This window comes from Macaca mulatta, chromosome 12, assembly GCF_049350105.2.
Source record: "Macaca mulatta isolate MMU2019108-1 chromosome 12, T2T-MMU8v2.0, whole genome shotgun sequence".
Lineage (NCBI taxonomy): Eukaryota > Metazoa > Chordata > Mammalia > Primates > Cercopithecidae > Macaca > Macaca mulatta.
In genome coordinates, this window is record NC_133417.1 from 138,757,392 (window position 1) to 138,890,182 (window position 132,791).

A 132,791-nucleotide genomic window follows, 5' to 3' on the forward strand; every position below is an offset into this window, starting at 1 on the left:
TGGGATTACAGGCACATGCTACCATGCCCAGATTTTTTTTTTTTTTTTTTTTGGTAGGGACGGGGTTTCTCCATGTTGGTCAGCCTGGTCTCGACCTCCTGACCTCAGGTGATCCACCAACTTCGACCTCCCAGAGTGCTGGGATTACAGGTGCTGAGCCACCGAGCCCAGCCAAAAGTTCCTCTCTTAGGCAAGCTGGACATGAAGTAGCCGGCGACCAAAAGAAGCTAAGGGCTACAACTTTAAAAAATGGTTTATTTCTCCTTTAACAAAATCATACAGCTTTCTCAATCCCCAAATTAAAAAAACAGAAGACAGGAAGAAAGGGAAGAAGGCAAAGGCCACACGCATAGGCTGGCCTGGTCACACGCACCTGCTGGACTTAAAGGCACATCGACCCACAGGCGCCTTTGGACTTGCAGAGACATTCTGCGAGGCTGCTGGCCTCTCAAAGGCAAAGCTTTGCAGCGATTTCATTAGTTTCATTACGTTGAGATGAGATGAAGGGGGATGCTACGGAAATATGTCAGAGCCACAGAAACAACAGCTTCAGAAGGGCTGGGCGCCCAGCTCCAGTCACGACACTTGCAGCTCTGGTGTCATCAGAAGCCTCTATCTCCCTCTATAGACGCCGTCTACACGCAGTGTCAGTCTCCTGGGCGGGGTTAGAAGCCTCTATCTCCCTCTACAAAGACGCCGTCTACACCCAGGGTGAGTCTCCTGAGCGGGGTTAGAAGCCTCTATCTCCCTCTATAAAGACGCCGTCTACACGCAGTGTCAGTCTCCTGAGCGGGGTTAGAAGCCTCTATCTCCCTCTACAAAGACGCCGTCTACACCCAGGGTGAGTCTCCTGAGCGGGGTTAGAAGCCTCTATCTCCCTCTATAAAGACGCCGTCTACACGCAGTGTCAGTCTCCTGAGCGGGGTTAGAAGCCTCTATCTCCCTCTATAAAGACGCCGTCTACACCCAGGGTGAGTCTCCTGAGCGGGGTCAGTGTTTGGGAGTGGGAGGCAGCTTGCTCGTCAGAGTCCAGTCCTTACGGCACAGCGCTTCACAGAAACGCGCAGACATCTAGGGCAGACGCTCAGACACGTGTGTGAAGCGGCTCCTGTCTGGTAGTGGTTTGGACCGTTGGGAGGAGGATGCGGGGCAGAGCGGGCCGCTGGCTCAGCGTCAGCTTGTTGGAAAAGGGTCACAGGTAGGGGAACGCCTGACTCCAGCGGTGTCCTTCCTGCCCTCACACGTCAGTGCTGCTTCCCATCAGTGACGGGGCTGACAAGAAACCATGAGGCCCAGGCGACAAGCAGGCTCAGAACGTGTGACACCGTCTTCGGGATGCTGCTTTCCGCTAAGTTGCTGTCTGGGAAAGTCAACCATCTGTGTCCCAAACCAACTCAGTGACACAGGTGCTATTATTTCTCACAAATGCCAATTAAATCCTTTAAGATGAATAGAAACCTGGGTTGGATTAAGTGGAAAAACGCTTCCTTAGTTCACGTTTTTTCTCAGGTGTTTTCATTGCGTCTACTCAGGAACCCAGTCAGGCTGGCCAGGACACCTGGAACCTGGGCTATGCCAGGCCCGTCTGCCACAGCCCTGCCTGCCCCACTTCCACAAAGGAAGAGAGGATGAGGCGCTGTGGACGGCAGCGGCCGCAGTTCTCGGGATCCAAGGACATTCTCCTCACAGAGCACCCAGGGGAGGCTGGGCCTGTGGGCTGCTGCGCAGCGGCCGTCCTTGCTTAGCAGAGCGGCTCACGCTCGGAGGCCGCCCTGTCTGGTTCCTCCTCGTGGAAAGAGCTCACACTTCTCAGCATTGCAGTTTTAACTCAGACCAAAGGGCAGACATGGAGCATGTGGGGCCAGAACGAGTGGGGTAAATGAAGTCCCGAAAGCAGACCCCACTTCTGCTGAGCACCAGCGCGGTGGCGCAGTGGCCTGAGACACTGTGAGAACCCGGTCAGGGCGAGCGGGAGTCATCTGAACGTGGAGGAAAGCGGCCAGGCTGACCGCGCGCACCTCCCACCGCAGTGACAGCATGCCGCTGCCTCCGTGCCTGCGCTTCCTGCACACGTTGTGTACTTTCTGGTTAAAAGAAAAAAAAGCCAGCTGGGGCCAGGTGCTGTGAGAGCCCAGCACCTACTGGCAGCTGGATGGGTGGCGTCCAGGGCTGTGCCAACCCCCGAGGCTGCCATGTGTTGCAGAGCTAAGTGACTACGTGCACTGGCCAGGCCGCAGAGGAGCCGTCCCTGTGCTCAAAGGAAGCAGAGGATTTGGGATTGGAGGCGCCAGGCTGCCAGTCCCCATGCCCAGGAAGCCCACGTTTGTGGCATCAGCCGGAGAGTTCATCAGGAGCGGAGCCGTGCGCGGCGGGGTTATCTGAAACTCCCCACGTGGATGGAGAGAGAAGTTTCTGGGGCTCGGGTCCGGGCAGGCGTCTCTGCACTGGAGAGGATGCAGCTGCTCTGTTCATGGAGGGCTTCTCGGCTGTGGAGACACAGAGACTGTCACTGACTCATGGATGCGGTGGGTGCCAGGGTGAGGGGTTCACAGAGACTCCAAAATACACTCCAATTTTATAGGCCACAGGGATATGCATTTGCAATTGGACAGACAGATCTCAGCCACCTGCCAGAGGGCCTCGTTCTGCCCTGCCACCAGCCCTGTGCCAGGCCGGCAGCTGCCGTTCCCTGTTTGCCTTTGCGGCACGGCATGGTTCAGGCTCTGGGGCTTTCTGAATCTGCTCAGTGAAAATGCCTCACAGCTGAGAAACCTTCCTTTCCTTTTTAAATGGAAGAGTAACATGCGGAGTGCACACACACACGGCACACACACACGGGAAACATACTGCTGCATGACTCATCACAATCACACATACCTGTGTGACATGACGCAGAGGCTGCCTCTGCCCCTTCAGGCTTGTTCTGAGAGAAAGGCCACTCGGCATCCCACTCAAGAGACTGGCTTTTGCTGTGACCCCCTGGCCCATGGCACCGTGTGGCAGGTGCTCTGCGACCGGGTGCTTTGGCCCAGCCTGATGTGTGTGTCCTGCCCACGCTGCACAGTCCCTGGCAGGAAGCCTCCACAGCCTACCCGCCATCCCACTGCTCAGCAGCCATTCCTTCAACACGTCCAGAATCTGGCCTTGGTGAATGAAGCTGCCGTGTATTTTTGGGGACATCCTGGTGGGCACATGTCCATGTTTTTGAGTAAAAGGCTGGGTACCGGGAAATGCACAGGAGATGCAGCACGAGGTACTGTCCTGAGTTCCAAAGCATCTGTGCCAATTCCACACCCACACACAGGGGATGAGAGCCCCAGTGACTCTGAGTCCTTGAACACATGGGTCTTTCCCGCTTTAGCGTTGCCGATGGACGTGTGGCACTGTCTCGGGGTAGCTTGAATTTACATCTGTTTTATCATGAGTGAATGGCTGAGCATGTTTTTATATGTTGGCAAGCGAGCTGCAGTTCCTTTTCTATGAACTGTTCATATCCTCACCTCTATTTGTATTGGATTGGTTGTCTTTTTCTTATTTGCAGATAATGTTTACAGCCATACCCTCTGACCTAGCAATTCCACTTGCAGGAATCTGTCCTACAGATATATCCACATCTTACTGCAAAATGGGGAATATACAAGGTTATTCACTGTGATGGTGACAGATTGGCGACAACCTGGAAGTGTGTGAGGTGGGCATATGTCACCTAAACCGTGGTCTAGCCATGCGTCAGGACAGCACGCTCCCACCATGAGACGGGGCAGCTGGGTACACACTGGTACATGAAAACAGCAAGGCTACCAAGAAAGTTCCGGTCAAAAGAGAAGGGAAGCTCCTCTACCCCTATACACAGGTCTCTGAAAGGACATGCAGGTGACCGTCACGCTGGCCCGTCTGGGAGAGGCTGTGTACCTGGGGATGGGGGTGCAGAGATTTCTCAGTGAACCTCTTTGATGGCTTTTGAAAGCATGTGACTCTATTAACTCCAAAAAATAGATAAATGAAAAACAATATGGTAAGTGGTTCCATCACGGTGTTCAGAAGACACCAGTGGTCTACTGTTGTGCAAACAGCACGCATGAGGCTTAACATGAGGTTTTCAGTGACAGCAACACGAATCTTTAAAATGCGCTATCTCCAACGCCACAGATGAAAATGGAGATACCAGGGCCTGGGAAACTGTTGGATGTCTCCAAACAGCAGCCCTGGTGACAACTAAGGCTTTGACAGAGAGGATGCGTGGAGAAGTCTGACGAAGTCAGTGGCATCACATTTAAATGTGGAAAACAGGGCCAGGCGCGGTGGCTCAGGCCTGTAATCCCAGTACTTTGGGAGGCCAAGGCAGGTGGATCACAAGGTCAAGAGATTGAGACCATCCTGGTCAACATGGTGAAACCCCGTCTCTACTAAAAATACAAAAATTAGCTGGGCGTGGTGGTGCACGCCTGTAGTACCAGCTACTTGGGAGGCTGAGTCAGGAGGATCACTTGAACCTGGGAGGCGGAGGTTGAAGTGGGTCAAGATTGCGCCACTGCACTCTAGCCTGGTGACAAAGTGGGACTCTGTCTCAAAAAAAAAAAAAAAATGTGGAAAACAATATTTTAGTGTCTATGTATTAGACACCTATAGAATTTTATGTGTGTGTGCGTGTCTGGCCTTTAAATAGGAAAACCCGAGAAGCCAGCGCTGCAGACCCGCTCCCATATCCCCAGGTCTCTGAGGGCACCAGGACCTGAGGGCTGCAGAGCTGCTAATGGGGGTGAGGCTGGGCACAGGTCCTTTGCCATCCTGGGGCTCCCGGGGCCCTTAGGGAGTCAGGAAAGGCCACGGGACAGTGCTGCCCGGAAAGCAGCCAGACCCCGGAGAGCAGAGAGGAAGAGGAAGGCCCCCAGGTCCAGGGGCTATGCTGCTTGCGGAGCTCACGCAGTCCCTACCCGCCGTCATCTTCACTCAGGGAGTCTCCTCCCTCGGCTTCCTGATTCTACTTCTACCTCCTAGAATCCACTCACCACAAAGCAGCCAGCGATCATGTCAACACGTCCCCCTTCATACCCTCCAGCAGCCTCTAATCACGCTCGAACCCTCACCTCTGCCACGGTCACAAGGTCACGCCCGCCTGCCCTGCCACCTCCACCTGGGACCTCTCTTCCCCAGACACCCCCAGCGGCAGAGGGCATGCAGTCCCTGGCGTATGGGCAGCCAAGATACTGAGGGGTGGGAGGAGAGGGGGATTAGGGTGAGCGGGGCCAGATCAAGCTCCTGCAGTCATTTGGGCAGGAAAAGAAAAGATGAAATCCACCAGGGCAGAAACAGAACAGAATGAAAGGCAGATTTAGGAGAGACCCAGAGTCCCTGAGTCGGGGCGTGGGGGAAGATGAGGGTGCCTGGGGGCCTCTAGTGCAGCCTGCTTGGAGCTGATGCCATGGGCAGGTCCCAGGACTTGTGGTGGTGGTGAGCTGAGCAGCGGGAACTGAGCCTCACACCCCAGTTCCGGGTGTGCAGAGTGCAAGTTCCTGGGGGCTGTGTGTGGCCTGGAGGTCTGAAGAGAGCTGGCTGGGCACAGAACCTGTGGCTTGGCCTGACTGCAAGCAGCACCTGCTTCCTCCAGTGGCAGTGAGCGCAGAGCCAGGCAAGGGCAGGCAGCGCCAGAGCCGGGAGGAGGGAGAGAGGGAAGGAGTCCTGAGCAGAGGTAGAAGACGGCCTGTGGCAGTGGAGTCCTGGTGGCCAGGGGTGAGGCAGTGTCCTGGAGGAAGCGGGAGTAGCAGCGCTGAAGCCACGGCAGTGTACCCTGGAGAAGTGGCCGGGCCCTCGGGAACCTTGGAGAGAGCGGGAGGAGGACAGGGAGCCCGCAGCAGGGCCGAGGTGGCAGCAGGCCGAGGTGGCGGCAGGCCGGGGTGGTTCTGGAGACCGGAGGGCGTGGGAACCTGAAGGGAAAGCCAAGACCCAGGCAGAGGGCGAGGCTGCGTGTGGGGAGGAGGGAGGGTGACCGTGTGACCGCGGATCGCAGGCTCCTCATCGCGCCTCTGCAGTCCACGCGGACTTCACCTGTTCCACAGAAAGCTCCAGGAGGCGGCACTCCAGGAGAGGAAAGAACTCAAGGGGCGGAGAAGGACCTGCCACACTGGCGTGCTTTGTGTGCACCCTGAATGAACAAGAGTTTCCGGTCCCTATCAGTTTCCAAGCAGGAGTGAGTCAGAGAGGGCTCTGTCAGCTGCACGTCTGTGCAGACCCCAGCAATTACCTTTGCCTCCTCCCCAGGGCCCGTTGTTTCTGCTTTTCTTTTCCAATGTCATCTCTGATTGTACTGAAATCATCGTTGTCGTCAACCAGGAGATTCTACATTTCAAAAGAAGTAATGAGCAGTGTTTTCTGACATCTTTTTAGCCTATATTTAAAAGAGGCATGTTTAAAAAACTACCTATATTGACAAAAGGACAGATTCAAATTTACATAAACTAGGTGAATAACTGATTTTAAAAAAATCCTCTTGCTCGATGAAAACAAACTCGAGGGTGGCAAGAAGAGCTCCACAAGGGAAATTAATTTCCAGCCATCTGACCTTTCCCTTCAGCTCCAGAAGCTTCCACTGGGAGTGGCCACACAGGGGCACTTTAAAGGGCTACCAGGCAAGAACATGAAGCACAGAGATCATCTACATTGGCACACGGATCTCTCACTGCTGTGCCAGAAGCACTGCTGTTTGCTGTATAGACACTGTCAGTCTGTTCTCGCCTCTGTATTTCTATAGTCAGCCCCAGCTTCTGAGAGGCATGAACTTGGCTTTACTTCCTTGGCACCTCCTGCAAGCCTTCACCGCAGGGTTTCACAAACACAGGCTGCTCCATGGGTTCTCGTGACTGGGCAAGCCTCCTCCCTTTCCCAGGACTTGCAGGTCATTTTCCACACGCATGTTATTTCCATAAATGCTGCCCACAGGGAGGATGCCTCGGGGCGCACCCAGGAAGGGAAGTGCGTGCCAGGAAAGACACAGTGCAGGGCCTGCGGGATTTGTGCTTGGGGTTGCCCAGGTTGCTGGCTGCATTCTCAGGTGTGGAGGCGGGGAGCTGGCTCTGGCTACACATCACAGTTAAACTCTTCAATGACTGAGATATGAACCAAGCTCTGCAGGAGGGTCTGGCTACTTCTCAGTGCCCCACCTCTGCTAGGAACATGTTGTGTCAAATATTCTAATCTCTATTCTAGTACACTGATAAGCAAATATTATAATTTCTGTTCCAGCAAATTGCACATGACACAAGTTTTAAAAATTGTGGGGGGGCTGAGGCTGGGGAATGGGAGACTGAGGCAGGAGAATCGCTTGAACTTGGGAGGCGGAGGTTGCAGTGAGTCAAGATCACGCCACTGCACTCCAGCCTGGGCGACAGAGTGAGACTCTATCTCAAAAACAAACAAACAAACAGACAGACAGCAACAAAAAAACCCTGTCAATTTCTTTCCACTTCATTCTATTCCTGTAATGCTTCAGTGAACATATCCACGTGTCTCCACACACCTATGGGTGAGTTATTCTAGGGAATATAGCTAGGAGTGGGACTCCTTGGTTGTATCGATGGGCATCTGTATACGAAAATAACACCAAACTGCTCTCCAGAGTAGCTTGTGCTCCCATGGGAGTTTTTTTGTTTTTGACACAGGGTCTGACTCTGCCACCCTGGCTGGAGTGCAGTGGCGTGATCTCAGCTCACTACAACCTCCATCTCCTGGGGTCAAGTGATCCTCCTGCCTTAGCCACTCAAGAAGTTGGGTTTTGCCACGTTGCCCGGGCTGGTCTCAAACTCCTGAGTGCAAGTGATCTGCCTGCCTTGGCTTCCAAGAGTGCTGGGATTACAGGCGTGAGCCACTGCGCCCGGCCATGTGTGTGGGAGTGCCCATGGTCTCATTAGCAAGGGCAGCTCCCTGCTGGATTCTGCAGCTCCCTGCTCACTTGGCAAGCTGGTTCTCTTTTCATGTGTTTCCTGGCCATTCTGTTCTCTTCTGTGAACCGCCAGGTGATAACCTTGGCCCACTTCTCTAGTGGGTTATTTTTTGATAACAGATTTGCAGAAGATCTGCTGTCTATGCTGGAGAATAACCCTCTGCTGTCTTACTGCATATGTCTCTCCCCGATTTGTGACTTCCCTTTTCACTGTTTTTTATGGTTTCCTTTGATGAACAAAAGTTCTCACTTCTAATGTAATGAAATTTATTGATTCTCTTATGGTTTACACTTTTTGTTTAAGAAATCCTTCTTGCCAGGAGTGGTGGCTCACGCCTGTAATCCCAGCTCTTTGGGAGGCTGAGGCAGGTGAACTGCCTGAACTCAGGAGTTCAAGACCAGCTTGGGCAACACCGCATAACCCTGTCTCTACCAAAAATACAAAAAATTAGCTGGGCGTAATGGCACGTGCCTGTGGTCCCAGCTATTTGGGAGGCTGAGGTGGGAGGATCGCTTGAGCCCGTAAGGCAGACGTTACGGTGAGTGGAAATCACGCTACTGCACTCCAACCTGGGTGACAGAGTGACACCCCATCTCAAAACATAAAAAAATAGAAGACAAGATCGAAAATGAGTACTTTTCACATTTAAGTCCTCAACTGGATTGCCTGTTGACTATGGTGTGAGCAGAGGTAAGTACAGGTTTTATGGGGCCGGACGCTGATTCAAGTCAAGCATCCGTAATCCAGAAATCTGAAACTCAATGGTGCATTTCAGATTTCAGAGTTTGGGATTAGGGAGGCTCAACTGTTAAGTATAATGCAAATATTCCAAAACCTGAAAAAAACCTGAGATTGGAAACAGCTCTGGTCCCAAGCATCTTGAATCATAGATACTCAACTTGTATAAAATTTATTTTATGGTTATGAAAATTCATGAATATGATTTTCCTACATAGATAACTAATTTTCCCAGCACCATTCACTGAATAACCCATTTTAAAATGTTACCTCAAGTATCTGTCATGTTTCCTTACATCTGTGATTCTGTTTCTGGGCTTTCCACCCTGTCCATGAGCCTGCGTATCTACCCGTGCCTGCATGCTACACTGTCGTCACAGCTGTGACAGTCCACACTTGGTAAGGCAAGGACCCTGTCCTTTTCTTCTCGCAGTGAGCCGAGATCATGCCACTGCACTCCAGCCTGGGCAACAGAGTGAGATGCTGTCTCAAAAAAATAAAATCTTAGCTCTTTGGTCCTTTGCTCTCATGTATGAATTTATGCTATTAGTTTTATTTGATCTAATCTATGTGGATTTTCGTTGGAATTTCACTGAATTTACAGACTTGGGAAGAACTGATACCTTTACTATTGTGAGCTTTCCCTTCCAAGAACATGACGTGGCTTAACAGAAGCTTCCTTTAACACTGCTAAGTAAGGTTTTGTATAGGTTTTATACTCATCTTGGAACCTTTTGAACTCCTCTATCAGATCTAATCATTTATCTGTGTAGTCTCTTGAGTTTCCTTTTTTTTTTTTTTTCTTTTTTTTTTGGAGACAGGATCTCTGTTGCCTGGACTGCAGTGCAGTGGCACGATCTCGGCTCACTGCAACATCCACCTCCCTAGCTCAAGTGTTCCTCCTAGCTCAGCCTCCTGAGTAACTGGGACTACAGGTGTATGCTAACACGCCCTGCTAATTTTTGTATTTTTTTGTAGAGACCAGGTTTCACCATGTTGTCCAGGCTGGTCTTGAACTCCTGGGCTCAAGTGATCCACCTACCTCGGCCTCCCAAAGTGTTGGGATTACAGGCATGAGCCACCGCACCCGACCTTGAATCTCCTTTGTAAGAACAGTTTTATATTTTCCTTTTCACATTTCTTTTACTGCTCTTTCAATTTTTATTTACTTCTCTTTTGGTGGGGAGGGAGGTAACTCATTGCCTGTGTTGGTTAGTACAGTGTGAAACAGAAGGGGCGGCTAGGGGATCCTTACTTTGGGCCCCACTTTCATGAAAATGGAAGCTTCTGAAGCTGTCACAGTGCTGCTGCTAGAGGTTTTGGGTAGATATGTGCATCAGGTTAAGGTGTTTCTTTCTATTCCTAGTTTGCTCTAAGTTATTTTTTAAAGTCATGAATGAACATCGGGTTTTTAATAATAAATTTTATTTTATGCTTTTTCTGCATCTCTTGAGTCTGGCAGGATTATTTCTTACATAATCTATTCTTCATGCTGCCCTCCTCACATTCCTTGGATGACCTACTCTGACATCATGTCACACAGTAGCATTTATTTATTTATTTATTTATTTATTTATTTATTTATTTATTTATTTATTTTGAGATGCAGTCTCACTCTGTCGCCCAGGCTGGAGTGCAGTGGTGCCATCTCAGCTCATTGCAAGCTCCGCCTCCCGGGTTCACACAATTCTCCTGCCTCAGGCTCCCGAGTAGCTGGGACTACAGGCGCCCGCCACCACGCCCAGCTAATTTTTTGTATTTTTAGTACAGACGGGGTTTCACCGTGTTAGCCAGGATGGTCTCGATCTCCTGACCTTGTGATCTGCCTGCTTTGGCCTCCCAAAGTGCTGGGATTACAGGCATGAGCCACCGCGCCTGGCCACACACAGTAGTTTTTTTTTTTTTTTTTTTTTTGAGACGGAGTCTCGCTCTGTTGCCCAGGCTGGAGTGCAGTGGCCGGATCTCAGCTCACTGCAAGCTCCGCCTCCCGGGTTTACGCCATTCTCCTGCCTCAGCCTCCCGAGTAGCTGGGACTACAGGCGCCCGCCACCTCGCCCAGCTATTTTTTTGTATTTTTTAGTAGAGACGGGGTTTCACCATGTTAGCCAGGATGGTCTCGATCTCCTGACCTTGCGATCCGCCCATCTCGGCCTCCCAAAGTGCTGGGATTACAGGCTTGAGCCACCGTGCCCGGCCAGTTTTTTTAAAAACATACTTGCAGGGCTGAACTTGGTAGTATTTTACTTAGAATTTTACATTTATGGTCAGAAGTGAAACTGATCTGTATCGTATTTTACTGTCCTTGGCAGTTTGGATGCTGAGGCTCCAGTGGCCTTGGAAAGTCAGCTGTCCAGTTTTCCCTCTTTTTTATGCATTCTCTGAAACAACTTGTATAAAATGGGATTATCTGTGTCTTAAAGATTCAATAAAACATCTCTATAAAATCATGTGACCCTCGTGTCTTGTCAAAGTGGTAAATTTGCTGTTAAACAACTTACCTTAACACCAATAGTATCTCCGTCTTTCAAGTAATATGGTGCCCCTTGCAAATAATCTTGTTTTTTTTTCTTTTTCCTCTTGGTTATTTGTTGGTTCTATGGGAAAATCAAACATCTTAAATAAGCAAAAAACAACCTCAAGTTCTCACTAAATTCTCCATCACCGTGAAAAATTGCATAACCTCATTGCTAGGCCAGTAAGCCCCAATTTCTCTGAGTCAGCCCCACAACTTTACCCAGCTAGATATCGGAAGCCACTCGAACTTTTCGGGAAAGTATTTGGCAATTTCAATCTTCTCCACGGGAAGACAATAGAAATCAGCAACTCTCTGCCTCAGGGAGCCGGCAGTCCCGCCCTGGGCCGCATTCCACACCAGGTCCAGGGCAGGGGCGTAGGTCCTCTCACCAGGGATGCGCACCTGTGTCCTCAGCAGCACGTCCTGGGGGCTGCACCAGAAAACTGTCAAGTGCCAGATCCAAACAAACAAACAAACAAAACCACGTGGTAACTTGAGGCATAGTGGGCAAAGCTTCCCCTCCAGCTTTTCTGGTTTTTATAAGGAGAGATTTTTCCCTAAATGCTGGATGCTAGTGGCAAACTCTTATTTCACAGTTCAATTTCCTTCAGCCTTGATGAAGAGCGGAAGTGAAGATCCCACTCTTGGTCCACAGCAGAGCCCCCCAGACAGGGTAGGAAACCTTCCTCAGTGCAAGAGAAAAGGAAAGAGGTGGCAGCCTGAGCAGGGACGATGTGGCGGAGGGGGACAGGGTGAGAGGGGCCTGGCCTGATAGCCCAGCAGCCAGCAGGAGGAGAGCAGGCTCGAAGTAGGCAGTTATGCCCTTGACTTTGGGGGCTGTAAATATGAGGTGCTGAGGTAGCCAGAGAGAAGAACCTGAGGGTTGGAATTGGGAAGAGAGACATGGGGTGGGTGACAGACAAGACTGCAGCTGTGGGAGATGGGAAACCTTAGGAGGAGGAGCAGAAAGAACAACACTCAGCAAGGCAGGAGGAACAGAGGCGTGCAGAGGTCAGCACAGGCCATGGAGGAAAAGCTATAGATAAGAACTGGAAGGCAGCAAGGGGAAATGAAGACTGGTTCTTCGGATGCTGAGACAATGAATGGTTTCTCGATACTTCTGTTAAGTGTTTTTACCATCAAAAGAGGTGACAAAATGAGAGAAATGAAATGACTGTAAGAAAGAGAGCTCATGGGAAGATGTGGGCCCATGGAATCAGGGGAGCGCAGAGTGCAAGAGCAGAGGCTGCACAGCCCCATGTCCCCATGGGGGAGGGGGCTGCTGACCAGGGAGTGAGGCCCAGGCCCGGAGCCCAGCACAGTGCAGCCAGAGGACGGAAAGGGCATCGGCACAGATGCTGAAGTTGCCAAGGAGAGGACAGAGGCTGCTGGAGAGAAACAGGAGGGACTAGAGGCCTCCTTGAGAGCAGGAGTGCCCTGGAAGTTGGCCAAGGACAGAAGAGCCCATGGAAGGGGCCTGAGGAGGCACACAGCTGCTCTTCAAAAGGGCAAAGGCACTGTGTCTATCAAAACCCGACACTGCTTACAACCATTGTGACAAAGGGTCAAAATCATAAAGAGCTCACACAAATTCCAAGAGAGCTTTTCCTTTAGACTTCATTACAGGAGCAGGCAAAATACTCGAAATAACTCATTCATGCACTCACAAAATACAGTTTGCAAAAATGCCTGAACTTACTAGTTATCAAAGCACTGAAGCAAATGAGAACAAGATAATCATCTTTCATTTATCAATTTAGGAAACACCTACACGATGAAATAGTCAACAATGGTTTGTGGGTGAGGTAAAATAAATACTCATACTCTGGAACAACTTGCCTGAGAAAATATTTAACTATTTTAAGAGGTTTAAAATTCCCACATCATCTGATCCTAGAATTCCCTTCCAGGAAACTATTTCTGGTTGTACAACTTGTATTAAGAATGCAACAAAAAAAGAGAATTTTAGACCAATATCCCTGATGAACATCGATGCAAAAATCCTCAATAAAATACTGGCAAACTGAATCCAGCAGCACATCAAAAAGCTTATCCACCATGATCAAGTGGGCTTCATCCCTGGGATGCAAGGCTGGTTCAACATAGGCAAATCAATAAATGTAATCCATCATATCAACAGAACCAAAGACAAAAACCACATGATTATTTCAATAGATGCAGAAAAGGCCTTTGACAAAATTCAACAGCCCTTCATGCTAAAAACTCTCAGTAAATTCGGTATTGATGGAACGTATCTCAAAGTAATAAGAGCTATTTATGACAAACCCATAGCCAATATCATACTGAATGGGCAAAAACTGGAAGCATTCCCTTTGAAAACTGGCACAAGACAGGGATGCCCTCTCTCACCACTCCTATTCAACGTAGTGTTGGAAGTTCTGGCTACAGCAATCAGGCAAGAGAAAGAAATAAAAGGTATTCAGTTAGGAAAAGAAGAAGTCAAATTGTCCCTGTTTGCAGATGACATGATTGTATATTTAGAAAATCCCATTGTCTCAGCCCAAAATCTCAAGCTGATAAGCAACTTCAGCAAAGTCTCAGGATACAAAATCAATGTGCAAAAATCACAAGCATTCTTATACACCAGTAACAGACAAACAGAGAGCCAAATCATGAATGAACTCCCATTCACAATAGGTTCAAAGAGAATACAATACCTAGGAATCCAACTTACAAAGGATGTAAAGGACCTCTTCAAGGAGAACTACAAACCACTGCTCAGTGAAATAAAAGAGGACACAAACAAATGGAAGAACATACCATGCTCATGGATAGGAAGAATCAATATTGTGAAAATGGCCATATTGCCCAAGGTAATTTATAGATTCAATGCCATCCCCATTAAGCTACCAATGACTTTCTTCACAGAACTGGAAAAAACTGCTTTAAAGTTCATATGGAACCAAAAGAGACCCCGCATTGCCAAGACAATCCTAAGCCAAAAGAACAAAGCTGGAGGCATCATGCTACCTGACTTCAAACTATACTACAAAGCTACAGTAACCAAAACAGCATGGTACTGGTACCAAAACAGAGATATAGACCAATGGAACAGAACAGAGCCCTCAGAAATAATACCACACATCTACAGCCATCTGATCTTTGACAAACCTGACAGAAACAAGAAATGGAGAAAGGATTCCCTATTTAATAAATGGTGCTGGGAAAATTGGCTAGCCATGAGTAGAAAGCTAAAACTGGATCCTTTCCTTACTCCTTATATGAAAATTAATTCAAGATGGATTAGAGACTTAAATGTTAGACCTAAAACCATAAAAACCCTGGAAGAAACCCTAGGTAATACCATTCAGGACACAGGCATGGGCAAGGACTTCATGTCTAAAACGCCAAAAGCAATGGTAACGGAATCCAAAATTGACAAATGGAACCTAATTAAACTAAAGAGCTTCTGCACAGCAAAAGAAACTACCATCAGAGGGAACAGGCGACCTACAGAATGGGAGAACATTTTTGCAATCTACTCATCTGACAAAGGGCTAATATCTAGAACCTATACAGAACTCAGTCAAATTTACAAGAAAAAAACAAACAACCCCATCAAAAAGTGGGCAAAAGATACGAACAGACACTTCTCAAAAGAAGACATTCATACAGCCAACAGACACATGAAAAAATGCTCATCATCACTGGCCATCAGAGAAATGCAAATCAAAACCACAATGAGATACCATCTCACACCAGTTAGAATGGCAATCATTAAAAAATCAGGAAACAATAGGTGCTGGAGAAGATGTGGAGAAATAGGAACACTTTTACACTGTTGGTGGGACTGTAAACTAGTTCAACCATTGTGGAAAACAGTGTGGTGATTCCTCAAGGATGTAGAACTAGAAATACCATTTGACCCAGCCATCCCATTACTGGGGATATACCCAAAAGATTATAAATCATGCTGCTATAAAGACACACACAACGTATATTTATTGCGGCACTATTACAATAGCAAAGACTTGGAATCAACATAAATGTCCATCAGTGACAGACTGGATTAAGAAAATGTGGCACACATACACCATGGAATACCATGCAGCCATAAAAAAGGATGAGTTCGTGTCCTTTGTAGGGACATGGATGCAGCTGGAAACCATCATTGTCAGCAAACTATTCCAAGAACAGAAAACCAAACACTGCATGTTCTCACTCATAGGTGGGAACTGAACAATGAGATCACTTGGACACAGGTAGGGGATCATCACACACCAGGTCCTATTGTGGGGGGGTGGGGAGGGATAGCATTAGGAGATATACCTAATGTAAACGAGTTAATGGGTGCAGCACACCAACATGGCACATGTATACATATGTAACAAACCTGCACGTTGTACACATGTACCCTAGAACTTAAAGTATAATAACAAAAAAAAAGAATGCATTTTTATAAAAACACTAAAATTAAACACAGGTTAGACATGGTTGAAAGAGAACTTTCTCATATCACAAGCAGACCAAAAGAAGGATATTCACATCGTAACAGGTAGAGCAAATCTTAATAGTTCATGATATTTACAAAAGGACTTGCAAAATATTTTCCTACAGCGAAAAAAGAACAAGATGGTTTGATTGTAGACAATTTTGGGTGCATCTTTACTTAATAAATAATTATTGACTATAACATGGACACGATTACTATTCTAGGTATTGAGGATATAGCAATTAATAAATTAAGTTCTTATATTCTAGTAGTAGAAGACAGATACACATAAATTAGTAAGTAGAGATATGTCAGGTGATACTAGGATGAAGAAAGTGGAATAAGGGGGCAGAGTGACGGGACGATGATAAATCTGTTGGACGGTGGACTGTCTGACACACTGATGACAGCTGCGGGTGGGTCTCTTGCTGACACTTCAGGGTCATCATTGGGTCAATATGCACCTGGTGGTTACTGAAAAATTAATTCTCCCTTACTGTTTTTATGGGAGAATAAGTTCCAAGTTTTAGATGCCAGACATACATATTTCTAGAACACACTCTGTTTGAAGTTGCTAGGCTACTTAGAAGCAGTGAAAAAATACTACACTATTAAGTTGTTAAACCTTAAAAAGGCAAACTATGTTAAGATATGTGTGTATCACTTTAGATGCAAAGTAGACTTTCTTACCCCAAGTTTTCTCCTTTCTGAAGGGGCTCTAAGCAGATCTCAATTCTCCGTCCTAGTTTATATTCCCTGATAATAAGTGAAACAAGATAGTATTGAGTGACATAACATTTAATTTTCTTGAATTTTTTTTCCCCCAATTTTAAGCTTTTTTCTTAAGCAAAGGATTGTTTTCTGAGTACTTATAAGAACACCCAAACTTTTGGAAAAGGGAAAAAAATGAGAATCCTTGCTGTGGTGATTATTTAGATACTTGAGTCATTTCTTACTAAACATGTAGGTCTGGCTCTGGGAAGATGGCCAAACTGCCAAAGAAATTTCCCTCTGTTCAGCCGGGGTTAAGATTCTCATGCCAGTCACTTTGGGGTGGTAATCAGAGCTGATTAAAAGCAGCCTTGGCCAGGCACAGTGGCTCATGCCAGTAGCCCCAGCACTTTGGGAGGCCAAGGTGGAAGAATTGCTTGAGGTTAGGGGTTCGCGACCAGACTGGGCAACACAGGGAGACCTCGTCATAATAAAAAATTAGCCTGGTGTCATGGCACATGCCTGAGTTACATAGGAGGTTGAGGTGGAAGGATCACTTGAGCCCAGGAGGTTGAGGCTGTAGTTGAGCCATGATCACGCCACGGCATTCCAGCCCGGGCAACAGAGCCAGACCCTGTCTATTAAAAAAAGAAAGAAAAGGAAAGAAAATGGAGAGAGAGAGATACAGAGAGAGAGAGAGAAAGAGAAAGAGAGGGAGGGAAGGGAGGGGAGAGAGAGAGAGAGAGAAAGAGAGAAAGAGAAAGAGAGAAAGAGAGAAAGAAAGAGAGAAAGAATAGAAAGAACAGAAAGAATAGAAAGAAAGCCTCAGGGCTGCTTTTTGCAAAGGAAATGACCCAAACCTGCTCTTTAAGTTCAAAGGTTCGGAAGGAGGATCAGCTGAATCCAACAATTCTCAGTGAGAAACAGCTGCTCCTACTTTCCATCTCACTCCAAATGCTTTTAAGTTATATAATGTCACAGTCACTGGAGCATAGAAAAAATATACAACACTACATTTATGCTTAACATGGAAAACTGAAGTCTTGCTGGAGTTTATGATGAAAAGTGCCACCCAAGTCATAAGCATGGCATGACCAGGAATGGGCTTTGTTTTCACTCAGCTCAGAAGACGCATTCCTCCTCCATGTCCTGCACCAGCCAGTGCGGCAGCAGCAGAGAGGGACGGCGTTGCTGTTCCTTGTCCAGCAAGGAACCCACCTGAGCGGCTGCTGGTCAGTTCGTAAAAGCCTGCCTGGGCGCTTCCTCTCCACTGTCCAGGCTCTGAGGTGGGCTGGGGACGGGACACCGAACTCCAGGAATGGGGGCAAGGTCATGGCCTAGAAAAAGAAACAGACATTTCTCCAATGGTTTTAAAAAGCACTCTTCAAAACATACTGTTTTAGAAAAAAAACGAAGCACTACACAGTGACACCTCAGGGAAGGAGTATCTCAAGTAATGAGAACATCATTTAAAAACTCACAGGAATCTCTCTCTCTTAAATGACACTAACCCTGAGAGGTCTTCATATTCCTCTGCACTGAAATTACCTTGAGAAAGAAGTGAGTTCCCTATCTCTAAAGCTGAGTCAAAAGCGTCTTTTTAATCATCATGTTTAAACAATGAAACTTTGGAATTAACTTCCATGTGAGTAGAATTCACCAGGGCAGAGCTAATAGTATAGCGAGGGACTCATCAGCCTTCTTCCGTGCCAATGCAGTTCTCCACCAGTGTTTGCTGATGACTCAGCTTTTGATTTTGAAATACTTCACAATCTTTGGCTGCAATCAGTAGGCCCAAACTGCTTGTTCTAATTCTGAAGGGATCACTTTTAGCCCCTACTGATATACTTTGGTTGGAGCCTCTAAAATTACCAATATTCATCCATTTTTTGACCTAAAAACAGCAACTTTATATCTTTCAACTTAATATTAGGAAAAAAGTATCTTCCCACTTGTTCTCATGAGAATAAGGCTGTCTGCTTTTTCTTTTCTCCTTTCTTTTCTTTTCTTTTTTTTTTTTTGAGACGGAGTCTCACTCTGTCACTTAGCCTGAAGTGCAGTGGCGCCATCTCAGCTCACCGCAACCTCCCTCTCCCGGGTTCAAGTGATTCTCCTGCTTCAGCCTCCCAAGTAGCTCAGATTATAGGTGCCTGCCACCATGCCAGGCTAATTTTTTTTTTTTTTGTACTTTTAGTAGAGACGGGGTTTTACCATGTTGGCCAGGTTAGTCCCAAACTCCTGACCTCAAGTGATCCACCTGTCTCAGACTCCTAAAGTGCTGGGATTACAGGCATGAGCCACCACACCCAGCCAATGTATGCTTTTTCTCGAGGAAGGGTATTTCATGTACTGAGGGCGCACAAAAGCCAAACATCAACAACCACTAGTCATATACAGGGCCCTACATTTTCTCCTCTAAGAGAAGAAAGGAATGCTCATTTCAGTCCAATAGTAGGCTGATGCTTCTTCAACACTGTGTTGTACTTAATCCAGCCTTTCCATTTGAGTAAAACCCTCCTTCTCTGTGAATGTTAATGCATAAGAAACAACACAATATCTAGAATATCTAGTTTAGTATCCTAACATAAAGCTGGGGTTCTAACCTCCTGGAAAACTGGTAACACAGTGTTTCGTAACAACATTTAACACATGGGTCACAATGGTACACAAACAATGTAAATAAAGGGATAGAGTGAATGCTTTACAAATGTTCCAAGAAACCATGTTTCCCTAAAAAAATAAAAATGAACAAAAGCCGCAAGTTACTGAGGACAGATTGAAACGAAAGCACAGCATGCCTGTCAGAGGAGGGACCAGTGAGGCCACGAGGAGCCGTCTGCACCACGGGCATGTGTTGCCTGTGGGTACTTACCACTGAACATGGCATATGACAAATGCCATATCAGAACCGACTGTAATTGAGGGAAAAGGAGATAGAAGAACAGATTAATATCTCACTGGAAGAAGCCACATTACCACTCAGTTCTGGTGCAGGAAGAAGTCTGACCTGAGACTTCAGCTCCGCCAGCGCGGCATCTTCTGAGATCTCTACGTCTCCCAAGTAGAGGAGAGAAACTGGCGCAGGCTCATTCACAGAAGCACCTTCCAAAGGACAGAGCGGGATGTTTACAAGGAACTTGAAACTTATTTTGTGTTTCTGAAATACACCGCCATGTTTTGATGTCGTAAATAGGTTATTAAAATTCCACTCAAAAGCCTCTGCATCCAAGTCTTGTGAGGAGGCCCTGTCTGGCAGGTGAGCAAGCAGAACCCCATGAGGTATTTGACACTTATGCCCCTACCTCGAATGTACTTTTCCACATTCTCTCCTTCCTCAAAAAGGACTTTTTGGGTAGGATACGCTGCCTGCATTCTGTATGTTAGCTTCCTGTTTTACTCTCATAACACTCATCCCAACTTGTTCCTCGTGTGTCTGTGTGTGTGTGTGTGTGTCTGTCTGTCTGCCTATGTGCAGATGTTTAATCTGCCCCCTCAAAACAACAGAATTTTCAAGAGGAGGCAGGCCATCTATCTTCTCTCCCAGTTCCCGGTACAATGGATGTCACATAGTAAGTGTCCAATAAATGTTTACTTATAACGAAATCTTGACAATAAGAAGGCCTTTCCAAGTTTGTTAAAAAAAAAAAGGGAAAAACACAATGCTTTCTCATCAAAAATAATATAAAAGCTGACAACTAAATTTAGACTGTCTTCACTTATTTTTGCTTTAATTGTCTTTACTGCTGAGCATGCCACTAATGCATGGCAAGAAATTACAGAGAGATTAGAAGTCAACTAAGTGCATAAGAAGTTCTTCTTGTGTCTTAAGGAAATTACAGGCTGACACTACCGGAAAGACAATTTTAGGAAATTCTAAAGAATGAAATATATAATCACATGCTACACAATGATTTGGTCAAAGACCACACATATGATGTGATCCTATAAGATTATAATACCATATTTTCACTGTACCTTTTTCTGTTTAGATACATAAACACTTGCCACTGTGTTATGACTGCCTTCAGTATTCAGTACAATAAGCTGCTGTACAGGTCTGCAGCCTACGAGCAATAGGCTACACTACATAGCCTAGGTGTGTAGGAGGCTCTACCATCTAGGTTTGTGTAAATCACTCTACCACGTTCACACAATGAAGAAATCGTCCGACGATGCATTTCTCAAAACATATTCATGTTGTTAAGTGACACGAGTGTATTTCCCATGTGTTGTGTACAGATGTATTACCAAAAAAAAAACCTTTTATTTACTTTCATGTAGAAACATACTGATTAAACATGCTTTTACAATCTATATCCAATTCTATATGTAACTAGAATTCTATCACCAAAGCATTTTTAGCATTAATTAACATGAACTAGTGTAACCCAACTAAAAAGTAACTTTATGCCAATTTTATAGCTCATTCAACATTACTCTATATATATAATCCTAACTTCAAAGAATAAGGAGATAAGAATTTGACTCATTTATATTAATTTTATTACCGAGGCTGAAAAGATTAAAAAGAAATATAAGTAATATACTTCAAAGCACAGAAAAACTAAGTAAGCAGGATAAAAAGAAAAACATAGCTAAAGAGTTGGGCCTATTAAAAACATACTCGCTCCATTTCTTTATAATGAAGTGGAACTCCTCTTTGTACAAGGGTAACTGAACTCACTGATAGTGACTTCTGCCCATCGTGATGTGTGTGGCTGAATGCTGAGTAAGATAACATGCTTGCACTTGTCTGTGTTCCTTCTCAGAAGGCAGTGAGATGACGTCAAATGCCCTAGAAGCAGTTCCTGAGGGTTTTGAGGCAGAAAGATTGGAAGACATGTAGGATGTGGACTCCTGGTCTCTGCCCCTGTGAGCTAAAATGACATCACTAGAATTGGTTGAAGACTCAGTATTCTGGTACATGGTGATAAATGGGGCCCCTGTTGCCCTGAGGATCTTGAGAGATACATAAAAGTCTTTGGAAAGTGTAATATATTGATATAATAATAAACAAGATATGTAGTGCTTTACAGAGGTTACAGAACATGTACAGAAATAGCCCGGTGTTATTATGTGATGTCTGGAATGACTTATGAAATTAATAGGCCTTGATTTTCAAGATCTTACATTTTAAAAATAAATATTTCAATTGACTCTCAGAGCACAGGCAGTCAATTTACTTCTCTTTATGATGCACTGGCTGCTGAAATCCCATTCTGTTCTCACCTTGGCTGAAAGCGGCTCTCCAAACTCCACCCCGAGAGGAAGTACAGTTGGTCTGGTCCTGATGACTCTCGCAGTGTCCTGAGGGACCCTGAAGCTGGTACCACCAGATGGGCACCTTCAGGAAACCCTGAAGAATGGAGCATGTTTAACTGCTGTGATTACAAAGATTAAGTGAAACTCCACTTTCACTTCCATAGAAAGAAACATCTTGATGACCTAAGATGTTCTTGAACTTACCATTTTTCCTCTTAGATTTATTAACTGTCATAAATTATACTTGTTGTTTTTACAATCAAAAATTTAAAATCATAAAAATCAGACTTTGGGGTGACTGGACTAAATGTCCCTTGCTTAGAAGTATCTTAGTAGATAAAATAAATGAGAAGCATAAACAAGAGCAATGCATTTGCTTGAACACACTATACCAGTGTTTCCAGGCGCTGTCCAAGCACTGCTCACCCAGGATACCAGTCCCAGCAGCGCCATTTATCACACAGATGCAAGAGCCCATTGATCTAAGTTTGGTTTCTGATACAAACTAAAGGAAATAAACCCATTGTCTTACACATACCCTGTAATTTCAGTTTTACTTATTGAGCTAGTTCTTCCCACCTCATTTTTTGTTAGTGAAGAATTTTCACAGGTTTATTAAGAGATAAAAGGTGCTATTGTTGCAGCACTTAATTTCCAACAATAGAAGATGAGAATAAAAATTAACCACCTAAAACATTTAAAATAGATAGTTCAAGAAATGTGCATTAGAATATTTTTCTGTTTATCAGATTAGTGAAGATTAACAAATATTTGACCTTCATTCGATTAAATGTAAATCAGAATAACAAAATTCCATTTTTTTTCACCTAGCAGACTGTCAAAAACCAGACAATTATGTGGGTGAAAATATGGGTAAACTTGAACACTTGTAAATTGGTAGCAGGAATATAAACTGCGGAGAAGTTTCTGTAGAATAATTTGCCTATACCTGTCATATTTTAAAATGTGCAAGTCCTTTGACCCAGCCATTCCATGTTTAGGAATTTACATTCTGATACACTAGTGCATGCATAGAAAGCCATATATGCAAGAATACTCTTGCAAATTGTTTATGGGACCAAGAACCATGAACCAACTTCAAGGACCCTCTTTAAAACATTTTTTGCTGGGCTTGGTGGCTCACACCTGTAACCCCAGTACTTTGGGGAAGCTGAGGTGGGAGGACCGATTAAGCCCAGGAGTTCAAGACCAGTGTGGGCAACAAAGTGAGACAAAAATAAAAAAATGTTTAAAAACTAGCCAGGCACAGTGTGCCTGTAGTCCTAGCTACTTAGGGGCTATGGTGGGAAGATCACTTTGAGCCCAGCAGATCGAGCTTGCAGTGAGCTGTGATCATGCCACTGTACTTCAGCCTGGGTGACAGAGCCAGACCCTGTTTAAAAAAAAAAAAGACTGTGCAATTTCAGTTCTAGGAATTTATCCTGTAGATATACTCATATATACAAGCAAAATGGCGCATATATATAGTATATATATGTGTATTATATATATGTATTTTATATATATTATATATATATTTTTTACATTGTTACTTGCATCAACAAAAGACTGGAAACAGCCTAAATATTCTTCAAAAAGAGACTGGTTAAATAAATTATAGTCCTCCAAACAATGGAATATTATGAAGCTACTAAATTGAATGAGATAGCTTTACAGCATATACTTGGAGATAAAATATTAATGGAAAAAATCTAGGTACAGAATAGGCTGCCTAGCAAATAATCTTTTGTGCAAATAAAAAGGAATAAATATGTGTATGTGTGGATGTATATGCTATGTATACACACAGTGAACTATGTATTTAAAATATTTTACATGGTTAGTCTTCACATTCTCATTGTTTATTGTTTGAAATTAAGTGTTGTAACAATAACACGTTTTATCTCTCTGTTTTTTTTTTTTACTTTTAAAATTTTTATTGAAAAGAGACAGGGTTTCACCATGTTGCCCAGGCTGGTCTTGAACTCCTAAACTCAAGCGATTTGCCTGCCTTGGGCTCCCAAAGTACTGGAATTACAGGCATGAGGCACCGCACCTTGCCTACCTTTTATCTCTTAATAAACCTACTAAAATTATTCAGTAACAAAAAATGAGGTGGGAAAAACTAGCACACTTCAGTGTGTGCAAGTATGTGTGTATATTAAAAAGCACAGTCCTTTGGAAGGATGCAGAGAAAAGCAGCCACCTGTTGGGGAGAGGATGCTGGGTGGCTGGAGCCAGAGACAGTAGGGACACTTGCTTTTCCTGGCCCAGCTTTTCATAACACTTGGAATTTTGTATCATGAGTACTGCCTATTCAAAAATTAACTTTAAAGACCATTGAACAAAATATAATAGAATTCTACAAAGTTGTGAAAAATAAGGTAGGTGTGTATGTGCTGATGTGAGGAGCTTCGCAAGATACAGTAAGTGAATAAAAGCAAACAAAACAAGTGTAAAACAATGTAGAGAATACTTAAAAAGGATATGCACATATTTGCCTTCAGCAAACAAATACATGTAATGTTTTTCTCAGAAGAATACATGATGAAAAATCAGCTAACTGTGGCTCTCTCTGGAGAGAAAAGGTGTAGGAGTGATTTCTGCTTTTCATTTCATAGCCTTCTGTACTGTCTGAATTTTCTAATCATAAGCAAATAGTTATCTGAATCTTGGAATTTGGGGCCATTTGTTTCTCTTTTGGGTTCACCTTTGTGTGCATCCTCAGTTTAAAAGAAACAATATAGGTTTTAGAAAGTAGTGCTATGCAATGCTTACTAAAGGGCGTGAAATGAGCCCTCTCATATGCTACTGCATATAACATCAAGGCTTTAAAGAGGTCACACCTCTGGACTTAGGAATTCCACATTTAGAACTCTTTTCAGAAGGACTCATTTCAGTACTATTTATAAAAACAAAATAGTAAAAACAAGGTAAGTTTCCAACAATGAGGATATAGATGAATTAAATTAGTAAAACATTACCTTGGATATGATGATTATTTTTGGATTTTATGAGAAGGTTAAAATGTCAAATATAAAAAGCAGGAAACAAAAATGTTATACATAATTGATTTTAATTTTGTGTGAGAATATTTATAAGTTAGGAAACATATCTGATTGACAGCATTTGGGGAAAGTTCTCTATTCTCTTTATGACTGTCTGAATTTCTCCGTTTTCCCTAAATGAGGCTATATCATCTCTGTAATCAGGTAACAATAATTTTTACTTACGAGATGTCTATGCAGAAGTAAAATCTTACCGGAGGAGGAAGTTGTCCTTCAATTAAAAGCAAAGTATCTCCAGAACATATCAGAAGTTCTTTCAGTGTTGCATCCTGGGAAGACAGAAATGCTTTTTTGTCACTTATGACTTCTGAAAGGAACAGATCATTGGATCTTTTTAAAACCCCATGCCTCTATTATCTTTTCAAAAATTAAATGAATAATAAAGCAGATATTGAAGACATAGGAAATAAGCTAAGACTATAAAATCAGTACAGCACTATTTGTTAAACTGTGGGGCATAAGCTGTAAGTATGACAAAAGATCTGAGGCAAGGAAGCTAGATGAGAAATGAGAGACTGATTTACAGAAGATGACATTTTAATTCATCCTAAAAAGATGGCTTGGATTTGGAAAGCTAGAGAAAATAAGAAAAGGAATTTCTCATTAAAAAAAGGACAAGGGCCAAGTTAAGGTTGATAGTAAATATGGCTTGTTTTCGTAAAGCGCTGAGGCCACACTGATTCGAGTGGAAAGTACCAGGAGGTCACACCGGACTGGAAGGGCAGGCACTAACCACAGGACGTGAAATAGAAATAAAGGAGCCACACAAGATTTCTGAGGAGATTTTCCAGATCAATTTGGCAGAAATACGCATGACATTGAAGAGGGAATGCCTGGGCCCAGGAAAGCCATAATAATTTAGGTGAGAGGCATACGAAAGCTTGGACCTGGAGCCAAGCATGGGAATGGTCACGGAAGGGGTGCAAAAGATGACAGTTTGGAGGCCGAGAGGAAACATGAAGAATGAAAGATAAGGAGGGTAAACCATATTTCACTCTTAAAGATTAGGATGGGAAAGATACCTGGCAAGGCTGGAATGAGAAGCCAGTTCCAAGGGTAATGAGTTGGCTTCTGGCTGAATTCTTTGATGCCAATTTGGGAATTAATAGAGAAGAACATGCTGAAGCTATTTGGGTAAATATATTCTTCTGACATCCAAATTTTATGTCCTAAAGATGCTTTGAGGTCCACTTCTTACTCCAGGCAGTCAAACTCCTGGCCAGGCCCCAAGAGGGGCCTCTCGCTATTGACTTACTGACTGCTAAACAGCAAAGAGCATTCCAGTGCAAGGACCCAGCATAGCTGCCTAAATCAACCTTCTGCTGGCATTCAGTGGCCCTTCTTACAGAACAGGAAGCAGGCAGGTGAAGACTGGGGAAAGGGCGGCTGACCACAGCTCCCTAAGACTCCCCAGAGAGCTTTATTTTGGGTCTACTTCTAAGGCTACGCGTTTGAACTGGGAAATATAATGCTACGTGGACCAACAAGATGACTAACCAGATTCCAACTATCCTGTGATAAAATTATTCCTAAGCCTACCCTAAGAGTTTGGCTGGATCAAGAATTTGGACCAAAGCCTAACTTAGGAATGGTTGGTAAGACAAATTCTGCCACCATTACCTTACAGAGAAACTCTGAGATCAAAACATTAAGGGGCCAAAACTTCAGAGTGTATCTATAAAATTCCTTCATGAGCTCAAATGTCATTTGTTCTGTGAAGTTCTCTTCCTTCTCATGAACTACTCCTCCTACAGGCATACTCTCATGGCAAGGGAGTTTACCACAGATGTCAGAATGTTCCCACTGCACTGAGACTTCCCCTTTATAAAAAAACTATAGTAAGAAAAAAGTAAAATACACCCATTCATAGATAACTGTATCCTACATAAAGTAATTAAAGCTTTCTCATGAGTGGAATGGGTACCTTGTACGAAAATATGACATAAATATAATCATATGCAAGAGTACAATGTATAGAAATCATCTTACTTCTTCACATAAAGGCTCCCCAGCTTCATAGCACCAATCCATTTTTCGTAAATGCCAGGCATCTCCTATAAAGGAGTCAAAATCGGGATTAAAAAAAAATTCAGAATATGCTTTAAGAGTGTCAGGAATGGCCCTTCTGGAAAAGTGAATATCAAAAGGGGTTAATCTGCTGATAAGTGTTCATTAGTTTTTAAGTAAATTGTCTCTTCCAGAGCATGAAAGAAATTACATTTCCTCAATTTGATTTTCTCTCTCTCCCATGAAGAACTGTATACTCATGAATAAAAACAACACTTGCTACTATTATATCAGGTTGGTGCAAAAGTAATTGTAGTTTCTGCCTTTATTTTATTTTATTTTTTTTTTTTTGAGACAGATTCTCACTCTGTCACCCAGGCTGGAGTATGGTGGTGCGATCTCGGCTCACCGCAACCTCCGCCTCCCGGGTTCAGGCGATTCTTCTGCCTGCCTCAGCCTCCTGAGTAGCTGAGACCACAGGCGCACACCACCATGCCTGGCTAATTTTTCTGTATTTTTAGTGGAGACAGGGTTTCACCATGTTGGCCAGGCTGGTCTCAAACTCCTGACCTCAGGTGATCTACCTGCCTCAGCCTCCCAAAGTGCTAGGATTACAGGCATGAGCCACCACGCCTGGCCTGCCTTTACTTTTGATGGCAAAAACTGCAATTACTTTTGCACCAGCTTAATACAGTATTTACTTTATACCTTTATTTGTGTGTACCCACATACATACATCATGTATTAGTATACATATATGAACATACATACATAAGTATAGAATCCCTTCTCAAAGCATTATTGAGTTTTATTTCAGTGTCTTGGCTGAAAATAGATGCTAACATTGCCCAGCAACTGTCAATATGTACAAGAAAATTATTCCTATATACTTAGAAGTTAATCTAACAAAAACATAGTGCTAGTGCTTTCTGAATAGCATTTTAATACAGTTGGTATAAGTTAATATTTATACATGTTAAATTGACTTTAATCAAAGAGTTGTTTTTCAGAATACTTGCTGCACTAGTGAAATGAGAAGATAATTTTTTGCTTTTTTAATCCTAATAGGCAAGCAAAGAGACTTTTTGGAGTTGGGAAGAAAGTTAAATGCAGTAAAAGAAAGAAATCCTGGTTATTAAAAATAATAGCAATGTTTATGAACACAAAACTCCCCCTACTCACCAAAACCATGAAATAGCCAAAGAATAAAACAGATCTCATATTTATCGGCACAGGCCACAGTTTTTGAATCCCTATACTCTTGTTTGCAGACCTTCTTTATCGATAGTTCTAGTTTTTTCTTTTTTCTTCTTTTTTTTTCTGAGACAGGATTTTACTCCTGTCTGGAGTGCAATGATGCGATCTCAGCTCCCTGCAACCTCCGCCTTTCAGGCTCAAGTGATTCTCCTGTTTTAGCCTCCTGAGTAGCTGGGACTACAGGTGCACACCACTGTATCCTGCTAATTTTTGTATTTTTTGTAGAGGTGGGGTTTCGCCATGTTGCCCAAGCTGGTCTCGAACTCCTGGGCTCAAGTGATCCACCCTCCCCGGCCTCCCAAATTGTTGGGATTACAGGCATGAGCCACTGCGCCCAGCCAAGTTCTAGCTTTAAATACAGAAAAGCTTACATTAATTAAAAAACTCAATTTAAGTACCTTTAAGAAGCCACCAGTAAGTTAAAAGTGAACACTATTACTTCACGGTACAGCATGGTGAAAAGAACTTGGGTTGTGAAAGCAGAATGACCTAGATACTTGCTGTATAACTCTGGGGAAACCATTTCACCTTTCTTAGCCTTTGCTTCCTCATCTATAAAGTGGGCATGTGTGATAACCCCTGCATGGTAGGACTGCTGTCGAGGTTAAGTGAGACGTTGCGTGTAACTTCTAGAAGAATGTCCTGCATCCAGAGCATCTTAACTTCCTTTCCAGATAACAAAGCTACGGGCCTCCAAGTTAATGAAGTCTGAGAACAGCAAAGTGTTCTACTGAAATCAGAATGAGGTCTCATCAAACTCATTGACATGATCTCACCTGGAAAGCTGCTTCAGTTATCTTAGATTTATTTTTTTCATTCATTTTACATTCCCTCACCTATACCACAAAAATACTGATATGAAACAGAATGCACTGAAATTTAGAATCAATGAAATTGAAAGGAATCAGTGGAAGACCTGTGTAGCTCCAGGTGGTATACATCTTAGTGTTGTTTCTTTTTATTTTTTATTTTTATTTTAAGTTCTGGGGTACATGTGCAGGATGTGCAGGTCTGTTACATAGGTAAACGTATGCCACGGTGGTTTGCTGCACCTATCAACCCATCACCTAGGTATTAAGCCTGGAATGTATTAGCAATTTTTCCTGATGCTCTCCCTCCCCAACCCCCACACCCCCCCTACACCAGCAGGCCCTGATGTGTGTTATTCCCTTCCCTACGTCATTGTGTTCTCATTGTTTGGCTCCCACTTATAAGTGAGAACATGTGGTGTCTACTTTTCTGTTCCTGCATTAGTGTGCTGAGGATAATGACTTCCAGCTCCATCCATGACCCTGCAAAGGACATGATCTCATTCCTTTCTATAGCTGCATAGTATTCCACGGTGTATATACGTACTACATTGTCTTTATCCAGTCTATTATTGATGGGCATTTGGGTTGATTCCATGTCTTTGCTATTGTGAATAGTGCTGCAATGAACATACACGTGCATGTATCTTTATAATAGAATGATTTATATTCCTTCGGGTATATACCCAGTAATGGGATGGCTGGATCAATGGCATTTCTGGTTTTAGGTCTTTGAGGAGTTGCCACACTGTCTTCCACAATGGTTGGCCTAATTTACACTCCTACCAACACTGTAAAACATTCCTACTTTGTACCTTTGCTGGATCCTATCGAAGTTCTCTACTCAGAGCTATACCACTAGTTTTCTTTCAGCATGCCAACAAGAACCAGGAGAATTCATTATGTACATACGGAAGTGTAAACTACTTTTTATTTCTCCACACCCTGTAAATTTTTTTTCCTATAACCCTGGAGAAAAAAATTGTCAAAAAATTTTTATCAGGCTTTTAAGTAATATGTCATCATGGTAAGTAACTTACCTTGTAGGCCAGATTTCTCCAGCATTAACTTTAAACACTGTAAAGAAAAACAATGTCCAATGTTAGTTTTCTGTTTCTGAATTACAGTTCTAGGACAAATACCCTTTTCGGACCCTAGGTCTATTTAAGTCTGACTATATTTAATGATTCTTGAATAGGTAAAGATAGACATAGTTAAGAAGATAATACGCGAGTCAGCTTTCCTTTCTAAGGGCTAGATGGCGCCAATTCAGGACGAGGAAAAAACAATTTCCAGTGTTTGCAAGCAGGACTTAGTTCAAAGTTTCATCCACCAACTCCCAGATTTGAACCATGACTTTCTTCCTATAAGGATTAACTGTGTGTCTTTGGCCAGATATGATTAATCAAGCTAATTTCATAGACATTAAACTCTGAATCCTATAACAGTAGATTAGCCTTTATTTAGCATCCATGAAACACAACTGATCATAGCATCCATGACACACAACTGACCATATTAAAACTCACAAGAATTGTGCAAGCTGTGATGTCATGGCATAATGCAAAAATGAGACAATATTAACAAAAGTTTAACTGAAACAAAAATAGTAATTAAAACAATTTCTTGAGGGAAAAACATTGCTAATTAAATCTTGGACAAGCGAGCAAATACAATTTGATTTCTATTACACTAGAGCAAAAGAGAGCAAAAATAAGGATAGTCATTGCTGTACTGTTTGTAATAAGAGAAAAATGGCAAAAAAAAAAAAAACCACCAAAATACACATTAATGGGAGATTTTTTAAAAAATAGGAAATGTCTTAAAGCAGTTCAAAGAAAAAAACAGATTCATATATATTGATCTTAAAAGATCTTTAAAATATTTTAAGTGAAACAAATTTATAGTATAATACACGCAAAGTGATCCCATTTATAATTTAAAAGAAATCACAGAAGCAAAGCACACTCTGCAATTCTGTATGTACGTACATAGACACATGCTGGTATAGGCACAGCAAAGGTCTGGAGGGACACACACTCTACTGAGGTGAATAAGATGATGTTATCTGATTGCAACAGTGACTTCTAGACAAAGGACTAGAATAGAGTGGTAACCAAGGGGGACTTTTAATCCCCTAGAAGTTTAAAAAGTGAGAAGAAATCCATGATTACTTGTATGATAAAAAATAAAAGGCTTTAAAATGTAATTATAGAATGTTTAGAAAATGACAATAAAAACACAGTATACTAAAAGATGGTGGGTGAATGAAAGCAAGCTTATTATTCTAAGAAAACTGAAAGTCTTAAATATTGTATTTAAGAAAAACAATCAAATAATGGAGCAATCAACTTAATTGTGTTTTAGGAAGGGGAAACAGAGAGCATAAAGGCCTTATTTCAGAAACAGCAAGGAGGCCAGTGTGGCTGGAGCAGAGTAAGTAAGAGGTGGAAATGGTTGGAGGTTTGAAAATAAAACAAAAATGATACCAGAGAACCAGATGACATAGGCCCTTGTACAGACATTCTCTTTCTTTCAGGTATGTTTCAGGGAGAAGAGGAGTTTTCCTGTGAATATGTTCTAGGTTTGGATGATTGTTAGACAATCAAGTGGCAGTTGGATGTTCTGGGGCGAGATCCAGTCTAAGAACTGGGCAGCGGAACGCTCAAAGATAGAGAAGGAGACAGCAAACTGAGAAAGGTAGGCCAGTGGGATATAAGAAAAACCTGGAGTTGTGGTCTTCTGGAGCCCAGTGACAAAAGTGTTTCAAAGAAGAGAGTCATTAGCTACATCGAATGTTGCTGAGAGAGCAAGTAAGATGAAGAGTAAAAACTGCTCACTGGACATAGTAATGTGGAGGCCACTAATGACCCTGACATAAGCTATTTCAGTGACATAGCAAGGAACAAGTCTGCCTGCAAGGGGTTCAACAGAGTACAGAAAGGAAGATAGATAACTTTTGAAAAGTTTTGTGGCTTCTTTCCTTGAAATTAAAAAAATGTAAAGTTAAAAAGTCCAGTGAAAATCTGGGAAAATACCTGCAGAAAATAGTAAAATGATCCTCAAATACCCATCACCCAGTCCCAATTATAGGTTGAGTATCCCTTATTTGAAATACTTAGGACTAGAAGTGTTTCAAATTTTGGATTTTAAAAATTTTTTTGGAATCTCTGCATTATACTTACCAGCTAAGCAAACTTAATCCAAAAATCTAAATCTGAAATGCTCCAATGAGCATTTTCTTTGAGTGTCATGTCAAAGGGTCAAAAAGTGCTCAAAAAGTTTTGGATTTTGCAATCTGGTGGTGGCCCTGCCTCCCCAGAGAGAGTGCTGCACAGCTGCCTGGCCCACACATGCCTGCACCCAGCCCAGTAGCAAGTGTGGCAGTATCCCCTCCCCAGAGAGACCAACACACAGCTATGCTCAGGTTGTGCTTGGTCTCAGCACAAACTAGCACCCTTTCCTCCACCAAACCATGTCACCTCTGTCACAAACACCCATAACCTAGGCAATTGAGGCAATTGCACACATCATTCCTTTCCTCCACCAAACCATGTCACCTCTGTCACAAACACCCATAACCTAGGCACTTGAGGCAATTGCACACATCATTAATGAGGATTACAGCTGAAGAACCGCTGTAGGGATCATGCTACTGAACCCACCAAGAACCAAAGCCAACAACACATCATTTCCAACAGACACCCTAGAATCCATCTATAGGAAAAAGCTCCTCCCCACAAAAGATACTCTATAAAATTGGAAAAAATACGTGTTCAAGTAAATGTGAAGATATCAACATAAGACAACAAACATGAAGGGCCAAGGAAAGATGATATTCTGAAAGGAACACAATAAGTCTCCAGTAACAAACCCTGAAGAAAAGTATATATGAAATGCCTGAAGAGAAATTCAAAACAATGATCTTAAGGAGATTCATAAACAAGAGAATATAGACAAACAATCTAAAATTCAACAAAATCAGAAAAAATAATTAATAATCTGAATCAGAAATTCATCAGAGAAAGAATTTCTGAACTTGAAGACAGGTCTTTTAAAATGACCCAGTCAGAAGAATAAAAATAATTAACAATTTAAAAAGAATGAAGAAAACCTACAGGACCAACAAGACACCATTAAATAAACAAATTTTCTCATCATAGAAGTGCCAGGGAGAGAATGACAAAAGACACAGAAAATCTATTTAATTAAATAATAGGTGAAAAATTCCCAAGTCCGGGAGAGATATGGACATCCAGATCCAGAAAACTCATAGGTTCCCCAATTAGATTCAGCACAAAAGGATTCACTTTGGGAACTTTATAATAAGACTCTCAAAAGTTAAAGACAAAAAGAGAATTCTGAAAGCTACAAGAGAAAAGCATTAAGTCACATATAAGGGAATCCCCAGTAGACCATCAGTGGATTTCTTAGCAGAAACCTTGCAGGCCAGAAGAAAATAGGGGTAATATAGGAAAGAAAAAACACCATCAGCCAAGAATATTATATCCGGGAAAGCTATCCTTCAGAAATGAAGGTGAGATAAAAATCTCAGATAAGCAAAAGCTAAAGGAATTTATCACCACTAGACCAATCTTACAAGAAAATACTTAAGGGAGTGCTACAACTGGAAACAAAAGGATGACAATTACTATCATGAAAAAACAAGAAAATATAAAACTCACAAGTATAGGTAAATTCATAATCATACTCAGAATACCCCAGTGTTGCAATGGTGCTGTATAAATCTATCAGTCCTCTTCCATGAAGGTTTAAAGTCAAAACAGTCAAAAACAACATCAGTTACAATTAGTGGTTAAGGACACAATAAAGATGTAAACTAAGGCAATAAAAATATAAATTGTAGAGGGAAGGGAAAAAATTCTAGAGTATTTTTATATGACCAAAGTTGAGTTGGATACAGCTTAAAATAGTCTATTATAAGTACAAGACTGTTTATCTTAGCACCACAGTAACCACAAAGAAAGAAATGACAGCAAATACACAAATAAGAAAGAGAAAAGAAACAAAGCTTAGTACCATAGACAACCATCAAACCACAGAAGTAAACAACCAGAAAGGAAGAAAAAGATCTAGAAAACAACCAGAAAACCATTAACAAAATGGCAGGAGTAAGTTCTTACTTATCAATAATAACCTTGATTAAATTCTGCAATTAAAAGATATAGAGTAACGGAATGGGTTAAAGAAAAGAAGACCCAACTATATATGTTTCCTGAAAAAGACTCACACTGTTAAAGACAAACACAGACTGAAAGTGAAGGGATGGAAAAAGATAGTCCATGCAAATAGAAACCAAAAGTGAGCAAGAATAGCTACATTTATGTAAGATAAAATAAACTTTAACTCAAAAACTATGAAAGGTCATTATAATTGATAATGGTCACTATAGAAGATCATTATATAATAACTTACTATATAATCTATAATGAAAAAAGGGATTCAACAAGAGGATATAATAATTGTAAATATATATGCAAATACCACCAGAACACCCAAATACATAAAGCAAATATTATTAGACCTCTAGGGGGACAAGACTGTAATACAATAATAATAGGGACTTCAACACCCCACTTTCAATAATGGAAAGATCATCGAGACAGAAAACCAACACAGAAACATTAAACTTAAACTGTACCATAGACCAAATGGAGCTAACAGATATTTATAGAACATTCCATCAACAGCTGCAGGATACACATTCTTGTCAACTGCACAGAGAACATTATCCATGGTAGATCATACATTAGACCACAAAACAAGTCTTAATACATTTAAGAAGACAGAGATCATATCAAGTGTCTTCTCTAACCACAATGGTATAAAACTAGAAATCAAAAAGAATAACTTTAAAACCTTACAAATACATGGAAATTAAACAAGACCAATAATAATAATAACAACCAATGAGTCAATGAAGAAAGTAAAAGGGAAATTTTAAAATGCCTTGAGACTAAAATAGAAATGTATTATACCAAAACCTATGGGATACAGCAAAAACAGTTCTAAGAGGGAAGTTCACAGCAATAGATGCCTAGATCAAAAATGAAGAAAGATTTCTAATAAACAACCTAATCATGAACCTCAAGGAACTAGAAACATAAGAACAAGCTAAACCCAAAAGAAGTAGAAGAGAATAATAAAGCTCAGCGCAGAAATAAACAAAGTAGGAACTAATAAAACAATTCAAAAGAGCAACGAAATTAAAAACTGGTTCTTTTAATAGATAAGATTGGCAAACCTTTAGCTAGACTAAGAAAAAAAGAGTGAAGACTCAAAGTCAGAGATGCAAATCAGACATTACAATTGATACCATAGAAGTACAAAGGATCATAAGAGACTACTATGAACAACTACTTGCCAATAAATTTAAAAACATAGAAGAAATGGATAAATTCCTGGACATATACAATATACTAAGATTAAATGATGAAGAAATAGAAAATCTGTACAGGCCAACAAGTGAGAAAATGCTTTCAATAATAAAGTCTTTCACCAAAGAAAAGCCAAGGACCTAATGGCTTCACTGCTGAATTCTACCAAACATTTAAAGAATACCAATTCTCCTCAAACTACTCCAGAAAAATTGAAAAGTTGTGGATATTTAAAAACTCATTTTATGAGGCCAGCATTATCCTGATTCCAAAACCAGATGTAGATTCAACAACAACAACAAAAAGAAAACTATAGGCCAATATCCCTGATGAACACAGATGTAAAAACTGTCAACAAGATATTAGCAAACTGAATTTAACAAGCACATTAAAAAGACCATGCACAATTATCAAGTGGTATTCATCCCAAAGATGAAAAAATTCATATGGAACCATAAAAAAACCCAAATAGTCAAAGCAATTCTGAGCAAAAAGAACAGAGCTGGAGGAACCATACTACCTTACTTCAAAATATACTACAAAGCAACAGTAACCAAAACAGCATGGTACTGGCAAAAAGTCTGACACATAGGCCAATGCACCAGAATAAAGAGTCCAGAAATAAATTCACATACTTAACAGCCAACTGATTTTTGATGGATGCGCCAAGAACACACATTGGGAAAATGATAGTCTCTTCAACAAATGGTTCTGGGAAAACTGGATCTCCATATCTAGAAAAATGAGACTAGATTCCCTAACTCTCACTAAATACAAAAATCAGCTTAAATGATTTAAATACTTAAATGTAAAACCCAAAACAATGAAATCACTAAAGGAAAACATAGGAGGAACACTTTATGACGCTGGGTTAGGCAAGAATTTTTAAAATAAGCTTTTGTTGCCTCAAAAGCATAGGCAACAAAAGAACATAGACAAATGGGATTACATCAAACTAAAAAGCTTTTGTACAGCAAAAGAAACAACAAAGTAAAGAGACAACCTACAGATTGGGAGAATATGTTTGCAAAGTATAAATCTAACAAAGGGGGCTAGGCATGGTGGCTCACATCTGTTATCCTAGCACTTTGGGAGGCCGAGACAGGCAGATCACTTGAGTTCAAGAGTTCAAGAACAGCCTGGGCAACATGGTGAGACACTATCTCTACCGAAAATACAAAAAAAAAAAAAGAAAAAAAATAGCTGGGCATTGTGGCATATGCCCGTGATCCCAGCTACTTGGGAGGCTGAGATGGAAGGATCACTTGAGCCCTGGGGGTGGAGGTTGTAGTCAGCTGAGATCACACCACTGCATGTCAGTCTAGGTGACAGAGTGAGACTGTCTTAAAAAAAAAATCTAGCAAAGAGTTAATATCCAGAATATATTATATAAGGAACTTAAACAATTAAACAGCAAAAAAAAAAAAAAATTCTAATTTAAAAATTGGCAAAAGACTTTAGTAAACATTTCTCAAAAGACACACAAATGGCCAACAGGTACACATGCAAAAAATGCTCAACATCACTAATCATAAAGGAAATGTAAATCAAAACCACAATGAGGTACCATCTCACTCCAGTTAGAATGGCTACTATCAAAAAAAAAAAAAAAGAAAATATGTATTTACAAGAATGTGGTGAAAAGGGAACATTTATGCACTGTTGGTGAGACTGTAAATTAGTACGGCCATTATAGAAAACAGTACGGAGGTTCCTCACAAAATTAAACATAGAACTATCATGTGATTCACCAATCCCGCTACTGGGTATGTATCCAAAGGGTATGAAATCAGTATGTCAGAGATATCTGCACTGCCATGTTTACTGGAGCATTATTTACAATTGCCAAGATACTGAATCAACCTAAGCATCCAACAATGGATGAATAGGTAAGGAAAATGTGGTATATATACACAAACTAATATAGTACTATTCAGCCATAAAAAGGAATAAAATCCTGTTATTTGTGACAACATGGATGAACCTGGAATACATCACGTTAAGTGAAAGAAGCCAGGCACAGAAAGGCCTATCCGTAATATGACCTCACTCATATGTGGAATCCTAAAAAAAAAAAAAAAGAGTTGACATTATAGAAGCAGAAAGTAAAACAGTAGTTACTAGTGACTGAGGGGGAGATGTAAGGGGAGGATGCGAGAGGGTGGTCAACAGGTACAAAGTTACAATCTAATAGGGGGAATAAGCTCTACTGTTCTATTGCACGGTAGGGTGATGATGGTTAACAGTAAGGATTGTATATTAAAAAATAGTTAGAAAAGCTCTTGAATGTTCTCACCACCAAGAAATGCTAAATGCATGAGGTAATGAGTATGCTAAATACCCTGATTTAATCATTACACAACATACATATGTACCAGAATATTAAAATGTGCCTCGTAAATATGTGTCAATTTAATTTTTTAAAAAATAGTTTGATTGTGGAGCATTTTGAATTTTGGGATCAGGGATGCTCAGCTTGTATTGCCATGGCCAGTTTTATGTGTCAGTAACCCACTCACTTCCCCTGCCCTTGCCTCAGATTTTTTTGAAGCAAATGCCAGATATATAATTTCATTTGTAAATATTTATTATGCATCTCTAAAAGACAAAGATTTTTAAAAACCTACAATGATTATGACAGCTAAAAAATTAAGAATTCTTTAATATCAACAAATATCCAACTAATGTTCAAATTTCTCTACTTTCTGTTAAATTATTACTAAAGTTCCTTTGGCTTGAATTAGGGTCCCAATAAAGTCCATACATTGCAACTGGTTGCTATGTCTTTTAAGCCTCTTTTGACCTATAGGTTGTCCTCATCTCCTGCAATTTATCTGTTGTAGAAGAGTTTTCTGATCTACATTTGGCTAATTGCAGACCTGTGATGAATTTAACCTGTTCCTATGCCTCCTGTATTTCCTATAAACTGGTAGTTAGACCTAAAGGCTTATTCAGACTCAGGTCCAGTTGTTTGGTTTTTTTGCAATAAGGGCATGGGGTATTGTTCTGAATTTCTATGTTGCCTGAGTGTTGCTCTTTTTTGGGTTAGCAATCTTTGAGGATCATTGCCTAGGTTCATTAATTTAGTAGGAGTTGAAAAAATGTAAAATTCTAAAATGCCTTCTTCATTTATTAGTTGGAATATGTTTATAAATAAAACTTATTATCTGCTTAGCTGCCCTGGGATATAGTTTGCAAGGCAAAAACAGGAAAAAAAATGCTTTATTTTTTACCTTTATGGTTGCCTAGCATCCATTATAGGTAACAGTGCATATTTTTGTATAGGATCATTATGAACTCACAGATTTACAGATTTTATGTATTTGTTTCAATTAATTTTTGTTATTTTTCTCACTGACGTTCAAATTGTCTCATCTTTGACTAGTGAGCTCCTCAATCTCTTTGATAATTCCAATAGTCTTTGTTAGCGGCTTCACTGCTTTCTGTGATGGTAAGATGTTTCAGGCTCATCTTAGACATTTCCTGACCTAGATACATAACCAGCCATTATTCTAAGATGCCCTGATTCCTGTTCGTAGAAAATGGTATTTGGCAGCCATAATCTGGGCGCCAGGGTTACTCTGCTGCTACCAGGCTGGTTACTCTTTCTAACTTGTATCAATGGACAGAGCTGGAAAAAAATTTTTTAAGAAAAAATATATGAAGTTCATTCAGACTTTTCTATTTCAAATTCAGGAGAACAGGTTTTTTTTTTAAACCACATTGATTTTATTTGTCTCTCTGTTTTCCAACACTAAAGGTCTAAGTTCTCAATAACAGCAATATAATCATTCACTTTATCACATACACACATATATACAAACATTCATACCACTGTGTGTGTATATAAATACTAGAAAAAATATGCCAACATGTTAACATTGGTAGCATAAAGGATAATGAGAGGTTTTCATTTTTTTCTTTTAATCAATTCCTGCATATTCAACATTTCTGTTAATAAAAAAGTATTATTGATAAAAAGAAAAAAATTGTAATCATTTAAAATTTCCAGTAGAGGCCGAATGGAGTGGCTCACACCTGTAATCCCAGCACTTTGGGAGGCCGAGGCGGGTGGATCACTTGAGGTCAGGAGTTTTGAGACCAGCCTGGCCAACATGGAGAAACCCCATCTCTGCTAAAAATACAAAAATTAGTCAGGTGTGGTAGCAGGTAACTGTAATCCCAGCTACTCAGGAGGCTGAGGCAGCAGAATCGCTTGAACCCGGGAGGCAGAGGTTGCCGTGAGCTGAGATCATGCCACTGTACTCCAGCCTGGGTGACAGAGTTCAGACTCTGTCTAAAAAAAAAAAAAATCCAGTTGGTTCACCAATTTTCAAGCTCCCAAAATAAAATAATTCCTCTAGTGAGTACATATAATTCTCTGAAGTATATCATATTAGGCCTAGTTTAGGACCTCCAAATCTTAACACAGGATACCACTGTTCCTCACAGCAAACATACAAACACACACAGCCTCTGAAAACAAAAGGTAAAATTACTTACATCTCTCACAGATATTGTTTCTTCTACTATAATTTCCATTTCTGCCCCAGGTTGAACGTCACTCCCCATTGCAAAAAACAGGAACAACTAACATCAAGACAGACGCGTAAATGCAATTTAATCTGAACTTAAAAATCCAATAAACGTATTATTTACTTTCAAAAATGTAAAGCCAAGGGCCCATGAAACTTTAACAAAAAATCCCAATTTATATGAAAATATGACTATGATTAGTAACTTAATGTTACAATTTAAGCAACCCTACCCAGAAGTATAAACTTGCTTCACCATCAATGTTTTTTACTCCTAATAAATGTCTCTCACATACACTACTTATTTTTCTTTTTTTTTTTTTTGAGATGGAGTTTTGCTCTTGTGGCTCAGGCTGGAGTGCAGTGGAGTGATCTTGGCTCACTGCAACCTCTGCCTCCCAAGTTCAAGTGATTCTCCTGCCTCAGCCACCCACGTAGCTGGGATTCCAGGTGCGTGCCACTAGGCCTGGCTAATTTTTTGTATTTTTAGTAGAGGTAGGGTTTCACCATGTTGGCCAGGCTGGTCTTGAACTCCTGACTTCAGGTGATCTACCCGCCTCAGCCTCCTAAAGGGTTGGGGTTACAGATGTGAGCCACCATGCCCAGCCAACATACACTATGTCTTCTACTATGATCTCCATCTCTGTCTCGATCACTCCCAAAAGGAATTTGTAATTACTATACACAATTAGTATTAATAAGCTTTTTCTGAGTCACTTGGTTATGATTTTATTTTCTGCCAAGCGATTCAAATATTACAATTCTCAAGACTCTAAAGGAAAAATACAAATCTGATCTCTTATTCCGTTCCTTATAGCCCTGCTTTTCCTTTCTAACTCAGCCTCACTTGTCATGTTTTCCCTCCTATCAGCTTGTCATGCACTACTATTTGCTAGAGTTCAGGGGAAAGCAAATTAAGGGGGAAGTGGTTGGGAAAGTAATGAAGTGAATTTGGGAACCACAGACAACCTGACTTGAGTCCAGATTATCCTGCTACAGGATATTTACAATAAGAATATCCTTATGATTTCTCCACTGTAATAAGCTGATTAGCTTCTTACAAATGGCTTCTGGCAAAGGTCAAACCTGATGGTGTTTTATACTGAAAACGGACACTGATAAAGACAAGGGGAAAGGGAGGCTGCTCTCAGACTATTATATTAGTGCAGAGAGTAATTAAGTCCAAAATTAATAAACTGTATTTCATTAACCCTAAAATGCTACTGACTGTTATACTTACTATTTTCTGTACCAGTGCTAGCTATAACTGCAGAACGCCCCTGACTGTAAGATGCAACCTAATCTCACAGATGTTAAAACGTGGGAAAAAGAAGGTGTATCTTAGAACTTAGGAAATATAATGGTTGAAAGTGGTGGCCACTCAACATTAAAGATTCCTTTTAACCACAAAATCTTCATAGAAAAAGAAACATAAATATGCTTTGGGGTAATATTTTATATTTAAACATCTAGAACTATAAGGATGTAATCCTAAAATAAAATGTATCATTTAAGAAAAAAAACTTTTAGAGAAAAACACTATTACTGGAGTAGTTAAGGTACTAGTTATAATTCTGGTTATGGAAGGGTTGATTTTGTTTTGAAACAAGTGACCTTATTTTACCTGACAGGAACTTGGTGCTTTTCCAAGACACAGTCCCAATGAACTTCCCATCTTCAATTCTGCTTCCTTCAAAGTATAGCTGTCCGGCACTTAAAAAAATTTTGATAACATGATGAAGGTTATTAATTCCTAGCTCTCTAAGAAAAATAAAATATTCAAATCAGTATTTCTCTGAAAATCAAGAATATCAAGAAAGAAGAAAAACGAGTTGCACTTCAGGCAAAAGGATTACATGCACTATGATTAGGTTTGATTTTCAATTTCCATACTCTAGGATATTTTGTTCCTGTTTTCTACATAACAATGCTAAAAGGAAGCTATGAATGTCTAGTTTCCTACTTAATAAAAATGACTTGCTCAAAGAGCTGTTGTTTATATGGATTAAAAGCCAGATAATCCAAATCAATCCATAAATGAAGAACCAGCTTCTTCGAAGTTTAAAGTTGAGATTGTTATTACCATCAATAATTAGGCTCATCCATGACTAAATTAAATCTAAGGTAAGAGCTGATAGAGATGAGAACTGAAGATTTTATTTCATAATTGGTATCACAATAAAATTAGCAAAGCAAATGGAAAAACTTTGAAAATAAAGTTGGAAAAAATATAACTAGATCAAACCCACGACTAAAATGAGAATCAGATAGAACAGTGTTTCATTTAGAAAACAGAAGTGTTTGTTTCTAGTTAAGATTTTCTGTAATACAAGGGTAAGATACCTGGATGGAAATACATCCTATAAATCAGTTTCCAACAGGTAATTTTTAAATATTAGGTATTGGAGGCCACTACTTAAAGTATCAAGAAAGAAAGATGAGTATAAGCCACCTTTTGAAAGTTATCAAAAAGATTTACCTGGACAAAGAAGCTTCCCATTTCTATCAATAGGTCTCAAACAGCTGTTGTCAGCTATAAATAAAAGGAATATTATTTTTCTTAGTATATTATTTTTCTTAGAGAGCTAGGAATTAATAACCTTCATAATATTATCAAAATAAAAGGAAGTTGGTTACAGCATCAAATACAGAAAACAAAAGAGAGATGCTCTATTGTGTTAATTAGCAGAAAACTACAGAAAGCTAAAAACAAAAACACACCAAAAACCCCCCAACAACCAAAGAAAAACCCCCAAAATAAGTACAGTCAGCCTTTGTTTTACTGTTAGCAAGACTAACAGTACCAGGTGAAACTGTGCAAAACAATCTTAATAATCAATGGAAAAATTACAATCGTTCCATGACACTTAAAAATTTTTGTTGTAACATTTAAAACCCTCTTCGTTATTAATATTATACATGTATTAGGAAAGGAAAAACAGTAAAACCAATATTTATACTATAATTTAAAATACTAGAATCTTTGAGAATTAAAATGTTTTCTTTGTAAATTACATATGAAGAGTAGTTTAAACAGGGCTTGGTTTCTTCTCATTGTATAGCTTATAATATGGAGTGACATCTTTCCTGTCCTGTAGCAAACTGTCATACTCCTTTCTAAGTTTGGATCAGCTTCCAATATCCAGAGTTGCTTGAGTGACAGCAGGGTCAACATTCCCACAGGTTGCCGCTGCTTCTATAACTCCATATACTTTTGTTTCTTTGTGTACTTTCTTCTCTGTTGGCCAATTCCCTCTTTTGATTATGTATTCTTGTAAAATGTCATGGTGGGTTTAGCACTGGGATAAAGGGAGGCAACGCAACCACATGCTTTGCTGTCTGTGTAGGGAAGTGAAGTGTACACACAGCGACAAACCACTAGCAGACTTGAAAGAAGTGACCGGTTACTGCTTGTGGTGCACATGTGTTATTTATGTGATGAATTGTGCCCTGAAGAGCTGGCAGTCAAGTGTGTACTTTATTCAGTTACAGTTAATATACCATATACCATGGTTGCTGAAATTTTAACCATCTTGCTGGGGGACTGATGTTATATAACTAAATGATAGTAATGAAATTTCTGCATATCAGAACAGTACAAGCGGACTGCCTATATTTAAAATATGTTGGGTGATTTTATGCTTATCAAATGGGCCAGCATGCACTATGTTTAAGGACACAGATTCTTGCTTTAGAAGATCCCCTGGTGCTTGGAAGGGGAAAACCAAGTTTTCAGTTCAAACAAAATTCTTAAAAAGTAGGACGTAAATTGGAGGGGTGGGGGAAGGTTGAGTGTTCTGAAGAGACAACAATAGTATGAGCCTTAGAAGTTTTAACTTTATTAGACCACAGCAGAATCTCTTTCTGAGATTCCTGAGTTCAATATCTTGTATTACAGTAATATGAGGCTAGCATACAATTCTCACATAAACCTCCTGTCAACGGAAACAATTTACTCAGAGTTCCCCAACTTAAAAAGTGCTTTTAAAATACTGTCTCTTTAAAATCTGTTGGTTTTCACCGAACAGGTACTTACTGTGTATTGTCTATGTGCCAGGCACTGTACTAGAAACTGGAAATACAATGGTAAGCAAAGCAGTGTAAACTCAGCCCTCACACAACCTTGTCTAATGGGGGAGGTGGATGTTCATAACAGAAATAAAAGGGCAGCTACAGTAATAAATGCTATGAAGGTAAAGTACAGGGTGTTAGGAGAGTACATTAGCAAAATCAACTGGGATTGTGTGGTCAGGGATGGAAGGAGAAGGAACATTTCAGATGAGACCAAATAAACAGCTGAAGTTAAAAGCAAAGGGAACAGAGTTGAAAGAGAGACTGAGCACTAAGAAGTCTTGGGGGTCAAAGAGAGCTTGTGCACTGAGAAACGCAGAAAAGTCAGCATGGTGAGTTGTGAGTATGTATAAAAGCAGATCACAACAAAGTTACAGTTAAGCAGGGGTCAAATTGTGCAGGTTCTTGTAGGCTAGGTTAAGGAATTAACTTAAGTGCAATGGAAAGCACTAAAGGGCTTTGTGCGGAGGAGTGACAGGATCTAATTCACATGTATTGACCATGATCAAATGGTTTGGAGGGGGGCAAGAGTGGAAGAAGGGAGACAAGTTACAGGGGATGGCAGTGAACTATGCATTTTAATAAACCAATGACTTTTAATAATGGACTTTACTGAGTTATAATTTTCTTATAATAAAATACATGTTTTAAGCGTACAGTTAATAGTTTGAAAAGTACATAAACATCTGGTAACCATCAGCAAACTGAGGTATAATTTGCATCATCCCCCTTAAAACTCCCTGTGCCAATTTGCAGCCAATCCCCTTCCTCTCTCCCAATCCTGATCTGCCTTCTGTAATTACAGCTCAGATTTTATTTGTCTAAAGTGTCTTATGTATGGAATCACACAATACGTACTCTTTTGCATCTACTTTCTTTCTCTTGGCATAATGACTTTGAGATTCATCCATGCGTTGCATGTGGTGGAACTAGCAGTGCCTTGCTCTTCAGTGATGAACAGTATCCCATTGCTTAAATACACCATCATTTGTCCATCCCTTTACCTGCTCATGGGCATTAGGATTGCTTCCAGTTTGGGGCTAGGAACATTTATGTCTTTATGAGGATATACGTTTTAACTCTTATTCAGTAAATACCTAGATGTAGAATTGGTAAGTGGATGTTTAAATTTATAAGAAATAAGCTAACTTTTCCAAAGTGGCCATACCCATTTTAACATCCCACCAGCAACGTATGGGAGTTCCAGTTGCTCTACATCCTTGCTAACACGTGGTTGACTTAACATTTTAAGTTTTATTTATTCTGCAGGGTGCACAGTAGGGTGTCATTATGGTTTTAATTTGATGGCTAATGATTCCGAGCATTTTTTCCCTGTATTTACTGGTCATTCATAGATAGGTCTTCCTTTGTAAAGTGTCTGTTCAAGCTTCTAAACCTGGGTTAGGTTACAAGTTTTTTTTTTTTTTTAATATTCTGAATGTAAGCTGATCATCAAATATGTGTTTCACAAATATTTCCTCCCAGTTTATGGCTCGCCTTTTCAAATGCCTTTTGAAGAGTACAAGTTTTAAATTTTAATGTAAATTAATTAGGCTTTTCTTCCATGGTTTGTGCTTTTTGAGTCCTATCTTTAAGAATACAAAAACCTTTCCTTATGATAAAGTAACAAAGATTTCCTCATATGTTTTCTCCCAGAAATTTTATAGTTTTAGGTTTTAACTTTCAGTTGTATGATCCATTTAATTTTTGCATCAGGTGAAGTAAAGCTTGAGGTTCATTTCTGCATATACAAATATCCAAATGGCCCAGCACTATTTGTTGAAAAAATACTATCTCTCTGCTTGAAAAAATACTATCTCTTTGCATGAAAATACCTTGGTACCTTTGTTAAAAGTCAACTGACTATGCACCTATTTCTAGATTCTCTATTTAAGTTCCACTGTAAATATTTTAGGCTTCACGGGTCACATGTGATCTCTGTTGCACATTCTTCTTCTTTAAAAAGCCCTTTACTAGTGTGAAAACTATTCTTTGCCCACTGGCTGAACAAAAACAGGTTGTAGGCCATAGTTTGCTGACCTCCTCTCTACATGTCTACCTGTATGCCAATATACACTGTCTAGAGTGAGCCTTGAAATCAGATACTGTAATTCTTTCAACTTTGTTCTCTTGTTTTCAAACGTGTTACAGCTATTTTAAGTTCTTTGCATTTCCATAAAAATTGTAGAGTCAGCTTGTCAATTTCTTTAAAAAATGTTAAGATTCTGAGTAAGAATATATTAAATCTACAAATCAATTTGGGAAGAATTATCCTCTTAAGAATATTATATCATCTGGCCAGGTGCGGTGGCTCACACCTGTAATCCCAGCACTTTGGAAGGCCGAGGCAGGCGGATTATGAGATCAGGAGATAGAGACTATCCTGGCTAACACGGTGAAACCCTGTCTCCACTAACAATACAAAAAATTAGCCGGGTGTGGTGGCAGGCACCTGTAGTCCCAGGTACTCGGGAGGCTGAGAGAGGAGAATGGCGGGAACCTGGGAGGCGGAGGTTGCAGTGAGCTGAGATCGCACCACTGTACTCTAGCCTAGGCAACAGAGTGAGACTCCATCTCAAAAATAAATAAATAAATAATAAATAAGTTAGCTAGGCATGGTGGCAGGTGCCCATAACCCAGATATTCACGGGGCTGAGGCAGGAGAATCGTTTGAACCCAGGAGACAGAGATTGCAGTGAGCCAAGATTGCCCCCTTGTACTCCAGCCTTGGGGACAGAGCAAGACTCTGTCTCAAATTAAAAAAAAAAAAAAAAAAAAAAAAAGAATATCGTGTTGTCCGATTCGTGAATGTGGTATATTGTTTTATTTATTCAGGTCTTCTTAAATATCTCACAGCAATATTTCCTAGTTTTCAGTGTACAGGTCTTGTACATATTTGTTCATTTATGTCTAAGTATTCCATAATATTTTATGCTATTATAAATGTTTTCTTAATTTTGATGTCAATTTTGTTGTTGTTGTTGCTGGTAGGTAAAAGGGCAATGAATTTCTTTATATGACTTTGAGTTCTTACAAAATTTACATGCATTAAGATACTAATTCACATTCAGTAGAATGGCCATGTTGGTGTGGATATGGTAATTAGGGACACTTCTATACTCCTGGTGGGAATGTAAACTAGTACAGCCACTATGGAACACAGTGTGGAGATTCCTTAAGAACTAAAAGTAGAGTTACCATTTGATCCAGCAATCCCACTAGTTGGTATCTACCCAGAAGAAAAGAAGTCATTATACGAAAAAGATACTTGCACATGCATGTTTATAGCAGCACAGTTTGCAACTGCAAAATCGTGGAACCAACCCAAATGCCCATCAATCAATGAGTGGATAAAGAAACTGTGTGTGTGGTATATACACACATATACCTATATATGTTATATATATATATAGGTATATGTGTGTATATATAGGTGTATATATATGATGGAATACTCCTCAGTCATAAAAAGGAATAAATTAATGGCATTTGCCGCAACCTGGATGAGATTGGAGACTATTATTATACGTGAAGTAACTCAGGAATGGAAAACCAAACACTGTACGTTCTCACTGATACGTGGGAGCTAAGCTATGAAGACACAAAGGCATAAGAATGATACAGTGGACTTTAGGGACTTGCGGGGGAAGGGTAGGAGGAGGACGAGGGATAAAAGACTATGAATAGGGTGTAGTGTATACTGCTCGGGTGATTGGTGCACCAAAATCTCACAAAGCACCACTAAAGAATGTATTCATGTAACCAAATACCACCTGTATCCAATAACCTATGGAAAAAATAATAATAAAAGCTGTGCTCAAAACATGTTAAAAAAAAAAAAAAGTCAAAACCAAACCAGTAACAGCTGATTCTTAAAAAAAAAAAAAGATGGCTGGGCTCGGTGTCTCATGCCTGTAATCCCAGCACTTTGGGAGGTCAAGGCGAGCGGATTACCTGAGGTCAGGAATTTGAGACCAGCCTGGCCAACATGGTGAAACCCTGTCTCTACTAAAAATACAAAAATTAGCCGGGCGTGGTAGCACACACCTGTAATCCCAGCTACTTGGGAGGCTGAGACAGGAGAATTGCTTGAGCCTGGGAGACGGAGGTTACAGTGAGCTGAGATTGTGCCATTGCACTCCAGCCTGGCTGACAGAGTGAGACTCTGTCTCCAAAAAAAAAAAAAAAGATAATCACAATTAATCACAGATTGACAAGAACATGTAGAAACTGCAACCCTGACACATTGCTAGTGGGAATATAAATGGTTCAGTCACTTTGGAAAATAGTATGGTGGTTTCTTATAAAGTTAAACACAAATTTGCATATGACCCAGCAATTCCAGTCCTGTATATCTACCCAAGAGAAATGAAAACATATCTCCACATCAAGACTTATGTGTAAAAGTTTATAGTGGCATTATTCATAAAAGTACAAAAGTAGAAATAATCCAAATGTCTATCAACTCATGTTTGTCCAGGATAAACAAAATGTGATACTATCCATTTAATGGAATACTAGACTAGTCCACAATACAAAGGAACAAGCTATTGATACATGCGAAATCATGGATGAACCTCAAAAATGATATGCTACGTGAAAGAAGCCAGACACAAAAGACTGTATGTTTTATGATCCCAATTATATTAAATATTAAGAAAATAAAGTCTATAGAGACAGAAAGTAGATTAGTGGTTGCCAGGGGCTTAGACTACAAATGGGTACAGGGATCTTTTTGGAGTAATGGAAGTATTCTGAAACTGGATTGTGGTGATGGTTACAGAACTCTACACATTTACTGATGATTACTGAATTATACACTTAAACTGAGTGAATTTTATGGTATGTAGATTATATCTTCATAAAGTTGTCACAGAAAGCCTAATGGTAAGTGAACAGTGAGTTTGCAGAATGTACATTCAGAATAGTTCAACATGAATACATGGTCTAGATACATATCCACATCAGATATACTCATTGTATTTGGGGAAGGAGAGAAAGAATAGGTCTGAGGAGGAGAACATAGGGGACTTTAACTTCATTCATAATGTTTCAAACAAAAACAAACATATGACAAAAAGTTAACATTTGTCCATTTTGGGTGGTAGGTATATGAGTTTTCCCTAAATTATTTTTTGTATTCTCCTATATTTTCTTCAATTCAAGACCAAAATTAAAGAACCAAAAAGCAAATGTAAATGATTACCTAGTTCCTTCATTAATTTTAATTCCTTTATGGCTTTAATTCGAATATCAAACACCATCTAAAATAGATAAATAAAATAATGACTAAGTTGTAAAAAACGGGAGGAGATGAAAATGAGGATTGTCACTGTGTGCATAAACAAATTATTTGAGATATTAATTACCTGACATTTAGTAGTTTTTGCCTACTTAAAATTTTTCCATCCCTGAAATTCTTTTATAAGATCAAAAGCAAAAACTTAGATCTTCATAGTTAAGTTTTTACCAAATTGATGTTAATTGGAACAGAGAGGACACCTACAGAAAACTAAAGAAACAATTGTAGCTGAAAGGCAATAAGCTGACAAACCACTAACTTTTCTCATGAAAGCAAACAAAATAAACTCAGGGCAATCACATTTCTCTATGTCAGGAATGATGAGTGTGGGCCAGTAAGCATAAATAAAAATGTATACTATCAGCCCAAGAGCACTATTTAAAATTGCTGTTTAAATGACTTTATTTTAGATTCTTTCCCTTTTTTGGTTTAACCGAATTTTCTCTAGGATATAAAATCTTGGAAATTTAGGAGTTTTTTAAAACTGATGTCAGACAATCTATCCTCCCACAGTACCCCACACTGTGGAAAGAAGAAACAGAATGAGTCATAAAGGACTTCACCAAAGTCTCTCACTTAGGGTCAAGGTACTAGATCTTCCCAACTTTAGTGTATTCATCTTAGTGTATAAATATTAACACACTTTAAGAAATTATAATATTTATATAAAAGAAAACAACATTCTAGTAAGTTTCAACTTGTTATAGAAAAAAAACCCATAATGAATTGAGACTACATAAATATAAAAAGGTATTTCCTAAGATGATGTTTAAGGAAACTAGTCTTCAAATGGAGAACTAGAAGAGTTCCTTTTAAGAACACCTGGCTTTATAGAAAAACAGAGTACAATGTAAAACCATTTAAGATAAATTTAAAAAACAGAAGTCCACAACACAAAACCAAAACACATGTATACTTGGTTTAAAAAAAAATACAGAAAAGACCCTTGAAAATAGCATTTTCAAGGAAGCCAGAGAATTCCATGAACTAACTAAATAAGTAACTCCCACATTCTAATTCTAGGCTTTGGAGGAAACTTTAAAAGGCACGTACTTTCTTGAAATATGCTAAGAGCCAACTAACATAGGTAAACAAGCAATAATCAAATGTTAAATAAAAAGCTAACTTCCTAAGATCTGAAGTCTCTTGACACAACTGTTCTGAAAGATTAAGGTATTGTTTTCTAAATACAATTCTGTTAACTGAAAATCTATCAGCCAACCTTTAATTATATTCTACTCACTGTGTTAACAGTTGCTGATATTTTAACCTGCTTCTCTTCAGAGTCTACCTGGCATAAATTTTTAACATGGAGCCAGTCAATCTCATTTATACTAGTGACCCATTTCTCTTCCTTGGTCAACAAGCTGTAGGTAAAAAGAAAAGATCAGAAATTAATACCTTTCCTTAGGCATCACTTCCAAAGCTCTGCATGTGTCACTTAACGTGACTAATTAGAGGTGACCAGTTCTACTGAGTCGTTTCTATGATAAGTGGGCTATCTTTGCAGGGTAATGTTAGGCAGTAGTCTACAGAGTCTATATTCATGACTCCAAATATTCTTTGATTTTCCCACATAATTTGTTGCCACATTTTTCCACAGAGAACTTCCGTAAGTAAACAATCAGTTGCTCACTTCTGCCTGCACCCTGCAATCACTAGGGGAGCTTTAAAAGAGCGCCTAGGCCAGGAGCCTACCCTACCTGATCTAGATTTCATTTAACAACAGGGCAGCCATGTGTAGTCTGTAGACTGACACTGCACAAAAGGGCCACGTCTAAGGAGTGTCACACATGGCATATACATTGTATACTGAATTTTTGAGAGTTTTGTTTTATAAAAGCAGTCGGCAGTAGAGTATCTTGTTCTAACATTTTCCTGCAGATAGTAGTAAAGGGTCCTGAAGAGGTGCCTTCTTTCCAATTCACAAAGAAGCACTAATGGGCTTGCAGAAGTCCTCTTTGGGAATGTGCATCAGAGCTCTGAAACATAATTCTACTCTTTATTGCAGTTATTCCATTCTGAGCTCCCACCTTAAGCTAGCAATCCCAAATACAAAGTGTGAAGCACAAGATGTTCCGTGAAGACTACCTTAAAATAGTGAAAAACTGTATGATAATCATGACAATGACTGCATTAACTAAAACATTTAGCACTTACTGTGTGTACTTTGTAAGCACTTAACTCTCTCAATCTTCTCAACTCTATGAAGCTGGCACTAGTTTTATCCCCATTTTACAGACAAGAAGACTGAGCAGAGAAAGACGAAATACCTTGCCCAAGGTCCCATTACATCCTACTGACTTGCCTAGGAGCACAGCTAGGCAAACTACATAGATTACTATGTATCCATCCAAGGCAGTTTATAAAGAGTCTACAAATCTCAAGGTTGGGCAGAGGGGATGGAAAGCAAGATACATCTACAAAATAATCATTATTAGGTTTAAAAAGAAAGGCACCCAAATGCTAACAGTAATTAACAGTGCATGGTGAGAAGAGGGATTTCCCCAGTCCCAATAAATGTATATTGCCTTTTATAAAGGAAATACAGTTCTTATAAACAAGGTGGAGAATGTCTGAGAAACCCCTGTCCAAAAGAGTAACAGTGGTAAGTGTACTATGAAATAAATGGTCCATAAGTGCTCTGCTGCTCTGCGTCAAAGCCACTATAAATAATGATGCAGAAGTCCTGCAATCTAAGTAAATTTGTAGCACTGAGAAAACAGGGAACTTGAAATCTTCAATATATGGAAATATTGCAGCTACAGTGTATGACACATTGACTACAGCAAAGTACTATCACAGACACAGACGACAAAAAGACAGATGTAGCTTTAAATGGGACCGCAGGATTCATGGGGGCAATTCGCCAGGTAACTGCTCTATTTGGGCAACTGGGCTCTCAAGAGTCACAGAAGGGATTATAAGGAAACCATGAGTCAACTTATGGGTCTCCTGAAACAAAATATCCAGAAACAATTTAGCCATAATGTTTATACCTTCTTCAGGAAGATTTTCAGGAATTTTCTCTGAGAGAATGTTCCTTCGGTTTTATAACCAGCGCTAATCAGAATTCACCTGATAACTTGCATTATAGCCAACTAATTGATACTCTATATAGTCTAGAAAATCAGGGATACTTATATTATTTTCTCACCACATTTACCAAAAGTCCCTTACAAAACATCATTTTTTTCTCTAAGTTACATAACCTACAACATTCGTGTATACAATATTTAGAACATAATGTCTAGAAATAAAGAAACATTCAACCCTTGTCACTAAAATAAAGCTTTAGAGTTCTGCTGGGTGGTACTGTAATTAAAATGACTTTTAGAAATCCTTTTTCTCCTATTAGCGAGTTACCTGTTATCATCATGAGAATCCTGAATTAAAACTGAGCTTCCATTTCCGAGCCCTTGCTCCCTGAACGTCTTCCTCATGTCTTCCTTGGAGATGGCCATCCAACCCTCCCCACCTGGGCATCCAGCACTGTTGATGAAGATGACACCTGCTGGGATTGCTAAGGCTGTGAGGACAGTGCCCACTTCTGCATTAGATGGAAAGACATGTGGAGATTCTATCACCTGGCAACACTTTTCTCCTTCACTGCTTGTGTCCAGATGAAGAACATTTAAAAGCAGAGGTTCGCAGTCAATACCAGTTTGAATGTGGACTCCACCAACCTGCAATCATATCAAGGAAACCATTAGTACAGTTGATACTTGCCAACATTGTCAACATAACATGGTAAAAGATTACTCTTAGAGAACAACCCTCATTTTTTCCAAGTGAAATAAAATTTTCACAAATGTCTGTTAAGCATCAAAGGAACAACTTCAGATCTGTCTTTTGAAACTTTCTTATCTACCTTTTATTTTTTTAGAAGAAATCTACGATAGACTGGAGATAGAGATTTATGAGTTATCACGGGTGGTGATGAAGCCAGATTGGCCAAGGTCAGTTCACAGAGTGGCTGAAGTGCTCCTGGCCACCCTCTAGAGATAGAAAATTCACTGTCCACCTCCAAACCACCCCAACGACTCCCCAACTCAGTATAGATCCTCACTCTTCTAAATTCCCACACGCACTATGCACAGACCCCTACTCCAGCACATATGGTGCAGTTCTTCACACAATGAGGGCCTAAAAGGACACAGATCAACTGACTGGCCTTTGACCTAGCATCTGACACACAACCTGGTATAACGGAGGCGCTCAAGAAATGTCTCCTTGACGTACAACTAGCACTGATTGTCTAACATTTATCAAGCATTTCAGTAGTTTTCTAATATCTAATTGCCCTCACATAGGCTGAATAAAATTTCATTACAATGACTTTTTTTTTGAGATGGAGTCTTGCCCTGTCACCCAGGCTGGAGTCCAGTGGTATAATCTCAGCTCACTGCAACCTGCACTTTCCAGGTTCAAGCGATTCTCCTGCCTCAGCCTCCCAAGTCACTGGGACTACAGGCATACACCACCATGCCCGGCCAATTTTTGTATTTTTAGTAGAGATGGGGTTTCACCATGTTGGCCAGGCTGGTCTTGAATTCCTGACCTCAGGTGATCTGCCTGCCTCGCCCTCCCAAAGTACTGGGATTACAGGCATGAGCCACCATGCCCAGCCATTACGACTTTTAAAACATCCAAAATTATCACAAATATTTCTTCAGCAATTTTTTTTACCTCCACCCCATTCCACACAAAGATATCTTCTCCATCAGCAATTTCAGTTTCACACAGTGTCAGTTCATCCCCTAGAAAGAGATCACCAGTGAGACCATTCATCACGACCATCAGAAATGACTGAGCTAAAGAAAGAGCTGAGACAAATATTTGTTTGAAAAAGTATTTTCACTAAGGAAAATTTAAAAAGTAGTAATTATTTTTATTCTACTGACATCTCATTTCGTAATTTTTCTTTAAAATGTTGTTACAAAAGCTTTGTGAGCATGGTGGCAGGACAAAAGAGATAATCCAAAGGTCAAGTGTACTTGAGGCACATGACATTGGAAACAGGAGTTAGGCTTAGGCATGGAATGGTCCCAGCTCCACTGATACGTCCATAACACAAGCTGTATGTCTTTGTGTGCTTCAAGTCTCTCAGCTCAGTTTTTTCATTTATGAAATGGGGATAAAAGAATTTTATGAGAATCAAGTGAGATAATTAACATAAAACACCTATTACAGATTTTGGTCCAAATTAGATGTTACTGCCACTACTGTTAATTTTCATTGTTTTGCTGCTATTTAAAGGAAGTAAACGCTTTCAAACTCCCAAAGTATTTCTTGTTTTACTACAAAATCTGAAGCTGAGAGTTGGGCAGAAAATCAAGTCATATAAATATGATTCAGATGGTTTGAAACCATGTTGCTCAACAATATGTGTCAATATAAAAAATTCTAAAGCTTTTCAAGAAATTTTTAGTAGGGTAGCCTTAATTTGAGAAAAAATAAAATGTTTCCATGTTAGAAGAATTTCACACATTATATAAACTGTACACATTAAAACTCGGATATATTATTTCTTTTGGAAAACTTACAGTGTGAAGATAATCTACTTAGTTAAGCAAGTAGTAGGTGGGGAAGGACTGACAAGGAGCAGAAAATCACAGATGAGCCGGACAAAAATATAGATGTATAAGAGTGAGTTGCTATGTTTTCATATTTATCTTACCGCCAAGTGTCTGGTAAATGTGAAGTCCTGCTGGTACAAGCTTTGCAACACTAAGAACCATGTCTCCTTCCCAAAATTCTAACAGCTGAAGAAGATTAATGAAAGAAAAGAGAACATTGAAAAGTGACACATACATATCACCTTTCCAGGTTACTGTGCCAACTTACATAAGAAGATGACACAAAGAGCAAGCAAATGAATACTCTCACTCCCAGCCAACACCGCAAACTTCAAAAGAAGGCATCGCTTGTTAAATTACTCAAATCCCAAGACGGCTAATCTCCTCCATTCCTGAGTGAAGAATTCTGGCATACACGAAGGGTACAACAACCATCTAAACAATTCTGCTTAATATATATGAAGAGCACTTTTCTCAGAAAGCAAGTTGATGAGCATGCCAGCCTAGGAATTTTTACTCAAAAGAGCAAGACTAATTTGTGGAATTAGCAATGTTGAGGGAAATGCAGTCCTGACTCTAGCACATACTCATCTTCTAGTTGCTTGAAAGGAATGTCTCCCATTGCAAATTTATAAAGGTGCATTACCAGTTTACTTAATAGATTACCAGGGCTTCGTTTCTAGATCTGAGAGTCTCAGCACCGTGGCAAGATCACCAAAATAATATCACCATAAAAGTCATTCCTATCTAGTCATTCTCTACAATACCATAAGGTATTTTCTTAAAAAGAAATTTCTTATTTACAAGCAATTAGTTTGCTGTGAACTAAGTTTCCTAGCCTCTTGTCACTAACTTCCTTGTAAGAGAATAGTTAGTAGGGATATACATTTAAAACACCAAAAAGCACAGACTGGAGTGTACCTCACACTTACAAAGTGAATAAGATCCTTTCCATTTAAAATATCCCCCTAGACAGGTTCAGATTCCCACATCCACCTGTATCAACAATGCTAGAATTGGCTCAGAAATAAATTTCTAATGAAAAAGTTCAGAAAGATTAGACAATTTTAGAAATCCTGACACTGATCTAGTGTTTAAATAACTTCAAATCAACTAAGGTTAAAAGGGAAATTGCTTTGCTTTTCTTAGCAGAAGAAAATTGAAAGAAAGCTAATAGTTTTGGTGACTAATAGAATTTTTCAGAAAATTCATTAAACTAATTTCTGGGAAAAAACACAAAAAGCTAACATTTTCTATCTCCCTTTTCCTTGATCAGAAAGTAGTGTGGAGCAGGAGTGTGATTAAGAGGAAAAAACCCTAGATGAAGAGTAAGGAGACCAGGGACGGAGTCCCAGCTCCATCAACTAGGTTTAGGACCATAGGCAAGACATTGAGTCTCTTTAAATCACACTGCCTCGTCTTCAAATGGGGCTAATGTATCTTCATGAGATTAAAGAACCAAATCATATAATTTATATGAAAGCAGTGTAAGTAAAATAAAGAACACTGCTGTTACTATTATCATCATTAAAACATATCTTGAAAATGACTTGGAGACTACAGCACTGTTTTCACTCTAGACTAATAGATACTTTCCTTCACTTAAGAGTATTATTAATAAATACTGTTCTACACTACAGGATACAAAGTTAGTTGCTTTTACTTGTTCAGTAGTTCTCAGTTTTAAACAACATGCTCATCTTTATCTTTTCGCTCTCTTTGAAAGGCAATTTGCTTTCATTTATTTTCTAAAAAAGAGACAACTTCATACTCTTTCTTCCCCTCAAATAAAATGTACCAGCCTGATGGTCCACCTGGAAAGCTGCTGGTAGGAGCTGTGGAGAAAAGCCTCCTAAAAGACTTAGAAGATCTGGGTCATCCCTCTGTGAAGTGGCAGATGTCAGGTCTTTCTAAGCAGCTTTGAAAAATAAAGTTGTATCCTAAACAGAATGAAATGGACAGTCTAGCTGGAGATGGTCCTTGATGTCTAAATTAAGAGGAAGTAAGGCTGTATTACCTGAAATATTGACTGCCGGAGATCTCCTAAAGTTTTTCTTTTATCAAAGGTCAAATCCCACACACTTTCTGTTTGAGAGACTACCGGGTGCAGAGCCCCATTGAAGAAATGGTACTGAGGGCCCAGGTGAAGATGCAATTCAACAGTATTGTTTGCAGAATCACATTCTGCCCTTTAAAGAGGCACAAAAATACATAAATACTGTGTTTTTGTAACAGACACAGTGTTTTATCTCAAACCAAAGATATCTGGCTTACAATACAATTAAGTTCTCCATCCTACCTAAGTAACAATTTTTCTTCTATGAGCCACAATTAGTCACTTTAGTTTTTCAGTCAACAGCAAAAATTCAGTTCTGTCGCCATGAATTCCAAGAGAAAACTGTTTTAACGTGGGCTGCAATGTTAACTCCATTTCTCTGAACAAAGGCTGACACCTGAAATCTTCTAATTCTGAGATTATATTATAGTTATGAACAAAATGCTAGAGATCTGCTTACATAATTGTGTTAAGTAGCAGATTTACTTCTATGTCATCTATCATCCTTATTTCCACTAGATTTTGCACACTCTCACTCTCCCATGACTTTTTTTTTTTTTTTTTTTAAAGACAGAGTCTCACTGTGTCACCCAGGCTGGAGTGCAGTGGTGCCATCCTGGCTCACTGCAACCTCCACCTTCTAGGTTCAAGCAATTCTCCTGCCTCAGTCTCCTGAGTAGCTGGGATTACATGTGTGTGCCACCACGCCTGGCTAATTTTTCTATTTTTTGTAGAGACGGGGTTTCACCATGTTGACCAGGCTCCTCTTGAACTCCTGACCTCAGGTGATCCGCCTGCCTCGGTCTCCTAAAGTGCTGGAATTGCAGGTGTGAGGCACTGCGACTGGTCCCACGAAATATTTGAAGCCAGTAGCATGAACCTCCTGAGACCACGTTATCCAGGCTAAAAGTCCTTGGCAGCAGCCTGGTGTCGCCTGCTCTTCTCTGAATGCACTCAGCTGACTTGAAGCCAGCACAAAACACAGGTAGGGTCTGGCCAATGTGGAGCTGGAACGAAGCTTATCGCACAACTCAGGTACTTCAGGACACTTCAGTGAACATGGTCAGAGAGCACAACCACATGAAAGACCTTAGTGCGGGCTGACGACAACCCTTTTTTTTTTTTTTTTTTTAAATAACAACTGCTAGTCCAGACCACTTATGCAGGTTATTTTTTAGACTTAAGATATTTCACTCTGTTAAGTTTTAATCTTTTTGGTATCTTGGTTTTTGTTGTTTCTTTGCTCTTGTGTCATTCACTGTACTTTTTTCCCCCAGCTCCAAGCCAATGATAAAAATGTCAAATACACCCTGTCATATAATTAGGCATTTGAGTCCACAAGAAGATCATGGGAACATCCATTTTCCTAACCCAATACCTGATTTACTCTAACAGAGCACAAATAAAGAAGCAGTTCTTCAGAGTCAAAGGTGAGGCCCCAAAAGAGAATGCTGAGATTATAAAGTTCTCACAAACCATCTCTTAAAGTAAGAATCCATTATAGGCTTTCCCCCAAGATCAGCATTGGATTCAATAGGTTATAGAATCCATATTTCCCTCCTTTTGAAAATCTGCCCACCTCTGATCCTCTCTCACTACATGCCAGTTCGCTACAACTACTTACCCATGAGGGGTGATTTTCACGGCAGGCTCTCTTTGGACCCAAGGAAATAATCTGGCCAGGCTGGGATACAACTCATTTAGCCCAATTATGTGCTCACTGATTTCTCTACTCGTCTTAGGCTTCAATTCCTACTTAGCAATGGCCATTTTATATGTCACTGTTTAATTCACTCTCACACATAAGGGATAATTTCAAAGTTAAAGCTACCCTCACTATAAAAATTCAGCAGCCAAAGAGACACTTGCATTAACTAGTTGACTATTTCTTTTTCTTGTTAATTTTCATTATTGAATGCTTAAGGCCTAAATTAGATCTTTATTCTCCAGAAACACTAGTCAAACTCTAAAAGTAATTTAAAATTACCTTTTGGTTTGTAGTTCAATGTTAGCTGCATCCATTTCATTCAGTAAATGACATGGAACCCCATATCTTGGATTAGCTCGAGCTGTGAACAAAATTTTTCATTAACTTGTGTTGGCTAAATGAAATCTGGTTGCTGGAAGAGGTAGCATGAAGACTAGAAAGGACTGTCCTGGGAGCTAGGAAAGCTGCTACTAGTTTGCTGTGTGAATATGAATTTTCTCAGGATCTCAGTTTTCCCATCTGAAACATGAAAAAGTTAGAACAAATGAAAAGTAAATAGTTCTTTAAGATAAGCTAGAAGAATTCAATTTTTTTCAACTCTTTTAAGTATACTTTTTAAAAAGAACACCCAGATTTTCATCTTTTTCTTTTTTCTTCTTCTTTTCTTTACTTTTTTGAGACAGAGTCTCACTTTGTCACCCAGGCTGGAGTGCAGTGGCGTAATCTCAGCTCACTGCAACCTCTGCCTCCCAAGTTCAAGCAATTCTCGTGCCTCAGCCTCCGAGTGGCTGTGATTACAGGCTCGTGCCACCATGCCTGGCTAATTTTTGTATTTTTAGCAGAGACAGGGTTGCACCATGTTGCCCAGGCTGGTTTTGAACTCCTGGCCTCAAGTGATCCGCCTGCCTCAGCCTCCCAATGTGCTGAGATTACAGGCGTGACCCACCATGCCTGGCCTCAGATTTTCATCTTGATTACAAATACAATAACTGACTACTGTAAAAATTCTGGAATTTTTTTTAAGTGTAAAAGAAATAGATGCTGCTCATAATTTCACTCCCAAGACACACACACATACACACACACACACACAGGCACACACACAATTTTAAAAATTGGGATCATATTCAACAAATCTGTTTTCATTTCATACACTGTATTTTCCAAAGTCTTAAATAAATGATTGCATAGTAGTCCATTCTATAAGTAGCATAATTAACCTAACCAATCTTTTTCTGTTAGACATTAAGGTGATTTCCAATTAATCACTATTTTAAAATAGTAGGAACAATAAACATCTTTGAGCATCAATATTCATATACAGCTCTGATTACTTCAAGACAAACTTGTGAAAGTAGAATTACTGGTTTAAACGGTATGACATTTTCTAGGCTTTTAAATACACATACTCAAACTGATCATATTCCATACTTACCAACTCTGGAGGAAATGTCAACTACTGAGACCCAAGAGTCACAGAAATAGTATCTGACTTGGTGGGGCATCTCACTAATGTTCACCTCATTGCCATTCTTCTTCTTCTTTTTTGATTACAGGTTAAATTGAAAATTTTTTGAAACATAGGAATCTTTCTTTTATAAATTACTTATTTATATTCTTTCCCCAATTTACTACTGAGCACAATGAAATATATGTAAGCGCACTCTACAGATAGGGGAAATAAATTTGTCATATATTTTACTGTTTTCCATTAGCTTGTCATTTGCCTTTTAATTCTGTTTAAGGGTTATATAATATCACTTTTCCCTAGTTTTTTTCTTTCTTTGCTTTTATGCTCAGAAAGGTTTTCTTTACTTTAAAATAAAATATTTATATTTTACACATTTTACGATTCCTTAACATAAATATTAAAGGAACTATAATTTCATTTAAGTGATTTGTATAACAAAGAAAAATGGCTTAATTATTTCCCTAGCAAATAACCAACTTCCCAGTTGTATTTATCGAGTAATTCACACCCTTCCTTCCCCAAAATATCTGAAGAGCTACCTTACCATGGATTAAAACACAAATATGCTTAGACCAACTCCTGGGTTTACTGCTCTTTTTCAATGATCTGTCTACCTTTTTGCATTGCCACTACACTGTCTTCATTGCTATAACTTTATAAATACGTTTTTACTGATACAGCAAATTCTCCCTCAGTCATCTCTTCTTCAGTTTTTATTACTTTATTTCTCCAGGTGAATTTTAGAATCATTTCATAAAGTTCTATCCCTTCATTCCCAAAAAAGTACACCGAGATTTTGGTTGGATCTTTGTTCAATTCCTAAGCTAACAAGAGAACTGTCATTGAGTACATATTCCAATTATGTACACACTAAAATTAAATTCTATGAAAAAGACTAATACTCCATTTGAAGATATTCTTTTTCTGATAATATATATTTCTATAACTGTGAATTCTGATACACAATATTTTTACCAGAACCATTTCCATATCTTTTTTTCCTCCCAGAAAAATACAAAGCCTTTTTGATTAACAGCATAGTTATGTAACTGTTTTCAATCTGGAAAGTTAATTTCCTTTGATTCACATGCAAATTAGTAACTGCTTTATTTTTATTCTTTATAAAAATGATGGCTATTCTCATTCTCTAAGAACAATATTCTCATCTCTAATAATAGATATGTCTCAATCTATAAAGCTTTTCTCATTAGAGTTTTTAACTTTTGAGCAGACTTTGAGAAGTGATCAAAAAATCTTACTAGGCCTCATGCCTGTAATCCTAGTGAGGCAGGAGAATAGGGTCTGGAGACAGGTAACCTAAGGCTGTTTCGCAGACTTCCTAGAAATAAATTGAAAGGAAAACCCTAACTTTCCATGCCTAAGTAACAAAAGGACCAGAGGCTACTCCGTTTGACCTTTTCTGCGCACACATAGGAAATTGGGTGACCCCAACAAATCAGACTGTGGGTGCAGTCTTTGTTTGCAACTTTGCAACCACTTCAGCCTCTGAATGTTTGCGGTTGGCAACAAATAAGACAGAAACAAATCGGACTGATTGCTCGTAAGGTCTTTGTTTGCAACTTTGCAACTTCACTCCAGCCTTTGAATGGGTGTTGCCCCCAACCAATCAGACTGACAGCCGACTATGTCTTCCTTTGCATGGAAGTATAACTTTGTAACTTCACCCTAGCCTCTGATTGGTTCCAGAAAGCAACCAATCAGATGTTTGCACATGAGAGTGACTTTTGTAACTGCACTTCAGCCTTTGGTTAGCTGCTTTCTGCAATCAATCAGACTGACTGTGGGCTACCAATTCATTTACATGAGGTGAGCATGAAGTGGCTAATGGGAAACTTCTAGGAGGTATTTGGACCGGAGAAGATTCTGTATCTGGGTCCTTGAGCCGCTGCTCAGGCTGCTCCCACACTGTGGAGTGTAGTTTCGTTTTCAATACATTCCTGCTTTTGTTCTTTTGTTGCTTCATTCTTTGCATTGCTGTGTGTTTTGTCCAATTCTTTGTTCGAAATGCCAAGAACCTGGACAACTTGCAGTCATGACCCTCTACCAATGACACCAGCACTTTGGGAGGCTGAGGTGTGAGCATCATTTGAGGCCAGGAGTTCGAGACCAACCTGGGCAACACAGCAAGACCCTGTCTCTAAAAAAATGAAAATTAGCCAGGTGTGGCAGCATGTGCTTATAGGCCTAGCTACTTGTAGGCCTAGCTTGTAGGCCTAGCTACTAAGGGAAGAGAATCACTTGAGCCCAGGAATTAGAGGCTGCAGTGAACAATCATGCCACTGCACTCCAGCCTGGATGACAGAGTGAGGTTGCATCTCTAAAAATAAATAAATGAATAAACACACAAAAGGTCTTATTGAGAAACAGGAAAATAAAGGAGAAGATATGAAAATATATAAATAAAGGATAAATAATAGAAATAAAAGATATAAATAAACATAAAGCAGAAGATATAAAAGAATCAGGAAAATAAAGAAGATATAAAAATAAGACCAAGGCCACTTAAAATTCAAAGGCAACATATGGCTGAATGACAGAGCCACGTCTGAGCACATGGCAATCGCACTCAAGTTTGCCAACACAAGAAGGTTTTATGCTATCCAAGGAAAACCAGTTTTGAAAATGTAATGATGATCTTACATTATTACAGGGTAGAAAATTAAAGAGAAGTATATAATCTTTATAAAATGACAAATTGTTAGATTTCATTTGGCATAATATAGTTCTTGTTAGCTTTAAAATATTTTAAGTTGTTCCAAGAGTAAACCTTTTTTTAAAAGAATAAAAACTCAAATAGCATTCCATGTTTATCTTCTAAAGCCATTAACTGAAACAAATAGGAACATTTTTCTTTCCATACCTTCAGGGGGTCTCTGCAACTGGGATTTCCGATAAAACAACATGTAGGCACTTTCTTTACCCTGAAATTGCTGTTCAATATCCTTTTCCCTGATTGGCTGGACTTTAGAATCATTTATATCAAACCAGTGGGGACAGGAGATGCTACTGTTTAAACCTGGGGATTCTGGAGGAAGCGTCTCGAAAATTTGCTGGTCATTCCTTTGGAAATCAGACTCAGCCTGGAGAGAACCATTCTTCAAGAGACGAACTATACTTTCATCTGAACTGAGTAGAAATATCTGAGAATGGAGCTGTAAGAACTACACAGAAACAGACAAAAAAAATGTGAAGTTAATTATTCAAACAAAAATTAGAAGTGATTAAAAAATGTTTTCTTCCTTTCTGTGATTAGATCGTTTAACTTCATTTTTATTTTTGACCTGGCCAGCTAGGGAGGAAAATCCATCTAGGTATAATAAAACATTTAATAAAACCACAGTGCTCTGTTAAATAGTCTGATAGTTACACGAAGGGAGGAAGTCGCTATGCTACAATCTAAAAAGCATTTTAATTATACCTCACTAGTGCTGTTTAAAAAAGTATTTAAGTGGAACAGATTAGGTAGAACAAACACTTTTGAAATATTTAAAAGCAATCTAAACAAGGCACAAAACAAAAGCAGTCACACAGTGTACCACCATAAAAGATAATTTGAAAACCCAGACAGACTCTGTTGGGATAAGGTAGTAATTATCAACCTAAATTATCTTTTAACCCGAACTAAAGTGAATGTTGTCTGTTCTAAAAGCTGGCAGACAAGCTCAGAAAATCAAAGCAAAGTAAGGGTTAAGTTACAATCCCAAAGTTCTTGCTAAAGGATTAGGAAGAAAAAAATATCTTTCTCCATTGCCTGTCTCTACCTCCCCATCCCCTATGCCTCTATCCTCTCACTTTCTAACCTCTGTCTGGCCTTGCGTCTCTTCCTTTTCTCTCAGCCTAATTTACTTATATAGAAAATTACTTGGGAGTTAAATTTAACACGTGGGTACTTCATCAATCACCCTGGAAAGGTGATTTGTGCATTTTTCTCTTGGAAAGAAAGTAATCTGTGGTAATGTCAACTCTCTAATCAAAAGTATTATTTTATCAACAAACAGAAGAGTGTAGGGCATAACCCAAAGACAACACTGTTAACACTGTGTATGAGAACAGAGAGTAAAATATCATTGTAGCTAATTTGTTTTAAGGTACAAAAAAGTATCAACAACTTGAAAGCTTTGAGTAATGAACTTTCTTTTCATTTTTTTTGGTTCTTTGGGTTTTTAAGTAATGAACTTTCTATATAGTCAAGCTTTTCTTTGATAGTTGAGAATTAACTCTTTTAAGCCTCAAACATCAATGCAGTCTGTCCCAGTAATGACAAAGAAATTTTCTTAGACTAATATTCCTAATAAAAATGATAAACTCTACGCAAAACAAGGAAAACGACTGTTGGGAAAGGAACCCAAAGTAGGCATAAAGTGAAGACATAATTCTTTAAAGAAGGGAAGCAAACCAGGTGAGTTCTGCACTCACCTACTACTACCCAGTTTGTAGCACTGCACGGTGGAACAGATTTCAAGAAAAGGCAAGAGTCTTACTGGGCTGAGGGGACAGAATCTGAGAATAGCAGAGATGCGAGATCCCACGAAACAGCCCCAGTTCTGTATCAAATCCTCCTAAAACCTTGGCTAACTCCTAAATGGTAGAATGGACAGCGCAGAGCCCAGCAGAGAGTATCAGTCAGGAGGTTCGACAGCTGAGCAGGGTTGCCTGCTGCCAAGAAGAAAGAACAAGGAGTTCAAGTCCTGCCAAATTAGAAAGAGATAGCAAACTTTTTCTTAAAGAGCCAGATGGTAAATATTTCAGAAGCAAAACTGAGAACATTACTTAGTACTCACCTCACCTTTTAAAAAGTAACCATTTAAAAATGTAAGGCATGTTCTTAGCTCAAGAATGTAAGAACAGGCAGCAGGCCACATTTTGCCCACAGGCCATTGTAACGGACCCACCCTAAAGCCCAAAATTTAACTTCCACAGACTCTAAAAGATTCAAAGGTAATTTGAGGGCTTGTTAGAATGCAATGCAAAGATCTTTAGAGAAAAATAACATAATCCAGAGTCTCCACAACACATCATCTACAATATGAGATTATATGGAGCAGGAGGGCAAGACATGGGGAGATGATGGTCAAAGGATACAAAGCCTCAATTCAAAGGTAGGAATAAGTTGTTTTTCTTAAAAAATATATTGCACAGTGTGGCAAATACAGAAAATAATAACATACTGTAGATTTCAAAATTGCTGAGAGTAAATTTCACCACAAAAAATAAATATTTGAGATGATGGATATGTTCATTGTTTGATTTAATTATTCTGTATTGTATCTGCAAATTAAAACATCAATCTGTACCTCTACAAATATATACAACTAAAATTTATCAATTTGTAATTAAAAAATAAAAATTTATATTGAAAAGATTATATGACATGCAAAGAAACAGGACAATGTTATTCATAATCAAGAGATGGAATGGTCAATTCAAAAGAGAATAAAAGAGTCAACAGAATCAAATTCAGAATTAATCTAGCTATAATAGCAAATAGCTATTATAAATATGTTAAAAAATTTAAAGGAAAAGATGAATAGAATGGGTAAAGAGAAGGCGAACTTCAGCAGAGAAATGTACACTTTAAATAAGAACTAAGTGGAAAGACTACAACTAAAAAGTATAATATCTGAAATGCATAGCTCATTTGGTGGTCCTAACAGAAGAGTGGCTCAGTAGAAGAAAAAATTAGCAAAGCTGAGGACAGGACAGATCAATGGAAATTGTCCAAATTGAAGCAGGAGAAGAAAAAAATGAAAGAACAAAACACCAGTCTGGCCAACATGGCAAAACCCTCATCTCTACAAAAAAATACAAAAAATTAGCTGGGTATGGTGACACATGCCAGTAATCTCAGCTACTCGGGAGGCTGAGGTTGGAGGATTGCTTGAGCTTGGGAGACAGAGGTTGCAGTGAGCCGAGACTGTGCCACTTCACTTCAGCCTGGGCAAGAGACTGAGACCCTGTCTCAAACAAAACAAAACAAAAGTCCCCAGAACATCTAAGACCTGAGAGGAATTATCAAATGGTCGAATATATACAGTTGGTCCTCAGTATCTGCAGTTTCCAAATCCACAGATTCCACCAACCATGAATCAAAAACATTAAAATAAATAACAGTATAATAGTGAAAAATAATAAAAATTTAAAATACAGTACAACTATTTACATAACATTTATATTGTATTAGGTTTGTTTCCTTTTTTTTCTTTTGGAGACAGGGTATCATTCTGTTGCCCAGTCTGCAGTGCGGTGCATGATCATAGCTCACTGCAGCCTCAGACTCTTAGGCTTAAGCAATCCCCTCACCCTAGCTTCCCGAATAGCTGGGACTACATGTGCGTACCACTGCATCCAGCTAATTTTTAAATTTTTTGTACAGATGGGGTCTTGCTACGTTGCCAGGACTGGTCTTAAAATCCTGGGCTCAAGCGATCCTCTTGCCTAGACCTCCCTTTTGCTGGGATTACAGGTGTAAGCCACCACGCCCAGCCTATGTTAGGTATTACACATAATCTAGTGATAGCTCAAAGTATACAGGAGGATGTGACTAGGCCATATGCAAATACTATGCCATTTCATGAAAGAGACTTGAGCATCTGCAGATTTTAGTGTCATCTGGGGGTTCTAGAACCAATTCCCCATAGATATGGAAGGATGACTATATATAGTTAGACTCCCAGAAAAAGAAAGAGAGATGAGGCAGAAAAAGAAACTGAAGAAATAATGGCCAAAAGTTTTTCCAAAATTTTAAAAAAGACTTTGGACCACAGATGTTAAAAATACTTAGCAATAAAATGTAAATAAACACAAGGAACACAATACCTAAATACATTATTGTCAAACTGCTGAAAACCAAAGATAAAAAGAAAATCTTAAAAGCAGACCAAGAAAAAGAAACATTACATTCAAGAGAATGAAATAAAAAATGACAGTTGGCTTCTCATCCAACATACTGGAAGCCAGAACACAATGGGCCTCTCTAAAACACTGAGAAAAACACAAAGTGATTAACCTAGAATTCTGTATCTATCAAAAATATCACTAAAAAATGAAGGTAAAATAAACATTTTCAGACAAAATCTGGAAGCACTTTTCACCTGCAATTCTGAACTTCAAGAAATGCTAAAGGAAACTCTCTAGGTTGAAGGGAAATGATATTAAATGCAAACCTGGATAAACAATGAGCAATAAACTCCAGAAAAGATAAATATAAAACACTATTCTTTCCTTAATTTATTTAAAAGTCACTAAAGTGTTTAAGCAGAGGTAGTAAAGTACAGTGGAATTTACATTATATGTAATAGTAAAATAGAAGAAGGCAATAGTAGGAAAAATGGGAAAGGGAAAATGAAATTATACTATTGTAAGCATCTTACAGTATACATAAAGTGGTATAATATTAATTTGTAATTTACCATATTAATTTATACATAGTGTAATCACTAGATGAAATTAAATACATAGATTAAAAAGCCAACAAAAGAGATAAAAATGGGACACTAAAAATTTATTAATTAATCCAAAAGAAGGCAGGAAAGGAACAAGAAAATAACAAAGAATAGAGGAGAAATAGAAAATAAATAGTAAGATGAGAGATTCAAACCCAGCCATACAAATTATATTAATGTAAATAACTAAACATTCTAATAAAAAGGAAAAGATTGTCAAACTCTCTGTCATCTGATAGAAAATGGAATAGCAGAGAAAATCAACACAGGCAAAGTTGTTTTCTTGAAAAGTTTAATAAACTTGATAAACCCCAGCAATGAAAAAGAAAGCTAAAAAAGACAAATTATCAATATCAGAAATGAAAAAGGAAACATAAGTTCCTATGCTACAGACACTGAAACGATAATATGGTGATATTTTAAACAACTTTATGCCAACAAATTTGACACCTCAGATAAATGAACCAATTCCTTAAAAACCGTAATTTTCCAAAATAAACAAGAACCAACTTCATACTGAGACACACATGTATAAGAAAGCTTATATGGCTACATTAATACCAGACAAGGTAGATTTCAAGGCAAGGAATATTAGCAGAGATAAAGACAAGCATTTCTGGTGTGGTGGCTCATGCCTGTAATCCCAGCACTTTGGGAGGCCAAGGTGGGAGGATCTCTTGAGCCCAGAAGTTTGAGACCAGCCTGGGCAACATACGGAGACACCATCTCTACAAAATAAAAAATATAAAAAAGAATTCATAGCCCGGTGAGGCCAGGTGTGCCTGTAGTCTCAACTACTCAGGAGGTTGAGCTAGGAGGATCTCGTGGGCCCAGGAGATCGAGACTGTAGTGAGCTGTGATTGTGCTCCTACACTTCAGTCTGAGTGACAGAGCAAAACTCTGTCTCAAAAAAAAGGCAAGTGTTTCACATCAGGAGGCAATAACAATACTAAGTGTGTATGCACCTAATAATATAGCTTCAGGAAGATACATGAAGCAAAAACTGTCAAAACTTTCTTTTAAAAAAATGAGACAAATCCACAATTATTGTTGGGAGATTTAAAATTCCTCAGTAATTAATAGAAAAGGCAAAACCATATATAATAAGAATAGAGAAGAAACAAAGAACACAATCAATTTGATCTAGTTGTCACTTGTGAAATGTTACTTCCAAAAACTGCAGAAAACAACTTCTTTAGTGAACACAGAACATTAAGCAGGATAGACAACACTATGAACCGTAAAACAAGTCCTAATAAATTAAAAAGAACTGAACTCATATAGAGTATGTTCTCAAAGTACAACGGCATTAATTAGAAATCAATTTACTGACATAACGAAAAGATAACTAGAAACCCCCTAAATATTAGGAAATTAACCAACACACCTCCAAAGAACCCAAGGGCCAAAGAAAAAATAAGAGAAATTAGAAAATATTTCAAACTGAATGAAAATGAAAGCTTATTGAATATAACTGTCTGACTATATTCAGCAATATAACTATATTCAACAATATAACTTGTTGAATATAACTAGTGCTTGGAAGAAAATTTAGAGCTTTAAAAGTGTGTATTAGAAGGTTTTAAAAAAACTGAGTTACCAACCCAAGCAGCTAGAAAAAGATGATCAAATTAAGTCCCAAGAAGTAGAAGAAAGAAAATACTTTAAAATAAGAACAGATATCCATGAAATAGAACATAGAAAAGCAATAGAGAAAATCAATAGCATTACATCAAATTACATCTAAGGCAAAAGTTGGTTTCTTGAAAAGGTTTTTAAAAAATTAACTTGATGGCCAGGCGGATCACTTGAGTCCAGGAGTTTGAGACCAGCCTGGGTGACATGGCAAAACCCCATTTCTACAAAAATTAGCTAGGTGTGGTGGCACATGCCTGTAGTACCAGCTAGCTACTCAGGAGGCTGAGGCAGGAGAATCACTGGTGCCTCAGAGGCAGAGGTTGGAGTGAGCTAAGATCGTGCCACTGCACTCCAGCCTGGGCAACAGAGTATACCTCAACTCAAAAAAACAAACAAAAAAACCTTGATAATCCCCAAGCAAGACTGTTGAAAAAACGTGAGAAAATAAAAATTATTAATATCAGAAATGAAAAATGGAACATAGCTTCACGTTCTACAGACACTAAAAGGATAATGAGATATTTTGAACAAGTTTATGCCAATAAATTTGATACCCTAGATAAAAAGGCAAATTCCTTTACTAGAATTTTGTGTAAAAAAAATCAAGTGAAATCTGGGTGAATACCTGAAGACATTTCTACAAGTAAAATGATAAGCTTTAGGGTATGAACTCTGACATTTTTTAGGAGTTGCTCCTCACTATTTTTGCTTACTTCTTGTTTCTATGGTAAGTAACTCAGTAAGTAATACTTAATAAGTAACTTAGTTGGATTCTAGCCATTATACAAATATGGTGACTTTATTTTCACCTATTTTAAATATCTTTCTGCAAGGAATTCATGTTGTTGGGATCATAATGAAATTTCTTGGAACTAGAACTTCCCAAAACGATGCCATGTATTACCTTCCGCAGTGGTCCATGCTGTTTTCTGTACTTCTTGTTCCAAGATATTCCTATCTTTTTCAAGAGTTTCTGGCCCAGCTGATCAACAGGAATTAGATTATTCTCCTCCTTACGAAAGAAACACAGTCACTTAAGAAAATCTGATGAGAAATAATTGCATACTTACAAATTCAAAGAGACCAACAGGATTATGCCTAATTAAACATGCCTAGAACAGCAAACACGTAAGTTGATTCAATCACAGCTATTATAAAAAGCTTTTTAAAAACTGGTTAAGCCTCAGTTGAGAAAACTTGGATTTTTGCTATTTTCCGTGTGCCACAGTTTAACCATTTGAAGAGCAATATCAAAAGTAGCCCAAGGTTTGGTAAATTCCCAACATTAAAAAGGAATTTTTCATTTAAATATGTAAATTACTGATATTAAACAAGAATTTTGGAAGAAATACATAAGTGCAAAAACAAAGATGATTAATGTCTTATCTAAATGTTTTGAAGTATAAACAAGTTCTAAAAGGGGGTGAGATGTAGCTGTGACAGGCTGAACTGTATCTCCCCAAAATTCATATGTTGCATTTTTAACCTACAATATTTCAGAATGTGACTACATTTGGAGATTAGACCTTTAAAGAGGTGATTAAGGTAAAATGAGGCTGTTTTCCATTTTAGAGTAGGCCCTAAGTAAACCTGACTGGCATTATCAGAAGAAGACGAAGTTTGGACAAAGTAACACCGGGAAGCACACACACAGAAGAAACACCATGTGAGGACACAGGAAGAAGACAGCCATCTGCAAGCCAAGGAGAGAGGTCTCAGAAGAAACCTAAACTGCCAACACCTTGATCTTGGACTTCAGCCTTCAAAACTATCAGAAGATACATTTCTATCATCTAAGCCATGCAGTCTGTGGCATTTTGTCATGGCAGCCCTAGCAAATTCATACAGTCATCATAGATCAATATAATTAAAGTATTCAGCCCAGGTCCCTAGCAGGAAGTATAGCAAATCATTTATTAAGGATGAATGAATAAATGAAAGAAGACCTCACATATTTAAAACAGCATATTAAACAAACTTTAAAAGTCATATACTTGAGATACTATCAGTGACTACTAGGAATGAAAAAGGGGACATAATTTCAGGTCACACAGACATTAAAAGGATAATATGGAAATGTAATAAATTGCAAACAGCATTTAGTAAAGCTCAATTTGGTTTAAAATGACAATAATAGCCAAAAAAACATAACCCAATTCCAATATATGTAAATAAACATAAAGAAAACAGAATGCAAAGAATATATATCAAAGTGCTTACAATAACTGTATCTGGCCTATTTATATTTTCATCTTTTTTATATATTTTCTGTCTTTTTTTCTTGAATTTTCTACCATGAATATGTATTTCATTCATAACTAGAAAATCCCCACAAAAATCATTAAAATACAGATTCAGAGAACGTCCTTAAGGAAAAAGACTATGAATGGTAATAATATCACATCTAGCAACTAAACCACATATATTCTTACATATATACACACATGCACACATACACACAATATATACATACACACAATTACTTACACACACATACTCTACCTCTAATAAGATTGCTTTTAGAATCATCAGTGGATGATCAATCTCTTCTTCACTCTGGAGATCTTTCAGATTCACATCTGGCTTACTTTTTTCCTCCTAGGAAGGAAAACAACATGAGTTTCTATCACTAACCACTTAAAAAGTAACAAAATAGGAATGTTGGCCAGGCATAGTAGATCACACCTATAATCCCAGCAATTTGGGAGGCCGAGGCAGAGGGACTGCTTGAGCCCAGGAGTTCAAGACCAGCCTGGGCAACACAGACCAGGACACTCTACAAAAAATAAAAAAAAAAAATTAGCCAGGAGGTTAAGGTGGGAGGATTGCTTAAGCCCAGGAGGTCAAGGCTGCAGTGAGCCGTGATCACATCACTGCACTCCAGCATGGGTGACAGAGCAAGAAGTTAACAAAAAAAAAAAAAAAAAAGAAAAAGGTTTCAAGATGATGAAACGGCAGTAAAAAACATCACAATAATCTGCATATGCTTGGAATCAGGCAGACCTTGCTTTGAATTCCAGCTCCTCGTTGAGTATTTTCCAGCTTAGCACTACTTTAGCTACATTTTACATAATTTGATATGTGGAGTTTTCATTAAAATTCAGTTCAAAGTATTTTCTGGTCTTCGTCCCATACGGTCTCATTCACTTGTGCTGACCTAAGGAAATTCTACTCATCTTTGCAGTCCAGGCTCAGCTTAAATACTCCTTTCTATTTCCTGATCATCCAAGTTTTCACCCCATTTTATGAAGGTATTGGGGAACATGTCAAAATTCCCCTGGTAAGTTATTTTCATTGTCTTTTTTTTCCATACATGCCATCTTCCAAAGTATTTTAAATTGACTTAAAACCAGAAATATAGATAGTCGTAAACAATGCAAGCCAAAAATAAATAATCAATAAGTGATGGAAAAATATGGCAGGCCAGATACAATCATCCTGCTACAAAATTACTAAAAATGGTAGATAAAGTAAAACCAAAACAAATAAAAACATCTTAAACACACTATGGCTTGCAAGAACATCAGGGAAAACTCTTCCGAGGTCAAAAAGTGAAATGGGAATATGGGGAAGAAATCCAGAGATGAGGCCTCTGGCTCTGCAACTGCTATAGCCAGAGTAGGTAGGTTGCCCCCAAATTCATACGTTGAAACCTAATCACCAGTGCAACAGTATTATGAGGTGGGGTCTTCAGGAGATAATTAGGTCACAAAAGATGAGCCCTCGTGAATGGGATTAGTGCCTTTATAAAAAAGGCCTGAAGGAGTGTTGTTTGACCTTCCTGCCATGTGAGGACACAGCAAGAAAGTGTCATCTATGAAGCACAGCAAGTCCTCACAGACGCAAAACCTGCTGCTGCCTTAATCTTGACTTCCCAGCCTCCGGAACTGTGAGCAATAAATTTCTGTTGTTTATAAATTACCCAGTCTAAGTGTTGTGATAGAGCAGCCTGAACCTGAATGGACTAAGACACTGATCTTGCTGACACTGAACTTCCATTTTGATGCCCATACAGGACAGAGTTGGGGAAAGAAAGCCTAGGCCTACCCAAAGGGGGGAGTCGAGGGACTCATCTTTCAAACAACCATCAATTCTCCAATTCTCTGACATCAACTAGGTGTCACACAATTGTATTCAATTCTGACACTATCTGGTGATAGCACAGACTCCGTAAGTTGAGGACTCAGTCCCATAAGACTGTCCCCTACTTCAAACACAAACCACATACGGGATCCCTAGGGTACTCACATTTCTGCCTAGCCGAACACAAATTCTAGGGTTCCCTTCACCCCAACTCAAGTTCATAATTTTCTGGAATAACAGTAAGAACTCAGGAACTTACACTACACTTTATTATAAAGGATATAAATGAATAGCCAGATGGAGACAGACATAGAGCAAGGTCCGGAAGGGCCCAGAGTTCAGGAAACTCTGTTTCTGTGGAGTCGTGCTGGCCACCCTCCCAGCATGAAAATGTGTTCACCAACCCAGAAATGCCCCAAACCTCATTTTTCAAGAGGTTTCACTGAAGTTTCATTACAGAGGCATGACCGATTAAACAAATCACTGGTCATTGGTGACTGAACTCAATTTCCTGTCTCTCTCCCCTCCCCAAGGTCAGGGAAGCAGGGTTGTAAGTTTCAACCCTCTAATAATGGGACTGGCTTCTCTGGCAACCAGCCTCCATCCTGAGGCATCTAAGAGTGACTTCATTAACATCAACTCATATATAGTGGAAAGGGCCCATTATGAATAACAAAAGACACTCCAATCACTCAGGAAATTCCAAGGAGCTCTGTGCTAGGAACAGGAACTGGAAAGGATGACCAAATATATACTTTTTAATATATCACAATGATAAAATGCAGCAAAAAGCTGGAATCCCTAAATGGCTATACCTTCAATATAAGCACAACCTAGAGAAAAATCCACCTTACAATAAAGGACAATGAGGAACTGGCTTGCCTTGACCTTGATACTGGATGAAGGGGGAGAAATGTCCTTAAATCACAAGTAGGTCCTCATGTGGGTTTGTGTCCCAAATTCCTACTGGTTGTTTTGCTCTAAAACCATCAAGTTGATTTTAATGTTGTTAAGGGCTGGTAGTGATCCCAGGCTTGTGTTAGAGACAAACACAAATCTTTCTTGGAAGAAGGCACTTTTAACTCAGTCCTCAAATTACTCCCATCAATCAAGTTCTTAAAAAGCAAACAAACAAACAAAGCAAGAAGCCTACAGTCCACCATACCAAAATCACAAGGAAAGAGAATCAGCAACATCAGAAGATAACCAAGTCAGACCTGCAAAGTCTTCAGATGCTGTAATTATCAGAGAGAAAATAAGAAAATAAGTATGTTTAACGTGCTTGAAGAAATTTATGACAATGGAATAAGATATTTAAAAATGACAGGAGAGAAGAGGCAAATCGGCATTGTAGGGATGACGCTTGAGCCTATGAGCCCAACATATGACAAGTTGATCCAGGTGACATATAGGCTGGGCCCAGTCCTCCTCCACTCTGCCAGTGTCTGACGCTGGCCATGTTGGGACAGATTGGTCCAGTCATAGAGCTGCCAACTGGGTGCTGTCATGGAGCCTTCTTTGCCCCACTTCCTCAAATGTGCAAGATGATGTTCCAAATGATGCCAACCATCTGTGAAGCCGAAGTCCCCCCAGGAAGTTGGAGGCATGGATCAGGCTCCTCTTTATAGCCACATCTACATTTATGTTTTGCAGTTAGTGGCCTCCATGCTAGAAGAAAGGGATCATCTTCTAGGCACACTAAGAGAGACTAAAATGTTGGCTTTAACCCAGGGAAAATTACATGAGGTTGGTCCTGAAAACTACTCCTTACAGGCAGTACCTACTAAAAGAACTCCATGTATGCAGAGCACAGTTCTTTGAAAGGGAAGAAGTAATTGCTGAACTGTAAGTAGAAAGAACACTACCTGGCTACAATTAGAATATTTGGGACCCTTCGTGGGCACAGGGGATCTGTCAGAATAATGGTAGTAAAAGAGACACACACAGTGTCCACCAGATATATCTACTGCAGGTGAAATTCTTAAAACACAAAATCATTATCTGAACAGCATGAAGCTCTGGATGAAAAGCTAGTGATTCTTAAAGAACAGAACAATAAGAAAAAAAATTACATGGGATGCTTGACAGCCATTAACAAGAAAACGTACCAAGCACAATATTCTATTGTTCTCTAAGCCCCAAGGAAGACCTTGCTAAGGTGTTAGAGCTTCAAAAAATGGACAGGCAGTGCAGAGATTGAAGCCAAATGAAGGAATGCCTGCTTGCCCTTCGAGTCATGTCACAGAACTGCGAAGAGATCCTGATGCTGCTAGAAAGAAGCTGATCAATTCTGAAGAAATGAGCACAAAACTGCATAAGAGATGTCCAGGAAACCACAAGCCAAAAGAAAGTCAAGGAAGAGAGAATCACTACTTTGAAAACATGCTGTCTTACCAGAGTGTGAAGCTGCCTTTGTGCATGACCTCAAAGATAAACGTGAAGATGAAATTGCAAACAGATATTTTATGCATCAAAAAACTGAGGATAAATATTGCCAGCTAGAAAAATACTTCAAATCTTCAAACTGGCTGAGCAAAAACTGTAGCAGCCATTGAGGTGGCTGGGCTGACAGAGAGGCTGGGAGCACTTCCTAAGACTGAAGAGAGACACAGCAATATTGAAAAAAGTCACAACAGTTGGAGGCACAACCAGAAGAAAAGAGCCACGAACTGCAATGGGAATGGGCAAGGCAAAAAAAATGAACACCATAATAAACATTTACCAGACCTGGTGACAAGCTTCGATCAGAATCTAATGAAAGGCTTCATCTTAGAGAGCAAAATAAAGCCTATCTGATAATTAAGGGGAGTTTAAGGCAGAGTGAGAAGGCCACTTTCTTAAGGATTCTCTACTATGGTAAACTAAAAATACAAGAAGGTAGTTCAAGGGAAAGTAGAGTAACACAATACGGATCAGCTCAAATTAAACATGGTAACGCTGAGGGCTGAAACAGTTGATGAGGATAACAAGTGTCTCACTTCATCTAATTGGGAAGGTGCCCGACAAGATGGTGTCTTGGCAAATGTGGCACAAGCACTTGAGAGCAATGCTTGTATAGCTTTCCCAAGCCAGAAGGGGAGTTCCATTCACTGCAGTAAGTAAAAGAAATGAAGGCAAAGGATTTCAACAGGTAAAACAAAACCGTCTTTTTCCATAGATGATTTCAACATAAGAGTATTTAGCAATATTATTGGTTGTTAGTATATACACTGTTTAATATTTTATATATTTTAGTATATAAAATCAACATACTAAAGAAAGCTGCATTTCAATACACCAGCCACAAACACTCCAGAAAACACAAAATTTAGGCATAGACCATCTCCCTGGTAAACATGTTCCTGGTAGAACACAGTTTGACTTTTTTCATATCCAAACTTTACAGAACATATATCTCTCAATATGTTCCAAATACAACTGATAGAACGTCAGAAATACAGATGAACGTTTTGAAAAGCTGGCTGAGTGTCGTCAAAGGGACTGTGCATCTTGGATACTGCTGGCCTCATGATATGCCATATTACAACTAAATGTGGAGCAAGTATTTGTCAACAACAGCATTCACTTTCTGATAATAGGAAGCTACGCTTCAAGCATTTTACATCCTAACATGATGGTTTGTGACTTACCTATAGACGTTTTACTGTGTTTGGGGTTGATGTGTAATAGATTATAATTTCCTAGGAACTAGACACCAGTTAGCACTTTCCCTCGGAACATCTGTAAATTTTTTTTTTGAGAAATATTATAAAACATTTTAGTAAGACATTAAAGGGACTTGAGAAAATGAAAAGGTATATCTTGTGCACATATGAAGACTGGAAATCCCATTGAGTGTGTGTGTATATGTGTATGTGCACACACATGTGCATCTGTGAGACTGACAAGGTGATTCTAGAAATGTACACAGAAGCATAAAAAATGAAGACAGGTCCCACACTCCTGAAAAATAACAGCATGTAGGGAGACTTGTCCTACCAGAGATCAAGATTATTATAAAGCTATGGAAATTGACAATGTATTTGTCCAGGAATAGAAAAAAATGAACAATGGAATAGAATAGAGAGCTGAAAAACAGACTCACACAAAAATGAACAGTAGACATAATAGAACTGGCATAGTAGATTGGTAGAGAAAAACTGATTACTCAATAAATAGAAATGGGTAATTTTTTCAAGTGGAAAAAAATCCTTCTTATACCTCTCACAGGAAACCATTCTAGGAAGATCAAAGTTTTAAATGTCATTCAATCAGTGGTTATTGAGCACTGTTTCAAAGAGCAACCATGAAGGACATGACTACGCAGTCATATTATAATAAACAGGACAAAATTCACCCTGGTCTTAAATCCTATTGTGCAAGCTATAGACATGGGATTTATTGTTTTTATCACATGTTCACCTACCATCTGCAGGATACAAAATTAATATTGTGTGTTATCTAAATCAATGCTCATTTTATTTTTCAGAAAAAATTCAATAATGGTCAGCTATAGGAATTGTGCTATCTCTTTATGATAATGGAGTAACTGTATAGGTAAGGAATGGTTCCAGATTAGAGGAGATATCAGAGATAACTAAATACCATGCTTGACACTGGATTTGACACTAGAGTGGGGGAAAAATTGCCATGAAGGATGTGAACTGGAAACTGATGGAATCTGAACATAACTAAGTATTAGACAACAGTATTATATCTATGTTAGAAGATCCTGATTTTAATCAATGTTCATGTAAGATAATATCCTTGGTATTAGAAGATAAACACTGAAGTATTTAGTAGTAAAGGGACCTGGTGTCTTCAACTTAATTTCAAACGGTTCGCACGAATAATGATAATGTTAATAATGTGTGTCTGTGTATACACATGCACAAATGTGGCAACATGTTCATCAGAGAATCTAGGTAAAGGGTATACAGGAGGTGTTTTTACTATTCTGGTAATTTTTCTGTATGTGTGAAATTATTTAGAAATAAAAATTTAAAACTTGTATCTGTATTAACTTTCAGTGCCTATCAAAGTTTTCTACAGAGTGGATATAAAATAAATGGTAAACAAAATATCCTCAACAAAATAATAGGAATAGAAAAGAAATTGCAAAGATATTTCTAAATAAATTTCTATACGTACTTGAAATTGCCAGTTTCCCAAATGATCAACATCTTTAATATATACATGGTAATGGCCTCCGTAGCAGCCACCTTTGTGTATAATAACTGAGAAGAGGTCATACATATATTCTAAGTCATCCAATTCATTCTAAAAGAAAAAAGAACATAAATGTTGATACAGTTTTCATAAAATGCTAAGATAATAATCAAAAGAAAAAATAATTTCAACTACTGAAACTAATAAGAAACTTCACTGTTGTTAAGAGTAAAGATGAATTCAAGTAATTGGCTTTAAATTTAAAATTAATTAATTTTAAATTGATCTAATGGCCAGTCACACTACACCAATCAAATTCTGCCTCTTAGCCGACCATGAACACATGTACCTGAAAAATACGTTACTTTTATGTACTTTGGCTAAGACCATGTAAGCCAATAAAACAATGAAACATGTTACCCTATCAGTGATTCTGTTGCAGAAATTTTTAGCAAGAGAAACCCATCTTCGTACAATACCTGTTTATGCTATTTTATAGATGCACTCTTCTTTTAAAATGCATCACCTTTTTTTAAACTGATACATATCTAGTTTAAATTGTCCTCTATTTCAACTAGGTTGTCATGTGCCTCAAAGTCAAAGCCAGATCAACTATCACCCCTCCTGACACTAGAGTCCTCTGTATAGAATAAGAACTTAGTAATTATGACTATCATTTGGTTTTGTTCAGAGGCAGTTTAGTGGAAGAGGTTCTTTCTTGTTTTATTAATTCTATGATCAACATTTTCTACAATCAATATGCTCCATAATCATGAGTGATCTAACAGATGTACTCCTACACTAGCAATTAAAAACAAAATAAAACAAAAAGCTACTCTAGATGAAGAGGTACTTTAAAGATGTTTGTTTAAATTTCTGATGCAGAAGAAAAAAGAAGCCTTTTTTACATCTGAGGGATCTAAAACTACATGATATAAGCTCTCTTCTGGCTTTGACATCTAAACTCAGTCAGCGCTCATCTGTGATGTTCAGATGTACATATGGTGGCCCCTTGATGGGTGTCGGTTATTTTAAGAATTTATTTGCTTAAAATATTAAACTTTTTAAGTGGGCCGCAGTTTAAAATGTCTAGTACAGGCAAAAGACAAGGTGTATACAAAGATGCACAGTGACTTTTTTCCATTAATACAGAAATCCAAAAGTAAAATTAATGTGAACTTCCTAGATAAGTGCTCAATTTATTCACTTATTTCAGTTTTGTTACATCAAAGTATGTTAAAATCATATGACAAACTATCTTTTATAAAACAAGAAACAATTATATTAACTAACTCTGGGAAAATTATTTATTTGGGTATGTCAATAATAGCCTCGGGGCAACAGAATATTAGAACCTTTGAGTGGTAATTCAAACAACAACAACAACAAAATCTAAAAAGCTCAATAATTTGGCTTGAAGTAAAGGAAGGCCCATGTGTGAAGATCCTGAATTTAAGAAATGTTTATAAAAAGATTACTTTTTTTACACAGAAACTCAATAGCTAGCTAATAAATGTTCTATTCTGAATAAACATGTAAGAATGATTTGTGATAAGAAATAATTACTCATTTCACCCAGACCTTGGCATGTACAGCAATGTTATAAAAAACATTTTTAAATGGCTCATAAAGTAGGTTGGTTTTGTAATTAATTTGTTTTCAAAACCTCTTCTTTCCCTATATCTTAAGGATTACAAATTCTAGACTAGTGAATTTCCATTTGCCTCTTGACTTTCTAGATGCATAAATTCATTATTACATGTAAAATAAACTAAATCCAAATCAGTGGTACCAATTAATCATAAGTTTTCTAAATGCAGGGTAACTTCTAATTTTGTTCTTAAATTTTCATTTCAAATATTTTAAAGAAGGGTTTAATAAAAAGAAGGGAACAAATCTATACTTTGGAAATTCAAAATGACTGTAAATAAATCAGTGGTACTTGAACAGGGTCAATCTTGCCCATGCTGTCTTCCCAGGAGACATATTTGGCTTTGTCTGAAGACAGTTTTGGTTGTCACAACTGAGGGAGGGGGAGTGAGGATGCTACTGTCATCCAATAGGTAGAGGGCAGGGATGCTGCTAAACACCCTAATGCATGAGACAGTCTCCCACAACAAAGAATAATTTAACTCAAAATGTCAATAGTGCCAAGGTTTAGAGATTCTCACAATAAACCAACTGAAAATCAGGTCAATAATAGATTCAGTCTTGAGAGGGGAAAAGAAAGAATTTAAAAATAAAATAGTTCAAACCTGTTCACAAAAGGGCTTGAGATTGATCCGGAGAGGGAATGTATAACAGCTAGTTTCCTTGTAGCGTTCGCATTTCACAAAATCAAAATTAAATCTTAGTAATGAAACAGTAAGAAAAGGAGGCAGCTTACGTAATTTGGCCGACTGTTAAAAGAAAAATTTACAAAGCTTTTTAAAAACAGGGTTATATAAAAGGATATATAATGTTTCTTAAAGTCTGAAAAAACAACCTATGACACAGGTCTAAGAGAAATATTACATCAACTCATTACCATGGATTCAACATAACTCGATATCAACTCATCTATTTTATGGGTCTAAAGGTAGAGCCACTCATTTGTGCTTACAATTAATAATTTATAAGCTAGTTTTATCTTTAGTGTTGATATCCTGAAATAGTATTTGATGACTGGTGCCTATTTCCTGCCCAATTTCTGGCCTTTCACTTTCATCCTTGGTGTCTCCACTTTAGCTGGCAGGTCTACAGTTCTTTTTAATCAGTGAAGAACTGGAGCTCTCAACCTGAGACCTATGAACCTGTTTTAAAGGATCTGAAATGATAAAAAATTGTATGTGCATATGTATTTTTTCTGAGGAGAAGAATCATAGCTTTCATGAGACTTGCAGAAGGCCTCTAACTTCCCCAAGGGCTAAGATCTATTGATTGGGATTAAGCTGCTTTTTAAGAGTATCAGCTGTGCCCAGCCTCTGGGATTACTGGTCTGTGAGGAGAAAAAAGTCCTCCCTGATATATAAAATTACCCATAATCATATATCTCTAATAGTGCTAAAAATACATTTTAAAAAACAGTTCCACAAATCTAGTGGGTAAAAAACAAGTTGAATGAAAAAAACAAACAAACAAACAAAAAACAAAAAAAAAAAACCCCAGCAATATAACAACATGGTAGATTTTCAAACAAGCTCTAAAAATGCATCTAAAAAAACTGAGTAACTCAACTATAATGTGGCTGAGAAAAGACTGCTTAGGACAAGAAAATCTGCATTTATTTAGCAGTATAGTCAAACATAAACTTAGAATGCAACAAATCCAATGCATAGAATATAAATTTAGAAGTATCAAGATCAAAAAACTTCTACTGAAAGAGAATTAAAGAAATGCGATAAAAGGTATATTTAAAAACTACATTTGTTTAGCAAAAGGTTCTTATTTGTTAACGTGAACATGAAGTCTAACCAAAAGCTGAATGTGTAGGTCTCTTTCTAACACTATTCCAAACTCTGAAGTTCATACACCAAAGGTGAAATACAAAATAAGCAAATGATGAACCTCTCTCTTTGGGTTTGATAAAGGGGCAAAAACTGGATGGAAATACAGGTGAAACAGTATAAAGCTCAATCTTCCTGTGAAAGCTATAGGCATAGGGTGTAAGGTTTTATTATTGTTTCATCTATAATCTCCATGCTCATTTTATTTGTTGGAAAAATTCAATAATTGTCAGCTATAGGAAAAATGCTATCTCTGTCATAATGAAGTGACTGCATAACATAAATATGTCTCTTATGGTAGCTGTTTAAGACAATGTTCAGTAACCACTGAGTGAACTGAGCTCAAGTTGATGATGTTTATGAACAGCTCATCACATCACCCACGGCAGTGGGAACGTCACCACTGCAGATAATAACGACAGTAGCAGGGTTGATGCCATATTGGCCATAGGTACAAGAAGCTGAGAAGGAAGGCCAGAGAAGGTTAGAGACAGCACATCCAGACCAGAGGAAATGGTATTAATATACATACGTAGATATAGATACATTTATCTATAATAATCATTTTTATATTAACGTTAATGAATTACTAGTATTTAGCAATTAACTAGCATTGGTAATGCTTTTGGTGGAAATTAAGAGTGTAAAAAATACATTAAAGAACAATTCCATAGTGAGAAATCACAGGGAATTGTGAAAAGGAAATATAAATGAATGGCTGCTAGAAGATAAAGTGGGAAAAAAAACCTACAAAACATTTTTTAAAAATCTGTCCTCCAAAAAGAGTTATTCAGATGTCAGTCTCCCTTAGAACAAATAGATATCCTGGACCCAAAAGGGTTGGCCAGTAAAGCACAGAGAGAGACCTCACATCAGTACTGGGATAAAACACCAATACGTGGCACACGGATTTTCAGACAGGCCAAAGTGCTGATATAATAAATCCCTGCCATATCAGAAAAGAGCTGGAATGCGCAAAACTTAGGATGCATGAAAATAACACCAGGGAGGTGTTCCACTAAGCTAAACAGTAGTTGTCTCTTATTTCTCCTCTTATCAAAGTGTCTCTTCTTTCCTGGAAAGGAAAATAACTATGAATTATACTACAGGAATGGCTACTGATATATGAATGTGATGAATAAATTTGAGAAATGTCAGAATTCTATGTTTATTGGTTTGTTTTACTTTTCTCTCTCAGCTCTCACATGGCAAAAGATATCAGTTGCTTTAGTCCTGACCTTCTTTCGTCTTATATTTTGCTTGACTGTACAGAAAGAAAACCAGAAGCATTCTGTTAAATTCCTTAATTAGCAAGTTAAATACTCCCACCTGGCGGAGGAGGTAAGTCTATATTGGATTTGCCAGAGTGAGGAAGAACATATGTCAAGATTATAAAATAACTGTATATTAAGAAAATGAAGAAAGCCATCTATTTTCGTAGTAGTAAACAAAGAAAGTAGTAAACAAAGAAAGTAGTAAACAAAAGGAAAGCTCAACAAGCTTCTCAGTGGCAGAAATAAAAATATATACATCTCTTTTCACAACAGTAATTGCAAAAAGGAGGGATACTTACGAAACACTGAGGTACAAATAAACTTTTCCCCAGAGAGAAGGAAGTTGGCTGTACTGTTGGGCTGAAAGCCTTAAAAATTCTTTATTGTAAAAAATTAAAATACAGATAATGATGTAAATATCTTTTCAATCCTTAGTGTCAACAGCTTCAAGTATATCCTCAAGACTTTTTCATACAAGTTGACTTATATTAAGTACAAAGTGGGGACCCTGGGAAAAAGCAGGTATCTGTCTTTACCTTTGCTGCTTTAACCAGCCTGTCACAAGTTCCACAGTGGTACAAGTTGTCACAATCAAAAACTTCCTCTTCTACATACATGTTCCAGAGAGCATCTTCCAAGCCAGATACATTTTTGACTGCTACTGTTAGATCTAAGAAGTCTTCCTGAAATAGACATGAATATAATATTGAAAAACAATTTCAGAGGTTTACAAACACATAAACACATCACCAACTCACACATATATTGGGAATAATCAGATATATGTTTTCTAAAACACTACAAATAAAGATGTAGATCTCCTGATTAGATGTTGTGAAGTTCATAACGCTAAATATCCTTCTTTTGAAATAGAACTATAATTTAGCTTAAAATGTATCAGAAAAAAATTGATAAGGAAAGTTTATGAATTTACTGCAGATGCAATAAAATGTTTTATGAGGAAATATAAACCACAATAAAACACATATCTGAATTCAGAAGTGCATATATACAAGGTACACAGTACTGTTTTAGACTCTAGACTAGACTGTAAGAGCAAGGGCAGGGTTGAATTTTCTAATGTAAACTCCATTTCTTTATCTTCTTTTGCTAGGGTTGCCTTAAGATATACTGAAGAAGTTATAAGGAAAGAAATTATATGACCAGCCTGGTCAATATGGTGAAACCCCATATCTAAAAATACAAAAAAATTAGCTGGGTGTGGTGGTGCATGCCTGTAGTCCCAGCTACTTGGGAGGCTGAGGCAGGAGAATTGCTTGAACCTGGGAGGCGGAGGTCGCAGTGAGTCGAGATTGCGCCACTGCACTCCAGCCTGGGCAACAGAGAGGGACTCCATCTCAAAAAAAAGAATTACATTAAGCTAGGATAAGAAGGTCTTCCTATGAAAATTCAAGAGAATATTTTGTAAAAAGAGGGTTTATGAAATCTGCTATAACTACATTTGAATCACAATATTTCTAGTAATAAGCACTTACAATTTGGCAAATGTAATTCATATTTATAGTTCTGTATGTGTGTGCAACAGCTTTATTTTAAGAGATTTTGGGGAATGAAAATGATTAACTCATGGTGAAAATTTTAAGTACTAAAAGTAACATTTATACAGTATATGGTTTATAATATATATGTGAAAAGTTAATGTCTTTAATTTATAATGGTCTTACATATATTGTTTTGAAAATACTGATTTACTACATCATAGCTAAGTCAAGCATGCAGTAATTCAAAAACACACACAACATCTTAATTATTTCCAAACTTAAAAAATCACTTTTTTTTTTTTTTGAGACGGAGTCTTGCTCTGTCGCCAGGCTGGAGTGCAGTGGCGCAATCTTGGGTCACTGCAACCTCCGCCTCCAGGGTTCAAGCAATTCTCCTGCCTCAGCCTCCTGAAAATCACATATTTTTATATACATATCTATTTTCAAAAAAGCAGTTAACACTTTGAAAATGGTAATTTTGTCCTCAAACAAATACACAAACTTTCTTGGCATAAATAATCAAAGCAGCCTTTTATTAAAGGATCAGTGATGAATTCAGTGATAAAAATCATTGACGATATAAGATTTGTAGGGCAAACAGGATTGTATTTACATGAGGAAATTTCCAATTAGATTAAAAGGGCAATATGTGTCATTACGAAGAACTGAAGGTTATACTAATTAACACAGGATTACAATAGCTTTATATATAATATATAAACGGAAGCACACATATATAAATGAACGTTCTGAAGAATATTAATAAACTAAATCCAATATTTAATTATAGATGTTTGTCAAATTAAATACTCCTCGGTCCTCAGTATTATCTATTTTTATTACCTCCCTAATTAACTTTCTTTACAATATTCCAACCATGATGACATTGGCTTCTCACATGAGGCCACAGTCTTCTATTTGTAAATATCCCCAAATCTATTTTCCAAATATTAGAGTACTGAATAAAAGATTAAGTTTCAAGATATTTGCTTCTTTCAATCTAGATGGAGAAATCTGGATTATAGGCTCATGATTTAGGTGTAGTTAGAAGAAAAAAAACTCAGTAAATTACTTTTAGTAATAAACACTTTAATCCTTGTGTGGTATTATAGATCACACATTTAATGACATGAATTATAATTTACAACATAACTTATTACTAAAATACTCTGGCGTATTTACCTGCCTCTCACTGATGTTCTTACACTCTTTACAGACAATCTGGTTAACAATGGTTCCATGATACAGACGATTGATGAGGTCATGACCGGAGGTCCCAACTAAAGAAGTTTCCAAAGCGCTGAAGAGGATTCGATTCAGTTCCTGCACATCATGTTGCCTCATTTCCTACACAACAGGTAACTTTTAGATGTAATTCTGGGCTTCAGATTTTTTAAAACATTAAAAAAAAAACCACTAGTCAATAAAAACTCAAGATTTATCAAGCAATCCAAAGATCAAATATAAGAATGACTCAGCAAAACAAGCTGTGAGCTGGTTAAGACATTACCACCTATCTTTATTTATACTAAACAATGAAAATATGAACAGGCAGTGTTCACTGTGTACATATAACTCAATTCCTTTGACACCCAGAATGTCCATTTATTCTTGTGGGAAACCATACACATGGCCATGCCTCAGTAAGGAGAGAGGGACACACTAGGCACAGACCAGTGTCTAAGAGCTGGCAGTGTCTGCACAGGAACACCTCACTGAAATCAGAGCACATGCTGAATAGTCTGAATTATCAACAATAGAAAAGAACTAGAATGTACTGCTTTGAAGTAAAAACAACTAAAACAAGACTCAGTGCTACTGAGAAAAAAATCCTGATGGAACTTGCTTTAATCCATTATCAGTCATGCAGCTGTGTGTGAACTTCTCCTTAAGAAAAATTTATAACCAAACCAAGGGGCGCACCAAGACTTAGAAGTGGAGGAGAGGAGGAAGAGCAGTTGCGGGGAGAGCCAGGAGAGTGAGACCCCAGGAAGCAGGAAGAACTGGGGCTTTAAGGAGGGTGGTGAGTGCTACCGAGAGCTCCTTCTGCTGAGAACAGTGTCTTCTGGACTTGGCACAGGGATGTCACTGTTGACTTCAACAAAAAAAGTAGAAAGGAAGGAGAGGAACAAATGGAGAATTCAGAAGCAGAGGCAATAAATGAAGACAACTCAAAAATAAGTTTCAACCAAGAGCAATAGCTCATGCCTAAAATCTTAGCTACCTGGGAGGCCGAGGCAGCAGGATGCCTTGAACCCAGGGCTGCAGTGAGCTATGATCATGCCATTGCACCCCAGGCTGGTGACAGAGTGAGACCTCAACTCAAAAAAAAAAAAAATAGTTTCGTGTGAAGAGCAGCAGATAAAGTGGATGAAAGCTGGAGGATTCCTATCTTGCCTTTTAAAATAGAAGACCCTCAAGGATGTAAATTTATCTAATACCACTAGCTATGATGGGATAGAAAACTTGTGGAAGTTTTCAAGCTCTGTTCCTAAACAATCCTACACTTGGCAAAGGTACCACAGAGACCTTCTCCTACCACTGCAGGTCCAGTCCTAGAGGGTTTTCTGTAAGACCTTATTTAGAAAACAAACAACCAAACAAAAATTCACAGCATTAAGAAGTATGAAACCAGCAACTTAGTAAAGCTCATTATCAAAAACAAAGAAAAATCTATCAACTAATGACTAGATTTAAAAAAAGAAACAAAAACCATGCGGCATATCTATCCAATAGACTCTCATTTGGCAATAAAAGGGAATGAAGTATCGACATATACCACAACATGAATGAACCCTGAGAACAGTACCTTAAGTGAAAGAAGACAGTTACGAGACCACCTATTGCATCACTCCATTTCTATGAAATGTCCAGAATAGGCAAATCCATAGAGACAGAAAGGAGGTCAGGGGTTGCCAGTGGCTGAGTTGAGGGAGATGGAAAGTTACTGCTAATGGGTATGGAGTTTCTTTTTGGGGTGGTAAAAATTTTCTAAAATTGATTTTAGTGATGGTTGAACAACTCTGTGAATATGCTAAAAAAAAAAAAAAACCCTTTAAATAGAGTGAATTTTGTGGCATGTAAATTATATCTCAATATAGCGTTTTTTTTTAAAGGGATTAACCCCAAGTACCAGCCCTACACCAGAAATTTAACATACTTGTTTAGGGAATGTATTATTGCCCCATTTTGCTTCAAAGTCCATGCCTTACCTCCTTAATCACACAGTATCACCTAGTTAAGGAGTGTTCCTGGTTAGAAGACACCCCTGCAGAGTTTACTGTTAAAGTCAATATAACACTATTCCAATTGTTTGCTCTTTAAATTCTATGATAGTTGCCTGTACCTGTCATTACAGGAATACATCCATCTATTCCATATAAAAATGGTAGATTGGGATTTGTTTGGATTTGTATAGCTAACAGCTCATCAATATTTGCAACAAGCACCTTTACTCATTGCTGACAAGTGTGTAGTGTTTGTATACAGTAGAATTCCTTTTAGAACCCAAACAGGAAAGTGAGAGAAAGCCCACATATACAACAAGATTCATAAAGAAAATGGAGAAGGTCAGGAGAAAGTCAGGACAGGAAGAATAAAAAGACCCGCCAAGAACCATTTCACTTTTTTGACTGAAGCAAACATTCAAATCAGAACATGTGGATTCAAACAAAGCACACAACAAACACAGAATTTTTAAAAATGTACTTACAATGTAATTGATCCATTACATCCAGTTGGTCAAAGACTAAAAACCTCATCAACAGTTTTCTATATAAATGGTAGGTAATCTCCATGTAATAGGTGTTGTATCTCAACCAGACTACATAAAGACTCTTAGGGTAGAAACTGTAAAAATCAGCTCTTGTACTTCTCCCTGTTTTTCTAATCTTCTCCCCAGCCCCAAATCATAGCTATTCATAAAATACTGTATACAGCAAGTGTCTAAAAATATATATTTCTGGCCTATAATTTTTTAATGTGAGAAGGAAACATTCAAATAGTATGTTGAGACCCTATGACAAAATTAAAGGAAGTTGGATAACATTAAACCAGCCTTATTCTTTCCTCTACTGCTGGTAACTCTTCCTTAGAGAGCTGACCCTCATACCTCATTGCTGGTCCACCCAAAGCTGTCAGTGAGGTCTGTTGTGGATGCAGCTTCCTGGTCTAAGAGCAGAAGCTGGGCAAACAAGCGCTGTAACTGTAAAGGGATGATTCGAACCTGAATGAGAAACAAACACATTTCTAAATGAATTCTTTAAGTGTTGATTGAGGCTTTTGAAAACAACTGCATACTAGCTTTTTTATATCTCCCAGTTCATTCAGAAGAAAGTTTACAAATATCCTATTATAAGGAAAAACTATGATTCAGTTCTTCTGTGAAAATTCTAATTCAATCCAAAATATAATAGTTATTTGGAGTTTTCTACCTTGATATGGTTCAGATAAACATTAAAACTCAAATAGATCCTAATAAACCACTCAATTGATTACAGATTGACAGTAGTTTGAATCTCTTCTAATAGTCCAATATTTCTTTAAAATATCTCTGATACACATAATATCCCCCTCTGTAGAAATTTTCCAGGCACAATACTGTATCTCACTCTGGAGTTCTCAGCACACCCTGCCTCACTTTCTCCTGGCTCCAAGTGAATTCCTGCCTTACTTGATGTGGTGAGGGCTGGCGCAGACTGAGCAACGTTGCTTGGACTCTGGTCTGTAGGCCAGACTTTATTGAAAGGAGAATAAGTATTTAGAAATTGTAATGGCAATTTGACATTCCCATGGCATTTTTATCATATACTACAAAAGTGCTAATCTGCAATAGATTGGGAATAAAAAGAAATACACAAAAACAGGTCCTCTGCCATACAGGTAGCCTGAGAAGCACTGGGCTAGATCATGAAAGACTCCTAAGAAGTACAAATTTGGGCCTGAACATGGTAAGAAACTTTTGAATTATGTTTAAGCAGGGAGGAACATGATTAGATCTGCACTTTAATATCAACACAGTAACAAACAAAATAATAAATTAACTCATTACTCAATTTATTTCCAGAGTACCAAATGAAAAGAATACCAGTCTCTATTTTTTTTTGGGGGGTGGGGTGGGTATTGTTGCAAAAAAAGTGCTTTAAATAGATTTCTGGTGGAAGCTAATGTGGATGTTCTGCAAATATTTCCTTCACCAGAAGAAAGAATAAGCATAGTAAAGAGTGCTACATGTTTCTAAAGCAGTAGCAGTATTGTACTTGGAAAAGTGATTACTTCTCAGAGGTAAAATTCCACTACCCACAGGGTATAGGCCAAATTACTTTCGGAAAAGATCATATTTGATAATTAATAAAATTATTGTTTTGTGAATAAGTCACTTAATTCCTTCTTTTAAAAAAATGTCCTGAATACTCTAAAACACCCCCAGTAAATCATAGAGGTAATACCTTTGCATCAGGTTTATCCTTATCTTCAAATGAACCAAGCTCCTCCGGGCCAAGAGAAAAGAGAGCTTCTATACAAAAAGGTAGAATCAGAGATGCAAATGACATTATTTCATTTTAAAAAATTGTTTTAGAAAGCCAAGACCACCTTTAAGTAAAATCAAGTAGATTCAGAAATATGACTGTGGCAATATTTATACCTTTACTCTATGCACTTTACTTTCTTGTAACATTTTTAACCAGTGACTCTAAGAAAATAAAGTGGCATGCTAAGGCTTCAGCATTTCCTAATTCTAGGAAAGGAAAATAATCTTTATGCATAAAACTAAAAACAGTAACATCAGAAATCTTTCATGGCTTCCCACTGTCTATGGCATCAGGTACCAAAAGCCAAAAGGAATCTTAGGAAATACAGTAGTGTTGTGGTTTTCCTGCCACACGTAAGGCTAACAACCATCCTTATGTGGGAAGGATCCCCTTTTACTCTGAGATGCCCTTTTTTTTTTTTTGGTGTGAAAATGTCTTTTCCGTATTGAAGGTAATAACAGATGACAGTGGTCTTAGCTGGAAAAAGAAGAAGTTGGCAACCCCATGTGCTTAAATTTCAGAAATTCTTTATCACCCAGCATCTAGGTGATGTGCCACCCAACGGGGCATATTTGAATCTTTTGAGAAGTCTGTATCCAAGCCCAGGTAGGAACTCTTACTATGGAACTCTGATATACTCCAGGGATACAAGGAATGGAATAAATGTGTCTCCTATTGAAAAACTACTGCTGCCCTAGTGCTTACTGTTAATGAATGTTATATTCTTTCTAAGTGCTGGGACTGGGCAAAAATGAACTACAAATCTACAAGTTAAAGCATAAAACCATACAAGAACTTTTATGATAATCTCCCAGTACTCTCAGCTACATTGTAATGGAGTACGATGGAACCCAATCTAGCCCTATTATTTAAAATACTATTCCAAAATTTTTCTTCCCCAGTTCTCTGACAGTCCTTATCCTTTCCAAATTATACCTCCCTGTCAATCAGCATCAGGATTCTGGCTAAGCTATAAAAGCAGTGCACATTGTGCACTAAGATGTCAAATCATGTGCTTAATCCCCTTCGCTAGAGAGGAAGCTGGCCTGTGACTCTCAGTACTATTCTTGCCTAATGGTACTCTCCGTGACCCGCCCTACACTTGACCATTTTCCTCAGTCCCTTTGAGGCTACATTTCTACTTCAAGTTGTCCTTTAACTTCAACTATATTAAAACCTGGAAAAGTGTTATCCCTATTAGGAATCTACTTATTAGTGCTGGAAATTTCTAGTGGTGGAATTACTGATTGCATCAGGGAGATATTTTTATGGATGGGATTGAGTCAAGGCTAAGAGGTACCACTTAAATCCCACATGCAATCCAATCCATTAAATTGCTCCTGGGAAGGTAACAGCGGTAAATATTTACTAAATATCTGGAGGCAGGAAGTCTTTCTAAGCTTAGAAGCAACAGAAGAACCACAAAGATTTGATAAATGTGGTGGTAGTACGGAAGAGGAACATGGCAAACCAGATACAGGATGAGTCAGGCTGTCTGTCCTCCTAATATGGAGACACTGTGGAAAGCTGAGCTACAAAGCCATGTAGTGCTGGGGACCCCAATCAGGGCCAGGTGAAGGCAAAGTAATGTTCACCCTGAGCCCATGGGAACACAGCTCCTAGGACCCTTGTGGAGGAAGCTGGTTTGCAGAGATGGGATATGGGAGAAATAAAGAGAGAGAAACAGGGGCAAGAAATCAAGGGCCCAATAAGGTCAGGCTAGCTTCTTGCAGTTGATTTCTGAGATCCCCTATATTCTTATAATAATCCCCCTTTCAAATTTAGCTAATTTGAGTTGTGGGTCTGTTTCTTGGATACAATCCCTTACCTAAAATCTCTGGGTCTTTGGAATTCAGAATTTCCAGAGTTTATAAAGATAATATGAAAAAAGTGTTTTTTATATATATACATATATATGTATATATACATATATAAAATGTTACATTCCCAGCAGGGTCTGGGACAGTTTCCATTAATCAAACAGATTAATATTCCTGTAATGAATGTATGAATATTCACCCACATGAGATAACTAAAAACTGTAAATAGCCTCACACCAGGTCTGGTTCTGAAGAACCAAACAACTTCAGGTGAGATCAGATAAGGGTGTAAGCTTTCCAGATTTCAGAAATGTGTATGTATGAACGACTGTGGACCCATATAAATAGTATGATACCCTTCCCCACTCCAAAAGGTAGATATAATTGTTTGGATAACTCTGGCTTAACTGTTTGCTATTCTGGAGAAATTTTAAAACTCAAACAGTGTGACAATAATGAAGACTGATACTTATGACAATTGTCTTTATGTTGTACTTCAAATTATAGGAATTAAAAAGAAATGTATTGCTTTTTTATTTTTTTACTAAACATTATTGTAATCACCCAGGATATATTTAAGTTTCACATTTCTCTGCAGAGGGAATTACCAATTTATATCTTACATTTGCAACAATAAACACATACTGTAGAATATACCTTTAAGATAACTGGTCCATTTGTGATTTTGCACAATTAATTACATGTAAAGAAGATGGTACATATTGCTAGTCAAACGTACGTAACATAGCATACCTCTGAATTCAGGTGTGAAATGAAGAGTCTGAAGAAGGGAATTGAGGTAACAGGTTCCACCCTGATTTCTGATTCCGCTTAAATTGGTGAATTCTCTAGGAGCAGGAGGCTCCAAAGCTTTAGTCTTTAATTTCTTCCCTTTTCCATACTGATTATTAGACACAGTGGAATACTCCTCTTCAAATAGGTCCCCAAACATTGTGAAACTAAATACTACCCTTAAAAAAAAGTGACATATAAATGCTTTTATTTTTAAAATAAATTTTCCCCAAATCCCCCCACCTTACACTTGGGAGTTGATTCTGTTGTTTCTTAGAACACAGGACTACTGTTTCTATGTACAGTAGTTGGGTTTTGGAGGCAGCAAGATCTAGGCTTTTTTCATCCCTGTCAGGATCCTAAGTACCTGTGTGACCCTGGATATGTTAATCTGTTTTCTTATGTGTAAAATGGGATACCATCTGTCTCCTCAGGTCATTTAAACTGTCAAATGACATAACGAAAGAAGGGCACTTAGTGTACAGGGTTTGGCCCAAAATAAGTAATAGCTGTTTTTAAAAAGGCACGTTCACATCACTAATTTTTTTAAAAAAGAAAACCCGTCACCACAACTAATCCACTGCTGGGATGGCAAAGTCAACCCTAGATTCTTAGACTCACTCACTAAAATCTCTGCTTGTCACACTCTTCAGTACTATATACCAGATTATGACATTTAAATTAAACGGATCAAGGTAACTTTGTTTTAGAGCAGTTTAGTACATAGTCCTGAAGCTGTTGGGCCGGAAGAAGTTCACTGGCGGGGGAGGGGGAAAGGAGGGCGGAGGGCGGGGAAGACTGCAATTAAAATTATCGAGCCTAAAGGCCTTCCAATATGTACCCACTAATCCCATCGTTAGGCCTGGGGGCCTAGGTGACTTCCCCAAGGTTTCACATCGGGTGTGGCGGAGGGTCACTTGGAGATGAGAAACGTCAAGCGCCTAGCATAGTTGCCAAGAGACAGGAAGCGCTGAAATGCAATTATTTTTCTTTTCCTCAGAAGAAAACTATAAAAAACACAACTCGAGAGTCTGGCCTCGAGCTCGCTGTCTGCATTCCTGAATTCCCAACTCCTACGGCCGGCCGAGGCCGGGGCCTTCCAAGCCACCACAGGCCCAGGGGCGCGAAAAGGCAGAGGTCCCCGTGGCCCGACACCACTGTCCCGACTCCAGGAGAGCGCCGCGTCCTCAGGCAGGCCTGGGCCGCCTCTCGCCTCGCCCTCCTCAGGCTGTACCACCAACACTGTGCCTACGCTTCCCACGTCCCTCCCTGGATCCCCGGCCGCCAGCCGCACTTACTGCCTAAAGCCCAGACCCCCGCCCCGGCCAAAACGCGAAGCGAACGAACCCGCCCCAACTGGGCGCCGCCATGTTGGCGAGGGCGGGTCTCCTGAAAGTGATTTATGGATCGTGGACTATGCTTCCCAGGATGCCCCGCTGGAGCGCCGGCCCCTCGCGCGGGGCCTTATGGGAAATGTAACTCCTCTGCTCCTAGAGTTTGGGAACTGGAACGGGAGCGGGAAAGGTGAGCTCGCTTACAAGTCGGCTGGTGAGTTTGCGGGTCCACTCGAGCAGGGGAGCACTCATTCGTTCACATTTTTAAGATTATTAAAAATTAACCCTTTAGATCAAGGGATCATAAGGAACTTTAAGGCTCATTACATACGGTTTTCTAGGGAAAGGGGTGTTAACACTATGGAAGAGAATCTCAACAGGTAGAATATCGTGAAAGCCCGGAAGGATTACACCATTGAAGAGGCCCATGTTGTTACAGAAAAACTGTGAAAGCCATCAAGCCCCAAACAATACAGTAGTGCTGAAGAAAACTGTGTCTCGATGTTGTGTGTGAGTTCACAGGATTTACAACAGAGCCTATCAAGGAAGTCATGGAAGAGATTGTGGATATGGCACACACACACACAAAAAAAGGCATAAAGTGTTTGAAGATCTAGATCTTGGAGAAATTCGAGAGTTAATAGAGACCACATCTGAGGAATTAACAGAAGATGATTTGACGGAGATGAGTGCTTTTGAATCAGTACCAGACAATGAGGAAGAAGATACAGAAGAAGCACTGTCAGAAAATGAATTGACATTAGACAGTCTTGCAGAAGGATTCTGATAATTTACTTGGACCCTTCTATGATATGGGCATTGAAAGTAAAGCAAATAGTAGAAGAAGGATTAGTACTGTATGCAAGCATTTTTATTTATTTATTTATTTTTATTTTTTTGAGACGGAGTCTTGCACTGTCGCCTGGGCTGGAGCACAGTGGCACGATCTCGGCTTACTGCAACCTCTGCCTCCCAGGTTCAAGCGATTCTCCTGCCTCAGCCTCCTAAGTAGCTGGGATTACAGGCACCCGCCACCAGGCCCGGCTAACTTTTTGTAGTTTTAGTAGAGATGGGGTTTCGCTATGTTGACCAGGCTGGTCTCAAACACCTGACCTCATGATCCACCCGCCTCAACTTCCCAAAGTGCTGGGATTACAGGCGTGAGCCACTGCGCCCAGCTCAAGCATTTTTGAAGAATTGAAAAAGCAAAACTATCAGACAATAATTATGATGTGTTTCCATAAAGTTAAACGGAGTGTGCCTGTCTCTCCTGCTTCCCCTTCCACTTCCTCCACCAATTCCCCCTCTGCCACTCCTGAAATAGCAAGACTAACCACCCCCATCCCACCCCTCCTCAACAGCCCAGTCAATGGGAGGCAGTGAGCATGGTGACCTTTATGGTGATGCACTTTCACTTAATGAATAGTAAAGATCTTTTCTCTTCCTTATGACTTTTAACATTTTCTTTTCTCTAGCAGACTTTATTGTAAGAAAAATACAGCATATAATACATATATTGCACAATAAATTGACTGTTTATGTTATTGGCAAGGCTTCCAGCAAACAGTAGGCTACTAGTAGTTATGTTTTAGGGGAGTCAAAAGTTCTGTGCTCATTTTTGACTGCATGAAGTTGGTGCCCCTAATTCTCGCTTTATTCAAGGGTCAGCTGCAGTAGCAATGAACAATTGAAAATTGGAAATACCACTTAAAATAGCATAAAAAATATGAAATACTTAGAGCTAAATCTGACAAAAGATGTGAAAGACTGTACACTAAAAACTACAAAACTTCAATGAGTGACCTAAGTAAACAGACATGTTCATGAATTGGAAAACTCAAAATTTTTAAGATGTCAGTTCTCCCAGTTCATCTATAAATTCAATATAATCCCAACCAAATCCCAGCAGGCTTTTTTTTTGTGCAAATTGGCAAACTGATTCTAAAATTCTTACAGAAATGTAAAGGATCTACAATAGCAAAAACAACAATGGAAAACAAGAAAAAATAGTGGACACTGACTCATTTCAAGACCTCCTACAAAGGGTAGTAATCAAATATTTCATAAATATGTCAATGGAACAGAATGAAAAGTCCAGAAATAGATACACAGTTGTATGAATAAGTTTTTACAAAGGTGCAAAGGCAATTCAGTGGAGAGAACAGTCTTTTCAGCAATTGGATATCCATACCCAAGAAAGCAAGAAAAAATATTACATCTGTGGTCTTCTTTCCAAAAACCTATAACCCCAGTCTATGATGAAAACATCAGACAAACTCAAACTGAGGAACGTTCTACAGAAAAACTGACCAGAACTTTTCAAAACTGTCAAAGTCATCAAAAACAAGGGAAGTCTAAGAAACTGTCACAGGCTAGAGGAGGTGAAGGAGACATATGATTAAATGATTAAAATTCATGTGGTATCCTGGATGGGATCCCAGAAATGGAAAAGGACATTAGGTAAAAATTAATGACATCTGAAGAAAACATAGACTTTAGTTCATCGTAATGTATCAAATGTTGGTTAATGAGTTGTGATAAATATGCTACAGTAACATTTAACAATAGGAGAAACTGGTACAGGATATATGGGGATTTTCTGTGCTATTTGTTGCAAACTTGCTGTAAATCTAAATTTATTCCAAAATAAAAAGTTGGATGGAAAAAAAGAGAGTCCACAGACTCGGAAGAAATATTTGCAGCGCATGTATGTGATAAAGGAGAAATATCCAAAATGTATAAAGAATGTTTAAAATTCAATGAAGAGAAAATGAAAATAAACCAATTTTTTTTTTTTATGTGCAAAGATTTGAACAGACATTTACCAAATAAGGTATACAGATGGGAAACAGGCACATGTAAAGACACTCAACATCATTAGTGATTAGAGAAATCAAATTAAAACCACAGTTTAATTTACACACCCATTAGAATGGCTGAGAGGAAAAAGACTGACAATACCAAATGATACAGTTTAGGTATTTGTCCCTTCCAAATCTCATGATGAAATTTAATCCCCGGTGTTGGAGGTCAGACTTAGTGGGAGGTGTTTGGGTCATGGGGGTGAATCCTGCTTTAATGTCTTGGTGCGTTCCTCTTGATAATGCATGAGTTCTCCCTCTATTACTTTCGGTAAGAGCTGATTGTTTAAAAGAGCCTGGCACCTCCCTCCTTTTTCTCTTGCTTCTCTCTCACCGTGTGATCGGCACCTTCTGCCTTCACCTTCTGCCATGAGTGGAAGTAGCCCAAGTCTCTCACCAGATGCAGATGCTAGTGCCATGTGTCTTGTACAACCTCTAGGACCATGAGTCAAGGAACATGCTTTCTTTGTAGATTACCTAGCCTCAGATATTCCTTTATAGCAACACAAACAAAGACACCAGGTACTGGTGAGTGTGAAGAGATCCTGGCAGAAGGCAAGGAGGAACAAGTAACATGTTATGTGGATGACAGCAGGAAAAGAAGGAGAGCATGTTCAGGGAAACTCCTGTTTTAAAACCATCAGAACTTGTGAGACTTACTGTCAAGACAACAGCATGAGAAAGACCTGCCCCCATGATTCAATTACCTCCCACCAGGATCCTCCCATAACTTGTGGGAATTGTGGGAGTTATAATTCAAGATGAGATTTGGGCAGGGACGCAGCCAAACCATCTGATTCCACCCTGACCCCTCCCAAATCTCATGTCCTCACATTTCAAAACCAAGCATGCCGTCACAACAGTCCTGCAAAGTCTCAGCATTACCTCAAAAGTCCACAGTTCAAAGTCTCATCTGAGACAAGGCAAGTTTCTTCCACCTATGGGCCTGTAAAGTCAAAAGCAAGTTAATGACTTCCTAGGTACAATGAGGGTATGAATATTGGGTAAATACAGCCATTTCAACTTGGAGAAATTGGCCAAAATAATGGGACTACATACTCCATGCAAGTCCGAAATCCAGTGGGGCAGTCGAATCTTAAAACTCCAAACTGATCTCCTTTGAATCCATGTCTCACATCCAGGTTATGCTGTTGCAATGGGTTCCCATGGTCTTGGGCAGCTCTGCCCCTGTGGCTTTGTAGGGTACAGCCTCCCTCCAGGCTGCTTTTACAGACTGGCATTGAGTGTCTGTGGCTTTTCCAGGTGCATGGTGCAAACTACTAGTGGACTTAACATTCTGGGTGGAGGGATGGTAGCCCTTTTCTCACAGTTTCAATAGGCAATCCTCCAGTCGTTACTCTTTGTGGGGGCTTCAAACCCACATTTCCCTTCTGTACTGTCCTAGCAGAGGTTCTTTGTGAGGGTCCTGCCCCTGCAGGAAACTTCATCCTGGACATCCAGGCATATCCATACAGCCTCTAAAATCTAGGCGGAGGTTACCAAACCTCAATTCTTGACATCTGTGCACCCACAGGCTCAACCCCCCATGGAAGTTGCCAAGGCTTGGCACTCACACCTTCTGAAGCCATGGCATGAACTGTACTTTGGCTCCTTTTAGACACAGCTGAAACAGTTGGGATGCAAGGCACTGAGTCCCTAGGCTGCACCCAGCAGGGGGCCCTGAGCCTGGCACATGAAACCATTGTTTCCTCCTGGCCTCCAGGCCTATGGTGGGAGGAACTGCCATGAAGACCTCTGACATGCCCTGGAGACATTTTCCCCATGGTTTTGGAGATTAACATTCAGCTCCTCATTACTTATGGAAATTTCTGCAGCCAGCTTGAATATCTCCTTAGAAAATAGGATTTTCTTTTCTATCACATAGTCAGACTGCAAATTTTCCAAACTTTTATGCTCTGTTTCCCTTTTAAAACTGAATGCCTTTAGCAGCACCTATGTCACCTCTTCAGTTCTTTGCTGCTTAGAAATTTCTCACACCAGATACCCTAAATCATCTCTCTAAGGTTCAAGTTACACGAATCCCTAGGTCAGGGGCAAAATGCTGCCAGTCTTTTTGCTAAAACATAACAAGAGTCACCTTTCCTCTGGTTCCCAACAAGTTCCTCATCTCCATCTGAAACCACCTCTGACTGGACTTTATTGTCCATATTGCTATCAGCATTTTGGGCAAAGCTATTCAACAAATCTCTAGGGAGTTGCAAACTTTCCCACATTTTTCTATCTTCTTCTGAGCCCTCCAAACTGTTCCCATCTCTGTCTGTTACCCAGTTCCAAAGTCACTTCCACATTTTCAGTTATCTTTTCAGTAGCAACCCACTCTACTGGTACCAATTGACTGTATTAGTCTGTTTTCATGCTGCTGATAAAGACATGCCTGAGACTGGGGAATTTACAAAAGAAAGAGGTTTAATTGACTTAGAGTTCCACATGGCTGGGGAGACCTCATAATCATGGCAGAAGGCAAGGAGGAGCAAGTCACATCTTACATGGATGGCAGCAGGCAAAGAAAGAGAGCTGGTGCAGAAAAACTTTTATTTTTAAAACCACTAGATCTCGTGAGACTTACTCACCATCATGAGAACAGCATGGGAAAGATCCACCCCCATGATTCAATTACCTCCCTCCAGGTTCCTCCCATGACATGTGGGAATTGTGGGAGTTCCAATTCAAGATGAGATTTGGGTGGGGACACAGCCAAACCATATCATTATTGAATTTGATTTGCTAAAATATTGTTTTAAATTTTTGTATCTAAGGTCATGAGGGTCTGTAGTTTTTCTGTCTTGTCACATCTTTATCTGGTTTTGGTATTGTGGTAATGTTGGTCTCACAGAATGAATTAGGACATTTCACATGCTTCTGTTTTCTGGACTAGATTGTGAGAAATTGGTATTATTTCTTCCTTCAGTGTTTGGCAGAATTTGTCAGTGAAGTCATCTGAACTGTACCTTTTTGTTTGTGGGAACATTTGAATTCAAAATTCAATTTGAATTTAAAAGGTACAGATTATGTCATTTGTGTTATTAATTTATTTTTGTGTAAAGTCTGACAGCTTGTGTCTTCTAAGAAATTTGTCCATTTCATCTAAATTGTAGATTTTATTGGCATGAATTTGTTCATATTCTCTTATCATTTTAATACCTGTAGAATCTATGGTGATACTACCTCTCCCATTCCGGGTATTGGTAATTTATATCTTCTGTCTTTTTTTTTCTAATCAGCCTGGCTAGAAATTTGTCAGGTTAATTGATCTGCCCAAAAAGTCATCTTTGGTGTCATTGGTTTTCTCCATTGTTTTTCTATTTTCTATTTCATTAATTTCTACACTGAAGTAAACCTCCAGGGAAGGTAGATCACTCACTGTCATGTTTGTTTTTCAAGGACAGTCATCTGCCAGTGCCCCAGTCACCAAGGGACAGGTGACTAAGCAATGTCTAGTACCCATTGACGCATCCTGGAAGGAGCCATCTTGTGCTCCTACAAGGATTATGCCCTGAGGTTGGCTGCTGATTCCCTCACTAAATGTTCCTCAGGGTGTTGCCTGACACGCTGGGCTAATTCATGGAAATCTGCATGATGTAATTCAGCCCAATGCAACAAGAATTCCGTCAACTTCCTCTGTGCCAGGTATAGCATGGGTGCTGTGGAAGGAGGATGAAAATAGGAAGAAGACATAACCTCTGTCTTCAGGGGGTTTTCAGGATACTGTGGGTGACCAATACATATTCCTGAAAGAAGGCACCAGACCGATGGGATAAGCCCACAGCAGAGGCCTACAGCTCTGTTCAGAACGAGGAAGCAGAGCGGGCTGAGAGAGGCAGCTCAGCAGAGTGCTTAGGAAAGGATAGGGCCACGACTCCCCACTGCAGGTAACATATCTGAGGAAAGCCATTTACAATAGGTGACGGTCACATTCCATCAAATCTCTGGAAGGGTTCATGGAGGTGGGGTTGTCAATCTTATTTCAGCCTTTCAAAGGCCTCTCAGGGTTTGGAAATGGAAGCAACAATGCCTGTGCATTGCAGAGGCGCAGGTGAGCCCCCATTTCCTGCCAGTTAGGAAGTTAGTGCTGAGGGCCTTACTGTCTTTCCTTGGCACATGAGATACCAGTTCCTTTCTGGGCATAGAGCTTTTTGTTGTCTGAGGATAACATCCAAATTTTGCTTTGAAACACATTTCAAAAATATGAGCTTTATTCAAATTTACTTTCCTTTTTATCTTTCTGAATTGTTAAGGTCCAAAAGCATTGCTGAATAATTCTGTGTCTAAACACCCATTGCAACACAGGGCATGATCTATCCCCAAGGCAAAGAACATAAGGTACGCTTGTCTGGAAAACGTACACGTAGGTATCTCAGCAAATGCTACTCATGTGTTATTATGAGTAATTCATTGGCAGTGATTGTGACTTTTTTTTTTTTTTTTTTTTTTTTTAATGAACAAATAACTACATGCCCTCTACTGGGGTCAGGTTTTGTGCCTTTACTTCTCCCACCTACTGTATCATAGCAGCTTAGAATCCCAGCTGCTCACTCTGAGCTGAAGTTCTCTGATGGCTTTTGCAGGGTGGAATAGCCTCCTTCCCCTATCTGTGTGTCTACTGCTGACCTGTGGCTTTGCCAAGGCAGGCAAGCTGCGGGTAGTGCCCATGGATGGGAGCCACTGGTTCACCATGCCGTCAGTGGTGGAGAAACTCATTCTCAGGGGGCATGAGGTGGTTGTAGTCATGCCAGAGGTGAGTTGGCAACTGGGAAGATCACTGAATTGCACAGTGAAGACTTATTCAACCTCATACACTCTGGAGGATCTGGACCGGGAGTTCATGGCTTTTGCCAATGCTCAGTGGGAAGCAGAAGTACGAAGCTTATTTTCTCTATTAGAGTTCATCTAAATGTTTGGAATTTAGTTTTTCACATTGCAGGAGTTTGTTTAATGACCAAAAATTGGTAGAATACTTAAAGGAGAGTTCTTTTGATGCAGTGTTTCTGGATCCTTTCGATCTGTGTGGCTTAATTGTTGCCAAATATTTCTCCCTCCCCTCTGTGGTCTTCACCAGAGGAATATTTTGTCATTATGTTGAAGAAGGTACACAGTGCCCTGCTTCTCTTTCCTACAGCCCTAGATATGTCTCAGGGTTTTCATATGCCATGACTTTTAAGGAGAGAGTATGGAACCACATCTTCTACTTAGGGGAACATTTATTTTGCCCGCATTTTTTCAAAAATGCCTTAAAAATAGCCTCTGAAATTCTCCAAACACCTGTCACAGCATATGATCTCTGCAGCCACACATCAATTTGGTTGTTGCGAACGGACTTTGTTTTGGACCCTCCCAAACCCGTGATGCCCAACATGGTCTTCATTGGTGGTATCAACTGCCATCAGGGAAAGCCAGTGCCTAAGGTAAGTCATTGCTCCTTTAGCACATTAAAAGTATTCTGGCTTCGAATATTTAAAAAGATTCCTTACTGAACTGGGATTTGACATCTGTGTTTGTTGCATCTAAAATTTCTTTTCTGTGTAAAAAGTTATTTTGTGCCATCCACATGCTTGTTGGTTAGCAACTTTTATGTAATGGCTTTGTTAATATGTATCTGTGTACAACTGGTTAATTGTTCATAATTTCCACTACATTTTTAAAATTTTTATTTTATTTTTAGAAACATGGTTTTGCTATGGTGCCCTGGCTAAACTCAAACTCCTGGGCTCAAGTGATCCCCCTATGTAAGCCTTCCAAGCAATTATGACTTTTTTAGTATTTTTGGAAAAATACTTAAAAACCCAATAAGAAATGAAACTTTCATTTTAGCTAATCCTGTAGTCCCTGCTGCAGTAAAATGCTCTTTGCGATTGTGTATGCATGTCTTTCCATTTATTGAAATTACTTTATATATAAACATGTATGTAAATGTTTACACTTATTTTATTAAAATCAAATCTACTATCAGGCTGGACATGTTGTTCTTTACCATGAATTTTTACTTGCCAGTAAATCGCAACTTTACAGATTTGACATGTTCTTTTAATAATTGCATAAAAGTCTTTACTTTGGATGCAACATAGTTGCAAGCTTTCCCAGGTGTTTTTCTGCTAAAGATTTGGCTAACTTCTTCAAAACAACAATAATAAGCTGATGATATCTTTCTTTGACCCTGAAGAAAGTATAAAGCAGAATGCGTTTAGCCACCCAAAACAGTGTTACCATAACGTTTGGTCTCGTCCTATCTGCTTTTTATTTGACTGGATCACTTTCATCTCCGGTAGCCATTTCTTTGATTGTGCTGTCTTCAGGGTCTTACTGGTAAAGCTGTGTTTCATCTCCGCTTATAATTCTTTGAAGAGATGCTTCAAGGTCTTGATCCCACTTGTTTATAATTTCCTGTGAAGGGTCTGTTCTTGTCTGTAGCTGATCTGGCTGCAACGGTTTTGGCACCCATCAAGTGGAAAATTTGTTCAACTGAAATTTTTGTCAGAATTGTGTAAACTGTCCTGATTGAAATTTCTATTGTGTTGGCTATTGTTTCTGCTGTTAATTGTCAGTCCTCTTCAGTTAGAGCATGAGCAAGATTAATTATTTCCTTGCAAATTAATGTGTGGATGGTCTGCTGGTGTGGGCTTCATCTTCACCATCATCTTGTCCCTTCTCAAAAGGAATTACTCACTTGTAAACTGCTAATTTTTTGGAGCATTTTCCCCATTAACTTTCTGTAAAGCATCCGTGATTTCACCATTTTTCCCTCATGCCTCAGCATAAATTTTAGGCTATTGCTTCAACTGTAGCAGAATTGATGTTGTTCTGATGGGGACTTCTTTCCAACTGATGTCTTATCCTTCTTAGTGCCTCAAACTAGATCCTACTCAGACAGGTTTTAACAACTTAGTGTAAGTTTGTTTTGGTGCAAAGAAATTTGAAATCCATGCATAAGTTTTCATAATATGCATTTTCATTAATTGTGTGATGATCCCTCATCTATTACTTTTATAGGGATGGACCACGCATTTTTGTTTATTGTTCTGGCTTCTTACAGGGTTCAGTATACTTTGTAACACAATTGTGTCTCTCACAGATTGGCAGATATTTGGTAAAGGATTGACTTTGCAGCCAACTCATGGGAAAGTGAAATAATGTAAAAAAACAGGAAGACTACAGTTTTAGGCCTTTCAAGTGAGGCATGGCTTTCAGCTCTTGGCAAGAACAGGTGAGGAGATGCAAGTTGTAGGACTCTAAGAGGCTAGGCTTTTCAAAGTGCTCCTCTCCCCTTCACCCTCCTTCAGTTACAGCACCAAGGACCACCCAGGTGTTGCCTGCAGCCTCACCCTCTACCGTCTGCCACTTCCGGAACCCACACTGAGTTCCTTGTGACTCATAGGGTCATCCAGAGGGCTGTAAAGATACAGAAAGATATATGTAATTTTATATCACCTATCATATAAAGATATATTTATAAAATAGGAAACATATTAACCATTTATCATTTTATATATTTATGGTTTTATGTGTCTAAAATATATTGTTTTATGTATGTATTTAAGGGTAAGTATGTATAAGAGGTTTTAGGGATATAGAAAATTACATATTTATATATATCTTTACAAATTTAAGAATAAAGGAAGGAAAATTCTCAAAGAGGAATTCAGATATCCAAGAGTGCCCTTTGACAAAGAGCCTTGGATACAACATACCTACAAAAGTGAATTGTCATTGAAAGACCTGTGGACACTGGATTTCTCTTTCCTTATTTTAGAAGGGCAGGCTGTGTCTTGGAAAAGCATACAGTTTGTTGTATCTTGCTGGACAACAGGAGTGGTAGTCTGAAGTGTCTGATGAGAAGGAAGCATCACTTGATGGTGGAGTGTGCATCTGTGCCCATGTATGTGCATGTGTGTTTGTGTGTGTGCATGCACATGTGTCTGCATGCAGTGTCTCAGATCCTACATAGGGGTTTTTCCTGAAGGCCTCCAGTAGTGAAAACTCATTGAGTCTATCCAGGGGAATTACATCCAATGCTGTAATTAAATACTTTAATGAAGATGGTAGATCATCATTCAAGAGAGTATCAAGATAGTTTTAATTAAAAAAAAAAAAAGGAATCACTCCCAGGGTTTTTTAGTTTTTGGTGAGTTCCAGCAGAATTGATGATGAGGTCCAGTAGGAAGGAATTCAGGATTGAGTGTAGCTCTGAAGAACTGGGGGTAGGAAGTGACTTCATAGCAAGCAAAGATCTGGGCTTCCCCCATTGCTCTAAGATCTAGTTCCATTCTGAGATTCAAATTCAGAGTAAGCTGTTCGTGGGCAAGACCAAGGCCTCCCACCAAGATTATTCAATTCAACTTCTTTTTTTTTTTTAATCAAAATTTTCAAACATATGGCAAGGAGAGACTATAGTGTAATGAACACCTATATATCCATCTTTGTGTTATGTAACTTTCAATATTTTATTATACTGATTCATGTATCTGCTCTTTTGTTTCTTTTTTAAAAAAAAACCTTCTGGCTATAATGTTTTAATGGAACGCTGTGCATATCATTCTATCCCCAAATACTTCACTAAATATGAAAAGTACAGAAAGTTTGTTACATAGCCACAATATCATCATTCCTCACAGAATCAATAACTCTTTAATATTGTCTCACTCATAATCCATAATGAAATTTCCCCTAATTGTCTCAAAAATGTCTTTTACATGTAGATCAGTAGAATGGAGTTGAGAATCCAGAAACAAACCCATACATCCTTGGCCAATTAGTTTTTACTGTGGTGCCAAGACTGTTGAAATGGGAAAGAATAATCTCTTCAACAGAGGTCGCTGCGACAGCTGCATATCCACATGCAAGATAATGAAGTTGCATCCTTATATGCAAAAACTAACTTGAAATGGATCAAATAACTAAATATAAAAGCTAGAAGTGTAATAGTTTAGAAGGTAACATTTGGGCAAGTATTTATGACCTGGGTTTCTGAGATGTGGCACCAAAAGTATCAGAAACACCAACAAAAACAACACAGACATATTTGACATCAAAATAAAAACTTTTGTGCATCAAGGGACACTATCACGAGAGTGAAAAGACAACCCACATGACTTCCCTCACTAAGATGTACAAACAAACATGTACATGCTTGATGTGGAGGCTCCTGGGAGGCGATCACAATCCTCAACGACCTGAAATCCCAAAATCTGGAATGTTAACATCCTGAAAGATCAAGGTCCCACGAATATAATTCCAGAAAAAATAACTTTAAAAATTATTTAAAAGATATCTGTTTACATTTTAAATGGGAATTTATTTGAAAAACATATGAAAACAGGAAAGAACACTTCATAGGCCACTTTACACCCTAAAATATGTAATAATAATAATACATATTTTTGCAAGCGTAAACCCTCAGGTGTACTAATGACTGTCACATAGCATAGGTATATCAGTTGTGATCAGATGATTCATAGAGTAATAGGTCAAGAAAATGATAAGCGTATATCATTGTGATTGGTAATTTTGTGCACTCAGCTTTACAGCTTTGATCATCTGACATACCTTGAAAAATGAATAGAGACTTTTCATGAGGTCGGTCAAAAATCTCTATGGGTCACCACCACATATACAGTTACTCAAAGTGCCCAAGTCTTGAGAAATTTTTTTTGTTTGTTTGTTTTTTGAGATGGAGTCTCAATTGGAAATGCAACAAACGAAATGTCAAATTACAGTTCAGTAAGCAATCTTTTTCTAATTTCCAAAGCCAGATTATTCTTAATGTGCTAAAGGAGAGATAACTTACGATAGGCAATGGCTTTCCCTGCGGGCCCCCACCAGCTATCACAGTCCCCATCATCTTGCCTTCCCTGGCTCACAGGCTTTATTTTATGCCACTCTTCATCCCTCCTCTGTGCAGCTCCCCTGTTCCTTTTCCCTCCTTCTTCCTTTTCTCTATTTCCTTCCCCACCAATTTCTTTCCCTCTGTCGCTTCCTCAGCGTGATCCCTGTTCCAGAGGTATAGGATGATATGGTTTGGCTGTTTCCCACCCAAATCTTATCTCGACTTCTAGCTCCCATAATTCCCATGTGTTGTAGGAGGGACCCAGTGGGAGATAACTGAATCATGGGGGCAGTTTTCCCCATACTGTTCTCATGGTAATGAATTCATCTCATGAGATCTGATGATTTTATGAGGGGTTTCCCCTTTTGCTTGGCTCTCATTCTCTCTCCTGCCTGCTGCCACGTAGACATGCCTTTCGCCTTCCGCCTTGATTTTTAGGCCTCCCCAGCCATGTGGAACTGTGAGTCCATTAAACCTCTTTAAAAAAAAATAATTTATCCAGGTTGTAACTCTTTATCAGCAGTGTGAAAACAGACTAATACAGTAAATTGATACCAGTAGAGTAGGGTGCTGCTGTAAAGATACCTGAAAATGTGGAAGCAACTTTGGTACTGGATAACAGGCAGAGATTGGAAGAGTTTGGAGGGCTCAGAAGAAAACAGGAAAATGTGGGAAAGTTGGGAACTTTCTAGATACTTGTTGAATGACTTTGACCAAAATGCTGATAATGATATGGACAATGGGATGAGGAACTTATTGTGACCTGGAGCAAAGGTGACTCTTGTTATGTTTTAGCAAAAAGATTGGCAGCATTTTGCCCCTGCCCCAGAGATCAGTGGAACTTTGAACTTGAGGGAGATGACTTAAGGTATCTGGTAGAAGAAATTTCCATTTTTTTTTTTTTAAGACGGAGTCTTGCTCTGTCCCCCAGGCTGGAGTGCAGTGGCATGATCTCAGCTCACTGCAAGCTCCGCCTCCCGGGTTCACGCCATTCTCCTGCCTCAGCCTCCTGAGTAGCTGGGACTACAGGTGCCTGACACCACACCCAGCTAATTTTTTTTTTTTTTTTTGTATTTTTAGTAGAGACGGGGTTTCACTGTGTTAGCCAGGGTGCTCTTGATCTCCTGACCTTGTGATCCGCCCGCCTCGGCCTCCCAAAGTGCTGGGATTACAGGCTTGAGCCACCGCGCCTGGCCTTTTTTTTTTTTTAAGATGGAATGTCGCTCTGTCGCCCAGGTTGGAGTACAGTGGTGCAATCTTGGCTCACTGCAACCTCTGCCTCCCAGGTTCAAGTGATTCTCCTGCCTCAGCCTCCTGAATAGCTAGGATTACAGGCATGTGCCACTGTGCCCAACTAACTTTTGTATTTTTAGTAGAGACGGGGTTTCACCATGTTGGTCAAGCTGGTCTCAAACTCCTGATCTCATGATCTGCCTGCCTTGGCCTCCCAAAGTGCTGGGATTACAGGCATGAGTCACTGCACCCGGCCAGCAGAAGAAATTTCTAAGCAGCAAAGTATTCAAGAGGTGACTTGGGTGCTGTTAAACGCATTCAGTTTTAAAAGGGAAACAGACGTAAAGGTTCAGAAAGTTTGCATTCAAGCACGCTGCAGAAATTTGCATAATGAGGAGCCAAATGTTAATCCCTAAAACAATGGGGAAAATGTCTCCAGGGCATTTGTCCCATTGTCCCTGGGCTGGGCCCAGGACACCCCTGGTGTGTGCAGCCTAGAGGCTTGGTGCCCTGCGTCCCAGCCACTGGTACATCTCAGTCCCTGGCTTCAGAGGGTGCAAGTCCCTGGCAGCTTCCGTGTGGTGTTGAGCCTGCGGGTGCACAGAGGTTTGGGAAACTCTGCCTAGGTTTCAGAGGATGTATGGAAACACCTGAATGTCCAGGCAGAAGTTTGCTGCAGGGGCAGCTCCCTCATGGAGAACCTCTGCTAGGGCAGTGCAGAAGGGAAATGTGGGGTTGAAGCCCCCACACAGAGTCCCCATTGGGGCAGTGCTTAGTGGAGCTGTGAGAAGAGGGCCGCCATCTTGCAGACCCCAAAATTGGAGATCCAATGACTACTTGCACCTGAAAAAGCCATAGACACTTAACACCAGCCTGTGAAAGCAGCCGGGAGGGAGGCTGTACCCTGCAAAGCCACAGGGGCAGAGCTGCCCAAGACCATGGGAACCCACCTCTTGCATCAACATGACCTGGATGTGAGACATGGAGTCAAAGGAGATCATTTTGGAGCTTTAAGGTTTAATGACTGCCCTATTGGATTTCTGTCTTGCATGGGGCCTGTGGCCACTTTGTTTTGGCCAATTTCTCCCATTTAGAATGGGAGCATTTACCCAATGCCTGTGCCAATCTTGTATCCAGGAAATAACTGACTTGCTTTTGACTTTACAGGCTCATAGGCAAAAGGGACTTGCCTTGTCTCGAATGAGACTTTGAACTGTGGCCTTTTGAGTTAATGCTGAAATGAGTTAAGACTTTAGGGGACTGTTGGGAAGGCATGATTTGTTTTGAAATACGAGGACATGAGATTTGGGAGGGCCAGAGGTGGAATGATGTGATTTGGCTGTGTCCTCACCCAAATCTCATCTTTAATTTGAGCTCCCCAATTCCCATGTGTTGTGGGAGGGACCAGTGGGAGGTAACTGAATCATGGGGGTGGTTTTCCCCATACTGTTCTCCTGGTAGTGAATAAGTCTCGCAGGATCTGATGATTTTATAAGGGGTTTCCCCTTTCACTTGGCTCTCATTCTCTCTCACCTGCCACCACGTAAGATACGCCTTTTGCCTTCTGCCAGGATTGTGAGGTCTCCCCAGCCACGTGGAGCTGTGAGTCCATTAAATCTCTTTTAAAAAAATAATTTACCCAGCCTCTAGTATGTCTTTATTAGCAGTGTGAAGATGAACTAATACAGGGGTCATCAAGAAAGGTCATCTTCTTCATCAAGGTTGGAGGCAGTGAGAACGACCCGAGTTCCAGTCCCTTCTGTGGGACCTCGCTTCTCCTCGCTGTCCCCACTTTACATCCATCTGCCCTGCCTGAAGACCCACCCTGGGGTCCTTAAGCTCTAGCATCAGACACCAAGTCCGTTTGCAGAGATCGTCCAGTCAGCTACCATCACGCGTCTGGCCAATCCCTCACCATGGGTATGCATAGCAGCTCTGCTTCTCTCACTGAACCCTGACTGCTATAGGTTGGAAGTAAGGGCTGTGGCACAGTGGCACCTTGTACACTTTTTGACTTGAAATGCAAGAGGCAGGAGGGACAGCAGCAAGAGGAGAGCCTAGATCATGGCCTATTACAGTTTTTATAGGAAAGACAGGCAGGGCAGGAGGAACAGTTTAGGACTGGCTGGTTTGGATAATTTCAGTGGGCTCTGAGCTATAAGGCTGGGCCCTTTGCTCTCTCTAATAATTGGCTGGCTTGGGGAGGGACTCCATTCTCAGCCAGAAAGGGATTTTAAGATGTGGAAACATCATAATATGCAGAAAATTAAGAAATACATACAATATAGGTAGTATGCTCTTTTTTTTCCCTCATGGATAAATACCTAGCAATAGAATAGCTGTACTCTCTGATAGGTATATGTTTACCTTTTTAAGAAACTGCCAAACAATATTCTCAAGTAGCTGACCCAATGTGCCACCCCACCTCCAGGATATGAAAGGACTAGCTCTTCCTGCTCACAAGCACCTGGTGTTTTAGTCTGTTTGTGTTACTATGAATAAATACCTGAGGCTGGGTAATGTATAAAGAAGAGATGTTTAGCCCTCAGTTCTGCAGGCAGTACAAGAAGCATGGAACCAACATCTGCATAAGACAATAGAGTTAGCCTATCCCTTCCTGGCTTAAACCCTGGTGCCCACTTTCTTCCTTACTAATAAATGTCCTTTGTGGCCTTCTTTTTCTAGATAGGGCACTTTTGCATGAATTAAAAACCAGTTTGGGCAGATATTCTTTCCCCTCGAAGCTTTTCTTCATGAATTCTGGGAACTCATCTGCTGCCTATTGCTTGGCAGAAGTTGCTTCTGTTATCTTCACATTTTTAAAGCCAAACCTCTTTCTAAAACTAGCAAACTATTCTTTGCTGCCATTAAATTCTCCAGCTTTATATCCTTCATCTTTATTTAGCTTTGTGTTATCATATAATGACTCTGTTTTTCTCAGGTAGTAGTAGAGAATATAGGTTTGCCTTTCTTGTAACAATCCTGTGCCCACATAAAAGCTACATTTTTAATAATAAAATTGTGTTTAGATAAGCATGATATAGAATTACTCTTTGACAACTTATCTATGGATATAATGACTCTAGTTTCAGACTTTTTCTTCTGAAATATGTGAGCTTTGGCCAACAGTCTGGTCTCTTTTCCTACCTTAATTTTCTACTTTTGCTCTTGGATTTGTTGATAGGGCACAGAGGACTTCCCATGGGGCTGTAAAGAACTTACTCCTCCGCGTGGACTGTGCACACCATGGTGCTGTCATTACTGTTACCACCAGGAGACTCCTTAAACGCGTAGGATATATGATAGTTTTCACTTGGTTAAAAAAATCTGCCAGTTTCTCAGAAAGACCTTTTTCACTATTAATCTTTAACCCATGGATGGAATCCTAGATCTTTTTATCCATTAACTCTTTGAATATCCTTGTTTCTACCTTGGCAGTGGAGTCCACTGATATTGAAAAGCTGCATTTTTAATATGAGATATAAAGGTATTTTGGAAAAAGTGCGAGGTTTGAAGCCTGCTGGCATCACTGCAATGATGGCTTAGTGAATTTTCTTTTCTTTTTTTAATGATGGTCCTTATCTGGTTTCTTTTTTTTTTTTTTTTTTTTCAAATGATGGCCAACCACAGCTGCAGTCCTCAACCTATGGTATATATCTAGCAATTCAACTTTCATTATAATATCATGAATTTCTCTGCTTCATGGGAGCACTTGAGGCATCACTAGTGACACTTTGTATGGGCCCCATGGTATTATTTAGAGTTTCTGATATGCAGCAAACATGACAAACAATGCACGAGAACTGTGAGATCAGTGTTTACTGTGATACCCAATTTACTGGAGGGATGAACTGCACACACGGAGATGATCAGCCTCACCTGGTGTACTGAGTGGATACTTGCAACATTTGAGCTCCCTGCAATAGCAACAGGAGGTGGCTATGAAATTATCACAGTAGTACAGTAGGCACAGTTAACTCTATGCAGTTATGACTTAATGCTGCAACCTTACCGTTGTTACTTTTCTCTTGACTGCAAATGGTGTCATGTATAGTCTGTGTTTGTGTGTATAAGTTTTGATAAATTTTAACTATTTAAAATATATTTGTGTCCATATTATGGTAGTAAATGATAAAATAAACTAATTGCTATATATATTTTATGCATTCCTGACATACTCAACTGTTTCTTAATTTTTTCACTATTGTAGGCTGTGTGGTTTATCTGCAAGTTTTTCAATTTGTTGCAAATCTCCATAACATTTTCTAATATATTTATTGCAACAAATCTGCCTATAAATGGACCAACACTGTTGAAACTCTTGATGTTCATGAATAACCATTTATAGAGATGAAATTAACACTTACTTGTTGTATCCTGCAACCACACTAAACTTACTTATTTGTTCTTGGAGGTTGTTGCAGAGTTTGTTGGAATTTCCCCGTAGATGATCACATTGTTTGTGAATGAGCTCTTTTTACTTTTTCTTTCAAATCTGGATATTTTAAATTTCTTTTTTTGTTTGACTGCATTGAATAAAACAATGTTGAGTAGAAGTATTAGTTAGCCCCCATCCTTGGCATGTGTCTGATCTGAGGAGTGGAGCATTCAGTCTTTCACCATTAAGGATGATGTTAGCTGTGGATTTTTACAAGATGCCCCTCAATACTTCGGAAACTTTCCCTCTTTTTCCTTCTTTTGCTGACAAATTTTTTTGCCAGATATGGATTTTGGACTTTGTCAAACACTTTTTCTGCACCTATTGAGATCATTATATGGTTATACATTTTTAGTTTATTTATATGGTATGCTGCTTTGATTTATTTTTAAAGATTATTTATCATTAATTGTGGTGAAATACACATAGCATAACACTTATCGTGTTCACCACTTTAGGTGCACAGTTCAATATTGAGTATATTCACATTGCTGTGCAACCAACACCACCATTCATCTGCAGAACTCTCTTCATCTTCCCAAACTGAAGATTGGGACCCATTAAACAATAATTGCCCATTCCTCTCTCCTCCAAGCCCTTGGTGTAACCGCCCAAGGGTTCTCCTTGCCTGCTGCCTAGACAGAGCTGATTTATCAAGACAGGGGAATTGCAATAGAGAAAGAGCAATTCACACAGAACTGGCTGTGCGGTAGACTGGAGTTTTATTATTACTCAAATCGGTCTCCCTGAGCAATTCAGGGAGCAGAGTTTTTAAGGACTACTTGGTGGGTTGGGAGAAGCCAGGAGTGCTGATCAGTCAGAAATGAAATCATAGGGAGTCGAAGCCATCTTCTTGCACTGAGTCAGTTCCTGGATGGTGGCCACAAGATCAGATGAGCCAGTTTATCTATATGGGTGCTGCCAGCTGATCCATCAAGTGCTAGGTCTGCAAAATATCTCAAGCATTGATCTTAGGAGCAGTTTAGGGAGGGTCAGAATCTTGTAACCTCCATCTGCATGAATCCTAAACCATAATATCTTTTTTTTTTTGAGACGGAGTCTTGCTCTGTCGCCCAGCCTGGAGTGCAGTGGCATGATCTCAGCTCACTGCAAGCTCCTCCTCCCGGGTTCATACCATTCTCCTGCCTCAGCCTCCTGAGTAGCTGGGACTACAGGCGCCCACCACCACGCCCAGCTAATTTTTTGTATTTTTAGTAAAGATGGGGTTTCACCATGTCTACTAGCCAGGATGGCCTCGATCTCCTGACCTCGTGATCCGCCCACCTCGGCCTCCCAAAGTGCTGGGATTACAGGTGTGAGCCACCGTGCCCAGCCCTAAACCATAATTTCTAATCTTGTGGTTGATGTTAGTCCTACAAATTCGATCTAGTCCCCAGGCAAGAAGGAGGTCTGCTTTGGCAAAGGGCTGTTACTGTCTTTGCTTTAGGAAACTATAAACTAAGTTTCTCCCAAAGGTAGTTCAGCCTATGCCTAGGAATAACAAGCACAACTTGGAGGTTAGAAGTGAGATGGAGTCACTTAAGTTAGATCTCTTTCACTGTCTCAGTCATAATTTTGCAAATGTGGTTTCACTGGCAACCACCATTCCTCTTTTTGAGTCTATCAATTTTTCTATTTTGGATACCTCATAGAAGTAGAATGATATGGCAGTTGTCATTTTGTGACTGGCTTACTTTACTTAGCACAAAGTTCTCAAGGTTTATTCATGGTGTAGCACGTGTCAGAATTTCCTCCCTCTTTAAGGCTGAATTTTACTCCTTTGTTACTACATTTTGTTTATGCACTCATCTGCAGATGGGCAGTTGGGTTGAGTTCGCCTCTTGGCTGTTGTGAATTATGCAGCTATGAACATGGTGGTACAACCTTGATTAATTTTCTAAAGTGAAAACCAGCCTTACATCCTAGGGATAAACCCTATATACTTGTAGTCTATGATCTTTTTATTTATCTTATTACATACTTAAAATATTATTGAATTTGATTTGCTAAAATATTGTTTAAATTTTTTTTTTTCTAAGTTCATGAGGTTCTGTAGTTTTTCTATCTTATCATGTCTTTATCTAGTTTTGATATTTTGGTAATCCTAGTCTTTTAAAATGAATTAGGAAATTCCATAGGCTTTTGGTTTCTGGACTAGACTGTGAATATTTGGTATTATTTCTTCCTTTATTGTTTGGTAGAATACATTAGGGAAGTCATCTGAACTTCACTTTTTTGGTGGGAAAGTTTAAATTTCAAATTCAAATTCAATTTAAAAGATATTGGTTACTTCTATTTGGGTTATTTATTTCTTCTAGTGAGAAGATTGGGAGCTTGTGCCTTTAAAGAAATATGTTTATTTCATCTAAGTTGTAGACTTTATTGGCATAAATTTGTTCATGATATTCTGTTATCATTTTAATATTTGTAGAATATATGGTGATACTACCGCTCTCATTACTGATATTGGTAATTTATTTCTTCTGTCTTTTTCTCTGATCAGTGTGCTAGATAGAGCTTTATCAAGACAATTGATCTTCTCAGAAAGCCAGCTTTGGTTTCTTTAATTTTGTCTATTGATTTTCTATTTTCTGTTTCATTGCTTTCTGCTCTGAAGTAAGCCTTCAGGGAAGATAAATTACTCACTGTCATTTTTATTTTTCAAGGGCAGTCATCTGCAAGTGCCTCAGTTGCCAAGTTAAAAGGTGACTGAGCAAATGTCTAGTACCAATTAGGGTGTCCTGGAAGGAGACATTTTGTTCTCTGACAAGAACTATGCCCTGAGGTTTGCTGCAGAATCCCTCACTAAATGTTCCTCAGAGGGTAACCTGACAAGCACCGCTGAGCTCACCTGTGAAGGTGTTGAGAAAACCTGCAAGATGTTATTCGGCCCAATGCAACAAGTTTTCCCATGGACTTCCTCTGTGCGAGGCATAGTATGGGTGCTGTGGAAGGAGGATGAAAACACAAGACATAACCTCAACATCAAGTACTACTTAGGAGACTGGGGCAGACCAATACATATATTCCTGAGGGAGGCACCAGGCCAGTGGAATAAGCCCACAGCAGCCTACAACTCTGTTCAGAACATGAAAGCAGAACAGGTGGAGAGAGGCAACTCAGCAGAGTACTCGGGCAAGCATAGGGCCGGTGACTCCCCACTGCAGGCAACGTTATCTGAGGAAAGCGATTTACAATAGGTGACAATCACATTCCATAAAAATCCCTGGAAGGGTCCATGGAGGTAGGGTTGTCAATCTCATTTTAGCATTTCAGAAGCCAGGAATGGAGGATTAAAAGCAGCCATGTCTACGCATTGCAGAGATGCAGATGAGTCACAATTTCTTGTCAGGTAGGAGGCCAATGCTAAGGACCTTGCTGTCTTTCCTTGGGCCATGAAATGACAATTCCTTTCTAGGCAGAGGGCATTTGGTTGTCTCAAGCTAAAATCCACATTTTGCTTTGCATCTGGGCAATTTACAAAAGAAAGAGGATTATTGGATTTACAGTTCCACATGGCTGGGGAGGCCTCACAATCATGGAAGAAGGGAAGAAGGAGCAAGTCACATCTTACATGGATGGTAACACCCAAAGAGAGCTGTGTAGGGAAACTCCCCTTATAATACCATCAGACCTCATGAGATTTATTTGCTATCAGGAGAACAGCATGGGAAAGACCTGACCCCATGATTCAATTACCTCCACCAGGTCCCTTTCACAACATGCGGGAATTCAAGATGAGATTTGGGTGGAGACACAGCCAAACCATATCAGGGGCAAATTCCAAAAACATTAGCTTTATTCAAATTTACTTTCCTTTTTACCTTTCTGAGTCATCAAAGTCTAAAAGCACTGCTTAATAATTTTGTTTCTAAACTCACATTGCAGCACAGGGCATGATCTGCCCTCAAGACAAAGACCATCAACTACTCTTTCCTGGAAAACGTACAAGTTGGTATCTCAGCAAATGCTACTCATGTGTTCTCATCCTTATGAGTAAATCATTGGCAGTAAGTGTGATTTTTTTTTTTTTTTTTTTTTTTGGGTCAACAGGAAAATACACACCTTCCCTTGGGGGCAGGTTTTGCCTGTACTTCTCCTGCCTACAGTATTATAGGAGCTTAGAATTCCAGCTGCTGGCTCACTCTCGGCTGAAGATCTCTGATGGTTCCTGCTGGATGGAATGGCCCCCTTCCCCTATGTGTGTGTCTGCTGCTGACCCGTGGCTTTGCCGAGGTAGGGAAGCTGCTGGTAGTGCCCATGGATGGGAGCCACTGGTTCACCACCATGAGGTCGGTGGTAGAGAAACTCATCCTCAGGGGACATGAGGTGGTCGTAGTCAGGACAGAGGTGAGTTGGCAACTGAGAAGATCACTGAATTGCACGTGAAGACTTACTCAACCTCATACACTCTGGAGGATCTGGACCAGAAGTTCGTGGTTTTCACTGATTCTCACTGGAAAGCACAAGCACAAAGTCTATATCCTCTAGTGACGCGTTCATCCAGTGGTATCTTGGACTCATTTTATTCAAATTGTAGAAGTTTAAGGACAAAAAATTAGTAGAATACTTAAAGGAGAGTTCTTTTGATGTGATATTTCTGGATCCTTTTGATGCCTATGGCTTAATTCTTGCCAAATATTTCTCCCTCCCCTCTGTGGTCTTCACCAGGGAAATATTTTGCCAGTATCTTGAAGAAGGTGCACAGTGCCCTGCTCCTCTTTCCTATGTCCCCAGAGGTCTCTTAGGGTTCTCAGATGCCATGACTTTCAAGGAGAGAGTACGGAACCACATCATGCACTTTAAGGAACATTTATTTTGCCACCATTTTTTCAAAAGTGCCCTAGAAATAGCCTCTGAAATTCTCCAAACGCCCGTCACGGTATATAATCTTTACAGCCACACATCAATTTGGTTGTTGCGAACTGACTTTGTTTTGGACTATCTGACTTTGGACTCGTGATGCCCAACATGATCTTCATTGGTTGTATCAACTGCCATCAGGGAAAGCCATTGCCTAAGGTAAGTCATCTAGTCATCTCTCCTTTAGCATAGTAAGAATAATCTGGCTTTAGATAATAAAAAAAAAGATTTTGTATTGTGTTAGGCCATTCTTGAATTGCTATAGAAAATACCTGAGACTGGATAATTTATAAAGAAAGGGGGTTCAATTGGCTTATGATTCTGCAGGCTGTACAAGCATGGTGCCAGCATGTGCTTGTACAGCCTGCAGAACCATGAGTCAAGTAAACCTTCTGTGGGAGGGCTCAGAGAGCTTTTACTTGTGGTAGAAGGCAAAGTAGAAGCAGACATGTCACATAGCAAAAGCAAGAGCAAGAGAGAATGAGAAGATGTGCCACATACTTAAACAACCAAATCTTGTGAGTACTCACTATTACAAGGACAGCATCAACTCATGAGAGATCTGCCCTCATGACCCAAACACCTCTCACCAGGCCCCACCTCCAACACTGGGGATTACATTTCAACATGAGATTTGGACGGAACGAATATCCAAACTGTATCATTTCTCCCCTGCCTATTCCCCCAAATCTTACGTTCTTCTCGTATTGTAAAATACAATAATGCCTTTCCAAAAGTCCCCCAAAATCTAACTCATTACATCATTTGCTCAAAATTCCAAAGTCCAAAGTCTCATCAGAGACAAGGCAAGTCTCTTCCACCTATCAGCCTGTAACAAGAAACAGTTATTTACTTCCAAGTTACAATGGGGGTACAGGCATTGGGTGCTCCCATTCCAAAAGGGAAAAATCAGCCAAAAGAAAGGGGCTACAGGCCCCATGCAAGTTTGAAACCCAGCAGGGGAGTCGTTAAATCTTAAAACTCCAAAATAATTCTCCTTTGACTCCATGTCTCACATCCAGGGCACACTGGTGCAAGGGGGAGGGCTCCCATAGTCTTGGGTGACTATGACCCTGTGACTTTGCAGGATTCAGGCCTCATAGCTGCTCTCACAGGTTGTTGAGTGCCTGCAGCTTTTCCAGGAGCAAGGTGCAAGCTGCCAGAAGGTATACCATTCTGGAGTCTGGAGGATGGTGGTCCTCTTTCTCATAGCTCCATTAAGCAGTACCTTGTTGTGGACTCTGTATCGGGGCTCCAACCCTACATTTCCACTCTGCCCTAGTAGAGATTTGTTGTGAGGGCTCCACTCCTGTACAGGCTTTTGCCTGAGCACCCAGGCTTTCCCTTGCATCCTCTGAAATCTAGGTGGAGGGTGCCAAGCCTCCTTCACTCTTGCATTCTGTTCACCCACAGGCTTAACACTACGTGGAAGCCATCAAGGCTTATGACTTGCACCATCTGAAGCAGAAGCCCAAGCTGTATCTGGGGGCCTATGAGCTGAGGCTAGAGCTGGAGTGACTGGGATGTGGGGAGCGGTGTCCTGAGGTTGCACAGGGTAGCAGGGCCCTGGGCCTGGCCCACAGAATCATTCAGTCCTCATAGACCTCAAGGCTTGTGATGGGAGGGGCTGTCTTGGAGATCTCTGAAATGCATTTGAGGCCTTAGCATTTGGCTCCTTTTTAGTTATGCACATCTCTCTAACAAGTGGTGGCTCTGTGGCCTGCCTGAATTGCTCTCCTGAAAAAGCTTTTTCTCTTTCTCTGCCACATGATTAAGCTGCACATTTTCCAAACTTTTATGCACTGCTTCCCCTTTAAATATAATTTCCAACTTGAAGTCATTTCTTTCTTCCTGCATCTAAGTGTAGGTTGTTACAAGAAGCCAGGCTACATCTTGAATGCTTTGCTGCTTAGAAATTTCTTCTGCCGGATACCCTAGGTCATCACTCTCAAGTTCAAAGTTCCATAGGTCCCTAGGGCATGGACGCAGTACAGCCAAGTTCTTTGTTAAGGCATAACAAGGGTGACCTTTACTCCAGTTTCCAGTAACTTTTTCATTTTCACATGAGACCTCATCAACCTCGTGCTCATAGCCCATATTTTTATCAGCATTTTGGTCACAATCATTTAACCAGTCTCTAAGAAGGTCCAAACTTTCCCTTCATCTTCCTATCTTCTTCAGAGTCCTCCAAACTCTTCAAACCTCTGCCTGTTACCAAGTTCCAAAGTCACTTCCACATTTTCAGTATCTTTATAGTAATGTCCCACTCTCAGTACCAATTTTCTATTGGTACTATTTTCTGTTGGTACCGATTTTCTATTCTTCATTGTGTTGCCATGAAGAAATGCTTGAGACAGGTAACTGATAAATAAGAGGTTTAATTGATGCAAGGTTTTGCAGGCTGTACAAGCATGGTGCTGGCATCTGTTCATATTCTGGGGAAGCCTCAGGGAGCATTTACTCATGGCAGAAGGTGAAGCAGGAGCATGTCACATGACAAAAGCAGGAGCAAGAGAGAGTCGATGGGGGTGGTCCGCACACTTAAATAACCATATCTTGTGAATACTCACTGACTACTGCAAGGACAGCACCAAGCCATGAGGGATCCACCCCTATGATCCAAACACCTCCCACCAGGCCCCACCTCCAACATTGGGTATTATATTTCAACATGAGATTTGGGTGGGGACAAATATCCAAACTATAACACTTACTGAACTGTGATTTAACATTTTCATTTGTCACATTTGGAATTTTTTTCCAGTTATGTGAATCAGTTTGTGCCACTTGATGTACCTCTCAGTAGTTAGCAATTTTTTTTTTTTTTTGGAGACGGAGTCTCGCTCTGTCGCCCAGGCTGGAGTGCAGTGGCCGGATCTCAGCTCACTGCAAGCTCCGCCTCCCAGGTTCACGCCATTCCCCTGCCTCAGCCTCCCGAGTATCTGGGACTACAGGCGCCCGCCACCTCGCCCGGCTAGTTTTTTTGTATTTTTTAGTAGAGACGGGGTTTCACTGTGTTAGCCAGGATGGTCTCGATCTCCTGACCTCGTGATCCGCCCGTCTCGGCCACCCAAAGTGCTGGGATTACAGGCTTGAGCCACCGCGCCTGGCCCAGTTAGCAATTTTTTATTTGTAGGTCATATCCAGGTTACATTTAAACATATTCTTTTTGGGAAAATACCAAAAACCACAGTGAGAAATGAAACTTCCCTTTATTGCTAATTCTATAGGAAAATGCTCTTAACAGTTTTGTGTGCATCATTTTCATTTTTTGAAATTATTTTATGTATATGCATATATCTAATGTGTATTCTCACACCTATTTTGTTAAAATAAAATCTAGTAAAGGCTGAACATATTGTTCTTTACTTTGCATTTTTAATTTGCCAATAAATTACAGACATCTTTAGAGGCCAATACCAACTGATTTGACAAGTTCTTTTAGTAATTGCATAGAAGTCTTTACTTTGGATTCAATGTAGTTTTTTCAACCAATTAACATTGATAGAGATTTAGGCGTTTTCCAAATTTGTCTTTGTGCACATTAGGGTGCAAACATGCTTTAATACTTTCTTTACATTACTATGTTTCCATATTCTTAGCCTCTGATGAATTCTTCATCATGTGGATCCCCAGCAGCTTTACCTCTCTCATTGAACCCTGACTGCTGTAGACTGGAAGTAGTGGCTGTGGCAAAGTAGTGCGTTGTACACTTTTTGACTTGAAATATAGTGAGGCAGAAAGAATAGGAGTGAGGCTAGAGGCTAGACCATAGCTCTACTGGAGTTTCTGCAGGAAAGGCGAGGCAGGGCAGGGGAAACAGTTTAGCACTGGTTGGTTTGAATAATTTCAGTGGGCTCTGAGCTCTAAGGGCAGGCCCTTTGCTGTCTCTAATAATTGACTGGCCTGGGGAGGTGCACTGCATCCCTACCAGACAGGAATTTTTAAGATGTGAAAATTTCATAATATACAGAAAATTTAAAAATACACACAATACAGGAAGTATTTTATTCTTATGGATAAATACCCAATAGTGGAATAGCTTGATCTATGGTAGGTGTGTTTTTACCTTTTTGAGAATTTGCTAAACAATATTTACAAGCGGCCAGACCAAGGTGCCCTCCCAGCACCAGCATATGAGAGGTCCAGCTCTTCACACTCACCAACACTTGATGTCTTAGTCCATTTGCATTGCGATAAAGGAATACCTGAGGTTGGTTAATTTATAAAGAAAGCATGTTTATTTGGCTTGTGGTTCATTCAGGCGGCACAAGAAGCATGGCACCAGCTTCCGCATCAGGTAAGAGACTCAGGCTACTTCCACTCATAGCAGAAGGTGAGGGTGGAGGGTGCTGATCACATGGCAAGAGAGAAGCAAGAGAAGAAGGAGGCAGGTGCCAGGCTCTTTTTAATAATCAGTTCTTGCTGAAACTAATAGATGGAAAGTTCACTTGTTACTGGGAGGGGGCACTAGGTCATTCATCAGGGATCCATCCAAACACCTCCCACTAAGCCTCACTTCCAACATTAGAGATCAAATTTCAACACTTGATTTTGGAGGGACAGATAACTCAACTGTATCATTTGATATGGTCAGTCTTTTTCATTGCAGCTATTTTAATGGGATGTGGATTAAACTGCAGTTTTAGTTTGATTACCGTAATCATTAGTTATGTTGAACGTCCTTACATGTGCCTGTCTGCCATCTGTGTACCTTCTTTGGTAACTGTCTTTTGAAATCTTTGCTCATTAAAAAACATAGATGTCTTTTTAAAATAGACTTTTTATTTTACAATAAATTTAGATTTAAAGCAAGGGTGCAAAAAAATAGCACTGAGAATTCCCATGTATCCTTTGCCAGTTTCCCCTATTGCTAAATCTTGGATTACTATGCACGTTTATCACAACTCATTAACCAACACTGACACATTATGATGAAGTAAAGTCTATGTTTTCTTCAGATGTCATTAATTTTCACCTAATGCCCTTGTTCTTTTCTGGGATCCCATCCAGGATACCACATGACATTTACTCATGACATTTGTTTCATCTCCTCTAGCCTGTGACAGTTTTTCAGACTTTCTTTGGTTTTGATAGCGATTTGTTTTCTGGCACTGCTTCTTCTACAGCTTCTTTAGTACCTGGTACTGATTCAAAAGCACTCATCTCCTTCAAGTCATCTTCTGCTGATTCCTCTGGTGTGGTGTCTATTCGTTCTTGAATTTTTCACAGATCCATATCTTGAAAGAACATATCCCCCCACCTTTTGTTGCTGAATTAGAGATGTTAGGTTTGCAGGCAGGTAGACCACTTTGACACCTTCAGTGTTGAACTCATGGGTTCTGGGTGGCTCGGGGCATTGTCCAAAATCAAAAGAACTTTCAAAGACAGTCTCTTACTGGCAAGATATTCCTGACTTCAGGGACAAATCAATGTAGAACCAATCCACAAAACGTGTTCATGTCGAGGCCTTCTTGTACAACAAAAAAACTGGTAGTGGGTATTGATCTTTTCCCTTCAAGGTATGGGGGCTGGCAGGTTTATAGATGGGGGCAGTCCTATTTGTAAACCCAGTGGCATTTACACAAAGCAGTAGAATTAGTTTATCGCTTCCTGCCCTGAATCCTTGTGTTTGCCTCTCTTCCTTAGATTAGGGTTATGGTTAGTAGCCTGCAGATCAATGTTGAATAGAAGCGGTAACAGCCCCCGCCCCCATCCTTGGCATGATCCAAGGAGTGAGTATTCAGTCTTTCACTGTTAAGGATGATGTTAGCTGTGGGTTCCTCCAAGATGCCCTTCATTAGTTTAAGATACTTCCCTTTTTTTTTCCCTAGTTTGTTGAGAATTTGTTTTATCAGAAATGGATTTTGGATTTTTGTCAAACACTTTTTCCATACCTATTGAGATAATTATATGCTTATACATTTTTAGTTTATTTATATGGTATGTTACTTTAAATGATTTATAAAAATTATTTATTTTATCACTAATTGTGGTGAAATACACATAGCATAAAATGTATCATCTTTACCACTTTAGGTACACAATTCAGTATTGAGTACATTTACATTGCTGTGCAACCAATGCCACCATTCATTGCCAGAACTCTCTTCATCTTCCCAAACTGAAACTTTGGACCCCTTAAAAAATAATTCTCCATTCTCCCCTTCTTTCAGCCCTTGTCAACAAGCATTCCACTCTTTTATTCTATGAATTTGACTATTTTAGATACTTCATATAAATAGAATCATACAGCATTTGCTGTTTTGTGATTAGCTTAGTTCACTCTGCACAATGTCCTTAAGGTTCATTCATGTTAGCATATGTCAGAATTTTCTTCCTTTCTAAGGCTAAATAATATTGCATTCTGTATATATACATCACATTTTTGCTTGGGTTGTTTCCACTTATAGGCTGTTGTGAGTTACATTGCTATGAACATGGTGATACCACCTTGATTAATTTTCTAATGTCAAACCAGCCTTGCATTCCTAGGATAAACCCCATTTGGTCATGATGTATAATCTTTTTATGTAGTAACTGTTTTAAAATATTACAGAATTTGACTTGCCAATATTTTGTTTAAAATTTTTGTATCTAAGCTCATAAGGGTCTGTAATTTTTTTTCCTCCTCATAATGTCTTTATCTGGTTTTGGTACTGTGATAATGCTGGTCCCATAAAATGAATTAGGAAATCCCCTAGGCTTCAGTTTTCGGGACTAGTTTGTGAATAATTGGTATTATTTGTTTCTTCAATGTTTGCTGGATTCGTCAGTGATATCGTTTGAGCTTCACTTTGTCGTGTGTGGGAACGTTTGAATAACAAATCCAAATTCAATTTAAAAGATACTGGTTAGTTCTATTTGTGTTACGTTATTTATTCTTGTGAATAGTCTAGCAGTTTGTGTCTTTAACAAAATGTGTCAATTTCATCTAAGTTGTAGTTTTTTTGGCATAAATTTTTTCATGATATTCTCTTAGCATTTTAATATCTGTAGAATCTATGGTGATACTACCTCTCTCATTCCTGATATTGATAATTTATTTCCTCTTTTTTTTTCAGATCAGGGTGTCTAGAGCTTTACCAAATTAATTGATCTCAACAAACCAGCTTTGGTTTCATTAATTTTGCCTATTTTTAAAATGTATTCTCCATTTCATTGGTTTCTACTCAGAAGTAAGCCTCCAGGGAAGGTAGATCACTCACCGTCATGTTTATTTTTCAAGGACAGTCATCTGCAAGTGCCCAGTCACCAAAAGAAAAGGTGATTAAGCAAATGTCTAGTACCAGTTAGGGTGTCCCAAAAGGGGCCATCCTGTGCTCCTACAAGGATTATACTGGTTGTCTACAGAATCTCTCACTCAATGTTCTTTAAGGTGTTACCTGACACACACTGCTTAGCTCATCCATGAAGTATCAAGAAAACCTGCAGAATATAATTCTGTCCAATGCAACAAATATTCTGGTTGATCTTCTTTGTGCAAGGCTGTGTTTGTCTGTTTGGATTGCTATAAAGGACACCTGAGGCTAGGTAATTTATAAAGAAAAGAGGTTTAGTTGGCTCATAGTTTTGCAGTCTTTACACGAAACACAGGGCTAGCATCTGCTTCAGGTGAGACCTCAGGAAGCTTACAATCGTGACAGAAGGTGATGGGGAGCTGGCATGTCACATGGCAAGAGCAGGAGCAGGAGAGAGACAGGGGAGATGGCACATACTTTATTTTTAGTTTTTATTTTTATTTCTGGGGTACATGTGAAAGATGTGCAAGTTTGTTACATAGGTAAACATGTGCCCTGGTGGCACATACATTTTTTTTTCCTGCTCTTAAACTTTCTTTTTTTTTTTTTTTAAATACTTTAAGTTCTGGGATACATATGCAGAACATTGTTACATAGGTATACATGTGCCATGGTGGTTTGCTGCACCCATCAACCCGACATCTAGATTAGGTATTTCTCCTAAGCTATCCCTCCCCCAAGACCCCCCACCCCCAACAGGCCCTGGTGTGTGATGTTCTGCTCCCTGTGTCCATGTGTTCTCATTGTTCAACTCCCACTTATGTGTGAGAGCATGCGGTGTTTGGTTTTGTGTTCCTGTGTTAGTTTGCTGAGAATGATGGTTTCCAGCTTCATCCATGTCCCTGCAGAGGACGTGAACTCATCCTTTTTTATGGCTGCATAGTATTCCATGGTGTGTATGTGCCACATCTTCTTTATCCAGTCTACCATTGGTGGGCATTTGGGATGGTTCCAAGTCTTTGTTGTGGTGAATAGTGTTGCAATAAACATAGGTGTGCATGTGTCCTTAAAGTAGAATAAATTGATATCCTTTTGGTATATACTGAGTAATGGCATTGCTGGATCAAGTAGTATTTCTGGTTCTAGATCCTTGAGAAATTGCCACACTGTCTTCCACAATGGTTGAACTAATTTACATTCCCACCAACAGTGTAAAAGCGTTCCTATTTCTTCATATCCTCTCCAGCATCTGTTCTTTCCTGAGTTTTAATGATCGCCATTCTAACTGACATGAGATGGTATCTTATTGTGGATTTGATTTGCATTTCTGTGATGACCAGTGATGATGAGCTGTTTTTAATGTATTTGTTGGTTGTATAAATGTCTTCTTTTGCAAAGTGTCTGTTCATATACTTTGCCCACTTTTTGATGGGGTTGTTTTTTTCTTGTAAATTTGTTTAAGTTCCTTGTAGATTCTGGATATTAGCCCTTTGTCAGATGGATAGATTGCAAAATTTTTCTCCCATTCTGTAGGTTGCCTGTTCAGTCTGATGATAGTTTCTTTTGCTGTGCAGAAGCTCTTTAGTTTAATTAGATCCCATTTCTTAATTTTGGCTTTTGTTGCCATTGCTTTTGGTGTTTTAGTTATGAAGTATTTGCCCATGCCTATGTCCTCAATGGTATTGCCTAGATTTTCTTCTAGGGTTTTCATGGTTTTAGGTCTTACGTTTAAATCTTTAATCCATCTTGAGTTAATTTTTCTATAAGGTGTAAGGAAGGGGTCCAGATTCAGTTTTCTACATATGGCTAGCTAGTTTTCCCAACACCATTTATAAAATAGGCAATCTTTTCCCCTTTTCTTGTTTTTGTCAGGTTTGTCAAGGTTGAGATGATTGTAGATGTGTGGCATAATTTCTGAGGCCTCTGTTCTGTCCCATTGATCTATATGTCTGTTTGGGTACCAGTACCATGCTGTTTTGGGTACTCTGGACTTGTAGTATAGTTTGAAATCAGGTAGCGTGATGCCTCTAGCTTTGTTCCTTTTGCTTAGGATTGTCTTGGCTATACCGACTCTTTTTTAGTTCCATATGAAATATAAAGTAGCTTTTTCTAATTCTGTGAAGAAAGTCAATGGTAGCTTGATGGGGATAGCACTGAATGTATAAATTACCTTGGACAGTATGACCGTCTTCACGCTATTAATTCTTCCTATCCATGAGCATGGAATGTTTTTCAATTTTTTTGTGTCCTCTCTTGTTTCCTTGAGCAGTGGTTTGTAGTTCTCCTTGAAGAGGTCCTTCCTATCCCTTGTAAGTTGTATTCCTAGGTATTTTATTGTTTGTAGCAATTGTGAATGGGAGTTTACTGATGATTGGGCTCTCTGTTTTTCTACTATTGGTGTATAGGAATGCTTGTGATTTTTGCACATTGATTTTTGTATCCTGAGACTTTTCTGAGGTTGCTTATCAGCTTAAGGAGATTTTGGACTGAGATGGTGGGGTTTTCTAAATATACAATCATGTCATTTGCAAACAGAGACAATTTGACTTCCTCTCTTCCTATTTGAATACCCTATATTTCTTCCTCTTACCTGACTGCCTTGGCCAGAACTTCCAATACTATGTTGAATAGGAGTGGTGAGAGAGGGCATCCTTGTCTTATGCTGGTTTTCAAAGGGAATGCTTCCAGCTTTTGCCCATTCAGTATGATATTGGCTGTGGGTTTTTCATAAACAACTCTTATTATTCTGAGATATGTTCCATCAATACCTAGTTTATTGAGAGGTTTGAGCAGGAAGGGCTGTTGAATTTTTTTGAAGATCTTTTCTGCATCTATTGAGATAATCATGTGGTTTTTGTCATTGGTTCTGTTTATGTGATGGATTACGTTTATTGATTTGTGTATGTTGGACCAGCCTTGCATCCCAGGGATGAAGCCAACTTCATCATGGTGGATAAGCTTTTTGATGTGCTCCTGGATTTGGTTTGGCAGTATTTTATTAAGGATTTTCACCATCAATGCTAATCAGGGATATTTGCCTGAAATTTTTTGTTGTTGTTTTGTCTTTGCCAGGTTTTGGTATCAGGATGATGCTGGCCTCATTAAATGAGTTAGGGAGGATTCCCTCTTTTTGTATTGATTGGAATAGTTTCAGAAGGAATGGTACCAGCTCCTTTTTGTACCTCTGGTAGAATTCCACTGTGAATCCATCTGGTCCTGGGCTTTTTTTGGTTGGTAGGCAATTAATTACTGCCCCAATTTCAGAACCTGTTATTGGTCTATTCAGGGATTCGACTTCTTCCTGGTTTAGCCTTGGGAGGCTGTATGTGTCCAGGAATTTATCCATTTCTCCTAGAATTTCTAGTTTATTTGTGTAGACGTGTTTATAGTATTCTCTGGTGGTAGTTTATTTCTGTGGGATCAGCGGTGATCTCCCTTTTATCATTTTTTATTGTGTCTATTGATTCTTCTCTCTTTTCTTCTTTATTAGTCTGGCTAGTGGTCTATCTATTTTTTTAATCTTTCAAAAAACCAGCTCCTGGATTCAAACATTTTTTGAAGAGTATTGTGTGTCTCTATCTCCTTCAGTTCTGCTCTGATCTTAGTTATTTCTTGTCTTCTGCTAGCTTTTGAATTTATTTGCTCTTGCTTCTCTAGTTCTTTTAATTGTGTTGTTAGGGTTTTGATTTTAGATCTTTCCTGCTATCTCCTGTGGGCATTTTAGTGCTACAAATTTCCCTCTAAACACTGCTTTAGCTGTGTCCCAAAGATTCTGGTATGTTGTGTCTTTGTTCTCATTGGTTTCAAAGAACTTATTTATTTCTGCTTTAATTTCAATATTTACCCAGTAGTTATTCAGGAGCAAGTTGTTCAGTTTCCATGTAGTTGTGCGGTTATGAGTGAGTTTCTTAATCCTGAGTTCTAATTTGATTGCACTGTGGTCTGAGAGACTGTTTATGATTTTCGTTCTTTTTCATTTTCTGAGGAGTGTTTTACTTCCAATTATGTGGTCGATTTTAGAATAAGTGCGATGTGGGGCCAAGAAGAATGTATATTCTGTTGATTTGGGGTGGATAATTCTGTAGATGTCTATTAGGTCTACTTGATCCAGAGCTACCTGAATATCCTTGCTACTTTTCTGTCTCATTGATCTGTCTAATATTGACAGTGGGGTGTAAAGTCTCCCACTATTATTGTATGGGAGCCTAAGTCTCTTTGTAGGTCTGTAAAAAGTTGCTTTATGAATCTAGGTGCTCCTGTATTGGGTGCATATATATTTAGGATGGGTAGCTGTTCTTGTTGCATTGATCTCTTTACCATTATGTAATGCCCTTCCTTGTCCTTTTTGATCTTTGTTATTTTAAAGTCTGTTTTATCAGAGACTAGGATTACAACCCCTGCTTTTTTTTTTTCTTTCCATTTGCTTGGTAAATATTCCTCCATCCCTTTATTTTGAGCCAATGAGTGTCTTGCATGTGAGATGGGTCTCCTGTTCAGCACACTGATGGGTCTTGACTGTTTATCCAATTTGCCAGTGTGTGTCTTTTAACTGGGTTATTTAGCCCATTTACATTTAACGTTAATATTATTATGTGTGATTTTGATCCTGTCATTATGATGCTAGCTGGTTATATTGCCCATTAGTTGATGCAGTTTTTTTATAGTGTCAATTGTCCTTTAAATTTGATATGTTTTTGCAGTGACTGATAACCATTTTTACTTTCCGTATTTAGTGCTTCCTTCAGGAGCTCTTGTAAGGCAGGCCTGGTGGTGACAAAATCTTTCAGCATTTGCTTGTCTGTAAAGGATTTTATTTCTCCTTCGCTTATGAAGCTTAGTTTGGCTGGATATGAAATTCTGGATTGAAAATTCTTTTCTTTAAGAATGTTGAATATTTGCCCCCAGTGTCTTCTGGCTTGTGGGGTTTCTGCAGAGATATCTGCTTTTAGTCTGATGGGCTTCCCTTTGTGGGTAACCAGACCTTTCTCTGGCTGCCCTTCACATTTTTTCCTTCATTTTAACCTTGATGAATCTGACAATTCTGTGTCTTGGTGTTGCTCTTCTCGAGGAGTATCTTTGTGGTGTTCTCTGTGTTTCCTGAATTTGAATGTTGGCCAGTTTTGCTAGGTTGGGGAAGTTCTCCTGGATAATATCCTAAAGAGTGTTTTTGGTACATACTTTTAAATAACCAGATCTCGTGAGAAATCACTCACTATTGGGAGGACAGTGCCAAGCCATTCATGAGGGATCCACGCCCATGATCCAAACACCTCCCACCATGCTTTACCTTCAACACTGGGGATTATAGTTGACCATGATATATGGAGGGGACAAACATACAAACTATATCAAAGGCATAGCATGGGTTCTGTGAAAGGAGGGTGAAAACACAAAGATGACATCGCCACTGACCTCAGGGAGTGCTCAGTAGACTGAGGGAGACAAGTACATATTTTCCTGAAGGAGGGCACTGGAGTGATGGCGTGTTTAGAATGTGAAAGTAGAGCAGTCACAGAGAGGCAGCCCAGCAGAGTGCTTGCTCAGGGACTGGGCCAGCAACTCCCCACTGCATGTGATGTATCTGAGGAAAGTCATTAAAATAGGCAATGGTCACTTTCCATCAAGTCCCTGGTGTGGTCCATGGAGGCAGGATTGTCAATCTGATTTCGGCATTTCAGAGGCCTCTTAGGGTTTGGATACAGAAGAAGACAACCAGCAATGATTATGTATTTCAGAGATGTGCGTGAGCCCCAATTTCTTGCCAGTTGGGAGGTCAGTGTTGAGGGCCTTACTATCTTAAGGAAATCCTTGACACATAGGATGCCAATTTCTTTCTGGACAGAGAGTATTTGGTTGGTTAAAGTTAAAATCTGAATTTTGTTTTGGGATATATTCCAAAAATATTAGCTTTATTCAAATTTACTTTCACTTTATCTTTCTGAATTTTCAAGGTCCAAAAGCATTGCTTAGTAATTCTGTTTCTAAACTCACATTGCAGCACTGGGCATGATCTGTCCAAGGCAGAGACCATAAGATAGTCTTGTCTGGAAAACATACAAGTAGGTATCTCAACAAATGATACTCATATATTCTTGTTTTTAGGAGTAAATCATTGGCAGTGAGTATGATTTTTTTTTTTTTTTTTTATGAAAGGATAAATACACACCCTCTATTGAGGTCAGGTTTTGTGCCTGTACTTCTTCCGCCTACTGTATCATAGGAGATTAGAAACCCAGCTGCTGGCTCGGGCTGCAGTTCTCTGATGGCTCGCACACGGTGGACCAGCCCTGTTCTCCTATGTGTTTCTCTGCTGCTGACCTGTGGATTTGCTGAGGCAGGGAAGCTGCTGGTAGTGCCCATGGATGGGAGCCACTGGTTCACCATGCAGTCGGTGGTGGAGAAGCTTATCCTCAGGGGGCATGAGGTGGTGGTAGTCATGCCAGAGGTGAGTTGGCAACTGGGAAGATCACTGAATTGCACAGTGAAGACTTATTCTACCTCATACACTCTGGAGGATCTGGACCGGGAATTCATGACTTTCGCCCATGCTCAATGGAAAGCACAATTACGAAGTTTCTTTTCTCTATTTCTGAGTTCATCCAATGGTTTTTTTGATTTATTTTTTTCGCATTGCAGGAGTTTGTTTAATGACCAAAAATTGGTAGAATACTTAAAGGAGAGTTCTTTTGATGCGGTGTTTCTGGATCCTTTTGATGGCTGTGGCTTAATTCTTGCCAAATATTTCTCCCTCCCCTCTGTGGTCTTTGCCAGGGGAATATTTTGCCACTATCTTGAAGAAGGTGCACAGTGCCCTGCTCCTCTTTCCTACATCCCCAGAGGTCTCTTAGGGTTCTCAGATGCCATGACTTTCAACGAGAGAGTATGGAACCATGTCATGCACTTGGAGGAACATTTATTTTGCAAGTATTTTTTCAAAAGTGCCCTAGAAATCGCCTCTGAAATTCTCCAAACACCTGTCACGGCATATGATCTCTACAGCCACACATCAATTTGGTTGTTGCGAACGGACTTTGTTTTGGACTATCCCAAACCCGTGATGCCCAACATGGTCTTCATTGGTGGTATCAACTGCCATCAGGGAAAGCCAGTGCCTATGGTAAGTCATCTCTCCTTTAGCACATTAAGAATAATCTGGCTTTGTAAATTAAAAAAAGATTCCTTACTGAACTGTGATTTGACATTTTGGTTTGTTGCATTTCAAATTTCTTTCCAGTTTAACAAATTATTTTGTGCCAATTCATGTACTTGTCAGTTACCAAATTTTATAAAACTGCCCTTCTTGAAAGTGTGTATATATAATTTAAAAATTATACATCATATTCAGCCTACATTTTTGAGTACTATGTTTAGAAAAGTACCAACAACCGCAGTAAGAAATGGAACTTCTCTTTTTTGCAAATTCTATGTGACCCCTGAGAGCAAATGCTCTTAGCAGTTTTGCATACATTCTTTTCATTAAAAAAGTGTTTCAGTTGTGTATATATAATTTAAAAATTATAGGTCCTATTCAGCCTACGTTTTTGAGTACTGTGTTTAGAAAAGCACCAAAAACCACAGTAAGAAATGAAACTTCCCTTTATTGCTAATTTTTGTGACCCCTAGAGGAAATGCTCTTAGCAGTTTTGTGTACATTCTTTTCATTTAAAAAAAAAAGCATTTTAGTTATACGCAATATCTAATGTAAATTCTCATACCTATTTTGTTAAAATAAAATCTTGTATTAGGTTAGACATATATTTCTTTACCTTGCATTTTTCATTTGCCAATAAATAATAGATTCCTTTATAGACAAATACAGACAGATTTGACGAGTTCGTTTAATAGTCTTTACTTTGGATGCTATGTAGTTTTTTTTTAACCAATTAGTATTGATATATCTTTAGGCATTTTCCATTTTTTGCTTTTATGAATAAGGCCATGTAAACACTCTTTAATAATTTCCTTATGTGAATATTTTTCTATATTCTTGCTTTTATCTTAGTAGACTAGAGTCTTACATGTAGGGTTATAGGGTTTTCCTAAGTTGAGAAGGATTGGCATCTTTTTACTATTAAGTCATCCTGTTCAGGAATATGTAAGTCTCACTATTTATTCAGATCTTGTTTTATATACCTAAATAAAATTTTTCACTATATAAGCATTTTATGTTTGTTATTAACATTTATTCCTTGGCATTTTATTATTTTTGAAACTATTTTTTTACAGGGCAAATTTTCCATTTCTACATTTAACTGACTATTGGGGTTTTTGCACATGTATCTTGTATCCAGCAACATTACTAACTTTTTAAAATTATTTTTTAGTATGCATTAGATGTACAATATACCCTACCATCTGCAAGTAATTCCC

At 39.3% G+C, this 132,791-nt stretch overlaps 2 protein-coding genes and 2 pseudogenes across 13 annotated transcripts in view; 3 read left to right on the plus strand and 1 right to left on the minus strand.

Moving 5' to 3' along the window:
- Positions 1 to 235: 235 nt before the first annotated feature.
- USP40 (ubiquitin specific peptidase 40) lies at positions 236 to 94,010 on the minus strand. Of its 11 annotated transcripts, none has more exons than XR_013402239.1 (32): positions 93,912 to 94,010; positions 92,575 to 92,792; positions 89,918 to 89,985; positions 88,582 to 88,695; positions 85,653 to 85,817; positions 83,505 to 83,651; positions 80,465 to 80,608; positions 78,192 to 78,320; positions 71,481 to 71,576; positions 69,883 to 69,990; positions 62,759 to 63,059; positions 58,686 to 58,767; positions 56,660 to 56,831; positions 54,744 to 54,828; positions 53,753 to 53,823; positions 52,430 to 52,749; positions 50,307 to 50,430; positions 48,968 to 49,025; positions 42,170 to 42,223; positions 41,315 to 41,403; positions 39,659 to 39,745; positions 29,798 to 29,834; positions 26,674 to 26,738; positions 24,879 to 24,953; positions 21,584 to 21,710; positions 19,362 to 19,456; positions 17,573 to 17,691; positions 16,334 to 16,399; positions 11,410 to 11,633; positions 11,174 to 11,269; positions 6,242 to 6,336; positions 236 to 2,486 (listed from the first exon to the last, which is right to left on the minus strand). XR_013402239.1 is itself a non-coding variant. In XM_015111377.3 (32 exons), exons 2-32 carry the CDS (start codon positions 92,771 to 92,773, stop codon positions 2,375 to 2,377), a joined length of 3,711 nt encoding a protein of 1,236 aa, XP_014966863.2. In that variant the 5' UTR covers positions 92,774 to 92,792; positions 93,912 to 94,010; the 3' UTR covers positions 236 to 2,374. The 11 variants fall into 11 exon arrangements, 6 of the variants coding, with proteins under 6 accessions (XP_014966863.2, XP_014966862.2, XP_077814072.1 ...); XR_013402241.1 differs by having other exon boundaries at positions 11,410 to 11,620; positions 19,331 to 19,456; XR_001438816.3 differs by having other exon boundaries at positions 71,466 to 71,576.
- On the plus strand, positions 93,974 to 117,372 carry LOC718123 (UDP-glucuronosyltransferase 1A9 pseudogene; annotated as a pseudogene). Its single transcript, XR_013401833.1, has 2 exons — positions 93,974 to 94,161; positions 116,371 to 117,372. The product of XR_013401833.1 is annotated as a UDP-glucuronosyltransferase 1A9 pseudogene (transcript).
- On the plus strand, positions 101,258 to 102,430 carry LOC718071 (UDP-glucuronosyltransferase 1A7 pseudogene; annotated as a pseudogene).
- An 11,536-nt stretch (positions 117,373 to 128,908) lies between the features above and the next one.
- Positions 128,909 to 132,791, plus strand: part of LOC106992770 (UDP-glucuronosyltransferase 1A8-like) — a 4,973-nt gene continuing 1,090 nt past the window's right edge. The window contains exon 1 of the mRNA XM_077957947.1: positions 128,909 to 131,538. Coding sequence (XP_077814073.1) covers positions 130,684 to 131,538 — 855 coding nt within the window. The 5' untranslated portion in view covers positions 128,909 to 130,683. The remainder of the gene's footprint in view (positions 131,539 to 132,791) is intronic.

Excerpts from the sequence above, each read along its gene's own strand:
- USP40 (XM_015111376.3), bottom strand. The coding sequence starts at position 92,773 with ATGTTTGGGGACCTATTTGAAGAGGAGTATTCCACTGTGTCTAATAAT. Across the intron at positions 53,824-54,743 it reads CATTTACCAGACACTTGGCG|GGGATGAACTGACACTGTGT; the intron begins GTAAGATAAATA and ends ATCTCTTTCTAG. Across the intron at positions 21,711-24,878 it reads AAGGACAACTTCCTCCTCCG|GGTTTCCTGAAGGTGCCCAT; the intron begins GTAAGATTTTAC and ends TCCATTCTTCAG.